The sequence below is a fragment of the Populus nigra genome, chromosome 13 (genome assembly GCF_951802175.1).
Source record: "Populus nigra chromosome 13, ddPopNigr1.1, whole genome shotgun sequence".
Lineage (NCBI taxonomy): Eukaryota > Viridiplantae > Streptophyta > Magnoliopsida > Malpighiales > Salicaceae > Populus > Populus nigra.
The window spans coordinates 5,759,473-5,903,651 of record NC_084864.1 but is presented as its reverse complement, the minus strand read 5'-3'; the positions used below and the strand labels follow the sequence as shown (position 1 = coordinate 5,903,651).

Sequence of the window (144,179 nt, the reverse complement as noted above, 5' to 3'; positions counted from 1 at the left end):
ATGCATTTACGTAGTGGTCGTCTAGTACACAATCTAGAAGTCACAGCTACCATGGACCCAAACTCTAGTAATGTTCTTAGAGATATTCAATTACAACTTATGCGAACGGAAATGAGCAACTTGTCCAATCAAATGAACAACCTTTCTGGGAGGGTGGAGTCCATAGAAACTTTGCAAATAAGACCGTCTAGTGAGAGTGAGCATTCTAGTGACAACCATAGGAATCCTCAAAGACCAGTTCCTCGTAGGAACCGCCACCATAACCAACACCAGGGCCACAATGACTTTGATGACCCTCATGATAGTGAGCATTCCAATGATTATGGTCAAAGACCAGCTCATCCTAGGAACCGTCAATACAACTGCAATCGGGGCCATCAAGACTATGATGACCCTGATGAGCGAGTCATGAGGCACATCAAGGTGGAAGCCCCAACTTTTGAGGGTCAACTTGACCCGTGGATTTTTGACAAATGGATCTGTGACATGGATCAATTCTTTAGCTGGTATAATCTGTCTGAGAATAGAAGGGTAAGATTTGCAAAGATGAAACTTAGTGGGACCGCTCAGCTCTATTAGGAAAGTGTAGAAGAGTCTTTGAATAGGAGAGGTCAACCCCCTATTACTGACTGGGTTGAAATGAAGACTAAGTTAGAAGAAAAGTACTTGCCTCGTTCTTATAGAGGAAATCTTTTGGACCAGTGGAATAACTTGAGGCAAGGAGGCAAGTCTGCTAATGACTATGTGGCACAATTTGATGAGTATAGGATGAGGTGTGCAGTTAGGGAGGATGAAGTGATGACTCTAAGTAGATTTTGAAAAGGTTTAAACGATGACCTTAGGAGAGAGATCGTGCTTAGGGGTGTTTCCACCCTGGATGAAGCTTATACCTTAGTATAAAATTATGACTTAGTCACAAAAAGTCAGTGGACAAGACGTCACGACACTCGTAATACCCCTTCCAGGTCTCAACCTGGTAGTTATAACTCCATATTAGGTGCCCACCTCGTAAGCCCAATCCTTTGATTTCCCAAATACCTAGAGAAGACAAGGGAAAGGGTATTTTTCATGAAGCACCTAAGACTTCCAGAATTCAGTGTTTTAAGTGTTAGGGTTTTGGTCACATCTGCTCTAGCTGCCTTAATAAGACTTTGTTCATCAAGGGGCAAGAGGATATGGGTGAAGAAGATAATTGTGATGATAAGATATATGAACCCAATCCCGATGACTTTCAAGATCTAAATGGCAGGATGATGAGTCTAACTTGCTAGGCTGTGTTAGGTTTATATCCACTCAAACCAAGATAACTAGGTTGGGTGTGGTTAGATGTGCTTTAACACAACCTAAAGGAACTGAGGATTGGAGAAGGACTGCTATTTTTTACACTTACATCAAATGTGGAGATAAAGGGTGTAAGATCATCATAGACAGTGGTAATTGTATCAATGCAGTTTCCTTGAGTAGTGTATCCCGCTTGGGTCTAAAGTCTGTTCCACACCCTAAACCCTATAGTGTGTCTTGGGTTAATGATACAGCTATAGTGGTTAAAGAGAGATGTCTTTTTTCCATTAAGATTTTTTACTATCATGATGAAATTTGGTGTGATGTCATCCCCATGAACGTAGGGCACGTCATTTTGGGTAGGCCTTGGTTATATGATTTGGACGTTACAATCTTTGGACGATCAAATTCTTGTTCATTCACTTTTCAAGGTAAAAAAATCCAACTTATTGGATTACCTCCAAGGTCTAATGATAATAGTCAGAAGAAGAGTAAAGTGAGAGAAGGCAGGCTTAACATAATAAGTCCTAGGGAGTTTGATAAGGAGATTTGTGAGGAGGCTGTTGTGTTTGCTGTAGTGGCTAAAGAGATTGTCGAAGACTTTTCAGAGGAGCCCCCTGAAGAGGTCAAAGAAGTGTTAAAAGAGTTTCGAGATGTTTTCCCTTCTGAACTACCTGATGTTTTACCCCTTATGCGTGATGTTCAACATGCCATAGATTTTGTCCCTGGGGCTACACTACCGAACTTGCCTCACTATAGGATGAACCTGTAAACACCCAAGAGAAAATATAGGTATATATATAAATTGATGATGCAGTTTTCGCTTCGCTGCCGATCTTAGTTTTTGCTGCCGATTTCATGATCGGCAGCGACACAGTTTTTGCTGCCGATCTTAGTTTTTGCTGCCGATTTCATGAAATCGGCAGCGACGCAGTTTTCGCTGCCGATTCCTGCATCGGCAGCCACGCAGTTTTCGCTGCCGATTTCTGCATCGGCAGTGACGCAATTACTGTTGAAAAAAAATTAAAATTAAATTAATTAACTTAAAGAGCTGGGAGGGAGGGGTAAAACCGGTTTTAGATAAACCAAAACAAGGATAAGAACACATCTAAACCAACCCCCAAACAACCCACCTCATTTCATGGGGAGTATAAATACAAGGAGGAGAGAGAGAGGATGATCCATCCTCTTCCCAGAACAGCAGCTGCATGTCATTCTTCCCTTCCTCTTTCACAACAGAAACCTAAACCAAACCAGTATAGAGTGCTTTGTGAACGTGTGAGGGTAAGATGAGACCTTGAGAGAAGACTGGACAGTTGCCTAGAGGAAAGGAAGAAGAGGGCTGGAAAACATGAGAGGAAGAAGAATGAGGAGAACCAGCAAGAGAAAAGAAAGAATAGTGTCAAACCTTCCTCAAACTTAGTTAGATTCGAAAGGTATGGGTCATGAAACTCCCTTCCTCTTCCCCTTAAGACCAAAAAACAGAAATGAAGAAGAAAAACCATAAGGAAATTGACCTAAGACCTAAGTTAGCTGTGAAGGAAACTGAAATTAACTAGGAGAACAAGGAAACTGAAATGAAATGAAGCCAATTTCAGAACATCTAACAAAGAAATATGAATAAAATGGAAATAACAAATCATGGTAGAGGGCTGACTTTAACTAGGGGGTTGGCCAGCATACATATGTGTGTTCTGTTGGGATTTGTTGAAGGATTATGTGCTGAAATTGATGGTTTCGGTGTGTGTGTGTTCTGCTGGAATTTATTGAAAGATTATATGCTGAAATTGATGGTTTTTGATGTGTGTGTTCTGCTGGAATATATTGAAAGATTATATGCTGTAATTGATGGTTTTTAATGTGTGTGTTCTGCTAGAATTTATTGAAAGATTATATGCTGAAATTGATGGTTTTCAATGTGTGTGTTTTGCTGGGATTTTGTTGAAGGATTAGGTGCAGAAATTGATGGTTTTCAATGTGTGTGTTTTGATGGGATTTTGTTGAAGGATTAGGTGCAGAAATTGATGGTTTCAATGTGTGTGTTCTGCTGGAACTTAGTGACAGTGTATATGCTGGGGTTGTTAAAGCATGTGTGGTGTCTGTGTTCATGCTGAATTGTGTGTTGTGCAGCGAAACTCTGATCCGCTGCCGAAACTGTGTCAGCTGCAGCGAATTTGTGATTCGCTGCCGAAACTGAGTCTTCTGCAGCGAACTAGCATACGCTGCCGAATTGTGTGTTGTGCAGCAAAACTCTGATTCGCTGCCGAAACTATGTCAGCTGCAGCGAGTTAGCATTCGCTATCGAAACTGAGTCTTCTGCAGCGAACTAGCATTCGCTGCCGAATTGTGTGTTGTGCAGCGAAACTCTGATTCGCTGCCGAAACCACGATGGCTGCAGCGAAATTGTGATTCGCTGCCGAATTGTGTGTTGTGCAGCGAAACTCTGATCCACTGCCGAAACTGTGTTAGCTGCAGCGAATTTGTGATTCGCTGCCGAAACTGAGTCTTCTGCAGGGAACTAGCATACGCTGCCGAATTGTGTGTTGTGCAGCGAAACTCTGATTCGCTGCCGAAACTGAGTCTTCTGCAGCGAAACTCTGATTCGCTGCCGAAACTGAGTCTTCTGCAGCGAATTAGCATTCGCTGCCGAATTGTGTGTTGTGCAGCGAAACTCTGATTCGCTACCAAAACCGCGATGGCTGCAGCGAAATTGTGATTCGCTGCCGAATTGTGTGTTGTGCAGCGAAACTCTGATCCGCTGCCGAAACTGTGTCAGCTGCAGCGAATTTGTGATTCGCTGCCGAAACTGAGTCTTCTGCAGCGAACTAGCATATGCTGCAGAATTGTGTGTTGTGCAGCGAAACTCTGATTCGCTGCCGAAACCGTGATGGTTGCAGCAAAATTGTGATTCGCTGCCGAATTGTGTGTTGTGCAGCGAAACTCTAATCCGCTGCCGAAACTGTGTCAGCTGCAGCGAATTTGTGATTCGCGGCCGGGACAAATGAATGCTTAGCTTCGGCTAATGGCATCCGAAGAGGATGACCGGGGTGAGTGAATGGTTAACCTCAGAAAATGATGCCTTAAGAGGATAGCCGGGTTTAAGATTATGGTTGACTGCAAAAATTGGTGCATTTATATACACTACAAGTTGTTTATACCAAGTACATGAAGAAATTATAAATGACAATGCTTCACTTAACTGCCAGACTGTTTAGTTACCATTATTATTATTTAGTAATTACATTCTCTTAAATGTTTTGTACTACTGCAGGGACGTCACTCCCACGAGATGTCTAGGGAACCCGATACACGGGGACCTACTTTTGCGAGGGATCATGTAGATGCATTCTAAATCACAATTGTATTTTGTATGAATCAATGTACTGAATATATAACTTTTATTAGATCCTTTTTGTTTAAAATTTATAATGGCTATTAGTAGGATAGGAATGCAAACTCATGTCTATGTGTGTATATTTTTTAATATGAACTTTTAATCATGCAGCCATAATATTACGTGTTTATGTAAGATTCATTTTTAAATGAAATGTTGATTGTATGGATTGTATTTTGATGATGTGAGGGATCAGGTTCGCTGATTATATATATGTAAAAAAAAAACCGGGTTGTTACAGAACCCAAGTGAACATGCCGAATTGCAAAGGCAAATAGGTGAGTTGTTACAAAAGGGATTTATACAAGAGAGTTTAAGCCCTTGTGCGGTACCTGCACTGTTAACACCCAAGAAAGATGGATCAAGGAGAATGTGTGTTGACAGTCGAGCCATCAATCGGATTACAATCAAGTATCGTTTTCCAATTCCTCGATTGGATGACATGCTAGATATGATGGCAAGGGCCCAGATCTTCTCTAAGATTGACTTGAAGAGTGGGTATCATCATATTAGGATCCGTCCGGGTGATGAATGGAAAACATCATTTAAGACTAAAGATGGTTTGTATGAATGGTTAGTCATGCCTTTTGGCCTTTCCAATGCACCCAGCACTTTTATGAGAGTAATGACACAAGCACTTCGACCATTTATGAGAAAGTTCTTGGTGGTATACTTTGATGATATTCTTATTTATAGCAAAACCAAGGAAGAACATTTTGATCATCTTATCCAAGTTTGTGCCACCCTAATAAAGGCAAGTTTGTTTGCAAATGTCAAAAAGTGTTCTTTCTTTACTGATCAAGTGGTCTTTTTAGGGTTTATAGTGTCATGGAAAGGAGTCTCTGCTGACCCCCAGAAAGTCCAGGCGATAGTAGATTGGCCTGAGCCTAAGACTATTCATGAGGTTCGTAGTTTTCATGGGCTTACGACTTTCTATCGTCGTTTTATTAAGGGATTTAGCACCATCATGTCGCCTACTACAGATTGTTTGAAACAAGGTGAGTTTAAGTGGAGTAAAGGAGCTAATAGGGCGTTTGAGGAAGTTAAGAAGAAAATGACGGAAACCCCAGTAATGTGGTTACCTTATTTTACTAAAGCGTTTGAAGTAGAATGTGATGCTTTGGGAGTCGGTATAGGTGGAGTACTTAGTCAGGAACGTCACCCTGTAGCCTACTTTAGTGAGAAACTTATGAGGCAAAACAAAAGTACTAGACTTATGATAAGGAGTTCTATGCGGTGGTTCAGGCCTTGCGTTATTGGCGCCATTATTTGCTACCACAAGAGTTTGTTCTTTACTCCGACCATGAGGCCCTCCGCTACCTTAACTCCCAAAAGAAGCTTAATCATAGGCATGGTGATTGGGTTGAATATTTGCAGGCATACTCATTTGTTTTGAAACATAAATCTAGAATAGAGAATAAGGCTGCGGATGCTTTGAGTCGTCAGGTAACGCTGTTATCCGTAATGAGTGTTGAAGTCACAAGAATTGAGAGACTCAAAGAGGAGTATGAATCTTGCTTAGAATTTGGAGAATATACTTGACATTGAAGGATGAGAGTCACCGTGCTATAAATGGTTTTCACCTCCAAGGTGGGTACTTATTTCAAGATAATAAGCTTTGTATCCCGAAAACATCTGTGCGTGACTTTTTGATATGGGAGATTCATGTTGGAGGTCTTTTAGGACATTTTGGAAGGAATAAAACCATTGAAGAAGTGGAATGCCAGTTTTTTTGGTCTAGCTTGAAGAGAGATGTCGCCAAATTGGTAGGTCAATGTCGAACTTGCCAACTAGCTAAGCATAGAAAACAAAATACTGGTCTTTACACCTCATTGCCCATTCCTACTTGCCCTTGGCAAGATGTGAGCATGGATTTTGTGCTTGGGCTTCCACGTACTGCAAAGAAACATGATTCTATTTTCATGGTTGTGGACCGCTTCTCTAAGATGGCCCATTTTATTCCTTGTACTAAGACCACAGATGCCTCTAAAGTTGCAAAACTCTATTTTGACGAGATTGTCAAGTTGTATGGTCTCCCTCAAACCATAGTGTCGGATAGGGATGTTAGATTCACAAGCTATTTCTGGAAAACCCTTTGGCATATGGTGGGCACCAAATTGAAGTTTTCGACTGCTTACCACCCCCAAACTGATGGTCAAACCGAGGTGGTTAACAGGAGTTTGGGCAACCTTTTAAGGTGTCTAGTGAATGATCATAATCGGAATTGGGATCTGATTCTTCCTACGGCCCAGTTTGCCTATAATAGCTCTATTAATAAGTCAATAGGCATGAGTCCCTTTGAAGTTGTACATGGTTACAAGCCTAGGAAACCTTTAGACCTTCTTCCTATATCCCTTCATGCTAGAGTGTCTGAGTCAGCCGAGTCTTTTGCACGTAGAATTCAGGATTTGCATATTGAGATCACTAAACAGATTGAAGCAAGTAATGCGCATTATTAACTTCAAGCTGATTTACATAGACGACATAATGAGTTTAATGTGGGAGACTATGTTATGATACGGGTTAGACCCGAGCAGTTTCCTTCGGGAGCTAATCGGAAATTACATGCGCACAGTGCTGGGCCTTTCAAAGTGCTATAACGAGTTGGTCCAAATGCTTATGTTCTTGATTTACCACATGATTTAGGCATTAGCTCTACATTTAATATTGAGGATCTAGTTGCCTACCACAAACCACTTCCTATCCTAGATGATCCATTTGAGATGCCACTTAACCCCCCTCCTGATGACACTATTGAAACCTCTATCCCTTTCACCTTGACTTCAGCATAAAAGGATAATATTGATGCTATTCTGGATGAACAAGTTGTTTTTAACAAGAATGGTGAGGTTCAACGGTTTCTAGTTCATTGGGTGGGTCGACCTGACGTAGATTGCACATGGATTACGAGAGATACTTTGCAGCAGCTTGACCCAGATCTTTGGGAGAACTATCAGAGTCGGCCAGTATTACACTCGACGGGGTCGAGTTTCTCTAACCCCAGGAGAGTTGGTGGGGACACCAGACCCACACCACAAACTACACGAGTATATGGACGGAGGCGACGTAGGATGGCCAAGCCCGTCACGCTTTGGTTGGGGGACTAAGCCCATTTGGGCCTATTTCATTGTAATTTTATTTATTTAGCCCATTTGGGCCTGCTCATTGTTATTTTATTATTTATGCTAAACAGTTTAACTTGATGGGCCGAGCCCAATAGTGGGATGTTACAAGGTTTACTATTTATATGTTCTATCATTTTGAGACTAGACATTATTGATGATTAATGAAATTTGCAGATTTTGCATCTCCCTTCTCTCCTCTCTTTTCTTCTTTGGCTTTCTTCTTCCTCTAGGCTTCTTTCTTTTCCCGGCTTTATTTCTTTTGTTTGTTGTCCCGCGTCAAACTGGGTTCTTCCCAAAACATAGAATTTGTAGCCTCATGTCTTACCTTTCCAATGCCATAAATTTCGCTTGAATTAGAGTTCTATAACTCCAGATATAGTTAAAAATATGAGGAGAGGTTAGACAGTAACAGTTCAAAAATGGACAGTAACAGTTGGACAGTGACGGTCCAAGTGTTTGTTGATGAGCGATTTTGACTATCTTAGAGCCAGAACTGGGTTCTTCCTAAAACATAGAACTTGTAGCCTCATGTCTTACCTTTCCAACGCCATAAATTTCGCTTGAATCGGAGTTCTATAACTCTAGATATAGTTAAAAATCTGAGGAGAGGTCAGACAGTAATAGTTCAAAAATGGATAGTAACAATTGGACAGTAACGGTCCAAGTGTTTGTTGATGAGCAATTTTGACTATCTTAGAAGCAGAACTGGGTTCTTATCAAAACATAGAAATTGTAGCCTCATGTCTTACCTTTCCAACGCCATAAATTATGCATGAATCGGAGTTCTATAACTCCAGATATAGTTAAAAATCTGAGGAGAGGTCAGATAGTAACAGTTCAACAATGGGCAGTAACAGTCCAAGTATTCGTTAATGAGCGATTTTGACTGCCATAGAGGCAGAACTGGGTTCTTATCAAACATAGAACTTGTAGCCTCATGTCTTACCTTTCCAACGCCACAAATTGCGCTTGAATCGGAGTTCTATAACTCCAGATATAGTTAAAAATCTGAGGGGTTAGACAGTAACAGTTCAAAAACGAGACAGTAACAGTTGGATAGTGATAGTCTAAATATAAAGAAAGGAATGATAATTAGGATTGGACAAAGAACGACAGTAATAATGAGTGAAATGAGAAAAACATAAAGTACTAATAAATAACTAAAAGAAAGACTTAGTGGTTGTTGATGTGGTTATTATAAAACATATCCTTGAGTGAGGAAAATTTATGAGATAAACCTGTGATTTGCAGGAGGGACCAGAGACATGGTGCAACAGCAGCAGCAGGGGAGCACGAGTAGAGCTTCTATTGCAGGTAGGTGATTCACACCTATGCTTTCTAGTTAAATTCCATGATTTAATATATTATTCATGTGAAATGTGAATTACTGAATGTATGTGTATTTAAGGTGAAAAGTTGTTATGTGAATTGCCAAGTGATGAAATTATCACTGATAAAGGAAATATGAGAAGTGTGATTTGAGGCATAAACTAGCATACATTGAGTGTATGTTAGGATCCCGGGTAAAGGGATCACCATGTATTGTCTAGCATACATTTAGTGTATGTTAGGATCCCGGGTAAGGGGATCACCATGTATTGGCTAGCATACATTTAGTGTATGTTAGGATCCCGGGTAAGGGGATCGCCACGAATGGACTAGCATACATTCAGTGTATGTTAGGATCCCGGGTAAGGGGATCGCCACGAATGGACTAGCATACATTCAGTGTATGTTAGGATCCCGGGTAAGGGGATCTACACGTATTGGCTAGCATACATTCAGTGTATGTTAGGATCCCGGGTAAGGGGATCACCATGTATTGGCCAGCATACATTTAGTGTATGTTAGGATCCCGGGTAAAGGGATCGCCTTACATCGATTCCTATGGGGTGGTGATGACGATACCAATGAAATTGATATCGGTAATGTGATAAGAAAAAGTAATCACATTGATCTTATAAGGTTTGGAATGAAGGTTGATACTGGTTGAGGGAATGGTTATTAATAGTTTGAATAAGGAAGAGATTTTAAATTAAAAAAAAACTAGAAGGGAGAAATAAATGAAATATGAACGCATATTACCCTATTGAAATTATTAGATATTCATATTGTTATATATATTGTGATATTCACCTTGCAATAATATATATTTTATTTCAGGATCATCGCATGCACGACAGGAGTAGATCCTAGCTTATGTTCCCTTCTTGAAATCTAGGTTCTAGGGAGTATACTCTTGTATTTTGTAAACATGAAAATGTTTGTATAACTTAATTTGTATAATAAATGTTTAAACTTGATTGGATGAATTTAACGTTGTAGTTCACATAACCATATTTCATGTCTATGTATTTATATTTATTTAATTATCCATCCATAATGATATTTTGTTATATAATGCATATCATAAATATTATGGTTGATAGGTGTGAGTATAATTGTGAAATTAAAACCCAGGATGATTGGGTCGGGAATTAAGTTATGAGATGTGAACTGTTAAAAGTGTAAACAGGTTACATGTCAGTAACTTGGGACCTTCCGGTATAGGGGGGACCCCGTCAAAATTCCGGTAGATGTTAATACGAAGACCATGATTATATATACAAAAAAAAATTTAACTACTCTGTTTTTCTATTGACATGAGATTGTTGTTTTATCCCGAAAATGGGGGATGTTACAGGTTGTGTGGTATAAGGAATCCCTTCGCTGACGAGTATGTGCATCACCAAATCAGTTCGCTGAGGAGTCTCTGCTTCGTTGATTAGTTCGCTGACGAGTCTGTGCTTCAGCGAATCACTCCGCTGACGAGGTTGTGCGGTGCATCAAAGTAGTTCGCTGAGAGTCTATGCTTCAACGAAGTAGTTCCCTGATGAGTTTATGAGGTCTAGGGAAGCAGTTTGCTGACGAGTCAGTCCTTTAGCAAATCAATTTGCTCACCAATTTGTGCTTCAGCAAATCAGTTCCTTGACAAGGTTGTGTGGTGTAGGGAATCCGTTTTATGACGAGTATGTGCATCACTGAATCAGTTTGCTGAGGAGTCTATGCTTCGCCGATCAGTTCCCTGACAAGTCTGTGTTTGAGCGTATCAGTTCGATGACTAGTCCATGCTTCAGCGAATCCATTCCCTCTCGAATCTATGCTTCAGCAAATCCATTCCATCACGAGTCTTTGCTTCAGTGAATCAGTTCACTGACGAGTCTGTGCTTCAGCAAATCAGTTCGCTGATGAGGTCATGTGATGCATCGAAGAAGTTCGCTGAGATTCATTTCTTCAGTGAATGAGTTCCCTAACGAGGTTATGAGGTCTCGGGAATCAGTTCGCTGACGAGTTTATGTATCACCGAATAAGTTCGGTCATGAGTCAGTGCTTCAACGAATCAGTTCCCTGACGAGGTTATATGGTGTAGTGAATCCCTTCGCTGACGTGTATGTGCAACACCGAATCAGTTCGCTAAGGAGTCTATACTTTGTCAATCAGTTCTCTGATGAGTCTGTGCTTCAGCGCATCAATTCGATGACGAGCCTGTGCTTGAGTGAATCAGTACCCTGACAAGTCTGTGCTTTAGCGAATCAATTCGCTGACAAGTCTATGCTTCAGCGAATCAGTTCGCTAATGAGGTTCATCAAATTAGTTTGCTCACAACACTGTGCTTCAGCAAATCAGTTCGCTAACGAGGTTCATCGAATTAGTTTGCTCACAACACTGTGCTTGAGCAAATCAGTTCCCTGACGAGTCCATGTTTCAGCAAATCTGTTCCCTCACAAGTCTATGCTTCAGCAAATCGCTAACGAGGTTGCATGGTGCATCAAATCAGTTCGCTGATGAGTCTGTGCTTTAGCAAAACAGTTCATTGATGAGGTTGTGTGGTGCATCGAAGGAGCTCGCTGAGAGTCTATGCTTTAGTGAATCAGGTCGCTCAGAGTTTGTGCTTCAATGAATCAGGTTGCTGACGAGGTTGCATGGTGCATCGAATCAGGTCGCTGACAAGTCTATGCTTCAGCGAATTAGTTCCCTGACGAGGTTATAAGGTCTAGGGAAGCAATTCGCTGATAAGGTTGCGTGGTGCATCGAATCATTTCGTTGACGAGTCTATGCTTCAACGAATTATTTCCCAGACGAGGTTATGAGGTCTAGGGAATCAATTCGCTGATGAGTCTGTGCTTCAGCGAATCAATTTGCACACTAGTCTTTGCTTCAACGAATCAGTTCCTTGAGGAGGTTGTTTGGTGTAGGGAATCAGTTCACTGACGAGTATGTGCATCACCGCATCAGTTCGCTGAGTCTGTGCTTCGCCGATCAGTTCCCAGACATGTCCGTGCTTCAGCGAATTAGTTCGTTGAGGAGTCTGTGTTTCAGTAATTTTGTTCCCTCACAAGTATGTGCTTTAGCGAATAAGTTTGCTTACGAGTCTGTGCTTCAGCGAAGCCGTTCCCTTACGAGTGTGTGCTTCAGCGAATCAGTTCGCTAACGAGTTTGTGTTTCAGCGATTATGAGGACGAGTATGTGCTTTAGCGAATAAGTTGGCTTAGGAGTCTGTGCTTCAGCGAATCCATTCCCTCACGAGTCTGTACTTCAACGAATCAGTTCGCTGACGAGTCTGTGCTTCAGCGAAGCCGTTCCCTTACAAGTATGTGCTTCAGTGAATTAGTTCGCTGACAAGGTTGCGTGGTGCGTCGATGTAGTTCGATGAGAGTCTATGCTTCAGCCAAGTAGTTCCCTGACGAGGTTGTGTGGTGCATCAAAGTAGTTCACTGATGAGGTCTAGGGAACTGATTCCCTACACCACATAACCTCGTCAACGAACTGATTCGCTGAAGCAGAGACCTGTCACGGAAATTATTCCCTAGACCACATGATTAGTACTTAAAAGTGCATTCTCATTAAGGCTTTATATCATCGTATTTCACTAAAGTATCGTTAAATTCCCTAACTAAAGCATGTTTTATAATAACAAGTCTAATAATATAATATATCTTTAATTTATGGTAAATGCTTGTTTTGAATGCAGGTATATCTCACAATTCAAAGGATTGATTGATGTGATTAACAATTGAAAGTGAAGAGACAAAAAGAGGACTAGGCTAAGAGAAGAGATGTTGGTTCAATTCCAAACTGGGACACCATTTGGTTATTTGATCATAACTGGAGTTGTAGAACTCGGATTTAGGTCCACTTTATATGGATGGAAAGATAAGATATAGACCTAAAACTTTCATGAAGGATCCAAGACTCAATTCTGCCGTTTTCAAGTTTAAATCTTAGCAACAACGGAGAAGTCGGAACCTGTCCTGCAACTCAAACATTGTTCGGTTTTCAGCTCATATCTTGAGTTCTAGAAGTCCAAATGAGCTCTGGTTTTTTGTTGTTGGAAAGCTGAGACAATTGCCCACAGCTTTCATGAAACAAAGGGCTCAAATTTTGATGTTAGCAATGACGTTTTGGCCAGCCAACAATATCAAAAATCTGCCAACAATGTCAAAAACCAGCCACCAAATCAATGGTTGGCCACCAACTATTTTCTTAGTCCACCAATCAATAGTTCTGAATCTTAGCCTATAAAAGGAGGCATTTGCCATGTATTTAGATATATTATTTTTCAAATCAAAATCATGTTCTTGCTTTCTCTCTTTATATCTTTGTAATGTTCAAGTTTTCTTTCATGTTATATTAATCTCTTGTTTATGCTTTTTTTCATTTCCTTTCATATACTTAGTTAACTTATATCATAATCATGTTCTTATCTTGTTTATTTATGTTTTTCTTCTTCATTATGTTTAGCTAATTTAATTATGTCAAGGTGAAAAGGTTTTACTAATAGTGTTAGAATAGGTATAATATAAACTCAACATGGACTTTAATGTTTATATCCAAGATAAATTGTTATTAGCATATCTTATCTTTTTATCTTACTAATTCTTAATACCTTGCTTGTTAAATGGTTAATCTAGATTTATGTTGTATAACACTTGGTACATCGAATGCTTGATCCTTCATAGTTTTCGGCCGACATCGTTGTTATGATAGGAACTTGATTTGTTGTTAACATAAGCTAGCAACATGAATGCCTGATGATATTTATAAGTATGGTGTTACTTAGACAAGATAATTAATATGATCATGTTAATACTTTATAATGAGCCATTAATGATAAATCATCCGATTAGAACCTCCTTTGTGTGTGGTTTCTAGTTGAGTAATAAAAAGAGTTTATATTATATTTATTTGAAATACCATTAGTGAATCCTCTAACCTTGACATTTGTTTTTATCATTGTTTAATCCTTACATTAATCTTCCATCTCAAAGTTCTCATTAATTTCTTCCTCTTCTTCTTTTTATTATTATTATTACTACTATTACTACTACTACTACTACTATTAATATTATTACTATTATTATTATTATTACTATTATTATTATTATTATTATTATTATTTACATTCTTGTTATATGTTATGTACGTTAAGTATGCTCTGTGTTTGATCAAGGATCCTGACATTGTTGGTCTTGCCTTGTTCATTCGCATCAGAAATCTGTTTATATTATATAATATATCTCTTTGATCTTTTCATAAAATCAATATATAGGCTGGAAACCTGTGACCCGATCTTTTAGATCATTCTCAGGTATAACAACGCCACGTACTGAGTATTATTATTGTTGTTGTTGTTGTTGCATTGTTATTTATAATTTATACAATTAACCTCTCTATGGTTCGACCCCGGTCTTGCCGGGTTATTTATTACTTCGACACTCCTGCACTTGGGAGAAGACATCAATCTTTTGGTCGTGTCACCACACGAACTCGTTAGAGAACTGATTCTTTAAAGCACAGATCCATCACGTAAATGATTTTTCTAAACCATACAACCTCGTCAGGGAAGTGATTTGCTAAAGCACAGACTTGTCATCGAACTGATTCGATGCACCACACAACCTCGTTAGTCAACTGATTCGTTGAAGCACACACTCGTCATTGAATTGATGCGTTGAAGCACAGACTCGTCAGGGAACACCATACAACCTTGTAAGGGAATTGATTCGCTGAAGCACAGACTTGTGAGCGAAGTGCTTCGATGCATCGCACAACCTCGTTAGGGAACTGAGTTGCTGAAGCACAGACTCCTCAGGGAACTGACTCGCTGAAGCACAGACTCGTTAACGACCTAAATTGATGCACCACGCAACCTTGTTAGCGAACTGATTCACTGAAGCATAGACTTGTGAGCGAACTGATTCGATGCATCGCACAACCTCTTTAGCAAATTGAGTCGCAAAAGCACAGACTAATCAGGGAACTGACTCGCTGAAGCACAGACTTGTTAGGGGACTGATTCGCAGAAGCACCGACTCGTCAGCGAACTAATCGGCAAAGCACAGACTCCTCAGCAAAGTGATTCAGGGTTGCACACACTCGTCAGTGAACTGATTCCCTACAGCACACAACCTGGTCAGCGAACTGATTCACTAAAGCATAGACCCGTCAAGGAACTGATTCCCTACACCACACAAACTCGTTAAGGAACTGATTCGCTGAAGCACAAACTCGTCATCGAACTGATTCGATGCACCACACAACCTCGTCAGCGAACTGATGCGCTGAAGCAAGACTCATCATCGAACTAGTGCGTTGAAGCACAAACTCGATAGAGAACTGCTCGGCTAAGCTCAGACTCCTCAATAAACTAATTCAGGGTTGCACATACACGCCAGCGAACTGATTCGCTGAAGCACATACCTGTTATAGAACTGATTCACTAGACCACACAAACACGTCAGGGAACTGATTAGCTGAAGCACAGACTTGTCATTGAACTGATTCGATGCACCACACAACCTTCTCAGCGAACTGATTCAATGCACCACACAACCTCGTTCGCAAACTGATTCATCGAAGCACAAACTCGTCATAGAAATGGTTCGCTGGAGCAAAGACTCGTCAGGGGACTGATTCGCTGTAGCACAGACTCGTCAGGGGCCTGATTCGCTGTAGCACAGACTCGTGAGGGAACTGAGGCGCTGATGCACCGACTTGTCAGCGAACTGACATTGAAGCACCGAATTATAAGTGAACTGATCGGCAAAACACAGACTCCATAGTGAACTGATTCAGGGTTGCACATACTGGTGAGCGAACTACTTCCCTACACCATACAACCTCGTTCGCAAACTTATTCGCCGAAGCACAAACTCGTCACAGAAATGGTTCGCTGGAGCAAAGACTCGTTAGGGGACTGATTCGTTGTAGCACAGACTCGTGAGGGAACTGAGGCGCTGATGCACTGACTTGTCAGCGAACTGACATTGAAGCACCGAATTGTAAGTGAACTGATCGGCAAAGCACAAACTCCATAGCGAACTGATTCAGGGTTGCACATACCGGTGAGAGAACTACTTCCCTACACCACACAACCTCGTCAGGGAACTGATTCGCTGAAGCATAGACTTGTGAGCAAACTCATTCAATGCACCACATAACCTCGTTAGTGAACTAAAGCACCAACCTGTCACCAAACTGATGCATTGAAGCACAAACCCGTCAACAAAATAATGCACTAAAGCACAGACTCATCACATCGTCAGCGAGCTAATTTGATTCACCACCCAACCTCATTAGCGAACTGATTCGCTGAAGCATAAACACGTCAGGGAACTGATTTGCAGAAGCACAGACTCGTCACGGAACTGATTTGTAGAAGCACATACTCGTCCGTGAACTGATGCGTGGAAGCATCGACTCGTTTGCGAAATGATCAGCAAAGCACAGACTCCACAGTGATCTGATTCAAGGTTGCACATACTGGTCAGCGAACTCCTTCTCTACACCACACAACCTCATCATGGAACTGATTCCCTGAAGCATGGACTTGTGAGCGAACTCATTCGATGCACCTCATAACCTCATCAGTGAACTTAGTCGCTAAAGCACGGACTCGTTAGGGAACTGATTCACTGAAGCACGGACACGTCAGCGAAGTAATACGCTGAAGCACCGACTCATCATCAAGCTGATGCGCTGAAGCACAAACCCGTCATCGAACTGACTCGATGCACCACACAACCTCGTCAGCGAATTGATGCGTTGAAGCAAGACTCATCATCGAACTAGTGCGCTGAAGAATAGACTCGACAGGGAACTGCTCGGCTAAGCTCAGACTCCTCAGCAAACTAATTCAGGGTTGCACATATGCGTCAGCGAACTGATTCGCTGAAGCACATACCCATTAGATAACTGATTCACTAGACCACATAAACACATCAGGGAACTAATTCGCTGAAGGACAGACTCGTCAGCGAACTGATTCGATGCACCACACAACCTCGTCAACGAACTGATTCGATGCACCACACAACCTCGTCAGCAAACTGATTCGCTGAAGCACAAACTTGTAACAGAAATGATTCGCTGGATATAGACTCGTCAGGGAACTGATTCGCTGAAGAACAAACTTGTGAGGGAACTGAGGCACTGATGCACCGACTCGTCAGTGACCTGATACGTTGAAGCATCGAATCGTTATGGAACTGATCGGCAAAGCATAGACTCCATAGCGAACTAATTCAGGGTTGCACATACTGGTGAGCAAACTACTTCCCTACACCACACAACCTTGTCAGGGAACTGATTCGCTGAAGCATGGACTCGTCTGCGAAATGATGCACTGAAGCACGGACTCGTCAGGGAACTGAGGCATTGAAGCACCAACTCGTCAGTGAATTGATTAGCAAAGCACAGACTCATCAGCGAACTGATTCTCTACACCACGTAACCTCATCAGGGAACTGATTCACTGAAGCACAGACTCATTAGGGAACTGAGGTGCTGATGCACCGACTCGTCAGCAAACTGATGCGTTAAAGCACTGACTCGTCAGCGAACTGATCAGCAAAGCACAAACTCCTCAACAAACTGATTCAGGGTTGCACATACTCGTTAGCGAACTGATTCCCTACATCATGTAACCTCGTCATAGAACTAATTCCCTCAAGCACAGACATGTGAGTGAACTGATTCAGGGTTGCACATACTCGTCAGCGAACTGATTCCCTACACCATGTAACCTCATCATAGAACTGATTCCCTCAAGCACAGACTTGTGAGTGAACTGATTCGATGCACCACATAACCTCATCACCGAACTAATTCGCTACACCATGTAACCTCGTCATGGAAGTGATTTGTAGAAGCACAGACTCGTTAGGGAACTAATGCGTTGAAGCACAGACTTGTTAGCAAACTAATCGGCAAAGCACACACTCGGTAGGGAACTAATCAACAAAGCACAGACTCCTCAGCGAACTGCTTCAATAATGCATATACTCGTCATCAAACTGATTCCCTACACCATGTAACCTCGTCAGGGAACTAATTCGCTGAAGCACAGACTTGTTAGGGAACTGAGGTACTGATGCATCGACTCGTCAGTGAACTGATGCGTTGAAGCACCAACTCGTTAATGAACTGATCGGCAAAGCACAGACTCCTTAGCAAACTGATTCAGGGTTGCACATACTCGTCAGCGAACTGATTCCCTACACCACACAACCTTGTCAGCGAACTGATTCGCTAAAGCACAGACCCGTCACGAAACTGATTCCATACACCACACAAACTCGTTAGGGAACTGATTCGCTGAAGCACAAACTCATCATCGAACTGATTCGATGCACCACACAACCTTGTCAGCGAACTGATGCGCTGAAGCAAGACTCGTCATCGAACTGGTGCGCTGAAGCACAAACTCGACAGGGAACTGCTCGGCAAAGCTCAGACTCCTCAACAAACTAATTTAGAGTTGCACATAAGCGTCAGCAAACTGATTCGCCGAAGCACATACCCGTCAGAGAACTGATTCACTAGACCACACAAAACGCGTCAGGGAACTGATTCGCTGAAGGACAGACTAGTCAGCTTACTGATTCGATGCACCACACAACCTCATCAACAAACTGATTCGATGCACCACATAACCTCGTCAGCAAATTGATTCACTGAAGTATAAACTCATCACAGAAATGATTCGTTGGACACGAACTCATCAGGGAACTGATTCGTAAAAGCACGCATTTGTCAGCGAACTGATGCGTTGAAGCACCGACTCGTTTGCGAACTGATCGGCAAAGCACACACTCCACAGCGATCTGATTCCGGGTTGCACAAATTGGTCAGCAAACTCCTTCCCTTACACCACACAACCTCATCATGGAACTGATTCGCTGAAGCACAGACTTGTGAGTGAACTCATTTGATGCACCACATAACCTCATTAGTGAACTTAGTCGTTGAAGCACAGACTCGTTAGGGAACTGATTCATTGAAGCACAGACGCATCAGTGAACTGATGCGCTAAAGCACCGACTCGTTACCAAGCTGATGCGCTGATGCGCTGAAGCACCAACCTGTCAGCGAACTGATGCGCTAAAGCAAATACTCATCACGTAAATGATTTGCTAAAGCATAGACTCGTTAGGGAACTGATTCACTGAAGCGCAGACTCTCGTTAGGGAACTGAGGCACTGAGGCATCGATGTGTCAGTGAACTGATGCACAGACTCGTCATAGAAATGATTCGTTGGACACAGACTCGTCAGGGAATTGATTCGCTGAAGCACAGACTCGTGAGGGAACTGAGGCACTAATGCCCGACTCGGCAGTGAACTGATACGTTGAAGCACCGAATCGTCAGCGAACTAATCGGCAAAGCACAGACTCCTTAGCAAATTGATTCAGGGTTGCACATACTGGTGAGCGAACTTCTTCCTTACACAACACAACCTCGTTAGGGAACTGATTCGCTGAAGCACATAACCTCGTCAGTCAACTAAAGCACCGACCTGTAACCGAACTGATGCGCTGAAGCATAGACCCGTCAGCGAACTGATGCGCTAAAGCACAAACTTGTCACGTCGTCAGCGACCTGTATCGATGCACCACGCAACCTCATCAACGAACTGATTCGCTGAAGAACAAACGCGTTAGGGAACTGATTCGTAGAAGAACAAACTCATCAGGGAACTGATTCGCAGAAGCACAGATTCGTCAGCGAACTGCTGCGTTGAAGCACTGACTCGTTTGCAAATTGGTTGGCAAGGCACAAACTCTACAGCGATCTGATTCAGGGGTGTACATACTGGTCGGTGAACTCTTCCATACACCACACAACCTAATCATTGAATTGATTCACTGAAGCACAGACTTGTGAGCGAACTCATTCGATGCACCACACAACCTCGTCAGTGAACTAATGCGCTGAAGCACGGACTCGTCAGGGAACTATTCGCTGAAGCACGGACACATCAGTGAACTGATGTACTGAAGCACATACTCATTAACGAACTAATCAGCAAAGCACACATTCCTCAGCGAACTGATTCAGGATTGCCCATACTCGTCAGCTAACTGATTCCCACACCACGCAACCTCGTTAGCGAATTGATTCACTGAAACAGAGACTCGTGATCAAACTGGTGCCCTACACCACGTAACCTCGTCAGGGAACTGATTCGTTGAAGTATAGACTCGTTATGGAACTGAGGTGCTGATGCACCGACTCATCAGCGAATTAATGTGTTGAAGCACCGACTCATCAGCGAACTGATTAAGGGTTGCAAATACTCGCCGGCTAACTGTTTCCTTACACCACACAACATCGTCGGTGAACTGATTCGTTGAAGCATAGACTCATCATCTAGCTGGTGTGCTGAAGCACAGACTCCTTAGCGAACTGATTCAATGATGCATATACTCGTCAGTGAACTGATTTCCTACACCACACAACTTCGTCAGTGAACTGAGTCGCTAAAGTATAGACCCATCATGGAACTGATTCCTTAAATCACACAAACTCGTTAGGGAACTAACTCTTTGAAGCACAAACTCGTCAGTGACTTGAATCGATACACCACGTAACCTCATCAGTGAATGGATTCGCTGAAGCATAGACTCATCAGGGAACTGATTCTCAGAAGCACAAAATCTTGAGGGAACTAATTCGCTGAAGCACAGACTCTTTAGGGAACTGATGCACTGAGCACCAACTCGTCAGCAAACTGATCGGCAAAGCACAGACACCTCAGTGAACTGATTCTGGGTTGCCCATACTCGTCAGCGAACTGATTCCCTACACCACACAACCTTGTCAGCTGATTTGCTAAAGTGTAGACCCATCACGAAACTGATTCCCTAGACCACACAAACTCATCAGGGAACTGATTTGCTGAAGCACAGACTCATCATCGAACTAAATCAATTCACCACACAACCTCATCAGGGAACTGATTCTCTGAAGTACAAACTCATCATCGAACTAAATCAATTCACCACACAACCTCGTTAAGGAATAGTTCGACGAAGCACAGACTCCTTAGTGAACTGATTCAATGATGCACATACTCATCAGCGAACTAATTCCCTACATCACGTAACCTCGTTAGGGAACTGATTCCCTAAAGCACAGACTTGTGGGTGCACTAATTCGATGCACCATACAATCTCATCACCAAACTGATTCGTTGAAGCATAGACTTGTCAGGGAACTAATTTGTTGAAGCACAGACTTGTCAGGGAACTGATTCGCTGAAGCACAGACTCATTATCAAACTGATATACTAGAGCACAGACTCATCAAGGAAGTGATTCGCTGAAGCACGGACTCGTCAGGGTACTGATTCGCTGAAATACAAACTCGTGAAGGAACTTAGACACTGAGGCACTGACTTGTCAGCGAACTTAAGCGTTGAAGCATTGACTCGTCAGCGAATTGATATGCCAAACACAGACTTCTTAGCGAACTGATTCAGGGTTGCCCATACTCGTTAGCCAACTGATTCTCTACACCACACAACCTTATTAGTAACACATCACCGAATTGATTTGCTGAAGCAAGGACCCGTCATCGAACTGATACGGTGAAGCACAGACTCGTCAATGAAATGATTCGCTGAAGCACAGACTCTTCAGCGAACTGATGCGTTGAAGCAGCGACACATCACTGAATTGATGCGCTGAAGCAAGGACCCGTCATCAAACTGATACGGTGAAGCATAGACTCGTCAAGGAAATGATTCGCTGAAGCGTAAACTCGTTAGGGAACTGATTCGCTGAAACACGGACTCGTCAGGGAACTGAGGCGCCGAAGCACCGACTTGTCAGCGAATTGACGTGTTAAACTAGAGACTTGTGAGAGAACTGATTCAATGCACCACACAACCTCATCAGTGGACTAATTCATTGAAGCATAGACTCGTTAGGGAACTGACTCGCTGAAGCACAGACTCGTTAGCGACCTGAATCGATGCAGCACCCAACCTCTTCAGCGAACTAATTCGCTGAAGCACCGACTTGTAAGAGAACTAATTCGATGCATCACAAAACTTCGTCAGTGGACTAAGTCGGTGAAGCACAGACTCGTTAGGGAACCGACTTGCTGAAGCACAAACTCGTTAGCGACCTGAATCGATGCACCATGCAACCTTGTTAGCAAACTGATTCGCTGAAGCACGGACTCGTCAGGGAACTGATTCTGAAGCACTCACTCGTCAAGGAACTGATTCGCTGAAGCACGGACTCATTATTGAACTGATGTGCTAAAGCATCGACTCGTCATAAAAATGATTCACTGTAGCATGGACTCGTTAGAGAACTAATTCGTTGGAGCACGAACTCATGAGGCAACTAAGGCGCTGAAGCACTGACTCGTTAGCGAACTAATTGGCAAAGGACAGACTCCTTTGCGAACTCATTCAAGGTTGCATATATTGGTCGGCAAACTGATTCCCTACACCACACAACCTCGTTAGGAAACTGATTCGTTGATGCACAAACTTGTGAGTGAACTGATTCGATGCACCACACAATCTCGTCAGCCAAATGATTCGCTGAAGCACAGACTCGTTAGGGAACTGACTCGCTAAAGCACAGACTCGTTAGCGACATGAATCAATACACCACGCAACCTCATCAGCGAACTAATTGGCAAAGGACAGACTCCTCAGCAACTAATTCACATATTGGTCAGCGAACTAATTCCCCACACCACACCACACAACCTTGTTAGGGAATTGATTCGCCGAAGCACAAACTTGTGAGTGAACTGATTCGATGCACCACACAACCTCGTTAGCCAAATGATTCGCTGAAGCACAAACTCGTCAGGGAACTGACTCGCTGAAGCATAGACTCGTTAGCGACCTGAATCAATGCACCATGCAACCTCATCAACGAACTGATTCGCTCAAGCATGACTCATCAGGGAACTGATTCGCAAAAGCATGGACTCGTCAGGGAACTGATTCGCTGAAGCACAGACTCAACTAGAAACTGACTCGATGAAGTACAGACTCGTCTGCGACCTGAATCTATGCACCACGCAACCTTGTCAGCGAACTGATTGGCTGAAGCACGACTCGTCAGGGACCTGCTTCGTTGAAGCACGGACTCGTCTGCGACCTGAATCGATACACCATGCAACCTCGTCAATGAACTGATTCGCTAAAGCACGACTCGTCAGGGACTTGCTTCGTTAAAGCATGGACTCGTCAGCGAACTGGTACGCTGAAGCATCGACTCGTCAGGGAACTGCTCGGCAAAGCAAAGACTCCTCAACAAACAGATTTAGGGTTGCACATACTCGTCAGCGAACTGATTCCCTACACCACACAATCTTGTCAATAAACTGATTTGCTGAAGCACAGACCTACCAAGGAACTAATTCCCTAGACCACACAAACTCGTCAGGGAACTGATTCGCTGAAGCACAAACTCGTCATCGAACTAATTCGATGCGCCACACAACCTCGTCAGTGAACGGATTTGCTAAAGCATAGACTCGTCATCGAACTGATGCACTGAAGCACAGACTTGTCAGGGAACTGATCAGCGAAGCACATACTCCTTGGCGAACTGATTCGGCGATCCATATACTTATCATGAACTGATTCTCTACACCACACTTCCTCGTCAGGGAAATTATTCTATAGACCACACAACCTCGTCAGGGAACTGATTCCCTAGATCACACAACCTCGTCAGGGAACTGATATACGGAAGCACAGACTCGTCAGTGAACTAATTTGATGCACCACACAACCTCGTTAGCAAACTGATTCGCTGAAGTACAGACTGAAGCACGAACTGATACATGAAAGCACAGACTCGTTCGCAAACTGATTCGATGCACCACACACACTTGTCAGCCAACTAGTCGCTGAAGCACAAACTCGTCAAAGAACTGACTCACTGAAGCACAGACTCGTCACCAACCTGAATTGATGCACCACGCCACCTCGCCAACAACTGATTCGCTGAAGCATAGACGCAACAGCGAACTAATGCGCTGAAGCACGGACCCGTCACTGAACTGATTCCCTACACCACACAATCTCATTAGTGAACTGATTCGTTGAAGCACAGACCCATCAAGGAACTGATTCGCTAGACCACACAAACTCGTCAGGGAACTGATTCGCTGAAGCACAGACTCGTAATCGAACTGATTCGATGCACCGCACAACCTCGTCAGCAAACAAATTCACTAAAACACAGACTCGTCATCGAACTGATGCGCTGAAGCATTGATTTGTCAGGGAACTTATCGGCGAATCACATACTCCTTAGCAAACTGATTCAGTGATCCACATACTATAACGAACTGATTCCCAACACCACACAAACTCGTCAAGGAACTGATTCGCTGAAGCACAGACTCGTAATCAAACTGATTCGATGCACCACACAACCTCGTCAGCGAGCAGATTCGCTGAAGCACAGACTCGTCATCGAATTGATGTTCTGAAGCACAGACTTGTCAGGGAACTGATCGGCGAAGCACAGACTCTTTAATGAATTGATTCGATGATCCACATACTCGTCAACAAACTGATTCCTTACACCACACAAACTCGTCAGGGAACTGATTCGCTGAAGCACAAACTCATCGTCGAACTGATTTGATGCACCACACAACCTAGTCAGCTAACTGATTCGCTGAAGCATTGACTTGTCAGTGAACTAATCGGCGAAGTACAGACTCCTTGGTGAACTGATTCAGGGTTGCACATACTCGTCAGCGAACTGATTCCCTACACCACACAATCTCGTCAGTGAATTGATTCGCTGAAGCATAGATCTACCAAGGAACTGATTCCCTAAACAACACAAACTCGTTAGGGAACTGATTCGCTTAAGAACAAACTCATAATCGAACTGATTCAATGCACCACACAACCTCGTCAGCGAACGGGTTCGCTGAAGCACAAACTCGTCATCAAACTGATGCGTTGAAGCACAGACTTGTCAGGGAACTGATCAGCGAAGCACATTCTTATGATTGATATTACCTATTCTTTGGCATTTCTCACATGATTTACAGAAGTGATATGCATCTTTAAAAATAGAAGGCCAATAGAAACCACTTTCAAGTACCTTATGTGTTGTTCTTTTTGCTCCAAAGTCCCCACCACAAGAATGAGAATGACAAAAAGTGAGAATGGAATGAAATTCATCTTGTGGTACACATCTCCTTACTACTTGATCCACACAAAATTTCCACAAGTAAGGAGTATCCCAAAAATAATATTTAGCATCAGCTCGTAACTTGTCCTTTTGGGATGTAGACAAACCTGGAGGGAATTCTTTGGTGACTAAATAGTTCACCAAATCAGCATACCACGGTCTTGTACAGGAATGTAGCACATACAACTGTTCATTGGGGAATATTTCTCTTATTGTTTCGGTTTGTATATCCTTGGTCCTCAGTTGGCTCAAGTGATCAGCTGCATGGTTTTCGACACCTTTTTTGTCTTTGATCTCAAGATCAAATTCTTGCAAAAGCAAGATCCACTTAATCAATCTTGGTTTGAACTCCTTTTTTTTTAAAAGATACCTTAAAGCTGTATGGTCAGTAAAAACAATGGCTTTTGTACCAAGTAGATATGACTTGAATTTTTCAAGAGCAAACACCACTGAAAAAAGTTCATTTTCATTTGTATGGTAATTGCATTGCGCTCCGTCCAACATGCGGGAAGCATAGGCGGTAACATGCAAATTTTTCCCTATTCTTTGCCCAAGCACAGCACCTACTGCATAATCACTCGCATCACATATTATCTCAAAAGGCTCATCCCAGTTTGGTGGTTGGATTATAGGGGCAGATGTGACACGCCTCTTAAGCTCATCATGGGCATCTTTACATGCTTGATCAAACACAAAATTCACTTCTTTGGCTAATAGTTTGCACAAGGGTGCTGTAATCTTTGAGAAATCTTTGATAAAGCGTCGATAGAAACCTGCATGACTTAGAAAAGAGCGAATTTCCCTCATGCATGAGGGGTAAGGCAATGATGAAATAACATCTATTTTAGCTTTATCAATCTCTAATCCACATGAAGACACAACATGCCCAAGAACTATTCCTTATGTTTATTCTCCTATGCTTATTTTTCCTAGAGCGGACTGTAAGTTATTATTGTAGACAATCTATTGCTAAGTTTGATATCAAAATCGGAGTTGTGGTATATGAACTTGTGAAGCAACTAAGTTTAATAATTATGGCGGATCTACATTATTAATCTTAGGGAGAACATTCAATCAAATCAAACATAGACTGCGGATAGTTATGTTTTCTTGATTAATCAACTTATCTAGTTCTTAAGGCTGCCATTAAATTAAATTACTAGTGCGGACACTGTGGTTGTTTGATGGTTAGGGTTAATTATACGACGGATTTTTGTGATGTCGCGGTTGCACAAATTAATTACCCTAGCTTAAAACACAACACACAAGATAGTATAGAGCAAGCAAGGGGTCGATCCCACAAGGAAGATTTAGTTCTGATTTTTATGCTATACGTTATGCAATTGGGGGGTTTTGATTTGTGATGATCTAAACTATGGAAGAAATTAAACTAGCAAACAAAATCAATTGAAACCGAAATTTATCAAGAAAACAAACCTTGGTCGCAAGCACACATCCACCAACGAAAATTAGAACCGATCCTTGAAACGAAACTTCAATTTATATTTTGAATTTTTATCTTTTCCTAACGTTGGTTAATTAACGGATCCGCTGTATAACTAACCCTAACCAACAAACAATCACAATATCCGCATTAATGAATTAGTTCAATGGCAGCCCTAAGAACTAGATAAATTGATTAATCTCTTGATAACCAAGTTGTCTGCAACTTGTGTTCCTTTGTTTGAGTGTTCTCCCTAAGTTTAATAACGTAGTTCCGCCACAATTATCAAGCTTAGTTGCCTCACAAGTTCATTTATCACAACTCCGGTTTTGATATCAAACTTAGCAATAGATTGTTCACAATAATAACTTAAGAGTCTGTTTTAGCAATTATCAACAACAATCATAGAAAATATGCATAGAAAAACAATCATACTCATTCATAACATACACTGAAAATAAAAAGAAGAATAAATCTCACGATTCTTGAAATCCAAAGGTTTGTTGTGTCCTTGCAACCAAGAAAATGAGTTTAGCCTTGCATATCTATGGAACAACTACTTTTAAAGATAGAAGAAAGCATTATTTCTGGTTTGTAGTAAGGAGAGTTTGTGTTTCTTCACTTCTGGTTGCTGCCCCCTTTCTGCCCTCTTTCCCTTCTCTCTTTTTATATGCTAAGAAACCCTTGTCCCTATTTTACAAAATAGTCCTCCCTTAAGTTGACAGTTTACATTTAAGTACTTCAATAACTATTTTCCTAAAAAAGAGAAATAGCCTTGCATTAAATCTTCAAGCTTTAAATTAAAGGAGCTAAATTGCTGAAGTAAAAACTTGGACACCGGTTTAGATGCTTCGAAACATAATTTGGACATGTTCCTTCACGAAACTGTTTGCTGGCAGAATTCAGCTGTCATCTTTTAAAATTAATATCTCTCTCATATAAAATCATTTTTGGCTGACATTTGGAGAGTTTATAGGTCTTTAAGATAGGAATCCAAAAAAATTTCATTTGCATCAATTGGACTTCTGTAGCTCCAGATATTGAATTTTGAATGGACAAAGGTCAACATTGGTAGAATGTGAGATTTGACTTTGAAGGATGTGATTTCCATTATCTTTCTCCTTTTATTTTTCTTGCATTAAATTTATAGAAAGGTATGGATGTTTACTTTTTAGTGCCACTGGAATCACTTCATTTTGACCTCCAGAACTCACGCTCTGCACAAAACATCGACTGAACATCAAATCTGCCAATTACCTCCAATTTACTCCTTTTTGCATCTTTCATTCAAAAGTGCCTTCAAAACATAAAATAAGGAATATCAAGGCATTTTATATATATAACATAAGCTAAACACTAGTTAAATGTGGGTGAAACAATCGAATAATATGGTTGCATCACGGATCCGTTAACTAACCAATGTTAAAAAGAGATAAATATTCAGAATATAAATTGATGTTTCGTTTCCATTATCAGTTTTGATTTCTGTAGGTGGATGTGTGCTTGCGACCAAGGTTTCTTCTCTTCATAATTTTCTAATTTTATTAAATTTCATTTGATAGTTTTCTTTATTCTTTTGCTTTAGCCTAGATAACGTCCAAACCCCCCCAAATTGCATATCATCTAGCATAAAAATCTGACTTGAATCTTCCTCGTGAGATCGACCCCTTGCTTGCTCTATACTATCTTATGTGTTGTGTTTGAAGCTAGGGTAATTAATTTGTGTGATCGCGACATCGCAACAGGGAACTCATTGACGAAGCACAGGCTCCTCAACGAACTGATTCAGTGTTGCACATACTCATCAGCGAACTGATTCCCCACACCAAACAACCTCGTCAGCGAAGTGATTCACTAAAGCACATACTCGTCATCAAACTGATTCGATGCACCACACAAACTCGTCAAGGAACTGATGCGCTGAAGCACAGACTCGTCATCAAACTGATTCGATGCACCACACAACCTCGTTAGAGAACTAATTTGCTGAAGCACAGACTCGTCATCGAACTAAAACGCTGAAGCGTAGACTCCTTAAGGAACTGATCGGCGATGCACAGACTCCTCAGTGAACTGATTCAGTGATGCACATACTTGTCAGGAAACTGATTCCCTACATCACACACACTTGTCATGGAACTGATTCGTTGAAGCAGAGACTCGTCATCGAACTGATTCGATGCACCACACAACCTAGTCAGCGAACTGATTCGCTAAAGCATCGACTCGTCAATGATATGATCATAGACCACACAAACTCCTCAGCGAACTGATTCAGGGTTGCACATACTCGTCAGCAACCACACAACCTCGTCTGCGAACTAATTCGCTGACGCACAGACTCATCATCAAACTGATGCGCTGAAGCACAGACTTGTCAGCAACCACACAAACTTGTCAGGGAACAGATTCGTTGAAGCACATATTTTTGAGCGAACTGATTCGATGCACCACACACCCTCGTCAGGGAACTGATTCATTAGACCACACAACCTCATCAGGGAACTCATATGCGGAAGCACAGACTCGTCAGCGAACTGATTCGCTGAGCACAGACCCATCACGAAACTGATTCCCTAAATCACACAAACTCATCAGCGACCTGAATCGATGCACCACTCAACCTCGTCAGTGAACTAATTTGCTGAAGCACAAACTCGTCAGGGAACTAATTCCCAGAACCACGAACTTGTCAGGAAACTGATTCGCTGAAGCAAGGACGTGTCAGCGAACTGATTCAGGGTTGCACATACTCGACAGCAAATTGATTCCCTATACCAAACAATCTCGTCAATAAGTTGATTCGCTGAAGCACAAAGTCATCAAGGAACTGATTCCCTAGACCACACAAACTCGTTAGGGAACTGATTCGCTAAAGCACAGACTCGTCATCAAACTGGTGCGCTAAAGCACATACTCGACAAGGAAGTCATCGGCGAAGCACAGACTCCTCAATGAATTGATTCAGGGTTGCACATACTCATTAGCGAACTGATTCCCTAAACCACACAAACTCGTCAGGGAACTGATGCACTGAAGCACAGACTCGTCATAGAACTGATTCGATGCACCACACAAATTCATCAGGGAACTGATGCGTTGAAGCACAGACTCGTCATCAAACTCATTCGATGCACCACACAACCTCGTTAGAGAACTGATTAGCTGAAGCAAAGACTTGTCATGGAACTGAAACGCTGAAGCATAGACTCGTTAGGAAACTGATCGGCGATGCACAGACTCCTCAACGAACTGATTCCGTGATGCACATACTTGTCAAGAAACTAATTCCCTACACCACATAAACTTGATAGGGAACTGATTCGCTGAAGCACACACTCGTCATCGAACTGATTCGATTCACCACACAACCTAGTCAGCGAACTGATTCGCTGAAGCATCAACTCATCAGTGATGTGATCATAGAACACACAAACTCCTCAGCGAACTGATTCAGGGTTGCACATACTCGTCAGCAAACTGATTCCCTACACCAAACAATCTCGTTAGTGAATTAATTCACTGAAGCACAGACCTGTCAAGGAACTTATTCCCTAGACCACACAAACTCATCAGGGAACTGATTCGCTGAATCATATACTCGTCATCGAATTGATTCGATGCACCACACAACCTCGTCAGCGAACTAATTCACTGAAGCACAGACTCGTCATTGAGCTGATACGCTGAAGCACAGACTTGTCAGGGAACTGATCGGCGAAGCATAGACTTCTCAGCGAACTGATTGGGCGATCCACATACTCTTCAGCAAACTGATTCTCTACACCTCATAACCTCGTCAGGGAACAGATTCGTTGAAGCACATATTTTTGAGCGAACTGATTCGATGCACCACACACCATCGTCAGGGAACAGATTTGTTCAAGCACATATTTTTGAGCGAACTGATTCGATGCACCACACACCCTCGTTAGGGAACTGATTTCGTAAACCACACAACCTTATCAGGGAACTCATAAGTGAAAGCACAGACTCGTCAGCGAACTGATTCACTGAGCACAGACCCATCATGGAACTGATTCCCTAAATCACACAAACTCGTCAGCGACTTGAATCGATGCACCACACAACCTCGTCAGCGAACTGATTCACTGAAACACAGACTCATCATCGAACTAGTTTGATTCAGAACACAACCTCGTCAGCAAACTGATTTGCTGAAGCATAGACTCGTCATTAAATTGGTGTGCTGAAGCACAAACTTAACAGGGAACTGATCGGCGAAGCACAGACTCCTCAGCGAATGGATTCAGGGTTGCACATACTGGTCAGCAAACTGATTCGCTGAGCATAGACCCCTCATGGCACTGATTCACTAAATCATAGAAAACTTGTCAGGGAACTGATATGCTGAAGCACAGACTCGTCACAGAAATGATTCGCTGGAGCACAGACTCGTCAGGAACTGATTCGATGAAGCACAGACTCGTGAGGGAACTGAGGCGCTAATGCACCGACTCATGAGGGAATTGAGGCGTTGATGCACCGACTCGTCAGCGAACTGATGCGTTGAAGCATCGAATCGTCAGCGAACTGATAAGTCAAACTCCACAGCGAACTGATATAGTGTTGCACATACTGGTGAGCGAACTACTTCCCTACACCACACAACCTTGTTAGGGAACTGATTCGCTAAAGCATGGACTCGTTACCGAACTGATGTGTTGAAGCATAGACTCCTCACAGAAATGATTCGGTGAAGCACAGACTCATCAGGGAACTAATTCAGAGGTGGCCATACTCGTCAGTGAACTGATTCCCTAAAGCACACAACCTCGTCAGCAAACTGATTCGCTGAAGCATGACCCATCACTGAAATGATTCCCTAGACCACACAAACTCATCAAGGAACTGATTCGCTGAAGCACAGACTCGTCATCGAATTGATTTGGTTCACCACGCAACCTCGTCAGCGAACTGATTTTCTAAAGCACAGACTTGTCATCAAACTGTTGTGCTGAAGCACAAACTCGTCAGCGAACTGATTTGTTGAAGGAAAGACTTGTTAGCGAATTGATTCGATGCACCACACAACCTCATCATGGAACTAATTTCTTAAAGCACACACTTGTCAAGGAACTTATTCGGTGCACCACACAACCTTGTCAGCGAAATGATTCACTAAAGCTCAGACTTGTCAACGAACTGATTCCCTAGACCACAAAACCTTGTCAATGAACTGATTTGCTGAAGCACAGACTCTTAAGGGAACTGATTCGGTGCACCACACAACATCAACAACGAACTGATTCGATGAAGCACAGACTCGTCAGCGAACTAATTTGATGCACCATTTAACCTCATCAGTGACCTGAATCGCTGAAGGACATACCCGTCAGGGAACTGATTCGTAGAGCACAAACTCGTCACTAAATTGTTGTGCTACAAAACACAACGTCGTCACCGAACTGATTCGTTGAATCATAGACTCGTCAGTGACCTCCTTCCCTACACAACATAACCTTGTCGGGGAACTGATTCAGTGATGCATGTACTTGTTAGGGAACTAATTCGATGCACCATACAACCTCGTCAGCAAACTGATTCAATGCACCATACAACCTTACCAGCGAACTAATGTGTTGAAGCACAGACTCGTCAACAACCTACTTTGCTCCACCACACAACCTTGTCCCGAGCTGATCCGCTGAAGCACGGACTCATCAGTGAACTGATTCAGCAATGCACTTACTCGTCAACGAACTTATTCCCTACACCACACAACCCCGAAAGCAAACTGATTTGTTGAAGTACAGACTCATCAACGATTTGATTCCACAGACCTCAAAAACTCATAAGGGAATTGATACGCTGAAGCACAGACTCGTCAGTGACCTACATCGGTCCACCACACAACCTCGTCTCGAAATGATTTGTTGAAGCACAGACTCGTCAGCGACCTAATTCGCTACACAACACAACTTCATCACCGAACTCATTTGTTGAAGCACAGACTCGTCAACGAACTGATTTAATGATGAACATACATGTGAGCGAACTAATTCCATACGCCAAATAACCTCATTAGGGAACTGAGATGTTGAAGCACAGACTCGTTAGAGAACTGATTCATTGCACCACACAAACTCGCCAGCGAACTAATTCGCATAAGCACAGACTCGTCACCAACCTCCTTCCCTACACCACACAACCTCGTCAAGGAACTTATTCAGTGATGCATGTACTCATTAGGGAATTGATCCGCTGAAGCACAGATTCGTCATGGCTATGATTCGATGCACCACACAATCTCGTCAGGGAATTGATTCACTGATGCACAGACTCATCAGGGAATTGATTTGCTGAAGGACAGACTCGTCACCGAACTGATTCGATGCACCACACAACCTCGTTAGGGAACTGATTCACTGAAGCACACACTCATCATATAATTGAGTTGCTGAAGGACAGACTTGTCAGCGAATTGATTCGATGCACCACATAACCTCGTCAGGGAACTAATTCGCAAAAGCACAGACTCGTCAGCGACCTCCTTCCCTATACCACATAACCTTGTCAGGGAACTGATTCAGTAATGCACTTACTCGTTATGGAACTGATTCGATACACCACATAACCTGATCAGCGAATTGATTCACGGAAGCACAGACTCATCAGCGACCTCCTTCCCTATACCACATAACCTCGTCAGGGAACTAATTCAGTGATGCACGTACTCGTTACGGAACTGATTCAATACACCACACAACCTTGTCAGCGAACTGATTTGCCGAAGCATAGAATCATTAGGGAATTGATTTGAAGAAGCAAAGACTCGTCAGCGAACTGATTTGATGCACCACACAACCTCGTCAGCGAATTGATGCGCTGAAACACAGACTTGTCAGTGACCTGCTTCGCTTCACCATACAACTTCGTCTCGAACTGATCTGCTGAAGCAAAGACTCGTCAGCGAACTTATTCCCTACACCACACAATCCCGAAAGCAAACTGATTTGCTAAAGCACAGACTCGTTAGCGACCTGCTTTGCTTTACCACACAACCTCATCCCGAACTGATTCGTTGAAGCACAAACTCGTTAGCGAATTGATTCAGGGATGCACATAATCATCATCGAATTGATTCGTTAGACCACACAACCTCATCCAAGAACTGCTTTGCTGAAGCACAAACTTGTAATCGAACTCATTCGCTAAAGCACAGACTCATTAGCAAACTGATTCCCTAGACCACACAACCTCTTCAAGGAACTGAAGCGCTGAAGCACATAATCCTTATGGAACTGATTCGATGCACCATACAAACTCGTGAGGGAACTAATTCGTTGAAGGACAAACTCATCAACGAACTGATTCGATGTACTATACAACCTCGTGAGAGACCTGATTCGCTGAAGCAGAGACTTGTCAGGGAATTGATTCATAGAAGCACATACTCGTCATGGAACTGATTCAATGCATCACACAACCTCTTCAGGGAACTGATTCGCTGAAGCATAGACTCGTCAGGGAATTGATTTGCTAAAAGACAGACTCAGTAGCGAACTGATTCGATGCACCACACAAACTCATCAGTGAACTTATTCGTTGCACCACGCAACCTGGTCAATAAACTGATTCACTGAAGCACGGACTCGTCAGGGAAATGATTTGCTGAAGCACAGACTCGTCAGCAAACTGATTCCCTGAAGCACAGACTTGTTAGCAAACTCCTTTGCTACACTAACCAACCTCGTTAGGGAACTCATTCGCTGAAGCACAGACTCGTCAGGGAACTCATTCGCTGAAGCACAAACTCGTCAGGGAACAGATTCGCTGAAGGACAGACTCATCAGTGAACTGATTCGATGCATTATACAACGTCATCAGCGACCTGATTCGTTGATGCACAGATTTGTCAAAGAACTTGTTCAGTGCACCACACAACCTCGTCAGCGAACTGATCCGTAAAAGCACAGACTTGTAAAAGCACAGAATCGTCAGGGAACTGATTCGCTTAAGCACAGACTCGTCAGGGAACTGATTTGCTAAAAGATAGACTCGCCAGTGAACTGATTCGATGCACCACACAAACTCGTTAGGGAACTTATTTGTTGCACCACGCAACCTTGTCAGCGAACTGATTCGCTAAAGCGTAGACTCGTCAAGGAAATGATTCGCTGAAGCACAGACTCGTTAGTGAACTGATTCCCTAGACCACACAACCTCGTCAGTGAACTGATTCCTTGAAGCACAGACTCATTAGCAAACTCCTCCGCTACACCAACCAACCTCGTTAGGGAACTGATTCGCTGAAGCACAGACTCGTTAAGGAACTCATTCGCTGAAGCACAGACTCATCAGGGAACGGATTCGCTGAAGGATAGACTCGTTAGCGAACTGATTCGATGCACTATACAACCTCCTCAACGACCTGATTCGCTAAAGCACAAACTTGTCAAAGAACTTATTCGGTGTACCACATAACGTCATTAGCGAACTGATTCGCAAAAGCACAGACTCGTCAATGAACTGATTAGCTAAAGCACAGACTCGTCAGCAAACTAATTCCTAGAACACACAACCTAGTAAGCGAACTGATTCGATCAAGCACAGACTTGTTAGGGAACTTATTCTCTGAAGCACATACTCGTTAGGGAACTGATTCGAGGCACCACTCAACTTCATGAGGGAACTTATTCGATCCACCACATAACTTCATCAGGGAATTGATTCGATGCACCACAAAACTTCATCAGGGAACTGATTCGCTGAAGCGCACACTCGTTAGTGAACTGATTCGCTCGTCAGGAAACTCATTCGAGGCACCACATAACTTCATAAGGGAACTGATTCGATGCACCACATGACTTCGTCACAGAATTGATTCGATGCACCACACCACTTTGTTAGGGAACTGATTCGCTGGAGCACAGACTCCTCAGGGAACTGATTCGATGCACCATAGACTCCTCAGGGAACTGATTCGATGCACCACACAACTTTGTCAGGGAACTGATTTGCTGAAGCACAGACTCATTAGGGAACTGTTTCCATGCACCACATAACTTCATCAAGGAACTGATTTGCTGAAGCACAAACTCGGGAGGGAACTGATTCTGTGATGCATGATTAGTACTTAAAAGTGCATTTTTATCAAGGTTTTATATCATCATTTTGCACTTGAAGTATCAATAACTCCTTAACTAAAGCATGTTTTATAATAACATATCTAATTATATAAGATACCTTTAATTTATGGTAAATGTTCATCTTAAATGCAGGCCTATCACATAAATGAAAGAATTGATTGATGAGTTGAAGTACTGAAATTGAAAGAACAAAGAGATGGCCAAACTTAGAAAAGAGATGCTGGTGCAGTCCAAATTGGAACACTGTTCGGTAATTGGGTCATATCTGGAGCTGTGGATCTTGGATTTAGGTCCCTTTTATATGGATGGAAAGATAAGATATAGGCCTACAACTTTCATGTGGAGCCCAAGATTTAAAAATGCTGTTTTCAAGTCCAAATTGTAGCAACAACGAAGAAGTCCGAATCTATCCTGCAGCCCAGACACTGTTCAGTGTTCAGCCCATATCTCGAGTTCTAGAAGTTTAAATGATCTCAAATTTTTACCCTGGAAAGATGAGACAATTTCCTAGAACTTTCATGATTTAAGTTTGTTCAAATTATGACATTATCAATGACGTTTTTGGCAGACAAGAAGATAAGAATTGTCACCAAGTCAAGATGTGGCCACCCACTCATCAATTAGTCAACAAATCAATAGTTCCGAATTTTGGCCTATAAAAGGAGGCATTTGCCTGTATTTAGGCATCTTGGTGTTGAGATCAAGATCATGCTCTTGCTTTCTCTCTTTGTATTGCTTATGCTTTGCTTTCATTAATATCAAGTTTATGCCTTTCATTTCCTTTCCTTTACTTAGTTAACTTTTATCTTACTTATGTTCTTATCTTGTTTATTTATGTTTCTTTCTTTCATTATGTCTAGCTAAGTTAATTATGTCAAGGTGAAAAGGTTACACTAATGGTGTAAGGATAAGTATAATATAAACTCAACATGGACTTTAATGTTGGATACTAACATGCTTTATATTTGTTATCTTATTCACTTTTAATACTTTGCTTGTTAAATGGTTAATCTAGATTTATGTTGTATAACACTTGGTACAACAAATACTTGACACTTTCATAGCCCATACTGTATGGTATAACCGACACCTGAGCTATGAAAGGAACTTGATCTGTTGTTAACATAAGTTATAATCATGAATGCCTGAAAACATTTACAAGTATTAGCATTATTCGAATAACATAGCTAATGTAATCATGTTAACAATTTATAATCTGATTGGAACCTCCTTGTGTGTGGTTTCCAATTGAATAATAAGGGTTTATACTATACTTGTTTGAAATACCATTAGTGGATCCTCTAACTTTGACATTTGTGGTTATCATTGTTTAATCCTTACGTTAATCTTTCATCTCAAAGTTCTCATCAACTTCTTCCTCTTCTTCTTCACTATTATTATTATCACTATTATTATTATTATTATTATTATTATTATTATTACTATTGTTGTAGTATTATTGTTGCTTATAATTTATACAAGTAACCTCCCTATGGTTCGACCCCGGTCTTGCCGGGTTATTTATTACTTCGACACTCCTGCACTTGGGAGAAGACATCAATCTTTTGGTCGTGTCAATGCACATAAACGTCAGTGACCTTATTCGCTACACCATACAACCCCGAAAGCAAACTGATTTCATGAAGCCCACTCTTGTCAGCGAACTGATTCCCTAGAACACACAACCTCATCACCAAACTGATTCACTGAACCACAGACTCGTCAGGGAACTGATTGGCTGAAGCACAGACTCCTCAAGGAACTGATTCGGTACACTACACAACCTCATCAGCGAACTAATTCGCAAAAGCACAGACTCGTCAGGGAACTGATTCGTTGAAGCACAGACTCGTCAGCGAACTGATTCCCTTGAACACACAACCTCGTCAGCTAACTGATTCGCTGAAGCACAGACTGGTCAGGGAATTGATTCGCTGAAGCACAGACTCGTTAGGGAACTCATTCGGGGCACCACACAACTTCGTGAGGGAACGGATTCGATGCACCACACCACTTCGTTAAGGAACTAATTTGCTGGATCACAGACTCGTCAGCGAACTGTTCCCTACACAACCCAACCTCATCATGGAACTGATTCGCTGAAGCACAACCTCTTCAGGGAACTAATTCAATGAAGCACAGACTTGTCAGGGAACTGATTGGCTGAAGGAGAGACTCATCAGCGAACTAATTCGATCCACCACACAACCTCGTTAGGAAACTGATTCGTTGAAGCACAAACTCGTTAGGGAACTTATTCATTGCACCACGCAACCTCGTCAGCGAACTGATTCGCTGAAGCACAGACTCGTTAGGGGAATGATTCGTTGAAGCACAAACTCATTAGCGAACTGATTTCTTAGACCAAACAACCTCGTCAGCGAACTAATTCCTTGAAACACAGACTCGTTAGAGAATTCCTTCGCTACACCGACCAACCTCGTCAGGGAACTCATTCGCTGAAGAACAAATTTGTTAGGGAACGGATTTGCTGAAGGACAGACCCGTCAGCGAACTAATTCAATGCACTATACAACCTCGTCAGCAACCTGATTCGCTGGAGCACAAACTTGTCAAAGAACTTATTCGGTGCACCACACAACCTTGTCAGCGAACTACTTCACAAAAGCACATACTCGTCAGGGAACTGATTCGCTAGAACACAAACCTCATCAGCGAACTGATTGGCTGAAGCAGAAACTAGTCAGGGAACTGATTTGCTGAAGCACACACTCGTTAGGGAACTGATTCGAGGCACTACTCAACTTCATGAGGGAAATTATTCGATGCACCATACAACTTCATTAGGGAACTGATTCGATGCAGTACACAACTTCATCAGGGAACTGATTCGCTGAAGCACAGACTCGTCAGGGAATTATTTCAACGCACCACACAACTTCATCAGGGAACTAATTCATTGAAGCACAAACTCGGGAGGGAACTGATTTGTTGAAGCACACACTCGTCAATGAATTGATTCCATGATGCACATACGCGACAACGAACTTATTCACTCCACCACACAACCCCGAAAGAAAATTGATTTCATGAAGCACAGACTCGTCAGTGAACTGATTTCGTAGAACACACAACCTCATCATTGAACTGATTCGCTGAACCACATACTCGTCAAGGAACTGATTGGCTGAAGCACAAACTCCTTAGGGAACTAATTTGGTACACCACACAACTTTGTCAGTGACCTGATTCACAAAATTATAAACTCGTCAGGGAATTGATTCGCTGAAGCATAGACTCATCAGCGAACTTATTCGCTACACCACACAACCCCGAAAGCAAACTAATTTCATGAAACACAAACTCGTCAGAGAACCAATTCCCTAGAACATACAACCTTATCATCGATCTGATTTGTTAAAGCACAGACTCGTCAGGGAACTGATTGGCTAAAGCACGGACTCCTTAGGGAACTAATTCAGTACACCACACAACCTCGTCAGCGAACTGATACACTGAAGCATAGACTGGTCAGTGAACTGATTCGCTCATCAGGGAACTCATTCGAGGCACCACACAACTTTGTGAGGCAGCTTATTTGATGCACAACACGACTTCACCACGGAACTGATTCGAAGCACCACACCAATTTGTCAAGGAACTGATTCGCTAGAGCACAAACTCGTTTGGGAACTGATTCGCTGGACCACAGACTCCTTAGGGAACTGATTTGATGCACCACACAACTTCGTCAAGGAACTGATTCGCTAAAGCACAAACTCGTGAGGGAATTGATTCGCAAAAGCAGACACTCATCAGCGAAATGATTCCGTGATACACAAACACGTCAACAAACTTATTCCCTACCCCACAAACCCCGAAAGCAAATTGATTTGATGAAGAATAGACTCGTCAGTGAACTGATTCCCTAGAACACACAACCTCATCAGCGAACTGATTGGCTGAAGCATAGACTCGTAAGTGAACTGATTCCCTAGAACACACAACCTCGTCACCGAACTAATTCGCTCAAGCACAGACTCGTCAGTGAACTGATTCGTTAAACCACACACACTCGTCAGGGAACTGATTCGATGAAGCACACTCTCATCACGAAACTGATTCGAGGCACCACTCAACTTCGTGAGGGAACTTATTTGATGCACCATAGAACTTCATCAAGGAATTGATTCGATGCACCACACAACTTTATCAGGGAACTGATTCTGTGATGCACATACGCATCACCAAACTTATTCGCTACACCACATAACCCCGAAAGCAAACTGATTTCATGAAGCATAGATTCGTCAGCGAACTGATTCCCTAGACCACACAACCTCGTCAGCGAATTAATTCGTAAAAGTATAGACTCGTTAGGGAACTGATTCGTTGAAACACAGACTCATCAATGAACTGATTCCCTTGAACACATAATCTCTTCAGCGAACTGATTCCCTGAAGCACAGTCTCATGAGGGAACTGATTCGCTGAACCTCAACCTCGTTAGCGAATGGATTAGGTGTAGCCCATACGCGTCAGTGAATTGATTCACTGCACCATTCAACCTCATCAGCGAATTGATTCCGCTGGAACGTCGAGTCATCAACGAACCAATTCACTACAACACACACTCAGAGCGAATCGATTCATTGAAGCAAAGACTTGTAAGGGAACTGATTTGCTCAAGCCCGGACTCGGTAGGGAACTAATTTGCTGCACCTTAACCTCATCTACTAACAGCTTCGGTAAAGCCTAGACTCGACAACAAACTCATTCGTTAAAGTAGAGACTAGTCAGCGAACTGATTTGTTGCATCGTAAATTGATCAACGAACTAATTCGTTGAAGCACTGACTTGTCAGCGAGCTGATTCGGTGATGCACATACTCTTCAACAACCTAATTCACTACACCGTACAACCTCGTCAGTGACTTGATTTCGCTGGCACATAGAGTCATCATTGAACTGATTTGCTGCAAAGAAAACTCAAAGAGAACTGATTCCCTGAAGGACAGACTCGTCAGCGAACTGCTTCACTGCACCCCAACGAACAAATTCGGTAAAGCACAGACCAATTAGGGAGCTGATATGGTGATGCACATACTCGTTAGCGAATGGATTCACTGCACCACACAACCTCGTCAGCGAACTGATTCCGCTAAAACGTAGAGTCATTAGCGAAAAGATTCGCTGCAATGCAAACTCAGAGTGAACTGATTCGCTGAAGCACATACTCGTGAGGGAATGGATTTGCTAAAGCACAGACTCATGAGGGAGCTGATTCGCGGAAACAAATACTCGTTAGAAACTGATTCGCTGCACCTTAACCTTGTTAATGACCGGATTTGATGTAGCACAGACTAGTCAATGAGCTGATTCGGTGATGCACATACTCGTCAATGAACTGATTCACTACACCACACAACCTCATCAGCGAACTGATTCCGCTGGAACGTAGAGTCATCAGCGAACAAATTTGCTGCAATGCAAACTCGGAGTGAACTGATTCGCTGAAGCACATACTCATGAGGGAATGGATTCGGTAAACTACAGACTTATGAGGGAGCTGATTCGCTGAAGCAAATACTCATCAGAAACTGATTCGCTGCAGCTTGACCTTGTTAGTGACCGAATTTGGTGTAGCACAAACTAGTCAACGAGCTGATTTGATGATGTACTTACTTGCTAGGGACCTGATTCACTGCACCACTCAACCTCGTATGCGAACTGATTCGCTGAATCATAGACTCGTTAGAGAACTAAATTGGTGAAGCGCAGACTCGTCAGCTAACGGATTCGTTGAAGCATGGACTAGTTAGTGAACTGATTCGGTGATGCAGATACTCGTCACCAAACTGATTCATTGCACCACACAACCTCATAAGCGAACTGATTCCGCTGAAATGTAGAGTCATCAACGAACTCATTTGCTGCAACGCAAACTCATCAGAGAACTGATTCGCTTCACCTTAACCTGGTCAGCGAATGGATTCCGCATGAAAATAGAGTCATCAGCGAACTAATTCGCTACAATGCAAACTCGTAGTGAACTGCTTCGCTGAAGCACATACTCGTGAGGGAATGGATTTGCTAAAGCATAGACTCGTGAGGGAGCTAATTTGCTGAAGCAAACACTTGTCAGGGAACTGATTCGCTGCACCCGAATCAGTTCATCAATGAAACTGGTGACACAGACTCGTCAGCAAACTTATGCGCTGGAATAGAGAGTCCTCAATGAACCAATTCGCTGCAACGCTAACTCGTTAGCGAACGCATTTGCTGTAACACTAACTTGTGAGTGAACAAATTCGTTGTAACGCCAACTCGTCAGCGAACGGATTCGCTGAGGCATAGACTTGTCACCGACCTGATTTACTGAACCACATACTCATCAGGGAACTTATTCACGAAAGCACAGACTCGTTAGGGAACTTATTTGCTGAAGCATAAACTAGTCACTGATTCGTTGCATAAGAAATTCGTTGGCAGAACTGGGACATAGACTCATCAGCGAACTGATCCACTGGCACAGAGAGTCATCAGCGAACTGATTCGCTGCAACGCAAACTTGTTAGCCAATGGATTCGCTAAAGCACAGACTCGTCAAGGAATTGATTCCCTGCAACACACAACCTTGTCAGTGAACTGATTCATAGAAGCACAAACGCACAAACGCATCAGTGACCTGATTCTCAGCACCTCAACCTCGTCAGCAAACTGAATCGGTGAAGCACATACTAGTCAATGAATTGATTTGCTGCACCACAAGTTTGTTGGCAAAACTGATAACAGGGACTCGTCAGCGTACTGATTCATTGCAACGCACACTCATCAGCGAACTAATTCGTTGAAGCTCAGACTAGTCACATAACGGATTCACTGAAGCAGAGAATTGTTAGGGAACTTGTGATATCCCACATCGAAAACGAGTGTCCAGAGCCAGGGTCTTATAAGCGGGGACGGTTGCTAGCATGTTGGACGTGTTTTGGGGCGTCAGGCTCAGAAGTGAGCTCGTGTCACCAAGAACAAAACTGTGAGGGCGGTAAGGCCCAAAGCGAACAATATCCAGCATGTTGGGCCGGGCCGTTACATTTGGTATAAGAGCTGAGGACAGCTCGTCTTAAGGTGGGGGGATTGTGGTATCCCACATCGAAAGCGAGTGTCCAGAGCCAGGGCCTTATAAGCGGGGACGGTTGCTAGCATGTTGGACCGGGCCGTTACATTTGGTATCAGAGCCGAGGACGGCTCGTCTTAAGGTGGGGGGATTGTGATATCCCACATCGAAAGTGAGTGTCCAGAGCCAGGGCCTTATAAGCGGGGACAATTGCTAGCATGTTGGACGTGTTTTGGGGCGTCAGGCTCAGAAGTGAGCTCGCGTCACCAGGAACAAAATCATGAGAGTGGTAAGGCCCAAAGCAGACAATATCCAGCATGTTGGGCCAGGCCATTACAGAACTGATTTGCTAAAGTATAGACTCATCAGAGAATTGATTCGCTGAAGCACAGAATCATCAGGATCCACTTCTGTCCCTATATCACTCACCACAAATCCCAACAGCTTCCCAGATTTTACCCCGAATGAACACTTTGTGGGGTTAAGCCTCAATTTATATTTCCTTAGTCTTTCAAACAATTTCTTCAATATTTGGACATGATTCTCTCCCCCTTTAGATTTAGCAATGAGGAGCTATGTGCTACATTGTCAGCTAACATATCTATGTGTGGTAGAGGAAAATTGTCTTTAGGGCTAGCCCGATTTAAGTCCATAAAGTCCATACAAACTCTAATTTTATCTTTTTTTTTGTACTACCACTATGTTGGACACCCATTGGGACTCCTTCCAGCATTCCACTACTTTTCAATTTCTGTCTTTACTCTGATTAAGACATCCAGATGAAAAAAAAATATCCAAAGTTTAAAAGAAAATATGTTTTAGTATGGATTTCTTAAACACAAATTATTTTCGTGCATTTTGAATTTTACAACATGTTTGTAAATTCCAAAGGGTGTTGGCCAATATTCCAAAAATATAAAAATCTTATTTGTAACACCCTACCTTCCATGACACATTAAGTCCATTAATCATAGTAAGATGACACCTTTAGGGAAAAAAATTTATATAAAATAGTCACTTTGACACGTTATCATATTTGCATTTCTATGTGGAAGGAGTCTACCGAAATTTCGGTAGAGTTTCCTTTGTATTTATAACGTATCAAGTTATCGACTAATTCATAATTACCCAAACCACCATCATTATATAGTCCAACCATCCTGGACTTACTTCTACCATCATTACTCAACACATCACACAATTCATTCATCCATCATATATACCTTATGAACAAGAACAATATAAAAGTAGTACATAATATAATCAATTAAAGTCTAGAAGAAAGAAAAGGGCATTACCACACAAGAATTACTAAAAGTTATAAAAGGATTATTTACAAGATATCTAAGGAATTCTAATTAATACACACCTAGGAATATACCAATATAAAAGATACCTAACACTACTAATTATCCTAATAACCAATTAGCTCTATCCTGCTGCATGTGATGGTCCAGCACCTATATACAACAAAACAAAATAAAAATTACATGAACAAATAATTTACTATTACTAAAGGTCATCCTCGAATCATTCTAAAGAACAAAAATGATTTAATAAGTACAAATAATTATCTTATCTTTCTATAAACCACTTTCTTGATAATTCATTTCCTATATTGAGCTTATCAACCCACCATCTAGTTATCTCCACCTTCACAACCTTTTCCACGTCTTAATTCCTTACATACTCCTATATCCTAATATGAGTTTCCATATAATACATCATTAACTTCCATTTAATAAAGGAAGCAACATGTAGTGATTTCCATCAACTATGGAAACAACAAACATTGGCTTAAAGCAACAAAACAATGGTTTCCATTCGAAATGAAAACAACAAACAGTGGCTTTCATTCAATAATGAAAGCAACAAACATTAGTATTCATCAAATGATGAAAACAACATAATCAGTGGCTCACCATCGTAATGGAAGCAACAAACCAACTTTCTTTTCCTGTCTTCACATAATCTATCCATTATCATATCCTTCACTACTAAATCATCTTCTCATACACTCACTCTTCAACACCATCATTTCTTTCTCAATTAACATATAGCCAAACATAATATTTCTACATATATATAATCATCATTAATTTAACCATTATCATCTTTAACTAAGCCTTTCTTCAATATAAATTCCTTACAATCACTTAAAAACATTAAAGCATATACATAATATTATAAGAATTTAGATACTGAATTAAAAGATTAAGGTGCAATAGCACCTACCTGAATCTCCAATTAAGCGTGCTCCTCCAGCTGCTGAGGATGCTGCTCCAGAAACTCCTCCTAATCCAAGGAAAATATCATGATTAACATTTCATTCATTTCATTTCATGATATACCCAAAAAGTCTTTTAAAACTAACTTATAGTTTTAAAGTCATATTCAGTATTTTTCTTTTTTTATTCCTGAATATATTTATATAGAAATTTCCTTCTATTCTAGTTTGTCCTTTTCATATAACTACTCAAGAATCAAATTACATACCAACTCATCACTAAAGTCTTTTCCTACACCAATTCTTCATTTTCGGTCATAAAGCCTTTTTCCATTTCTTTTCTTTTCTAATTCTTTTCTTTACTTCTAGCATAGTCTAAAATCCAAATTATATTACATAACCAAACACACTCCTTAAGATATTTCCTCTAATCTTTCTTTTCTTCACTCACATTACTAGAATTCCAATATATTAGTTAACCTTGATATTATATATCATTCCATTCCAAACTTTACTCATTTATCATATTTTCTACACTAATGACCATATTTACTCACATATTGTTTCTTTTAGATTGACTGGCCATGCAAGGAGCTTTTCCCACTAAGTAATTAATTTTTTTCTTTCATTCTTTCTTAACATCAATTGACATTCATAATACTTATTTTAACATTTCTATAAATCAATTGGAAAAGCACCCCAAAATTCACATATAAACTCTAATGACATAATCTTAACACATTCAATCACAATTAATCAAATTCATATTAATCAACTCAGTTAAGTTTAGAATATCTTATAAGTCACTCAATTTACATTCATAATACTCATTTTAACATTTCTAACAATCAATTGACAAAAACCCCTAAAATTCATAAATAAACCCTAATAACATAATTCTAACAAATTCAATCACAACTCAATCAAATTCATATTAATCAACCCAATTAAGTTTAGAATATCTTTACCAATCACTAATATATCCTCCAAAAGCTAGCCAAATTGAAATTGCTCCAAGCTTTCATCTTATTCCCTCACTTTCCTTATCTTCTCTCACTAAACTCTACTTTCTCTTAATTTCCTATCTTAATCACAAGTGTATAAGTGTTTAAAATCATTAAATCTCACAAACCTCCTCACAAATCCATGATCTCCTTTATTTATTTTTTCCTATTATCTAACTAAGAAAGATGAATAATTTTCATTCCTAAACATTTCTATAAGTTTTGGCCAACAAGCCTATTTATTGGCAATAACGTTTTAAAAAATCCCTTTATATCCTTGCCTTGCACCTTTAAGTTTTCACAGGTAATTTTTCCCGGGTCTTGATGCTGGTTTATTCCAAACTTAAAACTGGTGAATTTGAATTTCATTAAATGACATGTTACTATTTTTATTTATTTTTATTTTCTTTCATATAATTTTTATTCTCATTTTTTTATTTTTTTTATTTTCTGGTATTTTTCAAGTTTCCATTTTTTAAACTCGGTACAAAAACTTTTCATTCCAAATTTCTCAACCCAATATCATTCCTCTAAGGTAAATATAAATTTGACATGCTTAGTGTAATATTTAATTCACTATCCTTGTAGGTTTATATTTATATCATAATATTTACACTGGTGTGTACATAAAAATAATTTTCCTGAATAATATAAAAAATCCAATACCACCCCCATTAAGGTAAATATTCAATTTACTGTATCGGACAAATATTTATTTCCCATTTCGTGTAGATTTATTTGGGGGTTTCATATTATTTTTGGGGGATTTCTCTATTATTCACGGTCAATATTTGGATAAAGAAACCCCAAGTGGTTAATATCCAAAATATTTTTCTAGGAATAATAAGTCATTATCCTTTAATAATATAAGGACAAAGAAACCTATGAAAGGTAAATGTCTAAAATATTATTGAGAGTAATACAACTTGTTTATTTTTAACATAAGGGTAGATTTATGCCTAAAATGTTATTTAGAACAATTTAATTGCACATCCTTGAAAGAAGCCTCAATTATAATTGGGGACATTTCAATTTTTGTTCCACGGTTTATGAGTCGTGAAAGTATGAAATACTAAGGCAAAAATAGGCTTTTAAAGCACCTTGAATTTCCTTAGATTTCTAACTTAGTTTTTCTGTTTCTCTTCCTTGCGATTTACGAGTTGCGAACACTTGAAATACTAAGAGAAAAATGAGCTTTTAAGCACATTGAATCTCCTTATATTTCTATCTTAGGTCTCTTAATTCATAGGTTGTAAATTTAGTTCAAATCAAACATAAATTTCAAGAGATTGACATCAGTTCTCCTTGGCACTCTATAGACATATTGGCCAAGGGTTCTTTCTTTTAGACTTTGAACCTAAGTTTGTTCATCATATCAAACTTATCCTAGAAAAACTGATTAGAGAACACCAACACCATAGCAATTATATGGCAAACCAAACACCAAGCAGCTTACCTTAGGTAAGGCGTACTAGGAGTGCTAAAACTTTTCCTTTACGGAACAAGTCCCTTGCCTTAGAATCTCTGAAGACCAATTAGGTTTTCTAGTAACCATAATACTAGGTAGCGACCCCCTTTTACATAAAACAAAGACCCCAAAATCAATTCCCCGCTCTAGGAAGGGTCGTTGCGCTCTCGTGAGGGTGCGATATCGTCAGCGAACATATTCGCAGGAATATAAAGTCATCAGCGAACTGATTCATTGCAATGCGAACTCGTCAACGAACAAATTTGCTCAAGCACAGATTCATCAAGGAACGGATTCGCTAAAGCATAGACTCGTTAGGGAACTGATTCCCTGCACCACACAACCTTGTCAGCGAACTGATTCACATATTCTTAAGCAAATTGATTCACTGCACCTCAACCTTGTCAGTGAACTAAATTGGTGAAGCACAGACTTGACAACAAACTAATTTGCTGAAGCATAGACTAGTCACGAAACGGATTTGCTGAAGCACAGAATTGTCAGGGAATGGATTCGCTGAAGCACAAACTCGTGAGGGAACTAATGCGCTGCACCTCAACCTCATCAGCGAATAGATTTTGTGAAGCCTAAACACGTCTGTGAACTAATTCGTTGAAGTAGAGAGTTGTCAGCGAATTGATTCATTGAAGCACAGACTCGTCAGCGACCAGATTTGCTCAAGCACAGACTCGTTAGCAAAACTTGTGACACAGACTCGTGAGCGAACTGATCCGCTGGAACATAGAGTCATCAAGGAACTGATTCGCTGCAACGAACACTCGTCTGTGAACATATTCGCTGTAGGATAGACTTGTCAGCAAACTGATTCTCTAAAGCAAAGACTCATCAGCGAACTGATTCTCTAAAACACAGACTCGTTAGCGAATAGATTAGCTGAAGCACAGACTCGTTAGTGAATTGATTCACTAAAGTAAAGATAACTCAGCGAACTGATTTGCTGCAACGCAAACTCGTCAGTGAACTGATTCGTTGAACCCTAGACTCGTTAGTGAACTAATTTGCTGAAGCATAGACTCATCATTAGCCTGAATCGCTGGAGCACAGACTCATCAATGAACTGATTCGGTGATGCACATACTCATCAGCGAACTCATTCGGTGATGCACCTACTCATCAGCGAACTGATTCGCTGAAGCACAAACTCGTCATCAACCTGAATCGCTGAAGCATAGACTCGTCAACGAACTGTTAGCTAAAGCATAAACTTATCAGCGAACTGATTCGTTACACCACAAGTTCGTTAGTGAAACTAGTGACATGGACTCATCAGCAAACTGATCTGCTGCATTGCATACTCATCAATAAATGGACTCGGAGAAGCACAGACTCGTCAGTGAACTGATTCAGTGATGCACATACTCCCAGCAAACAGATGCGGTGATGCACATACTCGTTAGCGAACTGATTCGTTGCACCACATAACCTCATTAGGGAACTTAATCGCTTAAGCACAGACTCGTCAGCGAACTGATTCGCTGCAACGCACACTCATCACCAAAATGAATCGTTGCACCTCAACCTCGTCAGCGAACGAATTCGGTGAATAATAGACTCGTCAGCGAATTGATTTGGTGATGCACAAACTCATCAAGGAACTAATTCACTGAAGCACAGACTCATCAGTGACCAGATTTGCTAAAGCGTAGACTCATCAACAAACTACTTTCCTGCTCCTCAACCTCGTCAGCGAACTGATTCGTTGAAGGACAGACTCGTTAGCAAACCCATTCGCTGAAACACAGACTTGTCAGCCTCCTGATCAGCTGAAGCATAGACTCATCAGCCTCCTAAATTGCTGCGAACTGATTCGCTCCAACGCAAGTTCGTTAGCGAAACTGGTGACACAATCTTGTCAGCGAAATGATCCGCTGCCCCGCAAACTTGTAAGCGCACTGATTCGCTACACCGCAAACTTGTCAGCGAATGGATTCAAAGAAGCACAGACTCGTCAGCGAACTAATTCGGTGATGCATATAATCATCAGCGAACAGATTCGGTGATGCACATACTTGTCAGCGAACTGATTCGCTACACTATATAACCTCATCAGGGAACTTAATCGCTTAAGCACAGACTCGTTAGCGAACTGATTCGCTGCAACACACACTCGTTAGCGAAATGAATCGCTGCATCTCAACCTCATCAGCGAACGAATTCAGTGAATCATAGACTTGTGAGTGAACTGATTTGATGATGCACAGACTCGTCAAGAAACTAATTCGGTGAAGCATAAACTCGTCAACGACCAGATTCGCTAAAGCACAGACTCATCAGCAAACTACTTTGCTGCACCTCAACCTCGTCAGCAAACTCATTCGCTGCAGCATAGGCTCGTCAACCTCCTGATCAGCTAAAGCACAGACTTGTGATCCTCCTAAATCGCTGAGAATTGATTTGCTCCAACGCAAGTTTGTCAGCGAAACTGATGACATGATCTCATCAGCGAAATGATCTGCTGCATCGTATACTTGTCAACACATTGATTCGCTGCATCGCAAACTTATCAACGAACAGATTCAGAGAAGCACAGACTCATCAATGAACTGATTCGGTGATCCACATACTTTTCAGCGAACTGATTCGTTGCACCACACAACCTCGTCAGCGAAAAGATTTGCTAGAACACATAGTCATCAGTGAACAGATCCTCTGGAGTAAAGACTCATCTACGAACTGATTTGCTGAAGCACATACTCGTCAGCGAACTAAATCGTTGAATAACTGACTTGTCAGCGTATTAATTCGTTGAAACAAAGACTAGTCAACAAACTGATTCGTTGTACCATAAACTTGTCATCAAACTGGTGATATGGAATCATCAGCTATCTGATCCGCTAGAACATAGAATCATTAGCGAACTGATTCGGTGCGCTGCAACCTCATCAGCGAACAGATTCAGTGAAGCACAAACTCGTCAGCGAATTGATTCAGTGAAGCATAGACTCCTCAGCGAACTGATTCGCTGAAATAGAGAGCAGTCAACGAACTGATTTGCTGTACCACACACTTGTCAGCAAATTGAATCGTTGCAGCACATATTCGTTAGCGACCTGATTCGCTGAAGCATAGATTAGTTAGCAAACCGATTCGCTGCAATGCAAGTTTGTCAGCAAAACTGGTGACACGGACTTGTCAGCAAATTGATCTGCTGGAACATCGAGTCATCAGGGAAATGATTCGCTACAATGCACACTCGTCAATGAACGGCTTCGCTGAAGCACAGACTCATCAATAATCGTTAGCAAACAAATACGGTGAAGCACAGACTCGTTAGTGAACTAGTTCGGTGATGCATAGACTCATCAAGAAACTGATTTGTTGAAGCACAGACTTGTCAGCGAACAGATTAGCTGAAGTATAGACTCTTCACCGAATTGAATCGCTAAAGAATATACTTGTTAGCAAACTTATTTGCTGAGGCAAAGACTACTCAGCGAACTGATTCGCTGCAATGCAAACTCGTCAGCGAATTGATTTGCTGAAGCCAGACTCGTCAACGAACTGAGTCATTGAAGCACATCCTCGTCAGCCATCTGAATCGCTACAACGGACATTTTTCAGCGAAACTAGTGACACGAACTCATCAATGAATTGCTCCGCTGCACCTCAACCTCATTAGAGAACAGATTCGGAGAAGCACAAACTCGTCAGCGAACAGATTCGCTGAAGCACAAACTCGTTAGGGAACTGATTGGCGAAGCATAGACTCATCAGGGAACTGATTCGATGCACTGTAAACACGTCAGCGAATGGATTCGATGAAGCATAAACTGTCAGCAAATGGATTTGGTGAAGCAAAGACCCGTTAGCGAGTTGATTCGGTGTAGCATAGACTCGTTAGTGACCGGATTTGGTGATGCACAGACTCGTCAGTGATCTGTGTCACTGAAGCACAGACTCGTCAGCGATCTAACTCTCTGGTTCACAGATTCATTAGCAAATCTGATGACACGCGGAGTTGTGGTATATGAACTTGTGAAGCAATTGAGTTTAATAATTGTGGTGGATCTACGTTATTAATCTTAGGGAGAACATTCAATCAAATCAAACATTGACTGCGGACAATTATGTTTTCTTGATTAATCAACTTATCTAGTTCCTAAGGCTGCCATTGAATTAAATTACTAGTGCGGACACTATGGTTGTTTGATGGTTAGGGTTAGTTATACGATGGATCCGTTAACTAACCAATGTTAAGAAGAGATAAATATTCAGAATATAAATTGATGTTTCATTTCCATGATCAGTTCTAATTTCTGTAGGTAGATGTGTGCTTGCGACCAAGGTTTATTCTCTTGATAATTTTCTGATTTTATTAAATTTTGTTTTCTGTTTTCTTTTGCTTTAGCCTAGATAACATCCAAACCCCCCCAAATTGCATATCATCTAGCATAAAAATTTGACTTGAATCTTCCTCATGTGATCGACCCCTTGCTTGCTCTATACTATCTTGTGTGTTGTGTTTGAAGTTAGGGTAATTAATTTGTGCGACCGCGACATCGCAACAAATTTTGGCGTCGTTGCCAGGGAAGTAATTTTAGTTGATTCTTGTGCTATTATTTTTATTTGCTGTGATTGTTATTTCTTTTTCTGAAAAAAAAACAAAATTTTTGCTTGTTGCGGTACTGTTCATTACGGCAGCAGTATTATTTAAAATAGATTTTTTTGTGGAATTAGGTATCAACCTTTTGTTTCCTGAAGTGAAATGACGTTCTAAACAGGACTGGTGGAGATCCACGAGCCCCACCCTATCGAGGCTAAATTCTGCTGTTTTCTAGGGTTTTTAGGCAGTTTTAGTTTTCTAACGTAGGATTTTCGTACAATTTGCATTGTTTTCTATCTCTTATGTGGTTGGTTTCTTTTGAGTTTTCTTGATGATTTATTCCAGTAACCCGTTCTACTAATCAAAGTCAAGTGTAGTTGGATCTTGAAATAGAAAAAACTTTACGCAGGTTACGAAAGGAAGCTCGCCTCAACACCATGGCTGTTGCACGACAACAAACACTCAAGGAGCTTGCTGCTCCTAACGTGGAAAATCAGCCATTGTGCATAAACATTGACAATAATGTAAACTTTGAGCTCAAATCTGGTTTTATACATTTGCTTCCAACATTTAATGGTCTTGCAGGAGAAGATCCTCACACTCATCTTAAGGAGTTCCATATAGTTTGTGTTGGCATGAAACCGAACGAAGTTGATGAAGAACAGGTTAAGTTGAAAGCTTTCCCTTTCTCTTTAAAAGGGGTAGCAAAGGCATGACTTTTCTCCATTCTCCCAGGTTCAATTGGAACTTAGAATGGCATGAAGAAGATCTTCCTTGAGAAGTATTTCCCATCATCTCAAGTTGCCAACATAACAAAAGAAATATGTGGGATTCGTCAATCTCATGGAGAGACATTTTTCGAGTATTGGGAAAGATTTGAGCAACTGTGTATTCAATGCCCTCATCATCAAATACCCGATTAGCTGCTCATTCAATATTTCTATGAAGGATTAATGCCTACTGACCGTAGTATCATTAATGCTGCAAGTGGAGGGGCATTGGTAGATAAGACACCCGAGGCTGCACGTCAATTGATCTCAAACATGGCAGCCAACTCGAAACAGTTTGGCACTCGTGGAGACTTCTCAAACAAACGAGTAAATGAGGTAAGTATTTCTAACCTTGAGAATAAGGCTAATGATCTTACTTCTCTTATGTGTTCTTTGGCTTGTGGCAATGTACAGCAGGTGAAAGTTTGTAACATATGCTCCTTACAAGGGAATGCTTCAGATATATGCCCAACAATGCAAGAATATTATATTGAACAAGCTAATGCAGTTGATGGAGCATTCAATGGACATCCTCAGCATAAGTATGATCCTTTTTCCTACACGTACAATCCTGGATGGAGAGATCATCCCAACCTACGGTATGGGAACCAGCCTTAACAAGGCAATCAAGGCTGACAATTCCATCCCCATGGATTTCAGCCCCAACAGAATTATCAACCAAGACAACCCCCTCCATTCACAAACTCCAATGTTATGGGATCGTCATCCAGTTATGATCTTCATGAGATGATGAAAACTTTGGCTTCTAACACTGTGACCTTGCAAGAAAATGTCATGTCTTTTCAAAAGCAAACAAGGTCAAGTATTCACAACTTGGAGAAGCAAATGGGGCAAGTAGCTTCAAGTGTGGGGAAATTGGAAGCACAAATGAATGGAAAATTGCCCTCCCAAGCATTGAATCCAAAAGAGAATGTTAGTGCGATCATGCTGCGAAGTGGAAAAGAACTTGAAGAGAAAAGGTCGAAAAAAATTGAGATGGAGGAAGAAGAAGAGATAGAAACAGAATTGAGTACAAAGAAGGAACATCCTTCTCCTCTACAAACTGAAACATCGACTAACACTCCAAAGGTAACTCCTCACTCAATGAATTCCAGTTTTAAAATAATTCCACCCTTTCCTGTAAGTTCTTCTAGGTCAAAGAAAGAGGACAAAGAAAAAGAGATTTTAGAAGTTTTCAAGAAAGTAGGACTCAACATTCCTTTGCTTAATGCTATCAAGCAAATTCCTAAATATGCCAAATTCTTGAAGGAGTTGTGTACTACCAAGAGAGCTTTCAAACTGAAAGGTTATGAAATGGTAAGTATGAGTGAAGTTGTATCTGTTGTTGTTTAAAAGAATATGCCTTTAAAGCAAAAAGACCCAGGTGTGTTTACTATCCCATGTGTTATTGGTAATGCTAGTTTCAAAAGGGCCTTGTGCGATTTAGGTGCATCCATTAGTGTTATGCCCAAACATGTTTATGATTCTCTTAGTCTTGAGCCTTTTAATAAAACTAGCATTATAATACAACTTATGGATCGTAGTTTTGTTTACCCACTTGGTGTGATAGAAGATGTCCTAGTCAAGATTGATAATTTGGTCATTCCATGTGACTTTTATATTCTTGATATGGAACATGATTCTTGTGATTCATCAAACATCACTCCTATATTGTTTGGGAGACCATTCTTGAAAACTACCAATACAAAGATTGATTGTGGTAAGGATACTTTGTCTATGAAAGTAGGAGATGAAAAAATTAAATTTAATTTTCATGATGCAATGAAATATCCTTATAGCAATGTTTATTCTATCACATGCTATGACCAAAGTTGATAAGTATGTACAAAAAGTTTTTGATTTTGATTGTGAGGATGGATTAAGCGTAGCTTTGAGCTATGGCTATGATTTTACTAAGACAGAATAGATGGAGAGGCACATATATGTTCCCCAAAACGTGCACAAATCAGCATTGGCTTTGCAATCTTTGCAAACTGTTCCCCATGGTAATGTCTTTATTGATTTAGTACTTTCACATAAAAAGCTTTTGCCATCTATTTTACAAGCCCCTGAGTTAGAATTGAAACCTTTGCCCGATAATTTGAAGTACGTATTCATTGGCGACAACAATACACTTCTCGTTATTATAGCAACAAGTTTGACAAATACGCAAAAGGAAAAACTTGTGAAGTTGTTGTGTGATCATAAGACGGTCATTGGATGAACTTTAGCTGACATCAAGGGCATTAGTCCCTCAATGTGTATGCATCACATACTATTAGAGGACAATGCGAAACCAACAAGGGAAATGCAAAGGAGGTTGAACCCGCCTATAATGGAGGTAGTGAAAGCTGAAATTTTGAAATTGTTAGATGCAGGAGTCATTTATCCCATCCCAGACAGTAAATGGGTGGCGCAAATCCATGTGGTGCCTAAAAAGATCGGAATCACGTTGGTGAAAAAAAAAATGATGAGCTCATTCCTACTCGCATCTCGAGTGGATGGAGAATGTGTGTTGATTACAAAAAGCTAAATCTTGCTACACACAAAGATCATTTCCCATTACCATTCATGGATCAAATGCTTGAATGCCTAGCAGGTTGTTATTAATTCTGAGGATTAAGAAAAGACTACATTTACATGTCCATTTGGTACATATGCATATAGGAGAATGCCCTTTGGTCTCTGTAATGCACCTGTAACTTTTCAAAGATGCATGATGAGTATTTTTTCTGACTATGTTGAAAGAATAATTGAGGTTTTCATGGATGATTTCACGGTACATGGTGATTCTTTTGATAAGTGTCTAGACAATTTATCTTTGATCTTGAAAAGGTGCATTGAAACTAACCTTGTCTTAAACTATGAAAAGTGTTATTTTATAGTACAACAAGGAATAGTTTTTGGGCATGTTGTGTCTTCACGTGGATTAGAGGTTGATAAAGCTAAAATAGATGTTATTTCATAATTGCCTTATCCCTCATGTGTGAGGGAAATTTGTTCTTTTCTTGGCCATGCAAGTTTCTATCGACACTTTATCAAAGATTTCTCGAAGATTACAGCACCCTTGTGCAAACTATTAGCCAAAAAAGTGGATTTTGTGTTTGATGAAGCATGTAAAGATGCTCATGATGAGCTTAAAAGGCGTGTCACATCTACCCCTATCATCCAACCACCAAATTGGGATGAGCCTTTTGAGATAATGTGTGATGCGAGTGACTATGGAGTAGGAGTTGTCCTTGGGCAAAGAATAGGGAAGAATTTGCATGTTATTGCCTATGCTTCCCGCATGTTAGACGGAGCACAATGCAATTACCATACAACTGAAAAGGAACTTTTTACAGTGTTGTTTGCTCTTGAAAAATTCAGGTCATATCTACTTGGTACAACAGTCATTGTTTTTACTGACCATACAGCTTTAAGGTATCTTTTGAAGAAAAAGGGGTTCAAACCAAGATTGATTAGGTGGATCTTGCTTTTACAAGAATTTGATCTTGAGATCAAAGACAAAAAAAAGTGCTGAAAACCATGTGGCTGATCACTTAAGCCGACTGAGGATATACAAACTGAAACAATACGAGAGACATTCCCCGATGAGCAGTTGTATGTGTTACATTCCTCTACAAGACCATGGTATGCTGATTTGGTGAACTATTTAGTCACCAAAGAATTCCCTTCAAGTTTGTCTACATCCCAAAAAGACAAGTTACGAACTGATGCTAAATATTATTTTTGGGATACTCCTTATTTGTCGAAATTTTATGTGGATCAAGTAATTAGGAGATGTGTACCACAAGATGAATTTCATTCCATTCTTACTTTTTGTCATTCTCATTCTTGTGGTGGGCATTTTGGAGCAAAAAGAACGGCCCACAAAGTACTTGAAAGTGGTTTTTATTGGCCTTTTATTTTTAAGGATGCATATCATTTTTGCAAATCATGTGAAAAATGCCAAAAAACAGGTAATATCACTCATAAGAATCAAATGCCTTTAACAAATATTCTTGTAAGTGCAATTTTTTATGTTTGGGGTATTGATTTTATGGGTCCATTTCCTTCTTCTTTTGGCAATCTTTATATCCTTCTTACTATTGATTATGTGTCCTAATGGATTGAGGCGAAAGCCACATGAACTAACGATGCTAAGGTTGTTTTAGATTTTATCAGGATTCACATATTTGACAGGTTTGGAATCCCTAAAGCTATCATTAGTGATCGTGACACTCATTTTTGTAATTGTTCAATGGAAGCATTGTTACGCAAATATCATGTGACTCATCGGACTTCCACAGTATACCATCCTCAAATGAATGGCCAAGCTGAAATTTCAAATCGAGAAATCAAGTCCATTTTGGAGAAGACAATGCAACCTAACTGGCGAGATTAGAGTCTACGACTTGGTGATGCACTTTGGGCTTATTGGACTGCTTACAAATCACCTTTAGGAATGTCACCTTATAGGATGATTTATGGAAAAACATGTCATCTACCGGTGGAGCTTGAACACAAAGCTTTTTGGGCCATTAAAAAATGTAACATGGATTATGATGCTGCTGGGATTGCAAGAAAGTTGCAATTGTAAGAGTTGGAAGAGATTCGAAATGATGCTTATGAGAATGCAAGGATTTACAAATAAAAGACTAAGAGTCTCCATGATCGAATGATTACAAAAAAAGAGTTTAATGTTGGAGACAAAGTCCTTCTTTATCATTCGCATTTGAAACTTTTTCCTGGAAAGTTGCGCTCTCATTGGATTGGACCCTTTGTTGTTTCTAATGTTTTTTCTTATGATGCAGTTGAAATTACAAGTTTAGAAACTAACAAAGTACTCAAGGTCAATGGGCATCGCTTGAAACCTTTCTATGAAGGTTGGACGACAGAACTCACCGCTTCTACGGAGTTAGCTTAACCAATCTATGAAGAATGAGCATGCAACATCTCGAGCCAATGACATAACAAAAGCGCTTACTGGGAGGCAACCCAGTAAAAAAAAAATTAGGTTTGCTTTCTTTTTCCTTATCTTTTATTTTTTGCATTTTACTTTATTTTTATCATTCTCTTATATTCCTTTTCTTTTATTTCAACATTGAGGACAATGTTGTGTTTTAAGTGTGGGAGTATTGGGAGAACATTGGTTTTCTTATTTTGATTTTCTTTGTTGTTCCAAAAAAAACAAATTTCTATGTTTGACCTTTTGAACTCCTATTGGTTTATGAGAATGTGAGTATTATATTTGAGAATTAATTGAGATAGATGAAGATATAAATCGAATGAAGGAATGTGCATGCAAGTTTAAGGTTTAATTGGTTTAAGGATTGACTTTGAGAATATTCCATGTTGACTTTATAGTGTTATACCAATGCAAGCTTTTCAGCCTTCAACATTATATTCCTTGATTGTGCATTCTTTCAATGATATGTATCTCTAGAACTTGCTTCATATCTTGTTGAGATTACATTTGCATTACATATATACATGAAGATGATAAAGGCATTAGGAATTTTAACCACTTGAGCCAAAAAGCCAACCTAAAGCATATTCTCCTTAGTGAGCCCTTTTTGAGCTTGTTTATCTCTTCTTTGCTTTATCCATGTATAAGCCTTAACTTTATATATGTTTTCCTTTTCCCTTAGCCAAGGATTAGTAGAGCATATACTTGTGATACTTCATGGAATTATGGTTGGAAATTATGTGAAAAGAAACAAGAAGAAGTGATGCTTGATGAAAAGATGAGCAAAGTTTCCAAAAAAAAAAAGAAAAAGAAAAAAAAGTGTTCCTTTATGTTCTTAAGATTTTATGTTGAAAAAGCTTGAAATTAAAAGAAGTTAAGCATTGGTGATTAAAGATGGAAAATTTTTGTGCTTTGATGGAATATCATGTTTGAAATATCATTTTTCAGAATGCTCTACTTTCTTTGGTTTGAACCTTTTCTTTTACTCTCTTTTACCTCAGTTTAACCTTAGCTCCATTACAACAAGAAAATAAGACCTTTTAATTCATGCATTGTTTGTAATATGTTAGTAATGGAGATGAGATTGAAGAGCAAGCTTATGGTAGAACATATTCATTGATTGAATTTGAGAGATTTAAACACATAAGCCTTAAACACATGAGTGTTGGAGTGTATTTTAATGAGAGGACCTATCACTTTGGCATGACATAGATTTCATAAATCCCGACGATTAATTGAGTTTTGAAGTTTGCATGTAAAAAAATTCATGAAAATATATACTCTTTATCCTTCTTAATTGTGTTCTTGTTTATAATGCATATATTCTTGGATATTGATGGGAGATTAGAAGATTAGTCATAGTGATTGAATTTAATCTAACTTCAATTTGATTTTACCTATCCTTTCTCGAGGACGAGCAAAAGCTAAGTGTGAGGGTATTTGATGCAACCATATTATTCGATAGTTTCACCCATATTTAACTAGTGTTTTGCCTATGTTTTATATATAAAATGCCTTGATATTCTTTGTTTTATGTTTTGAAGGCACTTTTAGATGAAAGATGCAAAAAAGATTAAATTGAAGATAATTAGCAAATTTGACCTTCAATCGATGTTTTGTGCAGAGCGTGAGCTCTAGAGGTCGAAATGAAGTGATTCTAGTAGAATTAAAAAGCTAACATCCATACCTTTCTAGAAATCTAAGGCAAGAAAATAAAACGAAGAAGAGCATGGAAATCGCAGCTTTCAAAATCAAATCTCGCAATTTGCCAGTGTTGACCTTTGGCCATTCCAACTTGAATATCTGGAGCTACAGAAGTCCAATTGATTCAAACTCAATTGTTTCGGATTCTTGACTCAAAGATCTATAAACTCTACAAATTTTAGAAAAAAAGGATGTCATATGAGGGAGATATGAGTTTTCAAAAATGAGAACTGAATTCTGCCAGCAAACAGGTTTCGTGAAGAAACGAGTCCAAATTACGTTCCGAAGCATCTAAACCGATATCCAAGTTTTTATTTTAGCAATTTAGCTCCTCCAAGTCAATTCTTGAAGATTTCATGTAAGGCTATTTCTTCTTTTTTAGGAAAATAGTTATTGAAGTACTTGTAAACTGTTTACTTAAGGGAGAACTATTTTGTAAAATAGATACTAGGGTTTCCTAGGATATAAAAAGAATGAGAGAAGAGAAGGGGGGCAGCCAGCCAAGAGGAGAAAAACGCCCCCCTCCTCTAAGAAACTTGAAATTATGCATTCATCCTTCTTTTTGATTAGTTGTTCAACAAACATGCAAGGCTAAACACTTTTTATTGGTTGCAAGGACACGGAAACCTTCGGATTTCAAGAACTGTGAGATTTATTTTACCTTTTCTTTTCAGTTTATATGATGAATATGTTTGTTCTCCTATACTTATTTTTCCTATGATTGTTTATTTTAATTGCTAGAGCGGACTCTAAGTTATCACAATCTATTGCTAAGTTTGATATCAAAACCGGAGTTGTGGTATATGAACTTGTGAAGCAACTGAGTTTAATAATTGTGGCGGATCTACGTTATTAATCTTAGGGATAACATTCAATCAAATCAAACATAGACTGCAAACAGTTATATTTTCTTGATTAATCAACTTATCTAGTTCTTAAGGATGCCATGGAATTAAATTACTAGTGCGGACACTGTGGTTGTTTGATGGTTAGGGTTAGTTATACAACAGATCCGTTAAGAAGAGATAAATATTCAGAATATAAATTGATGTTTTGTTTCCATGATCAGTTCTAATTTCTGTAGGTGGATGTGTGTTTGCGACCAAGGTTTGTTCTCTTGATAATTTTCTGATTTTATTAAATTTGTTTGAAAGTTTTCTATTTTCTTTTGCTTTAGCCTAGATAACATCCAAACCCCCCCCTCAAATTGCATATCATCTAGCATAAAAATCTGACTTGAATCTTCCTCGTGGGATCGACCCCTTGCTTGCTCTATACTATCTTGTGTGTTGTGTTTGAAACTAGGGTTAATTTATGCGACCGCGACATCGCAACAACAAACTCATCAGTGAACTAATTCCCTAAACCACACAACCTCGTCAGTGAACTGATTCGCTGAAGGACAGACTCGTCAGTGAACTAATTCCCTAAACCACATAACCTCGTCAGCGAACTAATTCGCTGAAGGACAGACTCATCAAGGAACTGATTCACTGAAGCACAGACTCGTCAACGAACTGATTCCCTAGACCTTATAACCTCATCAGGGAACTAATTCGCAAAAGCACAGACTTTCAGTTAACTGATTCGATGCATCACACAACCTCGTCAGCGAACTGATTCCCTACACCACACAATTTCATCAGGGAACTGATTCACTGTAGCATAGACTTGTGAGCGAACTGATTCACTAAAGCACAGACTCGTCAACAAACTGATTCCCTAAACCACATAACCTCGTCAGGGAACTGATTCACTAAAGCACAAACTCGTTAGGGAACTGTTTGGTGAAGCACAGACTCGTCAGTGAACTGCTTCGCCGAAGCACAAACTTGTCAGGAAACTGATCGATGAAGCACATACTCGTCAGCGAATTGATTCGGTGATGCATATACTTGTTAGCGAACTGATTCGTTGTAGCATAGACTTATGAGCGAACTGATTCGCTGAAGCATAGACTCGTCAGCGAACTGATTCCCTAGATCACACAACCTCATCAAGGAACTGATTAGCTGAAGCACATACTCGTTAGGGATATGATCGATGAAGCACAGACTCGTTTTGATCTGATTCGTTGATGCACATACTTGTTAGCGTCCTAATTCGCTATATCACAACCTTGTCAGTGAACTAATTTACAACAATAAGTGTCATGAATTACAATATAATTACATAACAAAAGATAGCTAAACTAAGATCACTCCCAGCATGAGCCTGATGGACCTGAAAATAATAATTAACATGTACATATAAAGATAAAAAGGTAATAACAACAATCATAACAACAACATGTAATAATTTTCATGGCATTTCTTTTGACACATAAAATTTGGCATTGACTTCTTTACAATATGCATTTTCCATCTAGTACCCTAACTAATTGCCGAGAATAATTTCATCTTGGAAATCACAACATGACTAAAATGATTTCGAATGTCATCTCTTTATGTATCAATTCTCACTTGATACCAAGATATTTTTCTTTCGATATCATTAGTTTATCCTATTCTTTCAAAATAACTAATTAACATTTTTCCTCCTATACTCCGAAATGTAATTGCTAAAACTAATGAATCTTATTAGTATCATTAGTCTTCCATTACCGGGTTGGACTAATCAATTTCACTCAAGTGCCGATATCAATACAATCGATTGATATCATTAACTATTCCTACCCTGGAATAGTTAATCAATTCTTTTCCACATTTGGTTTATCATCTAAGTTGCTGATGTCAAGAACCCTTGATATCATTAGCCTCCTTACCCGGAGTAGCTAATCACACTAAAAATAGTTGTCGATACCAATGCGACCCTTTGATATCCTTAACTATTTCCAACTCGAAATAGTTAATCAATTTATCTTTTTCCCTTAATCGAGATAACCATGCCGATTTTAGTAATCTTTACTAACATTATTAGTCACCTAATTACCTAGGATCAACTTATCAATTTAAGGAATGTCGGCACCAATGGAACCCCATTGATACCATTAGCTATTCAAACCCGGATAGTTAATCAATGTCATTTGAAATGCCAGTACCAAAGAAACCTCATTGATACTGACACGACCAAAAAGTTGATGTCTTCTCCCAAGTGTAGGAGTGTCGAAGTAATAAATAACCTGGCAAGACTGGGTTCAAACCACAGGGAGGTTAACTGTATAAACTACAAATAAAGAAGTAGATAATAACAGAAAAGAAATTGAAGAGAGCTTTGAGATGTGATATTGATAAAACGATTAAACAAGGATAAAATAATTGTCAAGGTTAGAGGATCCACTAATGGTATTTCAAACAAGAATAGTATAAACTCTTTTTATTACTCAACTGGAAACCACACACAAAGGAGGTTCCAATCGGATTATAAATTGTTAACATGATTACATTAGTTATCTTATTCAAATAATGCTAATACTTGTAAATGTTGTCAGGTTTTCATGATTATAACTTATGTTAACAACAAATCAAGTTCCTTTCATAGCATAGGTGTCGGTTATACCATACGGTTGGGCTATGAAAGTGTCAAGTATTTGTTGTACCAAGGGTTATACAACATAAATTTAGATTAACCATTTAACAAGCAAAGTATTAAGAGTGAACAAGATAACAAATACAAAACATGTTAATATCAAAGATTAAAGTCCATGTTGAGTTTATACTATACTTATTCTTACACCATTAGTGTAACCTTTTCACCTTGACATAATAAACTTAGTTAAACATAATGAAAGAGAGAAACATAAATAAACAAGATAAGAACATAAATAAGATATAAGTTAACTAAGTAAAGAAAAGGAAATGAAAAGCATAAATAAGAGATTAATATAAACAAAACTTAAGCATTACAAAAATATAAAGAGAGAGCAAGAACATGATCTTGATTTGAAAACCAAGATGCCAAAATGCATGGCAAATGCCTCCTTTTATAGGCCAAAATTTGAAACTATTGATTTGATGACTAATTGTAAATTTTTGATCTATTAATACGCTTACATTTTGATAGAAAAAAAAAGTATACTACGTCATTACTTATGAGCATTTATTCCTGTTAAATCAATAATCTATAAAATTTCTTTTTAATCATCTCATTCATTATTATCCCTATTTCTTTAAAATTATGTCTCATGTTTCCATTAAATCTTTTTTCCTTAAGTTCTTTAACAAAAAGCAAACCTACATCACAATTGGTGTATTTCCCTTATTCGAGCACTATTTATTTTTTCATCTGTAACTAACATTATATAGTTTAGTTTAAGGTGTGGCTTATTCTATCAGAAAGTTAAGATAGGGGGCTACAAGTCTACTGAAGGGAGAAGAACCCAATTCTACTCATAAAACCCTCAAAACTACTTGTTATTGAGAAGGTGGTTAATTGTCTAGTAGGGCCTGTCTCGATCCCCCCTCGGTGTTTAGTTCATATCTGGAGTTGTAAAACATAATTTAAGAAAGGTTAACTTACTTGGACAGTTAACATCTAAGGCCATAATTTTTATGAAGAGACCTAGTCCAAATTCCCCATTTTCATGCTCGTATTCCCTTTGGAAGACCAAGAGATGAAACTGTCCAATTTCATAAACATTCATACATCATCAATTTAACTTATCCTTATCAAAATAAATTCCTTGCCATGTTATATACATTATAATGTTGCCAAAAACACCTTTTAAGAATTAGTTTGCCTAATTTCATCAACTTATCAATCAACATTCTTCTCAACCCTCTCTAATACCTTCATTTTTATTTCTTCATGCATTTCTCATCATTTTAATTCATATAAACTCACATCATCAAGTCAAAGATTCAAATAAACACCTTTCTTCTTCCTACATCAATGGTCGGTCACACACTTAGTAAGGAGCTTAAATTTTCTTTCAAAATTACTTGCTATTTCAACTTATTTTAACCTTATTCTATGTCACAAACATCAATTCAATTCAATTTCGCATTTCCCTCAAAATTCATCATGAACCCTAATCTCAATTTGATGAAAAATTCAAAGGAAACTTAACAATTATTGTAAGAACTTGTTAAATGGATATTGGGACACCTTACCAAAACGTAATCTAGGCTCCAATTGCTAACCAATCAAGGATTTCCACGTCTTCTTCCTTGCTTGTTGTTGCTACCACTTTCTCCTCATTCTATCCCCAAATTTCTTATCTCAAAACACTTTAAATCTAAAAGATTTTGTTGCTTTAAATCCTTTAGTATCACTAAATCTCTTCTTTTTCCTTGTATTTCTCTAGATTTCTTAAGAGTTTTCAAACAAAATGAAGTTTTTCCCTCTTTTCCTTCTCTATTATCCATGGCCAGCCATAACAAGCCACCCAGACCTCTCACCAACCACCATGAGCTCCTCCATGACCCCCTTAGTAGAACAAGAACCTATGATAGCCACAAATCTTAGAAAAATCAAGAGAGAGAAGAAAAACAAAAAATAATAAAGTGGTAGAAACAGACAGCATACTACCAGAGCTTCAAGCTGCCAGATCTCACTCCATTGCCCGTGGTGATCTACAATGCCACCATTTGTAGGAATAACAGGGGGTTATGTAAAATGCAAAGTGGTCCACACATAACCTCCCCACACTATAAAGCTAAACAGAACATTGAAAGTAAGGTTGTCAAGAAAAGACAATATTAAATGCAAAAAAAAAAACAGATCTTTTTGGCCACTAGTCTACCACCCTACATGGCGATGACTAACATCACAACTACTAGGAGGAAGATAAGGACATGGTGCTTTACATGAAATAGGTCACATGCCTCCTCTTCCCGTAGTTTATTCAAACAAAGTGACGCAATTCGAGTCGTCGCTACCAAGTTTTCTAGCATTGTCTAGCAGCCTTTAACCATTATTTTAGCCTTTTTAGCCCGACTTCAGCCACCTTGGGAGATTCATTTTGAACTCTAAACATCTTTGTAATGAATTTTTGGTTTATGGTTAATTTGGATGCATATTGTGATAAATGTTTTGAGATTTAATGGATTTTGATATTGATTATTTATGTTTGTATACTCTTGAATTTGTTTACGTGTTTTCTAACATGATGTGTTTTGCGGATGAATGTGCATTGTGAATATATTCAATGTTTTTCCAAGTCTTTTTGGTCTTTATACATCTAGGCCAAATCTTTCAAAGATTGCATCTTCCTTTTAAAATTCTAAACCCTTATGCCTTATATCCATTGATGACACCTTGAGTATTAATCGAGAGTATTAATTTTCTTCACAGATCCCAAGCATTCATACCACTAGATCCCACCTTTAAGTAGATCAACTCATAATGATTACAACTTGGGATATCTTAGGACTAGGGTAAAAAAACCTCGTTCAACAAAAATTATGAGTGAACCTTAGTACTATAGAATAAATGAACCTGAAAAAGTCACTATCCATAGGCCATTGTAGCATAAAAAAAATATTTAGCGACAACTCTTCTAAGGATGAAAGCTAGGTTTAATGAGCCCTATAACGATCCGGCTTTTTCAAGGTCAAAATTGATGGATTTTTTTTAAACTTCTTGTAATGACATTTTGTGAATTAGTAATTATGTTCCTTCCTTATCATGGCATCATAGGGATATAGTTCTCGTAAAACAACATTCTCATACAACAGATACCCAATACACATGTCCATAATATTATATTTTCATATTTATACATTTATATTATGTCATATTGGCATACCCATGTGTTTGCATTCCTGTTCTAATCTCGTTATCAACACGAGTTTATGATCGACAATCTTACACAACTAGTACTTTCTTTCATACGATCCTCATGTGATTTCACAACATATCATCCTTATAAAAGGAAATACCACATAAATGTATTCATAGCATCATGTCTACATGTTCGCACATCCCCATCTGTGCTCCATTACAATTTCCATTACAAGTCCTTACAAAAGTGTCAAATGACAAATATTCAACATAACAGCTAAGTTGTACTATTACATAACACCTTTCAAAATATGTGAACCTATGGAATGAGCTTCTTTCCTATGCACCTTGATTGTGTGATAGCCCTATTACAAAACAACATGGATACAAGAATTGTACATAATCTAACATAATAATAAACATCTAGAAGTGCATTGTCGTTGCTTTTCATTATTAACTTAGAATGGGAAGATTCCTTCTTATACTTCTTATATACATTGTACTTCTCTTATTATTTCGTTAACTGTACTTTTCTCACTCACACACCCTAACCTCTCCACGAGGTTGTAGGGCCGAAGTTTAACATCGATCGGGGTTAAATACTTTGTCTTAATCCGGTCATCCACCTTGGATACTTATAGTCGTAGCTAATTGCAACATTTAAATTCAGCCTTCCTTCTTGGATGCCATTAACAAAAACTAATCACGAAATTAACCCCCGTCATTCCTATAGATACCATTAACCAAAGCTATTTTTTATATATAATCAATTCAACCATTCACCATGGATGCCATTAGCCAAAGCAAATCATCAAAGGCAACCTGGTCATCCATCATGGATGCCATTAGCCGAAACTAATCATCAATCACAACTCGGTCATCCGTGTCAGATGCCATTAGTCAAAGCTGATCAAACATTTGTCTCGGTCATCCATCTCGGATGCCATTAGCCAAAGCTAATCATCATTTATCCTGGTCATCCACTTAGTAGCTGAAGATAATCATCATTTATCCCGGTCATCCACTTAGGATGCCATTAGCCGAACCGAAGCTAATCAATTAATTGTTCCGGTCATCCATCTCGGATGCCATTAGCCGAAGCTAATCAACATTTATCCCAGTCATCCACTTAGGATGCCATTAGTCAAAGCTAATCAATCAATTGTCTTGATCATCCATTCGAATGCATTTAGCCGAAGCTAATCAAACATTTGTCTTGGTCATCCATTCGAATGCCATTAGCCATAACTAATCATCATTTATCCCGGTCATCCACTTAGGATGTCATTAGCCGAAGCTAATCAATTAATTATCCCGGTCATCCATTCAGATGCCATTAGCCGAAGCTAATCAAACATTTGTCCCGGTTATCCATTCGGATGCCATTAACTGAAGCTAATCATAAACCAATCAAACATTCCAAAGGCGATTTATGAGATCACTATAACATGGTAGTATCCTTTGAATTGCTCATTCAAGCGATTCATAACAATTTGACATTCCCTGTAACATAATAGTAGAACCTTCGTGATACTCGTACAAACATCCTATAATAGTTTCCCGTAATTATTCAAAAAACACGATAACAGATCCTTTGTAATACACAAACAAACATTCCATAATAGTTTGACATTCAGTATAACACAATAGTACACCCTTTGTAGTACTCATCCAACCATTCATGACAGTTAATGATCAATATGATACAACACTAGATCCCTCTTAATACTCATACAACCATTCATGATAATTAACACTCAGTATAATACAATAGTAGATCTTTTGTAATACTCATACAACCATTCATCACAATTACATTCAATAAAATACAACGGTAGATCCGTCATAATACTCATTCAACCATTCGTCACAATTACATTCAATAAAAAACAACAGTAGATCCTTCGTAATACTCATACAACCATTCGTCATAATTACATACAATAAAATACAACAACAGATCCTTCGTAATACTCATACAACCATTTGTCAGTAGCCCAAATTCATAATAGCCCAATCAACATCTCATAGTCAGTTTAATATTCATCGCAACACAATAATATACCACCTCAAACAGGTCATTTCAGAACATTAACATTTTCATCATCGTCTCAACATTAATCAAGAACTCGATCAACATTTCATAGTCATTTCGACAATCCTCAAGAATTCAGTCGGACACTTTATTGTTATTTCATCATTCATCAAGGATTCAATAATATATCATCATCAATAAATCATTTCAAAACATAAACGTCATACGAGAAGGTGGAAAACACCTACATGTTCCACTTGTGGTTTGTCCTTGGCCTGACGATGGTCCGATCCCAACCGCATCACCTAAGACATCAATGTCACAATTCAGTATATTTGCATCCTTAAATCACATTCATCACCATACTTATTTCAAGAATCCATATGTTCACATTCAAGTGTTCCACATATTACACCATCATACAATGAAATTGTTGCAAGCATTTGAGTCATTTCTGCCCTGGAGGCCTATTGTAGAAATCGACAATGAAAACTTACTTGCTACAGGACGAACAGTTTGGCAGCGAAAACTGTTTTGCTGCTAGCACCACCATTTCGACAGCGAATGCTACTTCGCTGCAGCTGATGTAACCATATTATTCGATAGTTTCACCCACATTTACCTAATGTTTTGTCCATGTTTTATATATAAAATGCCTTGATATTCTTTGTTTTATGTTTTGAAGGCATTTTTGGATGAAAGATGCAAAAAGGAGTAAATTGGAGGTAATTGGCAGATTTGACGTTCAGTCGATGTTTTGTGCAGAGCGTGAGTTCTAGAGATCGAAATGAAGTGATTCCAGTGGCACTAAAAAGCTAACATCCATACCTTTCTGGAAATGTAATGCAAGAGAAATAAAAGGAGAAAAATCATGGAAATCACATCCTGCAAAGTCAAATCTCGCATTCTGCCAGTATTGACCTTTGGCCATTCAAAATTTAATATCTGGAGCTACAGAAGTCCAATTGATGCAAACTCAATTTTCTTGGATTCCTAATTCAAAGACCTATCCACGCTCAAAGGTTCAGCCAAAAACTATGTCATATGAGGGAGATATGATTTTCCAAAGATGACAACTGAATTCTGCCAGCAAACAGGTTTCATGTAGAAACAAGTCCAAATTACATTCCGAAGCATCAAAACCGATATCCAAGTTTTAATTTCAGCAATTTAGCTCCTCAAGAACATCAATCCAGAAGGTCAAGGAAGGCAGCCACCAACCTCAAGCCACCAACCTCAAACCACCAACCACAAACCAGCTGCCAGCCACCAGCCGCCAGCCGCCAGCCGCCAGCCGCCTTCACACTACCACCATCTCTTGATGTTCACACTTGAACTTTGATTTTTCTTACTTAAAATTTGTGTATAAATAGGCAGCTAAGTTTATGCTATGAAGAGAGCCAAGAGAGAGGGAGAGAGAGTGCAGTAGAATCAAAGAAAGAAGGGTGGCAGCCATAAGAGAAGAAACACAAACTCTCCCCTCTACAACCCAAAAATCATGTATTCTTTCATCTTTAGGAGTAGTTGTTCAATAGATATGCAAGGCTAAGCTCGTTTTCTTGGTTGCAAGGACGCAAACACCTTCAGATTTCAAGAACTGTGAGATTTATTCTTCCATTTATTTTCAGTTTGTATTATGAATGCGTATGTTTGTTTTCCAATGCATAGTTTCTATGATTGTTTATCTTAATTGCTAGAGCGGACTCTAAGTTATTATTGTGAACAATCTATTGCTAAGTTTGATATCAAAACCGGAGTTGTGGTATATAAACTTGTGAAGCAACTAAGCTTGATAATTGTAGCGGAACTACGTTATTAAACTTAGGGAGAACATTCAATCAAATGCAACACAAGCTGACAACTTGGTTGTTAAGATTAATGAATTTATCTAGATCTTAAGGCTGTCATTGGATTAAATCATTAGTGCGGACACTGTGATTGTTTGTTGGTTAGGGTTAGTTATATGGCGGATCCGTTAATTAACCAATATTAAGAAAAGATAAAAATTCAGAATATAAACTGGAGTTTCGTTTCAAGGATCAGTTCTGATTTCTGTTGGTGGATGTGTGCTTGCGACCAAGGTTTGTTTTCTTGATATATTTTAGTTTTAATTGATTGTGTTTGCTAGTTTAATTGCTGCCATAGTTTAGATAATCACAAACCAAATCCCCCCAATTACATAACATACAACATAAAAATCTGACTTGAAACTTCCTCGTGGGATCGACCCCTTGCTTGCTCTATACTATCTTGTTTATTTTAAGCTAGGGTAATTAATTTGTGCGATCGCGACATCGCAACAAATTTTGGCACCGTTGCCGGGGAAGTAATTTTAGTTGATTCTTGTGCTTATACTGTTATTTTTATTTGTTGTGATTGTTATTTATTTTTCTGAAAAAAAAAAAGAGAAACAGATTTTTTGCTTACGGCGGTACTGTTCACTTACGGCAGCGGTACTGTTCAAAACATATTTTTTGGTGGAATTAGGATCTGGCCTTTTGTTTCCTGAAGGGAAACAACGTTCTGAACAGGACTAGTGGTAAACCACTAACCCCACCCTATCGAGGCCAAATTCCGCTGTTTTCTAGTGTTTTTAGGCAGTTTTAGTTTTATAGCGTAGAATATTTATACAATTTGCATTATTTTCAATCTCTTGTGTGATTGGTTTATTTTGAGTTTCCTTGAAGATTTATGCCTGTAACTCGTTCTACTAATCAAATTCAAGTGCAGTTGGATCTTGAAATAGAAAACACATTACGCAGGTTACGAAAGGAAGCTCGCCTCAACACCATGGCTGTTGCACGACAACAAACACTCAAGGAGCTTGCTGCTCCTAACGTGGAAAACCAACCATTGTGCATAAACATCGATAATAATGTAAACTTTGAGCTCAAATCTGGTTTTATACATTTGTTACCAACATTCAATGGTCTTGCAGGAGAAGATCCTCATACTCATCTCAAGGAGTTCCATATGGTTTGCATTGGCATGAAACCGAATGGAGTTGACGAAGAACAGGTTAAGTTGAAAGCTTTCCCTTTCTCTTTAAAAGGGGCAGCAAAGACATGGCTTTTCTCTATTCTCCCAGGATCTATTGGAACTTGGAATGCCATGAAGAAGATTTTCCTTGAGAAGTATTTCCCAGCATCTCGAGTTGCCAACATAAGGAAAGAAATATGTGGGATTTGGCAATCTCATGGGGAGACACTCTCCGAATATTGGGAAAGATTTGAGCAACTCTGCATTCAATGTCCTCATCATCAAATACCTGATCAACTGCTCATTCAATATTTCTATGAAGAATTGATGCCTACTAACTGTAGTATCATTGATGCTGCAAGTAGAGGGGCATTGGTAGATAAGACACCCGAGGCTGCACGCCAATTGATCTCAAACATGGCAGCGAACTCGCAACAGTTTGGCACTCATGGAGATTTCTCAAACAAACGAGTAAATGAGGTAAGTGTTTCTAACCTTGAAAATAAAGTTAATGATCTTACTTCTCTTGTGCGTTCTTTGGCTTGTGGAAATGTACAGCAGGTAAAAGTTTGTAGCATATGTTCCTTACAAGGACATGCCTCAGCTATGTGCCCAACAATGCAAGAAGATTATATTGAACAGGCTAATGCAGTTGATGGAGCATTCAATGGACAACCCCAGCGTAAATATGATCCCTTTTCCAACACGTACAATCCCGGATGGAGAGATCATCCCAACTTACGCTATGGGAACCCACCTCAACAAAGCAATCAAGGCCGACAGTTCCATCCCCATGGATTTCAATCCCAACAGAATTATCAAGCAAGACAACCCCCTCCTCCATTCACAAACTCCAATGTTATAGGGTCGTCATCCAATGATGATCTTCGTGAGATGATGAAAACTTTGGCTTCTAACACTGTGACCTTACAACAAAATATCATGTCTTTTCAACAGGAAACAAGGTCAAGTATTCACAACTTGGAAAAGCAAATGGGGCAAGTAGCTTTAAGTGTAGGGAAATTGGAGGCACAAATGAATGGAAAATTGCCCTCCCAAGCTTTGAATCCAAAAGAGAATGTTAGTGCAATAATGCTGCGAAATGGGAAAGAACTTGAAAGACAAAGGTCAAAACAAATTGAGATGGAGGAAGAAGAAGAGATAGAAACCGAATGGAGTACAAAGAAGAAACATCCTTCTCCTTCCCAAACTGAAATAACGACCAACACTCCAAAGGTAATTCCTCAATCAATGAATTCTAGTTTTAAAACAATTCCACCCTTTCCTGTAAGTTCTTCTAGGTCAAAGAAAGAAGACAAAGAAAAAGAGATTTTAGAGGTTTTCAAGAAAGTGGAACTCAACATTCCTTTGCTTGATGCTATCAAGCAAATTCCCAAGTATGCCAAATTCTTGAAGGAGCTATGTACTACCAAGAGAGCTTTCAAATTGAAAGGTCACGAAACGGTAAGTATGGGTGAAGTTGTCTCTGCTGTTGTTCTAAAGAATATGCCTTTGAAGCAAAAAGACCCAGGTGCGTTTACTATCCCATGTGTTATTGGTAATGCTAGTTTCAAAAGGGCCTTGTGCGATTTAGGTGCATCCATTAGTGTTATGCCCAAACATGTTTATGATTCTCTTAGTCTGGAACCTTTGAATAAAACTAGTATTGTCATACAACTTGCGGATCGTAGTTTTGTTTATCCACTTGGTGTGATAAAAGATGTCCTAGTCAAGATTGATAGTTTGGTTATTCCATGTGATTTTTATATTCTTGATATGGAACATGATTCTTGTGATTCATCAAACAACACTACTATATTGTTTGGGAGACCATTTTTGAAAACCGCCAACGCAAAGATTGATTGTGGTAAGGATACCTTGTCTATGGAGGTAGGAGATGAAAAAATTGAATTCAATTTTCATGATGCAATGAAATATCCTTATAGCAATGTTTATTCTATCACATGTTATGACCAAATTGATAAGTGTGTGCAGCAAGTTTGTGATTTTGATTGTGAAGACGGATTAAGAGTAGCTTTAAGCTATAGCTATGATTTTACCAAGATAAAAGAGATGGAGAGGCACATATGTGTTCCCCAAAATGTGCACCAATCAGCATTGACTTTCCAAGCTTTGCAAACTATCCTCCATGATGCAAAAGTCATTCTCCCTATCACGGAAAATGAATGGGTGGCGTCTATCCTTTTGGTACCCAAAAAGACTGGAACCACGTTAGAAGAGACTCAAAATGATGCTTATGCAAATGCAAGGATTTATAAAGAAAAGACCAAATATCTTCATGATCGAATGATTACAAGAAAAGAGTTTAATATTGGAGAAAAAGTCCTTCTTTATCATTCGCGTTTGACACTTTTTCCTGGAAAGTTACGCTCTCGTTGGGTTGGACCATTTGTTGTTTCCAATATTTTTCCTTATGGTGCAGTTGAAATTACAAGTTTAGAAACCAACAGAGTACTCAAGGTCAATGGGCATCGCTTGAAACCTTTCTATGAAGGTTGGACGACAGAACTCACCGCTTCTGCGGAGTTAGCTGAACCAATCTATGAAGAATAAGCATGCAACATGTCGAGCCAATGACATAAAACAAAAGCGCTTACTGGGAGGCAACCCAGCACACAAAAAAAAATCAGATTTGCTTTCTTTTTTCCCTTATGCATTTTACTTTATTTTTGTCATTCTCCTATATTCCATTTCTTTTATTTCAACATTGAGGACAATGTTGTGTTTTAAGTGTGGGGGTATTGGGAGAATTTTGGTTTTCTTTGTTATTTTTCAAAAAAAAATAAAATTATGTTTGATCTTTAGAACTCCCATTGATTTTTGAGATATGAGTATTATGTATAAGAATTAGTTGAGATAGATGAAGATATAAATCAAATGAATGAGTGTGCATGCCTATTTTAAGATTTAATTATTTTAGGGATTGACTTTGAGAATATGCCATGTTGACTTTATAGTGTTATACCAATGCAAGCTTTTGAGCCTTCAACATTATATTTTTTTTTTATTGTGCATTCTTTCAATGATATGTATCTCTAGAACTTGCTTCATATCTTGTTGAGATTACATTCACATTACATGTGTACATGAAGATGAAAAAGACATTAGAAAATTTAACCACTTGAACCAAAAAAGCCAACCTAAAGCATATTATCCTTAGTGAGCCTCTTTTGAGCTTGTTTATCTTTTCTTTGCTTTATCCATGTATAAACCTGAACTTTTTATATGTTTTCCTTTTCCCCTGGCCAAGGATTAGTAGAGCATATACTTGTGATATCTCTTGGAATTATAGTTGGAAATTATGTGAAAAGAAAGAATAAGTGATGCTTGATGAAAAGATGGGCAAAGTTGCCAAACGTGAAAAAAAAAAAGTGTTCCTTTATATTCATAAGATTTTATGTTGAAAGAGCTTGAAATCAAAAGAAGAGAAGCATTGATGATTAAAGATGGAAAATTTATGTGCTTTAATGGAATATCTTGTTTGAAATATCATTTTTCAGAATGCTCTACTTTCTTTGGTTTGAACCTTTCCTTTTACTCTCTTTTACCTCACCTTAACCTTAGCCCCATTACAAACAGAAAATAAGACCTTTTGATTCATGCATTGCTTGTAATATGTGGTAATGAAGATAAGATTGACGAGCAAGCTTATGGTAGAACATATTCTTTGATTGAATTTGAGAGATTTAAACACATAAACCCTAAACACGTGAGTGTTGGAGTGTATATCAATGAGAGGACCTATCACTTTGGCATAGCATGGATTTCATTTAAATCCCGACGATTAATTGAGTTTTGAAGTTTGCATGTAAATGAATTCATGAAAATTTATACTCTTTATCTTTCTAGATTGTATTCTTGTTTATAATGCATATATTCTTATACATTGATGGGAGATTAAGAGATTGATCATAGTTATTTTCAATTTGATTTTATCTATCCTTTCTCGAGGACGAGCAAGAGCTAAGTGTGGGGGTATTTGATGTAACCATATTATTCAATAGTTTCACCCACATTTACCTAATTTTTTGTCCATGTTTTATATATAAAATGCCTTGATATTCTTTGTTTTATGTTTTGAAGGCATTTTTGGATGAAAGATGCAAAAAGGAGTAAATTGGAGGTAATTGGCAGATTTGACGTTCAGTCGATGTTTTGTGCAGAGCGTGAGTTCTAGAGATCGAAATGAAGTGATTCCAGTGGCACTAAAAAGCTAACATCCATACCTTTCTGGAAATGTAATGCAAAGACCTATCCACGCTCAAAATTTCAGCCAAACACGATGTCATATGAGGGAGATATGATTTTCCAAAGATGACAACTGAATTCTGCCAGCAAACAGGTTTCATGAAGAAACGAGTCCAAATTACATTCCGAAGCATCAAAACCGATATCCAAGTTTTAATTTCAGCAATTTAGCTCCTCAAGAAAATCAATCCAGAAGGTCAAGGAAGGCAGCCACCAACCTCAAGCCACCAACCTCAAACCACCAACCACAAACCAGCTGCCAGCCACCAGCCGCCAGCCGCCAGCCGCCTTCACACTACCACCATCTCTTGATGTTCACACTTGAACTTTGATTTTTCTTACTTAAAATTTGTGTATAAATAGGCAGCTAAGTTTATGCTATGAAGAGAGCCAAGAGAGAGGGAGAGAGAGTGCAGTAGAATCAAAGAAAGAAGGGTGGCAGCCATAAGAGAAGAAACACAAACTCTCCCCTCTACAACCCAAAAATCATGTATTCTTTCATCTTTAGGAGTAGTTGTTCAATAGATATGCAAGGCTAAGCTCGTTTTCTTGGTTGCAAGGACGCAAACACCTTCAGATTTCAAGAACTGTGAGATTTATTCTTCCATTTATTTTCAGTTTGTATTATGAATGCGTATGTTTGTTTTCCAATGCATAGTTTCTATGATTGTTTATCTTAATTGCTAGAGCGGACTCTAAGTTATTATTGTGAACAATCTATTGCTAAGTTTGATATCAAAACCGGAGTTGTGGTATATAAACTTGTGAAGCAACTAAGCTTGATAATTGTAGCGGAACTACGTTATTAAACTTAGGGAGAACATTCAATCAAATGCAACACAAGCTGACAACTTGGTTGTTAAGATTAATGAATTTATCTAGATCTTAAGGCTGTCATTGGATTAAATCATTAGTGCGGACACTGTGATTGTTTGTTGGTTAGGGTTAGTTATACGGCGGATCCGTTAATTAACCAATATTAAGAAAAGATAAAAATTCAGAATATAAACTGGAGTTTCGTTTCAAGGATCAGTTCTGATTTCTGTTGGTGGATGTGTGCTTGCGACCAAGGTTTGTTTTCTTGATATATTTTAGTTTTAATTGATTGTGTTTGCTAGTTTAATTGCTGCCATAGTTTAGATAATCACAAACCAAATCCCCCCAATTACATAACATACAACATAAAAATCTGACTTGAAACTTCCTCGTGGGATCGACCCCTTGCTTGCTCTATACTATCTTGTTTATTTTAAGCTAGGGTAATTAATTTGTGCGACCGCGACATCGCAACAGCAGCCAACACGTTTTTGGCAGCAAATGCTAATTCACTGCAGACAACTCAATTCCCTCAGCAAGTCACAAATTTGCTGCAGACAATACAACTTTGGCAGCAGGTCACAATTTTGCTGTAGAATACACAATTCGGCAGCAAATGCTAATTCGTTACAAACAACTCAATTTCAACAGCGAATTTCAAATTCGCTACAAAATATACAACTTCGGCAACAAACCCTAAATTCGCTACAGGGGACACAATTCGGCAGTGATTGTTAATTTGCTGCAAACAACTCAATTTCGGTAGCAAATTTGAAATTCGCTGCAGACCATACAACTTCGGCAGCGAATCCCAAATTCGCTGCAGGACACACAATTAGAAAGCGAATGTTAATTCGTTGCAAACAACTCAATTTCGGTAGTGAATTTCATATTCGCTGCAAAACACACTGTTTAGTAGCGAATGTTAATTCGCTACATACAACTTAATTTCGACAACGAATGCTGATTCACTACAGACAACACGATTTGACAACGAAACTGATTCACTACAGGCAACACCATTCAGCAGCGGAACTAATTCGCTGTTGACAACACAATTCGGCAGCGAAAATTCCTTCATTGCAGATAACACAAATCGGCAGCAAAATTAATTTGTTCCAGACCACTTGATTGGGTAGTGAAACTAATTTGTTGCAGACCATGCAATTCGGCAATGAAACTAATTCGCTGCATACAACATAACTCTGCACATAACATCATCTTAACATATTATTATACAATGTCATAAAACACAAACAGAAATTTATGTCATTAACACCAACATAGTTTCAGTTTTGGTTTCAGCAAGGTCTAAGGTCCTAATGACTACATAATTTTGTACATAATCCTTTCTAACACAATTTCTTCTATCATACATGCAAGATTTAAGATAATAACACCATCATGCATTCTGTTTTAGTTCAAGTATGTCCTTAAGAGTTCAACAAGATCATAATTTCTGCATATCTTCATCACATTCCCCTTAGATCTTCCATTTAATTATTTTCGAAACTATGAGTGCATGAACACTAAACTTTCTACTTTGGGGTTTTCATCCCCTCCTTACTCTGAAATCGTGAGGCAGCAACCAACCAAGGAAAAATACTTCTCTTACCTCATGTTTTTGACAACTTTAGAGCAAGTTTTGGTGACATGGTTCTTTCATTAATCTCAGTTTTTCCTTCTCTTCCATCTTTGCTGTACAGCGGGTCTATCACACTCCCTTTCCTCTCATGGTTTCAGTCATCAACGTAACTCTTTAGCTTTCTTCTTCTTCAAACACTCAAGGTAGGGGACATGCAGTTTGTGTAGGTGGGTCTTCTCCTTAGAGAGGGTGGTTGTTGTTGTAATCACAGCTACTGGCCTATTATGGGGAAGGGGCCTAAACTCCTTCTCCTTCCATAGCTTCAGCCACTTCTATCTTTCCATTGGTCACCCTTCTTCTCCAACATTTAAAGGTGGTGCATATAGCTGGGTATGCAGCCTGTTTTGGAAAGAGTGCCCCTTTCTCTCTCCTTGCTACATTTATACCCCTCTTAAATGCAAATGGGTGTTTGGACGTTGGACCAAGGCTGTCCTTATCCCTTTTTTGGGCTATCATTGGGCTGGTTTCTATTCCCATTCGCCCCTAAGATAGGCTGGTCCAACAATAATTTTTTGTTAGGTTTGACAGTTTCACTACCGATTTAGAAATCAGCAGCCATAAACTGCGTCGTTGCCGATTCAGAAATCGGCAACAAGAACTGCGCTACTGTTAACTCATAAATCGGCAACCAAACTATGCTGCTGCCAATTCAGAAATCAACAGCCAAAAACTGTGTTACTACCGATTCTAAAATCAGCAACGAAGTTTGTGCCGCTGCCGATCCAGAAATGAATAGCCAAGTACTGTGCTGTTGTCGAGAAATCGGCATAAAAAATTGTGTCGCTGCCGATCCAGAAATTAGCAGTGACGGTGGAGTCGTTTTAGCTTAACTCTTTTTTTTTGTTGGGTGTTTACAAGCCCAATGAAAGTCCACCTAATTATTCATTAACATGTCTTAATAGACCATTAATGATCAAAGGCTATAATCAAGAGTATTGTAGATATGTTAGTTCACCAAGCAATTGGATGTGGCAAAGATGACTTGGACTTCAGAATGGATAGGCTTAAACATACTCGTCCACCCAGGGCTTAACTCTTTACAGTAGATAGAGCATTGGTATTAGGCGTAAAAGACCATTAAGAATTGAAGACAAGTATAAATGCAATTTACTCTAAGTAGGATGCTTTAGGGTAATATTATCTTTTCTTTAGCATAATCAACCCCTTATTTTAGAACTCTAAAGACTATTTAGGGTTCTCAATGACCATAATACTAGATGATGACTTATTTACACTTTTCATAAGTTTAAGACATTTTCTTCCTCATAAAACAAAAAAATCTTTTCCCTTTTAGAAAAAAGCATAAGCCACCACGATGTCGAGTATGATAATAGTTATAAGCCTAAGCATATATATCTTTCAGATGATTAGAACATGATATTAACTCAAATGTTATGATGATGTTTTCCCCCATTTTTGTAAATGGACATGGTTAGAACATTAAAATCCTATTAGATATAAGAAAGAAAGAAAGAAAGAAATGGTTAATTACAAAATTGCATTGACGAGTTTACATCAATTCAGTATTTCATTGGAAAGGGCTTAGACTAGCTTACATCAAATCATAACTATAAAAACAATACATAAGCTAATAAGCATCCAAATTAACTAATTATGTCAAATGGGCTTCTAAAACCATTCCTTTCTAACACATTTTAGAGTTTATATATATATATATATATATATATATATATATATATAAAATAAAAACTAGTTTATTGTATATGCTATGATAGGGTAAGACCAAAAACATTTTTGAGTATTTTTTTTCGAACTACAAGAAACTTTTTGGTATTGTTATTAAATCTAGTTCATCGACACATCTTTGAAACTTCTCGACCCAAATTTTTATTTAACTTGAGTTTCCAATTAAAACATGTGGGAGTTGCCTAGACATGATCCAGTTGACTTGGTAAATCCAAAAATAACTTGTATGACTAATAAAAATGCGGTTCGATTTAAAAAAAAATTCAAGATGATATTATTATTATTATTATTGTTGAGACTGTGACATATCGAATCGACTCGGGCTACATAACTTAATCCACCAAACTTGTCATCCGGGTTATGGACTCTTCTAGTTTTAAAAACTATGTTTTTTAAAATTATTTTTTTTATTCCGATGTGACCTAGTCAATTTGACAATTTCTAAATCTACCCAGATGATCGATAAAAACATGAATTGATTTTAAAAAATATTTCAAGATGATATTTGTTTTTTAATATTAAGACGACAACATATTAGATCGACTTGAATTTGACAACTTAATTTTCCAAACCCATAACCAGGGTCATGGACTCAGCTAGATTTAATAACTCTGTTTTTTATTAACTATTTTTACTTAACTATATGATAGCAAAAATATAATCTTATAAAATTAAGTACCAACCAAATACTAAGACATTTGTTTATGACTATGATAACCTTAAAGAAAAAAAAATTAAAATAAATTATGAAAGTCAATTCAAAATAAAATAAGCCTTAAAAATAAAAAATAAAAATTAGAAGAAAGATTAAAAAAAAAAAGTTTGCACTATTCATATGATCAGTGCATTAGTTGTTTACCCTTTAATTCATATGAATCCCTAAATTCTATTCTTTCAGTGTGGCTAGTAATAACTGCAATAACCATTAATATCCAGCTATGCAATTCTTTTTCATCCTTTTCTTCTTCTTTTGTGGCCCGGACACTTGGGCCATCTAAGTTTGGAAATACTTGGAAATTAAAAAAATAAAAATAAAAATAAACTCGTAGCTATGAAAGGGAAATTAAACGTAAACTTCGTTAAACTGTCTATACACTAACCACCATAATTATATGGCATATACTGCATTTCCAAGAAGATAAAAATAACAAATAAAAAATAAAATTAATCAAGATACATACAAGTTAGTCTATATACCCATATTAATCTAAAAAAATAAATAAATAAAAAAATCAACCAGCAAATTATACCAAACCTCAGGTTCTTGGCGAGGAGCCAAGCTTACAATGAATCCATCAGCTTCTGCCATACTTTGACAAGCCGGCCAATTTGAAATGACTTCAAATTTATTGTCGACTCTGAATTTTATTCACCCAAGTGGAGAGGGTAAAAAAAAAAGAATTAGCCTAAACATAAGGCAAAGGAATAGACTACAGGGAAGGATCTTAAACTCCTGGTTTATAACTAAGTTAAACAGTCAAAATCTTCTGAGGTAGGGGGCGTTTCTTAGTAGTAGGTTCCTCCTACCTATTGTCTTCATCAGAAATACTTCGCTGAATTTGTTCTCGCCTTTCTCTCCATTTCACTCCCCACACCTTGGCCTCTGCCACAGCACGGTCCCGATCTAAATCCTTGTCTAATATCATTTTTGAGTGACTTGGGGAGAAGTCAATCTCTGGCCATTTGGCACAGTCATTCTTTACCTTCTTTGATTCATTTTTACGAGAGAACAAGTAATCCATGGCTTGCACCAATTCACTCGAGGAAGGGCGTGAATTGGCATTTTCACCGAGACACATTGATGCCACTTCTATAACCTTCTTTAAGACAGACATTGAGTACTTGCCTTTAAGCATTGGATCTGCTAATCTTGAAAAGTTGTGGTCTTTCATCAAGGGAAGTGCCTATATTCAAAAGGAAATTTTGAATTAGAAAATCGATATCATGAAAGATGATTAGAAAAATGTACCAATAATCCATTATGAGGAGAACCAAAAAACATTCTCATACCATATCTAAAGACACTAAAGAAAAATAAGCAGGATGATGCAGGCATCTAATTTTAATCAAGCATAGTGACTTGATTCAGCTAGTGTCTAATCCTCGCAAAGTTAACAAGCATACATACTGGTTTTGGCAAACTGACAGATATGTAGAATTATAGGATGTGAATTACCCAGTTAACAAGATATTCTTGATGACCGTTAACCTCGTCCAGTGCTCTATGTCCAGTGATGAGCTCTAACAAAACAATTCCATAACTGTAGATATCAGTCTTTATGGTCAACCTTCCAGATGATGCATATTCAGGAGCACAGTAACCATAGGTACCCATGACCCTGGTGGAGACATAGGACTTGTCACCAACTGGGCCAAATTTAGCAAGTCCAAAATCCGAGAGTTTTGGGTTAAAACCATCCTCCAATAATATGTTAGACGCTTTCAAGTCCCTGTATATGACGGGGGGATTTGCAGAATGCAGAGAATCCAATCCTCTGGCTGCACCCGCTGCTATCTTCATTCTTGTATTCCAGTCAAGAGGCTCCATATGCGGTGTCACATCTGCACATATAACATGTCATGACTTCATGCTAAATTATTAAAGACTTGGAAACGGCAGCAGATGTTCCGTGGCATCTCTATTTATGCAAGGTATTACATGCTATCTTTACTGCACTATTTATGGGAAATATGAGTTGCACAACATGAAGTGTACAGAAAATATCTTTTCATGCTGTTTCACTGGCTTTCGTATGCTTGTCTTTCTTATTTCTAGAAGGAAGAAGAGAAAACCAAAGCAAACCAGATATAATGGACAGTAAAATGAAGCAGAATCATCAACCTTAAGATTCACTGTACAAAGCTCACTGACAAACATGAAATGTTGTGACATGAATTCCAACTTGTTTACTCTTGTAACTTTCAAAATTATAAATTTCCCTTGGTTAGATAAAGAGATATCTTCATGTATTTAACCTTGTTGTAAGATAGACACTAACCAACAACAATTTCATTTTTTCAGATCATGTAATTTAATCACTCAAATGGATTCTACTGTGAATTTTGTGTTTCAAATGAGAACTTTGTAGGTCCTTCCATGAAAGAAGTTCCATCATAAGCCGTCTTGAATTGTTTTCCATTGAAAGTCTGGGTACTCTAGGGTGCTTCAAATGACGTTATAGTAAAACCATATATTATGTTATAAGGAAGGAAGCAGAGAGATTGAAGATATACCAAAAAGGTGATCTTCCAAGGATCCCAAAGGCATGTATTCATAGACAAGAAGACGATGGTCTCCTTCGGCACAAAAACCAATCAAGTTGACAAGGTTAGGGTGATGCAGTAGGGAGAGCATGAGAACCTCCACCAGAAACTCCTTGTCGCCTTGAATACCTGATGGATCTAGCTGTTTAACAGCTACAACCTGCTACAACCGTATTAGGTGTGATCCAGGAAAAAAGAGACTAGTCAAAACAAATTCAAAAGAATTAACACGAGAAAAAATATTGGGAGCAAATGAGAAAAGAAACTAAAATAGCCTCTGTTTGTACCAGAATGGGGGAAGAAAATCAAAAGTATTTTGAGCAAATCGAATTTACCTGACCAGTGCTTTCTAACTTTCCTTTAAATACAGCACCAAATCCACCTCTTCCAATTAAAGATTCAGACCTAAAATTGTTTGTTGCAAATGAAAGTTCTTCATAGGTGAATGTCGCAGAGAAATGAGCACTGGGTCCATCTTTTACAACAGCTGATTTAAATCTTGAATCAACACTCTTTTTTGATACTGTTCCCAATCTTTGTTCTGTGTCGATTTTAGTAAAAAAAGATCAAACTTTTGAAGGGAACATGTTAGAAAGAAAAAGTGCGCTGTGCGAAATTCCAGAGGAGCAAATTATGTGTTTAACCATCTCAACCTACAGCAGATTACCAATAAGCGGTGGCTCTTTGAAAGCACCCTACAGAAGCAATGTGAATCAAGTACATTCCAATCCTAATTTTACTTTTATTCCACTCTTAAAAGATATTTCCAGTCTCCATAACAAAACGTGCATGTATCATGTGTAAAATTTTTGCCAAAATAGATTTCCTAGAAAAAGGCATGCACTAAGATTTGAGGAAAAATCCCACAACTGAAATTACTGATTAAAGTTGTAAAGCACCTGCCAAACTAACAGCTTTAGAGAAGGAAGAGCTTCAGTGCTAAACCAAATCAATAAAGGGATTCTCATTTTAAGTTTATTGCATCTCTTGTAAATCACATCAAAAGATTTCATTGAAGATTTTCCGATGAATAAGAGAAAAGTTTCTATAAGATGCAAACAAATGTAAGGGAAGAAAAGAGACATATATCGAAGCAAAAACAATTTCCTGGTATATGCAGGCTCTTCTGGTCATTGGAAGAGAAATGTATTAAAAAAACACTAAACACGTGTTACAATGGTTGCTGAACTAGCGTTGTTCATGTATATCAAACAATCTACTTAACTTATGACAAAGGCATGGTATTTCTCTATAAATTTTTTTGCCTCTACAGATAAGATAGTAAGGCAAGTTTTCAACATCATGGAAGAATCCGTGCTCCCTTTATCAGATTAACAAGTTCAGTTGATGTGCTAAAGTAGAACCAACGGAAAATTTCACTTCTTATAGAAATTTCTGGTCAGCAGATAACATTGCCTTGAAAAATGACAAATATTTTTCAATTGTGAAATTGAAACTTGCAATTACGTGATCCATGTTATCATGCATTTGATTTAGAAATATTTATTATTCTCTTGCCTTCAGATATAGCATGTACATATATAAATTTCAGACAATCTGGAAAGCACATAAAAAGGACACCGCAATTTTGTGCATGATCACACTGTAACGACAGTGAATCAATTAGTACTCTAGATGAATCAAAATTCAAATTATCACAACAATTATAATTATATTTAGCAGCTAGACAATAAAGAGCACTAAGGAGCAAAACACGGTTGAAAGAGGAAGTTGCTACTACATTCAATAACATAAATCACTTGCTGAAATGATGGCTAGATTTCTAGCAAAAATGATGGGTTTTACAGTCTAAAGAATTGGTAGACTTAGGCAAACTAAGATAACATAAAAGAGATATCAAATTCTCAGAGATCCACTCATCCCAAATCCGCATTGTGTTTGTGAAACAATTTCCATGCATAATCAAGATGGGGTTTGAAATTTGGTTATTCCCATAAACATGATGCATGCCTATCAAATCAAGAACCGTAAAACTATGTAATCAAAAAAATTCTAGACACGAAAAAAAACAAAATGTAAGAAAAAGAAACACCATTTAGAGATTACATCGTAGAATACATGGTTATCAGACAAAACTCACCATAAGATGGCTGTTTCTTGATATGATCGCTTTTCACCTTCTTGCTTTTAGAAAACCCGAAACAAGGGCAAAAACCCATTTCCAGAAAAACAAAACCACAATGTGATTTCCTAATAATTAGTGAACTTGACAATGGCTTATATTCTAAAAGAAATGCAGAAAATGAGAGTTTGTTCCGTTGGGAAATATAAGCCAAAAAGAAAAGAACGAAGAGATCTTTTTTGGGGGGTTCAGGTTCAGATTATTAATTCTACACGCTTTCCTAGAAAAAAACATAAATTAAAATATAAATATATTTTAAAAGGAAATAAAAAACAGCTACACCCTAAGTACAACCGTACACGGTTGTTGTTTTCAATAGAATCTAGGTGTTGTCTTTAACTTCACTGTGACGTCAGAGAATTGGAAGTGACCATTTCGTAACATTAATAAATTATATGAAATAATTTTGGCAGGTTTCGTGGATAATTTGTGTTGAATGAGTATCATAACTTTCAATTCTGCCATGATTGAAAATTCCATACACTGGTTTTTTTTTTCTATGTAACTGTTAATTTGATGTCTTGAAAATAAACCTACATCACCATTGGGTTGATGAACTTGAACATGCTTAATCACGCAGGCATATATGAATTTTTTCCTCTAAAAAATAGGTTTGTTTTTTTAAAATACACAAAAGAAAAGTGATAGATATATTGTTTTTTTTACTTATATGTAATAATTTAACTGGGTATATTTTAAAATGATTATAAAATTTTCTAGTTATTGATATGTTTTTTTTATGATATATCAAAACCTAAAATGTTTATGTAACAAGTTATTTAGTTTGTGGATAATGATTAATCAAGATGTCTAGGTAAACAATTGTCTTTTCCTTATCTTCAGAAGCACCAAATTATTGATAAAAACTTAAGTGCGTGCAAAAACAATTCAAATCGAGAGATTTAAAGACTCTCTGATTATAAAGTCAATAACTTTACAAGAAAGATAATAAATAACTTAAAAAACCTTAAATTTCAAGAATAGATGGTGTTTGTTATTGTATTTTAGGATGATTAATGCTCTAACATATAGTAAGCTATTAAGAATAAAAAAAGATTTTAAACCCTTACTTGGATGGTTAGAGGGTATTTATATCCCTTGAACCTTGTTAATTTCAGGCAAATAAATGATGGACAAATCCCTTGCTTTTAGTGGCATTAATGAGGGACACATATCCTTTACATATCATTAATAATATGATAAGTGTGGTAGCCCTTAAGAGACATTTTATATATCTATAAGTGTAAGGAGATCATTACCCCTGACATGAATAATTTATATAATTGTTCTAGAGGTAGGATTCACTAGATACTTAAGACCTGGGATGTAACCAAATATATAAAATAAAAAAAGTATGAAGGTTTATCCAATCCATAACACTTTTAGTTTAGAAGATTGTTTAGGATCTGGCATATTACTTGGGTTCAATTGATTACTAAACCCAAGTATTTTAGGTTTAACATCTCTATGAGCCCACGTTTCCTTGGATTCAGTTGTCGACTAAACCCAAGTATATTTGTTCTAGCATCACGCCAGGCCCAAGTTTCCTTAGGTTTAGCAGACAGTTTGTAAAACCCAAAAGTAAATAGTATTAGGTCGGCCTATGCTAAGAAAGAATTAGAGTAAACAAACTGGTTTGCTCTAGGTGGAAATTATGGGATGAAAACAAGGCTATCCTAGGTAGGAATTGGGGAAGGAGCAAGCCAACCCTTGGTTATCCAAAAAGAGAATATGAACAATGTTAACCAGCCCCCAAACACCCCACCTCATTTATGAGTGATATAAATACAAGGGGGAGAAAAAGAGATGACCTTTCCTCCTTCAAAAGTCAGCAGCAGCAATAATTGCAGTAACCCACCCCTTTCCAAGGGAAAACTGAACCAAACCAACTTGCATTCCACTTCCTTGAGTGTTTGATGGAAGGGAGAGTTAGAGAAAAGAAGAATGGTTGAAAACATAGAAGAAAAAAGAACCTAGAAGGCCGGTTGGAATAGCAGGAGAAGGAGAGAAGAAAACTGTGAGGAAGAGAAAAAGAAATAACCAAACGTTCCTAAAATTGTTTGAAAACAGTGAGGTAAGGGTGATATCATTTCCTTGGTTGGTTATTACTTGATGATTTAGATAAGGAAGGGGGGGAGAGAAATTCAAATAAAAGGTTTAGGGTTCTTACATCTTTAGCTCAAAATTTAAAAGTTAGATGAGAAGATTAGAGTAGAATAAAGAATCAAAGGACACAAGTATAGATTTCACAAAAGAAATATGAACAAATATGAATGATTTTTAATGTAAGAACCTAAAGAGAGGCCGACCAAATTAAAGGGCTGGACATAATGCAAATTAATGTGATAAAATGCTTTGAATTATGACCTTGTGAGAGTCTTAGAACATGCTTGAGCTAAAACAGAATTGTGCTTATTTGTCATTGAAGAATTTGTGTGTTTATGGATCAAAGGTGTGAATATATGTTATAGCACGTTAATGGGAACATAAATGTGTTAGACTTGATAAAATGCATGTGAAAGATTGAATGAGAGGGAAAGCTATGTTTCGACCAAGAAATCATGAAGAAACCTTACATGATGAACACCTTTAGAATGGCAAGAGATAGTGTCACACCCAGACATCGCGACGACCGATTAAAAAGTTTTTGGAAAAGAAAAGGAACAGATATTTGGCATTTTGTTCTTGGGGGGAAAGATATAGTTCAAGGAGTCGTCACCTAATATTATGGTCACTAGGAATCCTAATTGGTCAATAGAGATTCTATGATACAAAACTAGTTACGCGAAAAGGAAGATACTATCACCCCTTAAGCGTCCTACCTGAGGCAGGCTGCATTGCTGGTTTTATTTTATATTGCTAAGAATTTGTTCTCCTCTCCTTTTTTTTGTTCTTCACATCATGTTCCTGACTCTAGTGTCAGTGAACAATACCTATAAATATTTCCAACTCTGGTGTTGGTAAATATTGCACAAATCCAAAAAAATATGGTATTCCTAACTCTAGTGGCAATGAATAAATCCATAAAATTTGTATTAAAAGAAAAAAGAAACTATTTTTATTTTTTTATATTTTTTTATATTTGTGTAGTTCGGTCTTAAATTTTTTAGAAGAAAAAAAGGAGAGAAAAAAAAACCATTGTTGCATGCATGCATGAGTAATTCACACATGTATGCAACAGTTTGCAAAACAGGGGAAGAAGAGGAACTTACCTGGTCGCTGCAAGCAGAGGACAATGGCAATCAAGGTGTGAGATTGCTGGCTAAAATAAAACTCTCTCCTCTGCTTCTTCTTTTCTTATGCTACCCCCTGTTCTTCTTTACATTTATGTCTGTGTTCGTCCCTTTTGTTTATCTTATGGTTCCTTCTCCTTTAATCGTTTTCGTCCCCTTCCTCTGGTTTTTTTTTACATGTTCTCCTTCGCATCCCATGTCCTTACTAAGAAGAGAAGGTTGCTGCAGCTATAGCTGTTGCATGCTAATGGTGCATGGATGAACTGTGACTATTGGTGATGATTGTGTGCTGGTGTAAGACACAGAGAAGAGCTCATTATTTGGAATGTGAAGCAAAGCTCCTAAAGTTGTTGTGGCTCACGGTTTGGCTGGTCTTAAGAGAAGTTGCTAGACTATGGGGGAGAATCTAGTGGTGATGGGGAGAAGCCAAAAGAGGAAAGGAGAGGAATGAGGCTTTGGCTTTCTGAATGTTATCAGGAGGGGTTGAGAGAGAGGCGGGTTGAGATTGAGGCTATGAAGGTTCTTTTCTGCTGGTTCTGTGAGATAAGGGAGATGAAAGGTGGTCTTTTGAAAGGATACGGATGTGAGGTAACAAAGAGGAATTAAAGTTCTTGGTCAGAGGAAGATGTAGCTTGTGACCAGGAAAACATGACAAAGATCATAAGGGGAGCCTGTAGGGATAATAGGCTTTAGGTTTTCTTCTTCTCCTTTTTTTTTATTTGGCATTCTCCTTCCTCTTTATTAATGTCTCCCCCAGGGTTTCTTATAATGGCCTCCTTCTCTTGCTGTCAAAATCTCTCTTATTTTTAGGCTAATTAAGAGTCCATGAGATACTCAATTTGTTCCTTTTTTATCTGATTTTTAAAGTTGGATAAATCTCTCAGAATTTATGTTGAAAATTAATTCTGTTGCTGTCACAATTTTGCTATAATATCAACTTTATTGCAATTTAGACTTTGATTTTGACTTAGTTTCGTGCAATATTCGACTATCCCAACTATATTTTTTAATTCATGACATATTAAAAGCTTGATCTGCACCTTTCTAAGGTGTTGAGTCCCATCATTTTTATGTCAGACTCTCAGCTATATTGGGATGCTCGACATTGTTAGTTTCTGAATAAGATCAGGAGACCCATTTCAACCAACCTGATTGCATTTGGATTCTATCCTTCAAAAAGATTTTATCTGACTTAGAGTCCTTCATGAAAGTTGTAGTCCTTGATGTGTAGATGAATTTGGGTTTTTCAATCACCGTATTTTGATATCAGAATCCTAAGATATTCTTGTTTGAATATCTAGTGTGAAAGTAGAGAATCCCGTTGCGAAGGATTCTGGTCCGAGTTTGCATGTCTGATTCAAGGTCCAAATAAGATCGAAGTTTTTCCCATAATATTTCCCTGAAAAGCTTAACATGTTTACTTTGATTTATAGTCAACCCGCATTCTCGTTCTGGAACTCTAACTTGGCGAAAAACCTGTCACAAGAAACTAGATCCAAAACATAAAATGCAGAATTTCTTATCTTTAGCAATTAATTTACAAAGTCTCTTCAACATGCCAAACTCATAAAAATAACTCCAAAATCCAAATAAGATTAGTGTGAACACCGTGGTTGTTTGATGGTTATAATTAGTTATACAATGAATCTGCTAACTAATCAATGTAACAAGAGATAAATATTTAGAGTATAAATTGACATTTCATTTCCATGATCAGTTCTGATTTCTGTAGGTGGATGTTTACTTGTGACCAAGGTTTGTTTTCTTGATAAATTTCAGTTTTCTTTGATTTAGCATTGATTGCTTCTTTCTGTTTACTATAACATAGCATAACTAACTTCAAAACCCCCCCAGTTGCATATCATATAGCATAAAAATCTGAACTAAACCTTCCTCGTGGGATAGACCCCTTGCTTGCTCTATAATATCTTGTTTATTTAAGTTAGGGTAATTAATTTGTGCGACCACGACATCACAAAAATTTTGGCATCGTTATCGGGGAAGTGATTTTAGTTGATTCTTGTGCTGTGGTTGTTATTTATTTTGTTAGAAAAAAAGAGAAACAAATTTTTTGCTCGTGGCGGTACGGTATATTATGGTACAATTACTGTTCAAAATCGATTTTTGGTGGAATTAGGTCTCGGCCTTTTGTTTCCTAAAAGGAAACGATGTTCTGAATAGTTTTTGTGTTCTAACGTCGGATTTTCATTCAATTTGCACCATTTTAAATCTCTTATATGATTGGTTTCTTTTAATGTTTTTTGATGATTTATGCCTGTAACTCATTCTGCTAACCAAAAACAAGTGTAGGTAGATCTCAAAATAGAAAATACTTTACGTAGGTTATGAAATGAAGCTCGCATCAACACCATGGTTGTTACACAATAACAGACACTTAAGGAGCTCATTGCTAACAGACACTTAAGGAGCTCATTGCTCCTAATATGGAGAATCAACCATTGTCTATAAACATTTACAATAATGCCAACTTCGAGCTAAAGTTTGGTTTTATACACTTACTGTCAATATTCAATGGACTTGCTAGAGAAGATCCTCATACTCATTTCAAGGAGTTCCACATGGATTGTGTTAGTATGAAATCGAACGGAGTTGATGAAAAATAGGTTAAGTTGAAAGCTTTCCCTTTCTTTTTAAATAAAGCAACAAAGGCATGACTTTTCTCTATTCTCCCAGGTTCCATTGAGACTTGGAATGACATGAAGAAGATTTTCTTTGAAATATGTGGGATTCAGCAATCTTATGGGGAGACACTCTTTGAGTATTGGGAAAGATTTGAGTAATTGTGCATTCAATGCCCTCATCATCAGAGATACCCGATCAGCTGCTCATTCAATATTTCTATGAAGGACTAATGCCTACTGACCGTAGTATCATTGATGTGGCAAGTAGAGGGGCATTGGTAGATAAGACACCCGAGGTTGCATGCCAATTGATCACAAATATGACAGCCAACTCGAAACAATTGGCACACATGGAGACTTCCTAAGAAAATGAGAAAATAAGGTAAGTATTTCTAACCTTGAGAATAAAGTTAATGATCTTACTTCTCTTGTGCGTTCTTTGGCTTGTGAAAATGTACAGTAGGTGAAAGTTTGTAGCATATGTTCCTTACAAGGACATGCTTTGGATATATGCCCAACAATACAAGAAGATTACATTGAACAAGTTAATGCAGTTGATGTAGCATTCAATGCATAGCCTAGCGTAAGTATGATCCCTTTTCCAACACGTACAATCTTGGATGGAGAGATCATCCAAACTTATGCTATGGAACCCCACCTTAACAAGGCAATCAAGGCCGACAGTTCCATATATTTCAGTCTTAACAAAATTATCAAGCGAGATAGCCCCTTGCATTCACAAATTACAATGCAATGGGTTCATTGAATGATGATCTTCGTGAGATGATGAAAATTTTGGCTTCTAATACAGTGACATTGCAACAAAATGTCATGTCTTTTCAATAAGAAACAAGGTCAAGCATTCATAACTTAGAGAAGCAAATGGGACAAGTAGCTTCAAGTGTAGGGAAATTAGAGGCACAAATGAATGGAAAGTTGTCCTCCCAAGCATTGAATCCAAAAGAGAATGTTAGTGTGATCACCCTGCGAAGTGGGAAAGAACTTAAATAGCAAAGGTCGAAACAAATTGAGATGGAGGAAGAAGAAGAGATACAAATTAAACTGAGTATAAAGAAGAAACACCCTTCTCCTTTACAAAATGAAACAACAACCAATACTCCAAAGGTAAGTTCTAATTTAATGAATTCCAGTTTTAAGATAATTCCCTCATTTCCTATGAGTTTTTCTAGGTTTAAGAAAGAGAACAAAGAAAAAGAGATTTTAGAGGTTTTTAAGAAAGTGGAACTCAACATTCCTTTGATTGATGTTATCAAGCAAATTTTCAAGTATGTAAAATTCTTGAAGAGTTATGTACTACCAAGAGAGCTTACAAGCTAAAAGGTTACGAAACGGTAAGTATGAGTGAAGTTGTATCTGTTGTTGTTCAAAAGAATCTACCTTTGAAACAAAAAGACCCAAGTACATTTACTATCCCATGTGTTATTGGTAATGCTAGTTTTAAAAGAGCCTTATGCGATTTAGGTGCATCCATTAGTGTTATGCCTAAACATGTTTATGATTCTCTTAGTCTTGAGCCTTTGATTAAAACTAGCATTGTAATACAACTTGCAGATAGTAGTTTTGTTTATCCACTTAGTGTGATAGAAGATGTCTTAGTTAAGATTGATAGTTTGGTTATTCCATGCGACGTTTATATTTTTGATAAGGAACGCGATTCTTGTGACTCATCAAACAACACTCCTATATTGTTTGGGAGACTATTCTTGAAAACTGTCAATATAAAAATTGATTATGGTAAGGATACTTTGTCTATCGAAGTGGGAGACAAAAAAAAAAAATTTAATTTTCATGATGCAGTGAAATATCCTTACAACAATGTTTATTCTATCACATGTTATGACCAAGTTGATAAGTGTGTGCAACAAGTTTTTGATTTTGATTGTGATGATGGATTAAGCATGGCTTTGAGCTATGGCTATGATTTTACCAAGATAGAAGAGATGGAGAGGCACATATGTGTTCCCCTAAATGTGCAGGAATCAGCATTGGCTTTGGAAGCTTTGCAAACTGTTCCTCATGGTAATATCTTTGTTGATTTAGTACTTTCACATAAAAAGCTTTTGCCATCTATTTTACAAGCCCCCAAGTTAGAGTTGAAACCTTTGCTTGATAATTTGAAGTATGTATTCATTGGCGACAACAATACATTTCCCGTTATCATAGCAAAAGGTTTGATAAGTGCGCAAAAGGAAAAACTTGTGAAGTTGTTGTGCGATCACAAAACAGTTATTGAATGGACTTTAGCCGACATCAAGGGCATTAGTCCCTCGATGTGTATGCTTCACATACTATTGGAGGACAATGCGAAACCAACAAGGGAAATGCAAAGAAGGTTGAATCCCCCTATGATGAAGGTAATGAAAGCTAAAATTTTAAAATTATTAGATGCATGAGTTATTTACCCCATTACGGACAGTAAATGGGTGGCGCCTATCCATGTGGTGCCCAAAAAGACTGGAATCACATTGGTTAAAAAAAAAGGATGAAGTCATTCCTACTCGCATCTTGAGTGGTTGGAGAATGTGTGTTGATTATAGAAAGCTTAATCTTTCTACACATAAAGATCATTTCCCATTACCATTTATGGACCAAAAGCTTAAACATTTAGAAGGTAAGTCTTTTTATTGCTTTCTTGATGGATATAGTGGATATAATCAGATTGTTATTAATCCTGAAGATCAAGAAAAGACTACATTTACATGTCCATTTGGTACATATACATATAGGAGAATGCCTTTTGGTCTCTGTAATGCACCCACAACTTTTCAAAGATGCATGATGAGTATTTTTTCTAACTATGTTGAAAGAATAATTGAGGTTTTCATGGATGATTTCATGGTGTATGGTGATTCTTTTGATAAGTGTTTAGAAAGTTTATCTTTAGTCTTGAAAAAATGCATTGAAACTAACCTTGTCTTGAACTATGAATAATGTTATTTTATGGTAGAAAAAGGAATAGTTCTTGGGCATGTTATGTCTTCGTGTGGATTAGAGGTTGATAAAGCTAAAATGGATGCCATTTCATCATTGTCTTACCCCTCATGCGTGAGGGAAGATCGTTCTTTTCTTAGCCATGCAGGTTTCTATCGACGTTTTATCAAAGATTTCTTGAAGATTACAACACCCTTGTGCAAATTATTAGCCAAAAAAGTGGATTTTATGTTTGATCAAGCATGTAAAGATGCTCATGATGAGCTTAAGAGGCGTGTCACATCTGCCCCTATCATCCAACCACTAAACTGGATGAGCCTTTCGAGATAAAGTGTGATGCGAGTGACTATGCGATAGAGGTTGTACTTAGGCAAGGAATAGGGAAGAATTTGCATGTTATCGTCTATGCTTCCCGCATGTTGGACAAAGTGCAATGAATTACCATACAACTGAAAATGAATTTTTTGCAGTGGTGTATGCTCTTGAAAAATTCAGGTCATATCTACTTGGTACAAAAGTTATTGTTTTTACTAACCATGTAGCTTTAAGGTATCTTTTGAAAAAAAAAGAGTCCAAACTAAGATTTATTAGGTGGATCTTTCTTTTATAATAATTTGATCTTGAGATCAAAGATAAAAAAAAAAAAGGTGTTAAAAACCATATGGCTGATCACTTGAACCGACTGAGGACCAAGGATATACAAACCGAAACAATAACAAAGACATTCCCCGATGAGCATTTGCATGTGTTACATTCCTCTATAAGACCATGGTATGCTGATTTGGTGAACTATTTAGTCACCAAAGAATTCCCTCCAGGTTTGTCTACATCCCAAAAAGACAAGTTACGAGCTGGTGCTAAATATTATTTTTGGGACACTCATCTGTGAAAATTTTGTGTGGATCAGCAGTTAGGAGATGTGTACCACAAGATGAAATTCATTTCATTCTCATCTTTTGTCATTCTTATTCTTGTGGTGGGCATTTTGGAGCAAAAAGAATGACCTAGAAGGTACTTGAAAGTGGTCTTTATTGGCCTTTGATTTTTAAGGATGCATATACCTTTTGCAAATCATGTGAAAAATGCCAAAGAATAGGTAATTTCACTTATAAGAATCAAATGCCTTTAACGAATATTCTTGTGAGTGAAATTTTTGATGTTTGGGGTATTGATTTTATGAGTCCATTTCCTTTTTTTTTTAGTAATCTTTATATCCTTCTTGTTGTTGTTTATGTATCCAAATGGATTTTGACAAAAGCCACATGAACTAATGATGCTAAGCTTGTTTTAGATTTTGTCAGGACTCACATATTTGACAGGTTTGAAATCCCTAAAGCTATCATTAGTGATGTGACACTTATTTTTGCAATCATTCAATGGAAGCATTACTCCGCAAATACCATGTGACTCATCAGACTTCCACAGCCTACCACCCTCAAATGAATGACCAAGCTGAAATTTCAAATCGAGAAATCAAGTCCATTTTGGAATAAACAGTACAACCTAACCTACGAGATTAGTGTCTACCACTTGTTGATGCACTTTGGGCTTATCGGACTACTTACAAATCACCTATAGGAATGTCACCTTATAGGATGATTTATGGGAAAGCATGTTATCTACCAATGGAGCTTGAACACAAAGCTTTTTGGGGCATCAAACAATGTAACATGGATTATGGTGCTCCTGGGATTGCAAGAAAGTTGCAATTGCAAGAGTATTGTTCTAGACAACCTGCCCGATAACAAAGAAGAAACACGAAAAGGATTTCACGAGAAGTCTAATTATTAAAGGTAACCTGCTCGAATTGTTCTAAGCGACCTACCCGATAGTGAAGAAGAAATGCGAAGGATTTTGCGAGTGGTCTAATTATTTCAGGCGACCTGCCAGATAGGAAGAAGAAAAAGGATTTCGCGAGTGATCTAATTATCCCAGACGACCTATCTGATAGTGAAGAAGAAACACGAAAAAGATTTCATGAGTGGTCTAATTGTTCTAGACAACCTACCCGATAGTGAAAAAGAAACATGAATAGGATTTCACAGGTGGTCTAATTATTCCAGGCGACTTGCTTGATATGAAAAAGCAAAAAAGATTTCTCGAGTGGTCTAATTATTCCAGACAACTTGCTTGATAGTGAAAAAGAAACACGAAAAGGATTTCATAGGTGGTCTAATTATTACAGGCGACCTGCTCGATATGAAGAAGCGAAAAGGATTTCGTGAGTGGTCTAATTTTTCCAGGCGACCTATCCAATAGTGAGAAGAAATGCGAGGAATTTCATGAGTGGTCTAATTGTTCCAAGTGACCTTCCATAGTGAAAAATGCAGAGATTTTTTTGTTTGAAAAATACAAAGATTTTTTAGAGATGGTCTTATTGTAATGGGTGACCTACTCAAATGGAAAAGTACACAGATTTTTAAAGGGGTCTCATTGTAATGGGTGACCTGCCTATGGGGGAAATATAAAGATTTTTCGGAAGGGGTCTTATTGTAATGGGTGCCCTATCTAAGGGGAAAAATACAGAGATTTTTCAAAAGGGGTTTCGTTGTAATGGGTGACCTGCCCAAGAGGGAAAAATACAAAGATTTTTCAGAAGGGATCTAACTGTAATGTGTGACCTATCCAAGTGGAAAAATACAAAGATTTTCCAGGTGGCTTAATTCTCGTGGGCGGCCTGCCCAGGTCAAAAGTCGAAGAGTCTCATTGTGATATATGGCTTTGCCAATTGAAAAATATGAAGATTTTTCGGGTGGCCTAATTGTCACATCCCCCGTTCCAGGATAAAGACAACAATCTCATATCAATCGAAAAATAGAGTAATTATATATATATATATATATATATATATATATATATATATATATATATATATATATATATATATATTCATGGTGTTCGTATTAAAGTCTACCGAAATTTCGACGGTGTCTCCCCTCAATTCTAACTCTACAATATATAGTTTTACCCCTCTATAAATATCATCAATATGTATATTCTCTCCTAGAGGTGTACTAACACATGCAAGTTACTAGATAACACATGCAAGTTATTCACAATTCTATAAGATACAAAGGAATAACTAGCTCCAGGATCAATTAAAGCATACACTTACATTGTATCTAACTGTAAAGTACCTGCCACCACATCAGGTACAACTCCCACATCCTCGTAGGTCATGTGATATACCCGACCCTGAGTCCTCTCCTCCTGATTTCATCCTTGACTGGGCATGCCTAATAGGACGATCGACTGTAACTGATTGTTGTTGGCTCTGAACCTCAATCATCTGACCATGGGCTCCCTTGGTAGTTTTACGAGGACAATCCTTCTTCCTGTTACTTGTGTCCCTATAATAGTAACAACCTCTGCTTACATGCGAGCACTCTCTTTATCGATGCCCCTCTCCTTTACAAATATAACATCTTCCCGACATAGCAAAACAATCTCCAAGGTGTCGCTGCTCACACCTCTAACATAATGGATATACTGGTCCCTTCTGCTCTATAGACCCTCCAGCAGTTTTGACTCTTTATCTAGGTTGTCCTCCCCAAGATCATCTTCCACTAACCTATCTAGATCCTCCTGGGGTGAAACTCCCACCTCTTCTCTAGAACTATCTTGATGATTGCCCGCTCTTCCTTTTCTTTGGGAGAGGAGGTCTCCCAGTCAAAAACTTAAAATCTCTCCTCTTAGCTCCAATTGCCTAACTCTGCTCGACCACTAGCTTTAGGGTATCCCTTATTACCCACTCTATACCCTGAGCAGCCCATACCAATTCCCACACAGACTGAAACTACATGGCTATCAATATCATCCTTAGTTCCTGCCTCAGTCCATCACAGAACCTCTCCACCTTGTGGCGCTCTATGGGAAGGTAATGGAGGCAAAAGCTGCTAAAACCTGAAATCTCCTCTCATACTCTAGAAATGTCAAATCTCGCTACCTCAAATCCAAAAAATCTTGTTCTTTCTCCCTTCTATGCTTCCAAGAATAGTACCTCTCCTCAAACTCTTCATGAAAGTCCCTCCATCTCAATGCCTCCCCTGATGTCCTCTCTCTAATGGTCTCCCACCAAGAGTGGGTACTTTCAATCAATAGCTGAGTCACGCAATCCACCCGTAGCTCCTCTGGCACCTGCATCTGATTTATAACTCTTTCCACTTTCCTCAACCAATGCATAGCAACCTCAGCATCCTCTTCACCACGGTAAGTCATACAAACCCATCTCTCTCATACCCTTCACCCACTGCACTATGGCGACTACCCCCCTGATCTAGGAGCTGTACTGGAGGCTCCCACTGCCATTCCTGCTGCTATAGCTCTCACTATATGTTTCATAAAAGCAGGATTCAAAAATGAGTTTGACCCAGCTACCGATGCCACTGGTGGGGGGTATATTATGTCCCCTCTGTCTGTCTAATACCTCGAGCATTGATACATCTGCCTGACGGGACAACAAATCATCTCAAAGTCTACTGATTCGCCCCTTTTAGAGTACACTAATGTTGCAGGTATATGAGAGGAGGTGTTTGCCAAGGGATCCTAGTCTGGATCACTTTCATTAGGAAAACTCTAATCACTTCCCCGAACTAGGGATGGATCAGTCTTGGCTCCTTGCTTGTCATCACCATCCTGAAACACATTACAAAATCATATAATTATAATTATTCTTGTCCCCGGAATAGCGACCTAAGCTCGAATACCAAAATATAACATCCCTCGTTCCGGGATAAAGACAGCAACAATCGCATATATATATATATATATATATATATATATATATATATATATATATGGTGTTCTTATTAAAGTCTACCGAAATTTTGACGGAGTCTCCCCTATACCGTAAGGTTCCAAGTTATCGACATTTAACCTGTTTACACTTCTAATAACCCACATCTCCTAACTTAATCTCGACCCAATCATCCTGGATCTCAATCCCACAAACATCATCATACATAGCAACCACAATATTTATGATAAACATTATATAACAAATATCATTATGGATGGATAGAAATATAAATACACATATATGAAACATGGTTATATGAACTACAAAGTTAAGTTCATTTCAATCAAGTTTAAATATTAATTATACAAATTAAGTTATACAACAATTTTCATGTTTAGAAAATACTAGGGTATACTCCCTAGAACCTAGATTTCAAGAAGTGAACATAAGATATGATCTACTCCTGTCGTGCATGCGATGATCCTGAAACAAAATACATATTATTTAAACATGAAAATCATAATAAATATAACAACACAAATATCTAACAATTTAAAAGGGGCAACATGCATTCATATTTTGTTCACTTCTCCTTTCTGGTTTTCATTAAAATCTCTTTCTTGTTCAACAACTAAAACTCGTTTCCCTTCCCATTATCAACCTTCATTTCCAGATTTTATAAGACATGATTATTTCTGCTTAACACATTACCGATACCAATTTCACAAGTATCATCATCATCACCCCTTAGGAGTCAATGCAAGGTGATCCCCTTACCTGGGATCCTAACATACACTAAATGTATGCTAGCCAATACATGGTGATCCCCTTACCCGAAATCCTAACATACACTAAATGTATGCTAGTCAATACATGGTTGATCCCCTTACCCAGGATCCTAACATACACTAAATATATGCTAGCCGATACATGATTGATCCCCTTATCCGGGATCCTAACATATACTAAATGTATGCTAGTCCAAACATGGCGATCCCTTTACCCGGGATCCTAACATACACTAAATGTATGCTAGTTCATGCCCCAAATCAACTTCTCATATTTCATTTGTTAGCGATAATTTCATCACTTGACAATTCACATAACAACCTGTCACTTTAAATACACATACATTCAGAATACTATCCAAAATATCGACATCATTACACAAACTTTCCTCTTTTCACCTAATATCCAACATTTGGTAATTCACATTTCACATTGGTAAGATATTAAATCATGGAATTTAACTAGAAAGTATAGGTGAAATTCACCTACCTACAACAAAAGCTCTACTCTTGCTCCTTTGCTGTTGCTATTGCACCACGCCTGTGGTCCCTCCTGTAAATCACAGGTTTATCTCATAAATTTTTCTTACTCAAAGATATGTTTTATAATAACCATATCAACAGCTAATAAGTCTTTCTTTCAGTCTTTTCTTAATATTTTATGTTTTTTTCTCATTACACCCATTAATATTGTCGTTCTTTGTCCAACCATAATTATCATTCCTTTCTTTATATTTGAACTGTTATTGTTTAAATCTTGAACTGCTACTGTCCAACTATTACTATCTAGACATTGGACTGTTACTGTCCAACTGTTACTATCTTGACATTGAATTGTTATTGTCCGACCTCTCCTTAGATGTTTAACTATATCTAGAGTTATAGAACTCTATTTCAAGCGAGATTTGTCTCACTCGAAAGCTTAGACACGAGGCTACAAGTTCTCTAAAGAAAGGAGAACCCAGTTCTAACTCTAAGACAATCAAAATTGCTCATCAACAAACAATGGACTGTTTCTGTCCAACTGTTACTATCTTGACATTGAACTGTTACTGTCCGACCTCTCCTTAGATTTTTAACTATATCTAGAGTTATAGAACTTGGTTACAAGTGAGATTTGTCTCACTTGAAAGCTAAGACACGAGTCTACAAGTTCTCTAGAAGGAAGGAGAACCCAATTCTTCCTCTAAGACAGTCAAAATTGCTCATCAGCAGACATTGGACTGTTACTATCCAACCGTTACTGTCTTGACATTGAACTGTTACTGTCCGAACTCTTCTCATATTTTTAACTATATCTAGAGTTATAGAACTCCGTTTCAAGTGAGATTGGTCTCGTTGGAAAAAGACACGAGGCTACAAGTTCTCTAAAGAAAGGAGAACCCAATTCTGCCTTTAAGATAGTTAAAATTGCTCATTAACAAACATTGGACTGTTACTCTCCAACTGAAACGACATTGAACCCTAATCTATAATTCAACATCTAGGCAGCAATTCATAATCGACTTATAAGACCATGTTTAGAACACCTTACCTGGTAAAAATCAAGGTTTCGATCTTCAACTCTCTCTTTTTCTTTCTAATGACAGCCGACCCTCCCCTCTTCTCTTCTTGTTTAAATTTTCTTGTTAATCGCTTGCCCACAAGTTTTTATTCTACCTATAACCCTTAATCTTGTATGGGTTCTTGAAATTTTGGTGTTTCTCTCTTGATTTGCAAAAATAGATAAAAAAAACTCCCTTTTTTCTTTCCTTACGGTTGCTGCAGATTTTTGGTGAGAAGAGGAGTATTTATGCTCTATAATTATTCTTATTTGCATTTTGGCCCTATTTTCTTTAAGTGTATTATTTTTGCCCCCACATATTTTTTTTCTTCTTATAATTAAGTTATACCTCTTTTCTTTTCTTATAATTTCACCTCACAACTTTTAGTTTAGCTATTTTTTTTTAATTAATCCAGCCTTGATTTCTTTCCTGGGGTTTACACTAATTCTCGTGAGTGGCCTACGCAGGTCAAAAATTTCTCAAAAGTGAGCAATTTTCATAAGCATTTTCAGTTTTTGGCCATTTGGAGGTGCCCATCCTTTCGAGGGATCCCATTGGGGATTTCTCTTATGAATCTTTGCAAAACACATTGTTCAATGTCTCAAAGTTTAGATGATATGCATGCATCTTTCACCTAATTTGAAATATAGGCCCCCATTTCTTCTTAATCTTCTTATTGCTTGATTGGTGAGGACTTGCTATCTCTAATTTAGATCATCTTTGTCATTTGGTTTCTAGCCCACTCAAGTTGGCCCATGTGAGTCTTTTCCCAAATTTGTTTACACAACTCAACCTTCATGGTGTCTCTTGTGACCCATTTGCCTATTAGAGATTTTCTATCTCGTCAAATAATTTAAGAGGATAATTCATTACTCCTCGTCTCGCTGCTAAAAACATTAGCGTCACTTGGTATAACATATAAGGTCAGTTCTAGTCGTTAAATGCATCACGAGGGTAGGTTACTATCTAGTCTCATAGGGTCTCTTATAGGCTCAATGATCGTCATTGAAAGGTTGATATGAGGCTTACAAGTAGTGTGAAGATAGAGGTTATGAGTAATACTAGATTGGCATACCAACCACTATCGAGTAAACAATCAAATGAGAGTTGGATAGTTTCACAAGTCTTACCAAGCTAAAATCATTGGGGTACCATTACTCCTCCATATATCCTAAACTTTAAGGTATGTGCTCTTGAAGTGATGCATGATAATAGATATGTGTGCTAAAATAGTAAAAAGAGATAACTATATAAACACAACATAACAAACATTATAGCAATTGATAAATAAATGACAATGTTTAGTCCAAAAAATCCCTAGTGGAGTCGCCATTCTATCACACCCGAACATCGTGGCGATCAATTAAAAATTTTCTGGGAAAGAAAAGGAATAAATATTTAGCATCTTGTTCTTGGGGAAAAAGGTCTAGTTCAAGGAGTCGCCACCTAGTATTATGGTCACTAGGAACCCAACCAGCCAATGAAGATTCTATGGTACGAAACTGGTTATATGAAAGGAAAGATACTATCACCCCTTAAGCGTCCTACCTGAGGCAGACTGCATTGCTGATTTTGTCTTATATTGCTAAGAATTTGTTCTCCTCTTCTTTGTTTTGTTCTTCCTATCATATTCCTGACTCTGGTATCAATGAATATACTTACAAAGATTTCCAACTCTAGCGTTGGTAAATATTGCACAAACCCAAAAAAAATATGGTATTGCTGACTCTGGCGCTAATGAATAAATCTGTAAAATTTGTATTAAAAGATAAAGGAAAACTGTTTTTATTTTAATTTTTTTTATGTTTGTTTTGTTATTTATGTAGTCCGGTCTCAAATTTTTTAAAAGAGAAAAAAAAACCATTATTGCATGCGTGCGTGAAGAATTCACGCATGCATGAAACAGTAACAAGTTAATTAATTTAGCAAAACAGGGAAAGAAGAGGAACTTACTTGGTCGCTGCAAGCCGAGGATGATGGCGATCAAGGCGTGTGGTTGATGGCTGAAAAGAAACTCTCTCCTCCGCTTCTTCTTATCTTGTGCTACCCCTTCTTCTCCTTTGCGTTTTTGTCTGTGTTCGTCCCCTTTGTTTATCTTATGGTTCCTTCTCCTTTGTTCGTTCTCGTCCCCTTCCTCTGGTTTTTTTACATGTTCTCCTTTGCATCCCTTGTCCTTACTAATAAGAGAAGGTTGCTGCAGCTATGGTTGTTGCATGCTCACGGTGCATAGATGAACTGTGACTGTTGGTGATGGCTGCATGCTGGTGTAAGACGCAGAGAAGAGTTCATTGTTTGGAATGTGAAGCAAAGCTCCTAAAGTTGTTGTGGCTCACGGTTTGGCTTGTCTTAAGAGAAGTTGCTAGACTATGGGAGAGAATCTAGTGGTGATGGGGAGAAGCCAAAAGAGGGAAGGAGAGAAATGAGGCTTTGGCTTTCTAAATGTTATCAGGCGGGGCTGAGAGAGAGGCGGGTTGAGATTGAGGCTATGAGGGTTCTCTTCTGCTGGTTCTGTGAGATAAGGGAGATGAAAGGTGGTCTTTTGAAAGGATACGGATGTGAGGTAACAAAGAGGAATTAAAGTTCTTGGTCAGAGGAAGATGTAGCTTGTGACCAGGAAAACATGACAAAGATCATAAGGGGAGCCCGTAGGGATAATAGGCTTTACTGTCTAACCTCTCCTAAGATTTTGAACTATATCTGGACTTATAGAACTCCAATTCAAGCCAGATTAGTCTAGTTGAAAGCTAAGACATGAGGCTACATGTTCTCTGAAAGAAGGAGAACTCAGTTATGCCTCTAAGATAGTCAAAATTTCTGCTCAAAAACATTTGGAGTGTTATTGTCCAACTGTTACTGCCTCATTTTTGAATTGTTCCTGTCTGACCTCTCCTAAGATTTTTAACTATATCTGGAGTTATAGAACTCCGATTCAAGCTAGATTAGTCTAGTTGGAAAGCTAAGACATGAGGCTACAAGTTCTCCGAAGGAAGGAGAACACAGTTTTGCCTCTAAGACAGTCAAAATTTCTCCTCAACAAACATTTGGACTCTTAGTGTCCAACTGTTACTGTCTCGTTTTTGAACTGTTACTGTCTGACCTCTCCTAAGATTTTTCACTATATTTGGAGTTATAGAACTCCGATTCAAGCCAGATTAGTCTAGTTTAAAGCTAAGACACGAGGCTACAAGTTCTCTGAAAGAAGGAGAACTTAGTTATGCCTCTAAGACAGTCAAAATTTCTGCTCAATAAACATTTGGACTATTACTGTCCAATTGTTACTGCCTCATTTTTGAACTATTAATGTCTCACCTAACCTTAGATTTTTAACTATATCTGGAGTTATAGAACTCCGATTCAAGCGAGATCAGTCTCGCTGGAAAGCTAAGACATGAGGCTACAAGTTCGCTGAGGCAAGAAAAACCCACTTCTGCCTCTAAAAGAGTCCAATTTTCTCATCAACAAAGATTTGAACTGTTACTGTCCAACTATTACTGTCTCGTTTTTGAACTGTTACTATCTGACCTCTCCTAAGATTTTTAACTATATCTGGAGTTATAGAACTCCGATTCAAGCCAGATTAGTCTAGTTTAAAGCTAAGACAGGAGGCTACATGTTCTCTGAAAGAAGGAGAACTCAGTTATGCCTCTAAGACAGTCAAAATTTCTGCTCAAAAAACATTTGGACTATTACTGTCCAACTGTTACTGCCTCATTTTTGAACTATTAATGTCTCACCTCACCTTAGATTTTTAACTATATCTGGAGTTATAGAACTCCGATTCAAGCGAGATCAGTCTCGCTGGAAAGCTAAGACATGAGGCTACAAGTTCGCTGAGGCAAGAAAAACCCACTTCTGCCTCTAAGAGAGTCAAAATTTCTCATCAACAAAGATTTGAACTGGTACTGTCCAACTATTACTCTCTCGTTTTTGAACTGTTACTCTCTGACCTCTCCTAAGATTTTTAACTATATCTGGAGTTATAGAACTCCGATTCAAGCCAGATTAGTCTAGTTTAAAGCTAAGACATGAGGCTACAAGTTCTCTGAAAGAAGGAGAACTCAGTTATGCCTCTAAGACAGTCAAAATTTCTGCTCAAAACATTTGGAGTGTTATTGACCAACTATTACTGCCTCATTTTTGAACTGTTCCTGTCTGACCTCTCCTAAGATTTTTAACTATATCTGGAGTTATAGAACTCCGATTCAAGCTAGATTAGTCTAGTTGGAAAGCTAAGACATGAGGCTACAAGTTCTTCGAAGGAAGGAGAACACAGTTTTGCCTCTAAGACAGTCAAAATTTCTCCTCAACAAACATTTGGACTCTTAGTGTCCAACTGTTACTGTCTCGTTTTTGAACTGTTACTGTCTGACCTCTCCTAAGATTTTTAACTATATCTGGAGTTATAGAACTCCGATTCAAGCCAGATTAGTCTAGTTTAAAGCTAAGACACGAGGCTACAAGTTCTCTGAAAGAAGGAGAACTCAGTTATGCCTCTAAGACAGTCAAAATTTCTGCTCAATAAACATTTGGACTATTACTGTCCAACTGTTACTGCCTCATTTTTGAACTATTAATGTCTCACCTAACCTTAGATTTTTAACTATATCTAGAGTTATAGAACTCCGATTCAAGCGAGATCAGTCTCGCTGGAAAGCTAAGACATGAGGCTACAAGTTCGCTGAGGCAAGAAAAACCCACTTCTGCCTCTAAGAGAGTCAAATTTTCTCATCAACAAAGATTTGAACTGTTACTGTCCAACTATAACTATCTCGTTTTTGAACTGTTACTATCTGACCTCTCCTAAGATTTTTAACTATATCTGGAGTTATAGAAGTCCGATTCAAGCCAGATTAGTCTAGTTTAAAGCTAAGACAGGAGGCTACATGTTCTCTGAAAGAAGGAGAACTCAGTTATACCTCTAAGACAGTCAAAATTTCTGCTCAAAAAACATTTGGACTATTACTGTCCAACTATTACTGCCTCATTTTTGAACTATTAATGTCTCACCTCACCTTAGATTTTTAACTATATCTGGAGTTATAGAACTCCGATTCAAGCTAGATCAGTCTCGCTGGAAAGCTAAGACATGAGGCTACAAGTTCGCTGAGGCAAGAAAAACCCACTTCTGCCTCTAAGAGAGTCAAAATTTCTCATCAACAAAGATTTGAACTGGTACTGTCCAACTATTACTGTCTCGTTTTTGAACTGTTACTCTCTGACCTCTCCTAAGATTTTTAACTATATCTGGAGTTATAGAACTCCGATTCAAGCCAGATTAGTCTAATTGGAAAGCTAAGACATGAGGCTACAAGTTCTCCGAAGGAAGGAGAACACAGTTTTGCCTCTAAGACAGTCAAAATTTCTCATCAACAAACATTTGGACTCTTAGTGTCCAACTGTTACTGTCTCGTTTTTGAACTGTTACTGTCTGACCTCTCCTAAGATTTTTAACTATATCTGGAGTTATAGAACTCCGATTCAAGCCAGATTAGTCTAGTTGAAAGCTAAGACATGAGGCTACAAGTTCTCTGAAAGAAGGAGAACTCAGTTATGCCTCTAAGACAGTCAAAATTTCTGCTCAATAAACATTTGGAGTGTTGTTGTCCAACTGTTTCTGCCTCATTTTTGAACTATTACTGTCTCCCCTCACCTATGATTTTTAACTATATCTGGGGTTATAAAACTCCGATTTAAGCGAGATCAGTCTCGCTGGAAAGCTAAGACATGAGGCTACAAGTTCGCTACGGCAAGAAAAACCCACTTCTGCCTCTAAGAGAGTCAAATTTTCTCATCAACAAAGATTTGAACTGTTACTGTCCAACTATAACTATCTCGTTTTTGAACTGTTACTATCTGACCTCTCCTAAGATTTTTAACTATATCTGGAGTTATAGAACTCCGATTCAAGCCAGATTAGTCTAGTTTAAAGCTAATACATGAGGCTACAAGTTCTCTGAAAGAAGGAGAACTCAGTTATGCCTCTAAGACAGTCAAAATTTCTGCTCAATAAACATTTGGACTATTACTGTCCAACTGTTACTGCCTCATTTTTGAACTATTAATGTCTCACCTAACCTTAGATTTTTAACTATATCTGGAGTTATAGAACTCCGATTCAAGCGAGATCAGTCTCGCTGGAAAGCTAAGACATGAGGCTACAAGTTCGTTGAGGCAAGAAAAACCCACTTCTGCCTCTAAGAGAGTCAAATTTTCTCATCAACAAAGATTTGAACTGTTACTGTCCAACTATTACTGTCTCGTTTTTGAACTCTTACTCTCTGACCTCTCCTAAGATTTTTAACTATATCTGGAGTTATAGAAGTCCGATTCAAGCCAGATTAGTCTAGTTTAAAGCTAAGACAGGAGGCTACATGTTCTCTGAAAGAAGGAGAACTCAGTTATACCTCTAAGACAGTCAAAATTTCTGCTCAAAAAACATTTGGACTATTACTGTCCAACTATTACTGCCTCATTTTTGAACTATTAATGTCTCACCTCACCTTAGATTTTTAACTATATCTGGAGTTATAGAACTCCGATTCAAGCTAGATCAGTCTCGCTGGAAAGCTAAGACATGAGGCTACAAGTTCGCTGAGGCAAGAAAAACCCACTTCTGCCTCTAAGAGAGTCAAAATTTCTCATCAACAAAGATTTGAACTGGTACTGTCCAACTATTACTGTCTCGTTTTTGAACTGTTACTCTCTGACCTCTCCTAAGATTTTTAACTATATCTGGAGTTATAGAACTCCGATTCAAGCCAGATTAGTCTAATTGGAAAGCTAAGACATGAGGCTACAAGTTCTCCGAAGGAAGGAGAACACAGTTTTGCCTCTAAGACAGTCAAAATTTCTCATCAACAAACATTTGGACTCTTAGTGTCCAACTGTTACTGTCTCGTTTTTGAACTGTTACTGTCTGACCTCTCCTAAGATTTTTAACTATATCTGGAGTTATAGAACTCCGATTCAAGCCAGATTAGTCTAGTTGAAAGCTAAGACATGAGGCTACAAGTTCTCTGAAAGAAGGAGAACTCAGTTATGCCTCTAAGACAGTCAAAATTTCTGCTCAATAAACATTTGGAGTGTTGTTGTCCAACTGTTTCTGCCTCATTTTTGAACTATTACTGTCTCCCCTCACCTATGATTTTTAACTATATCTGGGGTTATAAAACTCCGATTTAAGCGAGATCAGTCTCGCTGGAAAGCTAAGACATGAGGCTACAAGTTCGCTACGGCAAGAAAAACCCACTTCTGCCTCTAAGAGAGTCAAAATTTCTCATCAACAAAGATTTGAACTGTTACTGTCCAACTATTACTGTCTCGTTTTTGAACTGTTACTGTCTGACCTCTCCTAAGATTTTGAACTATATCTGGAGTTATAGAACTCCGATTCAAGCCAGATTAGTCTAGTTGGAAAGCTAAGACATGAGGCTACAAGTTCTCTAAAGGAAGGAGAACGCAATTATGCCTCTAAGACAGTCAAAATTTCTGCTCAATAAACATTTGGACTATTACTGTCCAACTGTTACTGCCTCATTTTTGAACTATTAATGTCTCACCTCACCTTCGATTTTTAACTATATCTGGAGTTGTAGAACTCCGATGCAAGTGAGATGAGTCTCGTTGAAAAGCTAAGACATGAGGCTACAAGTTCTTTGAAGGAAGAAGATCCTACTTTTGCCTATAAGAGAGTCAAAATTTCTCATCAACAAACATTTGGACTGTTAGTGTCCAACTGTTACTGTCTCGTTTTTGAACTGTTACTGTCTGACCTCTCCTAAGATTTTGAACTATATCTGGAGTTATAGAACTCCGATTCAAGCCAGATTAGTCTAGTTGGAAAGCTAAGACATGAGGCTACAAGTTCTCTAAAGGAAGGAGAACGCAGTTATGCCTCTAAGACAGTCAAAATTTCTGCTCAATAAACATTTGGACTATTACTGTCCAACTGTTACTGCCTCATTTTTTAACTATTAATGTCTCACCTCACCTTAGATTTTTAACTATATCTGGAGTTGTAGAACTCCGATGCAAGTGAGATGAGTCTCGTTGAAAAGCTAAGACATGAGGCTACAAGTTCTTTGAAGGAAGAAGATCCTACTTTTGCCTCTAAGAGAGTCAAAATTTCTCATCAACAAACATTTGGACTGTTAGTGTCCAACTGTTACTGTCTCGTTTTTGAACTGTTACTGTCTGACCTCTCCTAAGATTTTGAACTATATCTGGAGTTATAGAACTCCGATTCAAGCCAGATTAGTCTAGTTTAAAGCTAAGACATAAGGCTACAAGTTCTCTGAAAGAAGGAGAGCTCAGTTATGCCTCTAAGACAGTCAAAATTTCTGCTCAAAAAACATTTGGACTATTACTGTCCAACTGTTACTGCCTCATTTTTTAACTATTAATGTCTCACCTCACCTTAGATTTTTAACTATATCTGGAGTTACATAACTCCGATGCAAGTGAGATGAGTCTCATTGAAAAGCTAAGACATGGGGCTACAAGTTCTTTGAAGGAAGAAGATCCTACTTTTGCCTCTAAGAGAGTCAAAATTTCTCATCAACAAACATTTGGACTGTTAGTGTCCAACTGTTACTGTCTCGTTTTTGAACTGTTACTGTCTGACCTCTCCTAAGATTTTTAACTATATCTGGAGTTATAGAACTCCGATTCAAGCCAGATTAGTCTAGTTGGAAAGCTAAGACATGAGGCTACAAGTTCTCTAAAGGAAGGAGAACGCAGTTATGCCTTTAAGACAGTCAAAATTTCTGCTCAATAAACATTTGGACTATTACTGTCCAACTGTTACTGCCTCATTTTTGAACTATTAATGTCTCACCTCACCTTCGATTTTTAACTATATCTGGAGTTGTAGAACTCCGATGCAAGTGAGATGAGTCTCGTTGAAAAGCTAAGACATGAGGCTACAAGTTCTTTGAAGGAAGAAGATCCTACTTTTGCCTATAAGAGAGTCAAAATTTCTCATCAACAAACATTTGGACTGTTAGTGTCCAACTGTTACTGTCTCGTTTTTGAACTGTTACTGTCTGACCTCTCCTAAGATTTTGAACTATATCTGGAGTTATAGAACTCCGATTCAAGCCAGATTAGTCTAGTTGGAAAGCTAAGACATGAGGCTACAAGTTCTCTAAAGGAAGGAGAACGCAGTTATGCCTCTAAGACAGTCAAAATTTCTGCTCAATAAACATTTGGACTATTACTGTCCAACTGTTACTGCCTCATTTTTGAACTATTAATGTCTCACCTCACCTTCGATTTTTAACTATATCTGGAGTTGTAGAACTCCGATGCAAGTGAGATGAGTCTCGTTGAAAAGCTAAGACATGAGGCTACAAGTTCTTTGAAGGAAGAAGATCCTACTTTTGCCTATAAGAGAGTCAAAATTTCTCATCAACAAACATTTGGACTGTTACTGTCCAAGTGTTACTGCCTCATTTTTGAACTATTATTGTCTCACCTCACCTTAGATTTTGAACTATATCTGGAGTTGTAGAACTCCGATTCAAGTGAGATCAGTCTCGTTAAAAAGCTAAGACATGAGGCTACAAGTTCTTTGAAGGAAGAAGATCCTACTTTTGCCTCTAAGAGAGTCAAAATTTCTCATCAACAAACATTTGGACTGTTAGTGTCCAACTGTTACTGTCTCGTTTTTGAAATGTTACTGTCTGACCTCTCCTAAGATTTTGAACTATATCTGGAGTTATAGAACTCCGATTCAAGCCAGATTAGTCTAGTTGGAAAGCTAAGACATGAGGCTACACGTTCTCTGAGGGAAGGAGAACACAGTTATGCCTCTACGATAGTCAAAATTTCTCCTCAATAAACATTTGGACTGTTAGTGTCCACCTGTTACTGTCTGACCTCTCCTAAGATTTTTTACTATATCTGGAGTTATAGAACTCCGATTCAAGCCAGATTAGTCTAGTTGAAAGCTAAGACATTAGGCTACAAGTTCTTTGAAGGAAGGAGAACACAGTTATGCCTTTAAGACAGTCAAAATTTCTGCTCAATAAACATTTGGAGTGTTGTTGTCCAACTGTTACTGCCTCATTTTTGAACTATTACTGTCTCACCTCACCTAAGATTTTTAACTATATCTGGGGGTATAAAACTCCAATTCAAGCGAGATCAGTCTCGCTGGAAAGCCTTAACATGAGGCTACAAGTTCGCTGAAGCAAGAAGAACCCACTTCTGCCTCTAAGAGAGTCAAAATTTATCATCAACAAAGATTGGGACTGTTAGTGTCCAACTGTTACTCTCTCGTTTTTGAACTGTTACTGTCTGACCTCTCCTAAGATTTTTAACTATATCTGGACTTATAGAACTCCGATTCAAGCCAGATTAGTCTAGTTGAAAGCTAAGACATGAGGCTACAAGTTCTCTGAAAGAAGGAGAACTTAGTTATGCCTCTAAGACAGTCAAAATTTCTGCTCAATAAACATTTGGACTATTACTGTCCAACTGTTACTGCCTCATTTTTGAACTATTAATGTCTCACCTAACCTTAGATTTTTAACTATATCTGGAGTTATAGAACTCCGATTCAAGCGAGATCAGTCTCGCTGGAAAGCTAAGAAATGAGGCTACAAGTTCGCTGAGGCAAAAAAAACCCACTTCTGCCTCTAAGAGAGTCAAATTTTCTCATCAACAAAGATTTGAACTGTTACTGTCCAACTATTACTGTCTCGTTTTTGAACTGTTACTATCTGACCTCTCCTAAGATTTTGAACTATATCTGGAGTTATAGAACTCCGATTCAAGCCAGATTAGTCTAGTTTAAAGCTAAGACAGGAGGCTACATGTTCTCTGAAAGAAGGAGAACTCAGTTATGCCTCTAAGACAGTCAAAATTTCTGCTCAAAAAACATTTGGACTATTACTGTCCAACTGTTACTGCCTCATTTTTTAACTATTAATGTCTCACCTCACCTTAGATTTTTAACTATATCTGGAGTTATAGAACTCCGATTCTAGCGAGATCAGTCTCGCTGGAAAGCTAAGACATGAGGCTACAAGTTCGTTGCGGCAAGAAAAACCCACTTCTGCCTCTAAGAGAGTCAAAATTTCTCATCAACAAAGATTTGAACTGGTACTGTCCAACTATTACTGTCTCGTTTTTGAACTGTTACTCTCTGACCTCTCCTAAGATTTTTAACAATATCTGGAGTTATAGAACTCCGATTCAAGCCAGATTAGTCTACTTGAAAGCTAAGACATGAGGCTACAAGTTCTCTAAAAGAAGGAGAACTCACTTATGCCTCTAAGACAGTCAAAATTTCTGCTCAATAAACATTTGGAGTGTTGTTGTCCAACTGTTTCTGCCTCATTTTTGAACTCTTACTGTCTCACCTCACCTATGATTTTTAACTATATTTGGGGTTAGAAAACTCCGATTCAAGCGAGATCAGTCTCGCTGGAAAGCTAAGACATGAGGCTACAAGTTCGCTAAGGCAAGAAAAACCCACTTCTGCCTCTAAGAGAGTCAAAATTTCTCATCAACAAAGATTTGAACTGTTACTGTCCAACTATTACTGTCTCGTTTTTGAACTGTTACTATCTGACCTCTCCTAATATTTTTAACTATATCTGGAGTTATAGAACTCCGATTGAAGCCAGATTAGTCTAGTTTAAAGCTAAGACATGAGGCTACAAGTTCTCTCAAGGAAAAAGAACGCAATTATGCCTTTAAGACAGTCAAAATTTCTCATCAACAAACATTTGGACTATTACTGTCCAAGTGTTACTGCCTCATTTTTGAACTATTATTGTCTCACCTCACCTTAGATTTTGAACTATATCTGGAGTTATAGAACTCCGATTATAGCGAGATCAGTCTCGCTGGAAAGCTAAGACATGAGGCTACAAGTTCGCTACGGCAAGAAAAAACCACTTCTGCCTCTAAGAGAGTCAAAATTTCTCATCAACAAAGATTTGAACTGTTACTGTCCAACTATTACTGTCTCGTTTTTGAACTGTTACTATCTGACCTCTCCTAATATTTTTAACTATATCTGGAGTTATAGAACTCCGATTCAAGCCAGATTAGTCTAGTTTAAAGCTAAGACATGAGGCTACAAGTTCTCTCAAGGAAAAAGAACGCAATTATGCCTTTAAGACAGTCAAAATTTCTCATCAACAAACATTTGGACTATTACTGTCCAACTGTTACTGCCTCATTTTTTAACTATTAATGTCTCACCTCACCTTAGATTTTTAACTATATCTGGAGTTATAGAACTCCGATTCTAGCGAGATCAGTCTCGCTGGAAAGCTAAGACATGAGGCTACAAGTTCGTTGAGGCAAGAAAAACCCACTTCTGCCTCTAAGACAGTCAAAATTTCTCATCAACAAACATTTGGACTCTTAGTGTCCAACTGTTACTGTCTCGTTTTTGAACTGTTACTGTCTGACCTCTCCTAAGATTTTTAACTATATCTGGAGTTATAGAACTCCGATTCAAGCCAGATTAGTCTAGTTGGAAAGCTAAGACATGAGGCTACACGTTCTCTGAGGGAAGGAGAACACAGTTATGCCTCTACGAGAGTCAAAATTTCTCCTCAATAAACATTTGGACTGTTAGTGTCCACCTGTTACTGTCTCGTTTTTGAACTGTTACTGTCTGACCTCTCCTAAGATTTTTAACTATATCTGGAGTTATAGAACTCCGATTCAAGCCAGATTAGTCTAGTTTAAAGCTAAGACATAAGGCTACAAGTTCTCTGAAAGAAGGAGAACTCAGTTATGCCTCTAAGACAGTCAAAATTTCTGCTCAATAAACATTTGGACTATTACTGTCCAACTGTTACTGCCACATTTTTGAACTATTAATGTCTCACCTCACCTTAGATTTTTAACTATATCTGGAGTTCTAGAACTCCGATTCAAGTGAGATCAGTCTCGTTGAAAAGCTAAGACATGAGGCTACAAGTTCTTTGAAGGAAGAAGATCCTACTTTTGCCTCTAAGAGAGTCAAAATTTCTCATCAACAAACATTTGGACTGTTAGTGTCCAACTGTTACTGTCTCGTTTTTGAACTGTTACTGTCTGACCTCTCCTAAGATTTTGAACTATATCTGGAGTTATAGAACTCTGATTCAAGCCAGATTAGTCTAGTTGGAAAGCTAAGACATGAGGCTACAAGTTCTCTGAAGGAAGGAGAACGCAGTTATGCCTCTAGGATAGTCAAAATTTCTCCTCAATAAACATTTGGACTGTTAGTGTCCACCTGTTACTGTCTCGTTTTTGAACTGTTCCAGTCTGACCTCTCCTAAGATTTTGAACTATATCTGGAGTTATAGAACTCCGATTCAAGCCAGATTAGTCTAGTTTAAAGCTAAGACATGAGGCAACAAGTTCTCTAAAGGAAAGAGAACGTAATTGTGCCTTTAACACAGTCAAAATTTCTCATCAACAAACATTTGGACTATTACTGTCCAACTGTTACTGCCTCATTTTAAACAATTAAAGTCTCACCTCACCTTAGATTTTTAACTATATCTGGAGTTAAAGAACTACGATTCAAGTGACATGAGTCTCGTTGAAAAGCTAAGACATGAGGCTACAAGTTCTTTGAGGGAAGAAGATCCTACTTTTACCTCTAAGAGAGTCAAAATTTCTCCTCAATAAACATTTGGACTGTTAGTGTCCAACTGTTACAGTCTCGTTTTTGAACTGTTCCTGTCTGACCTCTCCTAAGATTTTTAACTATATCTGGAGTTATAGAACTCTGATTCAAGGCAGATTAGTCTAGTTGAAAGCTAAGACATGAGGGTACAAGTTCTCTGAAAGAAGGAGAACTCAGTTATGCCTCTAAGACAGTCAAAATTTCTGCTCAATAAACATTTGGACTATTACTGTCCAACTGTTACTGCCTCATTTTTGAACTATTAATATCTCACCTCACCTTAGATTTTTAACTATATCTGGAGTTATAGAACTCCGATTCAAGTGAGATCAGTCTCGTTGAAAAGCTAAGACATGAGGCTACAAGTTCTTTGAAGGAAGAAGATCCTACTTTTGCCTCTAAGAGAGTCAAAATTTCTCATCAACAAACATTTGGACTGTTAGTGTCCAACTGTTACTGTCTCGTTTTTGGACTGTTCCTGTCTGACCTCTCCTAAGATTTTGAACTATATCTGGAGTTATAGAACTCCGATTCAAGCCAGATTAGTCTAGTTGGAAAGCTAAGACATGAGGCTACAAGTTCTCCGAAGGAAGGAGAACACAGTTATGCCTCTAGGATAGTCAAACTTTCTCATCAACAAACATTTGGACTGTTAGTGTCCAACTGTTACTGTCTCGTTTTTGAACTGTTCTTGTCTGACCTCTCCTAAGATTTTTAACTATATCTGGAGTTATACAACTCCGATTCAAGCCAAATTATTCTAGTTGAAAGCTAATACATGAGGCTACAAGTTCTTTGAAAGAAGGAGAACTCAGTTATGCCTCTAAGACAGTCAAAATTTCTGCTCAATAAACATTTGGAGTGTTCTTGTCCAACTGTTACTCCCTCATTTTTGAACTATTACTGCCTCACCTCACCTAAGATTTTTAACTATATCTGGGGTTATAAAACTCCGATTCTAGCGAGATCAGTTTCACTGGAAAGCTAAGACATGAGGCTACCAGTTTGCTGAAGCAAGAAGAACCCATTTCTGCCTCAAAGAGAGTCAAAATTTCTCATCAACAAAGATTTGGACTGTTACTGTCCAACTCTTACTGTCTCGTTTTTGAACTGTTACTGTCTGACCTCTCCTAAGATTTTGAACTATATCTGGAGTTATAGAACTCCGATTCAAGCCAGATTAGTCTAGTTGGAAAGCTAAGACATGAGGCTACAAGTTCTCTGAAGGAAGGAGAACGCAGTTATGCCTCTAGGATAGTCAAAATTTCTCCTCAATAAACATTTGGACTGTTAGTGTCAACCTGTTACTGTCTCGTTTTTGAACTGTTCCAGTCTGACCTCTCCTAAGATTTTTAACTATATCTGGAGTTATAGAACTCCGATTCAAGCCAGATTAGTCTAGTTTAAAGCTAAGACATGTGGCTACAAGTTCTCTAAAGGAAAGAGAACGTAATTATGCCTTTAACACAGTCAAAATTTCTCATCAACAAACATTTGGACTATTACTGTCCAACTGTTACTGCCTCATTTTGAACAATTAAAGTCTCACCTCACCTTAGATTTTTAACTATATCTGGAGTTAAAGAACTACGATTCAAGTGACATGAGTCTCGTTGAAAAGCTAAGACATGAGGCTACAAGTTCTTTGAGGGAAGAAGATCCTACTTTTACCTCTAAGAGAGTCAAAATTTCTCCTCAATAAACATTTGGACTGTTAGTGTCCAACTGTTACAGTCTCGTTTTTGAACTGTTCCTGTCTGACCTCTCCTAAGATTTTTAACTATATCTGGAGTTATAGAACTCTGATTCAAGGCAGATTAGTCTAGTTGAAAGCTAAGACATGAGGTTACAAGTTCTCTGAAAGAAGGAGAACTCAGTTATGCCTCTAAGACAGTCAAAATTTCTGCTCAATAAACATTTGGACTATTACTGTCCAACTGTTACTGCCTCATTTTTGAACTATTAATATCTCACCTCACCTTAGATTTTTAACTATATCTGGAGTTATAGAACTCCGATTCAAGTGAGATCAGTCTCGTTGAAAAGCTAAGACATGAGGCTACAAGTTCTTTGAATGAAGAAGATCCTACTTTTGCCTCTAAGAGAGTCAAAATTTCTCATCAACAAACATTTGGACTGTTAGTGTCCAACTGTTACTGTCTCGTTTTTGGACTGTTCCTGTCTGACCTCTCCTAAGATTTTGAACTATATCTGGAGTTATAGAACTCCGATTCAAGCCAGATTAGTCTAGTTGGAAAGCTAAGACATGAGGCTACAAGTTCTCCGAAGGAAGGAGAACACAGTTATGCCTCTAGGATAGTCAAACTTTCTCATCAACAAACATTTGGACTGTTAGTGTCCAACTGTTACTGTCTCGTTTTTGAACTGTTCCTGTCTGACCTCTCCTAAGATTTTTAACTATATCTGGAGTTATACAACTCCGATTCAAGCCAAATTATTCTAGTTGAAAGCTAATACATGAGGCTACAAGTTCTTTGAAAGAAGGAGAACTCAGTTATGCCTTTAAGACAGTCAAAATTTCTGCTCAATAAACATTTGGACTATTACTGTCCAACTGTTACTGCCACATTTTTGAACTATTAATGGCTCACCTCACCTTAGATTTTTAACTATATCTGGAGTTCTAGAACTCCGATTCAAGTGAGATCAGTCTCGTTGAAAAGCTAAGACATGAGGCTACAAGTTCTTTGAAGGAAGAAGATCCTACTTTTGCCTCTAAGAGAGTCAAAATTTCTCATCAACAAACATTTGGACTGTTAGTGTCCAACTGTTACTGTCTCGTTTTTGAACTGTTCCTGTCTGACCTCTCCTAAGATTTTTAACTATATCTGGAGTTATACAACTCCGATTCAAGCCAAATTATTCTAGTTGAAAGCTAATACATGAGGCTACAAGTTCTTTGAAAGAAGGAGAACTCAGTTATGCCTCTAAGACAGTCAAAATTTCTGCTCAATAAACATTTGGAGTGTTCTTGTCCAACTGTTACTCCCTCATTTTTGAACTATTACTGCCTCACCTCACCTAAGATTTTTAACTATATCTGGAGTTCTAGAACTCCGATTCAAGTGAGATCAGTCTCGTTGAAAAGCTAAGACATGAGGCTACAAGTTCTTTGAAGGAAGAAGATCCTACTTTTGCCTCTAAGAGAGTCAAAATTTCTCATCAACAAACATTTGGACTGTTAGTGTCCAACTGTTACTGTCTCGTTTTTGAACTGTTACTGTCTGACCTCTCCTAAGATTTTGAACTATATCTGGAGTTATATAACTCCGATTCAAGCCAGATTAGTCTAGTTGGAAAGCTAAGACATGAGGCTACAAGTTCTCTGAAGGAAGGAGAACGCAGTTATGCCTCTAGGATAGTCAAAATTTCTCCTCAATAAACATTTGGACTGTTAGTGTCCACTTGTTACTCTCTCGTTTTTGAACTGTTCCAGTCTGACCTCTCCTAAGATTTTTAACTATATCTGGAGTTATAGAACTCCGATTCAAGCCAGATTAGTCTAGTTTAAAGCTAAGACATGAGACTACAAGTTCTCTAAAGGAAAGAGAACGTAATTATGCCTTTAACACAGTCAAAATTTCTCATCAACAAACATTTGGACTATTACTGTCCAACTGTTACTGCCTCATTTTGAACAATTAAAGTCTCACCTCACCTTAGATTTTTAACTATATCTGGAGTTAAAGAACTACGATTCAAGTGACATGAGTCTCGTTGAAAAGCTAAGACATGAGGCTACAAGTTCTTTGAGGGAAGAAGATCCTACTTTTACCTCTAAGAGAGTCAAAATTTCTCCTCAATAAACATTTGGACTGTTAGTGTCCAACTGTTACAGTCTCGTTTTTGAACTGTTCCTGTCTGACCTCTCCTAAGATTTTTAACTATATCTGGAGTTATAGAACTCTGATTCAAGGCAGATTAGTCTAGTTGAAAGCTAAGACATGAGGTTACAAGTTCTCTGAAAGAAGGAGAACTCAGTTATGCCTCTAAGACAGTCAAAATTTCTGCTCAATAAACATTTGGACTATTACTGTCCAACTGTTACTGCCTCATTTTTGAACTATTAATATCTCACCTCACCTTAGATTTTTAACTATATCTGGAGTTATAGAACTCCGATTCAAGTGAGATCAGTCTCGTTGAAAAGCTAAGACATGAGGCTACAAGTTCTTTGAAGGAAGAAGATCCTACTTTTGCCTCTAAGAGAGTCAAAATTTCTCATCAACAAACATTTGGACTGTTAGTGTCCAACTGTTACTGTCTCGTTTTTGGACTGTTCCTGTCTGACCTCTCCTAAGATTTTGAACTATATCTGGAGTTATAGAACTCCGATTCAAGCCAGATTAGTCTAGTTGGAAAGCTAAGACATGAGGCTACAAGTTCTCCGAAGGAAGGAGAACACAGTTATGCCTCTAGGATAGTCAAACTTTCTCATCAACAAACATTTGGACTGTTAGTGTCCAACTGTTACTGTCTCGTTTTTGAACTGTTCCTGTCTGACCTCTCCTAAGATTTTTAACTATATCTGGAGTTATACAACTCCGATTCAAGCCAAATTATTCTAGTTGAAAGCTAATACATGAGGCTACAAGTTCTTTGAAAGAAGGAGAACTCAGTTATGCCTCTAAGACAGTCAAAATTTCTGCTCAATAAACATTTGGAGTGTTCTTGTCCAACTGTTACTCCCTCATTTTTGAACTATTACTGCCTCACCTCACCTAAGATTTTTAACTATATCTGGGGTTATAAAACTCTGATTCAAGCGAGATCAGTTTCACTGGAAAGCTAAGACATGAGGCTACCAGTTTGCTGAAGCAAGAAGAACCCATTTCTGCCTCAAAGAGAGTCAAAATTTCTCATCAACAAAGATTTGGACTGTTACTGTCCAACTCTTACTGTCTCGTTTTTGAACTGTTACTGTCTGACCTCTCCTAAGATTTTTAAATATATCTGGAGTTATAGAACTCTGATTCAAGCCAGATTAGTCTAGTTTAAAGCTAAGACATAAGGCTACAAGTTCTCTAAAGGAAAGAGAACGCAATTATGCCTTTAAGACAGTCAAAATTTCTCATCAACAAATATTTGGACTATTACTGTCCAACTGTTACTGCCTTATTTTTGAACTATTAAAGTCTCACCTCACCTTAGATTTTTAACTATATCTGGAGTTATAGAACTCCGATTCAAGTGAGATCAGTCTCGTTGAAAAGCTAAGACATGAGGCTACAAGTTCTTTGAAGGAAGAAGATCCTACTTTTGCCTCTAAGAGAGTCAAAATTTCTCATCAACAAACATTTGGACTGTTAGTGTCCAACTGTTACTGTCTCGTTTTTGAACTGTTACTGTCTGACCTCTCCTAAGATTTTGAACTATATCTGGAGTTATAGAACTCCGATTCAACCCAGATTAGTCTAGTTGAAAGCTAAGACATGAGGCTAAAAGTTATCTGAAAGAAGCAGAACTCAGTTATCAAAATTTCTGCTCAATAAACATTTGGAGTGTTATTGTCCAACTATTACTGCCTCATTTTTGAACTATTACTGGGGTTATAAAACTCCGATTCAAGCGAGATCAGTCTCGCTGGAAAGCTAAGACATGAGGCTACAAGTTTGCTGAAGCAAGAAGAACCCACTTCTGCCTTTAAGAGAGTCAAAATTTCTCATCAACAAAGATTTGGACTGTTACTGTCCAACTGTTACTGCCTCATTTTTGAACTATTACTGTCTCACCTCACCTAAGATTTTTAACTATATCTGGGGTTATAAAACTCCAATTCAAGCGAGATCAGTCTCGCTAGAAAGCTAAGACATGAGGCTACAAGTTCACTGAAACAAGAAGAACTCACTTTTGCCTCTAAGAGAGTCAAAATTTCTCATCAACAAAGATTTGGACTATTACTGTCCAACTGTTACTCTCTCGTTTTTGAACTGTTACTGTCTGACCTCTCCTAAGATTTTTAACTATATCTGGAGTTATAGAACTCCGATTCAAGCCAGATTAGTCTTGTTGAAAGCTAAGACATGAGGCTACAAGTTCTCTAAAGGAAAGAGAACGCAATTATACCTTTAAGACAGTCAAAATTTCTGCTCAATAAACATTTGGACTATTACTGTCCAACTGTTACTGCCACATTTTTGAACTATTAATGTCTTACCTCACCTTAGATTTTTAACTATATCTGGAGTTCTAGAACTCCGATTCAAGTGAGATCAGTCTCGTTGAAAAGCTAAGAACATGACGCTACAAGTTCTTTGAAGGAAGAAGATCCTACTTTTGCCTCTAAGAGAGTCAAAATTTCTCATCAACAAACATTTGGACTGTTAGTGTCCAACTGTTACTGTCTCGTTTTTGAACTGTTACTGTCTGACCTCTCCTAAGATTTTGAACTATATCTGGAGTTATAGAACTCCGATTCAAGCCAGATTAGTCTAGTTGGAAAGCTAAGACATGAGGATATAAGTTCTCTGAAGGAAGGAGAACGCAGTTATGCCTCTAGGATAGTCAAACTTTCTCCTCAATAAACATTTGGACTGTTAGTGTCCACCAGTTACTGTCTCGTTTTTGAACTGTTCCTGTCTGACCTCTCATAAGATTTTTAACTATATCTGGAGTTATAGAACTCCGATTCAAGCCAAATTATTCTAGTTGAAAGCTAATACATGAGGTTACAAGTTCTTTGAAAGAAGGAGAACTCAGTTATGCCTCTAAGACAGTCAAAATTTCTGCTCAATAAACATTTGGAGTGTTATTGTCCAACTGTTACTCCCTCATTTTTGAACTATTACTGCCTCACCTCACCTAAGATTTTTAACTATATCTGGGGTTATAATACTCCGATTCAAGCGAGATCAGTTTCACTGGAAAGCTAAGACATGAGGCTACCAGTTTGCTGAAGCAAGAAAAACCCACTTCTGTCTCAAAGAGAGTCAAAATTTCTCATCAACAAAGATTTGGACTGTTACTGTCCAACTCTTACTGTCTCGTTTTTGAACTGTTACTGTTTGACCTCTCCTAAGATTTTTAAATATATCTGGAGTTATAGAACTCTGATTCAAGCCAGATTAGTCTAGTTTAAAGCTAAGACATAAGGCTACAAGTTCTCTAAAGGAAAGAGAACGCAATTATGCCTTTAAGACAGTCAAAATTTCTCATCAACAAATATTTGGACTATTACTGTCCAACTGTTACTGCCTCATTTTTGAACTATTAAAGTCTCACCTCACCTTAGATTTTTAACTATATCTGGAGTTATAGAACTCCGATTCAAGTGAGATCAGTCTCGTTGAAAAGCTAAGACATGAGGCTACAAGTTCTTTGAAGGAAGAAGATCCTACTTTTGCCTCTAAGAGAGTCAAAATTTCTCATCAACAAACATTTGGACTGTTAGTGTCCAACTGTTACTGTCTCGTTTTTGAACTGTTACTGTCTCGTTTTTGAACTGTTACTGTCTGACCTCTCCTAAGATTTTGAACTATATCTGGAGTTATAGAACTCCGATTCAAGCAAGATTAGTCTAGTTGAAAGCTAAGACATGAGGCTACAAGTTATCTGAAAGAAGGAGAACTCAGTTATGCCTCTAAGACAGTCAAAATTTCTGCTCAATAAACATTTGGAGTGTTATTGTCCAACTGTTACTGCCTCATTTTTGAACTATTACTGTCTCACCTCACTTATGATTTTTAACTATATCTGGGGTTATAAAACTCCGATTCAAGCGAGATCAGTCTCCCTGGAAAGCTAAGACATGAGGCTACAAGTTTGCTGAAGCAAGAAGAACCCACTTCTGCCTTTAAGAGAGTCAAAATTTCTCATCAACAAAGATTTGGACTGTTACTGTCCAACTGTTACTGCCTCATTTTTGAACTATTACTGTCTCACCTCACCTAAGATTTTTAACTATATCTGGGGTTATAAAACTCCGATTCAAGCGAGATCAGTCTCGCTAGAAAGCTAAGACATGAGGCTACAAGTTCACTGAAACAAGAAGAACTCACTTTTGCCTCTAAGAGAGTCAAAATTTCTCATCAACAAAGATTTGGACTATTACTGTCCAACTGTTACTCTCTCGTTTTTGAACTGTTACTGTCTGACCTCTCCTAAGATTTTTAACTATATCTGGAGTTATAGAACTCCGATTCAAGCCAGATTAGTCTTGTTGAAAGCTAAGACATGAGGCTACAAGTTCTCTAAAGGAAAGAGAACGCAATTATACCTTTAAGACAGTCAAAATTTCTGCTCAATAAACATTTGGACTATTACTGTCCAACTGTTACTGCCACATTTTTGAACTATTAATGTCTTACCTCACCTTAGATTTTTAACTATATCTGGAGTTCTAGAACTCCGATTCAAGTGAGATCAGTCTCGTTGAAAAGCTAAGAACATGACGCTACAAGTTCTTTGAAGGAAGAAGATCCTACTTTTGCCTCTAAGAGAGTCAAAATTTCTCATCAACAAACATTTGGACTGTTAGTGTCCAACTGTTACTGTCTCGTTTTTGAACTGTTACTGTCTGACCTCTCCTAAGATTTTGAACTATATCTGGAGTTATAGAACTCCGATTCAAGCCAGATTAGTCTAGTTGGAAAGCTAAGACATGAGGATATAAGTTCTCTGAAGGAAGGAGAACGCAGTTATGCCTCTAGGATAGTCAAACTTTCTCCTCAATAAACATTTGGACTGTTAGTGTCCACCAGTTACTGTCTCGTTTTTGAACTGTTCCTGTCTGACCTCTCATAAGATTTTTAACTATATCTGGAGTTATAGAACTCCGATTCAAGCCAAATTATTCTAGTTGAAAGCTAATACATGAGGTTACAAGTTCTTTGAAAGAAGGAGAACTCAGTTATGCCTCTAAGACAGTCAAAATTTCTGCTCAATAAACATTTGGAGTGTTATTGTCCAACTGTTACTCCCTCATTTTTGAACTATTACTGCCTCACCTCACCTAAGATTTTTAACTATATCTGGGGTTATAATACTCCGATTCAAGCGAGATCAGTTTCACTGGAAAGCTAAGACATGAGGCTACCAGTTTGCTGAAGCAAGAAAAACCCACTTCTGTCTCAAAGAGAGTCAAAATTTCTCATCAACAAAGATTTGGACTGTTACTGTCCAACTCTTACTGTCTCGTTTTTGAACTGTTACTGTTTGACCTCTCCTAAGATTTTTAAATATATCTGGAGTTATAGAACTCTGATTCAAGCCAGATTAGTCTAGTTTAAAGCTAAGACATAAGGCTACAAGTTCTCTAAAGGAAAGAGAACGTAATTATGCCTTTAAGACAGTCAAAATTTCTCATCAACAAATATTTGGACTATTACTGTCCAACTGTTACTGCCTCATTTTTGAACTATTAAAGTCTCACCTCACCTTAGATTTTTAACTATATCTGGAGTTATAGAACTCCGATTCAAGTGAGATCAGTCTCGTTGAAAAGCTAAGACATGAGGCTACAAGTTCTTTGAAGGAAGAAGATCCTACTTTTGCCTCTAAGAGAGTCAAAATTTCTCATCAACAAACATTTGGACTGTTAGTGTCCAACTGTTACTGTCTCGTTTTTGAACTGTTACTGTCTGACCTCTCCTAAGATTTTGAACTATATCTGGAGTTATAGAACTCCGATTCAAGCAAGATTAGTCTAGTTGAAAGCTAAGACATGAGGCTACAAGTTATCTGAAAGAAGGAGAACTCAGTTATGCCTCTAAGACAGTCAAAATTTCTGCTCAATAAACATTTGGAGTGTTATTGTCCAACTGTTACTGCCTCATTTTTGAACTATTACTGTCTCAACTCACCTAAGATTTTTAACTATATCTGGGGTTATAAAACTCCGATTCAAGCGAGATCAGTCTCGCTGGAAAGCTAAGACATGAGGCTACAAGTTCACTGAAGCAAGAAGAACCCACTTCTGCCTTCAAGAGAGTCAAAATTTCTCATCAACAAAGATTTGGACTGTTACTGTCCAACTGTTACTGCCTCATTTTTGAACTATTACTGTCTCAACTCACCTAAGATTTTTAACTATATCTGGGGTTATAAAACTCCGATTCAAGCGAGATCAGTCTCGCTGGAAAGCTAAGACATGAGGCTACAAGTTCACTGAAGCAAGAAGAACTCACTTTTGCCTCTAAGAGAGTCAAAATTTCTCATCAACAAAGATTTGGACTATTACTGTCCAACTGTTACTGTCTCGTTTTTGAACTGTTACTATCTCAACTCACATCAGATTTTTAACTATATCTGGAGTTATAAAACTCTGATTCAAGCGAGATCAGTCTAGTTGGAAAGCTAAGACATGAGGCTACAAGTTCACTGAAAGAAGGAGAACGCAGTTATGCCTCTAAGAGAGTCAAAATTTCTCATCAACAAAGATTTGGACTGTTACTGTCCAACTGTTACTGCCTCATTTTTGAACTGTTACTGTCTCACTTCACCTAAGATTTTAAACTATATCTGGGGTTATAAAACTCCGATACAAGCGAGATCAGTCTCGCTGGAAAGCTAAGACATGAGGCTACAAGTTCGCTGAGCAAGAACAACCCACTTCTGCCTCTAAGAGAGTCAAAATTTCTCATCAACAAAGATTTGGACTGTTACTGTCCAACTGTTACTGCTTCATTTTTGAACTGTTACTGTCTCACTTCACCTAAGATTTTTAACTATATGTGGGGTTATAAAACTCTGATTCAAGCGAGATTAGTCTCGCTAGAAAGCTAAGACATGAGACTACAAGTTCGCTGAAGCAAGAAGAACCCACTTTTGCCTCTAAGAGAGTCAAAATTTCTCATCAACAAAGATTTGGACTGTTACTGTCCAATTGTTACTGCCTCATTTTTGAACTGTTACTGTCTCACCTCACATCAGATTTTTAACTATATCTGGAGTTATAGAACTCTGATTCAAGCGAGATCAATCTAGTTGGAAAGCTAAGACATGAGGCTACAAGTTCTCTGAAGGAAGCAGAACGCAGTTATGCCTCTAAGATAGTCAAAATTTCTCATCAACAAAGATTTGAACAGTTATTGTCCAACTGTTACTGTCTCGTTTTTGAACTGTTACTATCTCACCTCACATCAGATTTTTAACTATATCTGGAGTTATATAACTCTGATTCAAGCGAGATCAGTCTAGTTGGAAAGCTAAGACATGAGGCTACAAGTTCTCTGAAGGAAGGAGAACACAGTTTTGCCTCTACGATAGTCAAAATTTCTCCTCAATAAACATTTGGACTGTTAGTGTCCAACTGTTACTGTCTTCTTTTTGAACTGTTCCTGTCTGACCTCTCCTAAGATTTTTAACTATATCTGGAGTTATAAAACTCTAATTCAAGCCAGATTAGTCTAGTTGGAAAGCTAAGACACGAGGCTACAAGTTCTCCGTAGGAAGTAGAACACAGTTTTGCCTCTAAGACAGTCAAAATTTGTCATCAACAAACATTTGGACTATTAATGTCCAACTGTTACTGTCTCGTTTTTGAACTGTTACTGTCTGACCTCTCCTAAGATTTTTTACTATATCTGGAGTTATAGAACTCCGATTCAAGCCAGATTAGTCTAGTTGAAAGCTAAGACATGAGGGTACAAGTTCTCTGAAAGAAGGAGAACTCAGTTATGCCTCTAAGACAGTCAAAATTTTTGCTCAATAAACATTTGGAGTGTTAGTGTCCAACTGTTACTGCCTCATTTTTGAACTATTACTGTCTCACCTCACCTAAGATTTTTAACTATATCTGGGGTTATAAAACTCCGATTCAAGCGAGATCAGTCTCCCTGGAAAGCTAAGACATGAGACTACAAGTTCGCTGAAGCAAGAAGAACCCACTTCTGCCACTAAGAGAGTCAAAATTTCTCATCAACAAAGATTTGGACAGTTATTGTCCAACTGTTACTGTCTCATTTTTGAACTGTTACTATCTCACCTCACATCAGATTTTTAACTATATCTGGAGTTATATAACTCTGATTCAAGCGAGATCAGTCTAGTTGGAAAGCTAAGAAATGAGGCTACAAGTTCTCTGAAGGAAGGAGAACACAGTTTTGCCTCTACGATAGTCAAAATTTCTCCTCAATAAACATTTGGACTGTTAGTATCCAACTGTTACTGCCTCGTTTTTGAACTGTTCCTGTCTGACCTCTCCTAAGATTTTTAACTATCTGGAGTTACAGAACTCGGATTCAAGCTAGATTAGTCTAGTTTAAAGCTAAGACATGAGGCTACAAATTCTCTAAAGGAAAGAGAACGCAATCATGCCTTTAAGACAGTCAAAATTTCTCATCAACAAATATTTGGACTATTACTGTCCAACTGTTACTGCCTCATTTTTGAACTATTATTGTCTCACCTCACATCAAATTTTTAACTATATCTGGAGTTATAGAACTCCGATTCAAGTGAGATCAGTCTCGTTGAAAAGCTAAGACATGAGGCTACAAGTTCTTTGAAGGAAGAAGATCCCACTTTTTCCTCTAAGAGAGTCAAAATTTTTCATCAACAAACATTTGGATTGTTAGTGTCCAACTGTTACTGTCTTGTTTTTCAAATGTTACTGTCTGACCTCTCCTAAGATTTTTAACTATATCTGGAGTTATAGAACTCCTATTCAAGCCAGACTAGTCTAGTTGAAAGCTAAAACATGAGGCTACAAGTTCTCTAAAGGAAAGAGAACGCAATTATGCCTTTAAGACAGTCAAAATTTCTCATCAACAAATATTTGGACTATTACTGTCCAACTGTTACTGCCTTATTTTTGAACTATTAAAGTCTCACCTCACCTTAGATTTTTAACTATATCTGGAGTTATAGAACTCCGATTCAAGTGAGATCAGTCTCGTTGAAAAGCTAAGACATGAGGCTACAAGTTCTTTGAAGGAAGAAGATCCCACTTTTTCCTCTAAGAGAGTCAAAATTTTTCATCAACAAACATTTGGATTGTTAGTGTCCAACTGTTACTGTCTTGTTTTTCAAATGTTACTGTCTGACCTCTCCTAAGATTTTTAAATATATCTGGAGTTATAGAACTCTGATTCAAGCCAGATTAGTCTAGTTTAAAGCTAAGACATAAGGCTACAAGTTCTCTAAAGGAAAGAGAACGCAATTATGCCTTTAAGACAGTCAAAATTTCTCATCAACAAATATTTGGACTATTACTGTCCAACTGTTACTGCCTTATTTTTGAACTATTAAAGTCTCACCTCACCTTAGATTTTTAACTATATCTGGAGTTATAGAACTCCGATTCAAGTGAGATCAGTCTCGTTGAAAAGCTAAGACATGAGGCTACAAGTTCTTTGAAGGAAGAAGATCCCACTTTTTCCTCTAAGAGAGTCAAAATTTTTCATCAACAAACATTTGGATTGTTAGTGTCCAACTGTTACTGTCTTGTTTTTCAAATGTTACTGTCTGACCTCTCCTAAGATTTTTAACTATATCTGGAGTTATAGAACTCCTATTCAAGCCAGACTAGTCTAGTTGAAAGCTAAGACATGAGGCTACAAGTTCTTTGAAGGAAAGAGAACGAAGTTATGCCTCTAACATAGTCAAAATTTCTCATCAACAAACATTTGGACTGTTACTGTCTAACTGTTACTGTCTGACCTCTCCTAAGATTTTTAACGATATCTGGAGTTGTAAAACTCCGATTCAAGCCAGATTAGTCTAGTTGGAAAGCTAAGACATGAGGCTACAAGTTGTCTGAAGGAAGGAGAACCCAATTCTGCCTCTAAGAGAGTCAAAATTTCTCATCAACAAACATTTGGACTCTTACTGTCTCGTTTTTGAACTGTTACTGTCTGACCTCACCTCATATTTTGAACTATATATGTAGTTATAGTATCCGATTGAATTGAGATTAGTCTCGTTGGAAAGCTAATACATGAGGCTACAAGTTCTCTGAAGGATGGAGAACCAAGTTCTGCCTCTAAGATAGACAAAATTTCTCATCAACAAACATTTGGACTATTACTGTCTCGTTTTTTTACTATTACTGTATGACCTCTCCTCAGATTTTTAACTCTATCTGAAGTTATAGAACTATGATTCAAATGAGATTAGTCTCGTTGGAAAGCTAAGACATGAGGCTACAAGTTCTTTGAAAGAAGGAGAACCCAGTTCTGCCACTTAGAAAGTCAAAATTTCTCATCAACAAACTTTTGGACTGTTACTGTCCAACTATTACTGTCTTGTTTTTGAACTGTTACTGTCTGACCTCTCCTCATATTTTTAACTACATCTCGAGTTATAGAACTTAATTCTATAATTTAACATCCAGGCATCAATTCATAATCGACTTTAAAATGACTCATAAGACCATGTTTAGAATACCTTACCCGGTATGAATCAAAGTTTCAATCCCTCCTTTTCTTTCTAATGACAGCCGACCCTCCCCTCTTCTTTTCTTGTTCAATTTTTCTTGTTAATCCCTTGCCCACCAGTGTTTATTCTACCTATAACCTTTAATCTTGGATGGGTTCTTGAAATTTTGGTGTTTCTCTCTTGATTTGTAAAAATGGATACAAAAACTCCCTCTTTTCTTTCTTCACTATAGCTGCAAATTTGTTTTGGGTGAGAAGATAAGTATTTATGCTCTATAATTATTCTTATTTGCATTTAGGCCTCATTTTCTTTAAGTGTATTCATTTTGCCCCCACTTTTTTTTTTAGTTTAGTTTATTTTCTTTAATTTAATCTAGCCTTGATTTTCTCGGGAGCCACCTTAAAAAATACTTTATCCCCCACTTAGAATTCCAAGGGCCTTCTTTGGCTATCTACGTAACGTTTTTTGTCTATCCTGGGCTTCCTTCATCCTCTTTTTTATCACCCTCACCTTGTCAGTTGTTAGTTGTACCATTTCAGGTCCTAAAAGCTTCCTATCTCCTACTTCCTCCCAACAAATTGGGGTACGACATTTGCTCCCATACAATGCTTCATATGGAACCATACCAATAGTAATTTGATGGCTATTATTATAAGTAAACTCCACCAATAGTAGGAGATCCTCCCAATTCCTTCCAAACTCCAGCACACAGGACCTTAGGAGATTCTCAAGAGTTTGAATAGTCCTTTCAGATTGACCATCCGTTTAAGGATGAAAGGTCGTGCTCAGATTCAACTGTCCCCATTGCCTGTTGTAAGCTAGGCCACAATCTTGATGTGAACCTTAGATCCCGATCCAATATAATTAAAATTGGCACTCCGTGAAGTCTGATTACTTCATTTACATATAATTTTGCCAGCTTATCCATCGAATCAGTCATCTTCATAGGAAAAAACAAAGCAAATTTTGTTAGTCGATCCACGACCACCCATATGGCATCATTCCCCTTCTTTCCCCTGGGTAATCCCGTCACAAAATCCATAGAAATATCCTCCCATTTCCAATCCGGAATTGATAATGAATGTAATTCCCTTGCATGTTTCTGATGTTCTATCTTTACCTGTTGACAGATCCCACAGTTCGACACAAATTCTGCTATTTCCCTCTTCATATTTAGCCACCAGTAGTATTCCTTTAAATCCCTATACATCTTTGTACTCCCAGGATGAGTAGCAAATCGAGATTCATGAGCTTTTCTTAATACTTCATCTTTCAAAGTCTTATCCTCAAGCAAATAAATTCGCTTACCCATAGCTATTAGCCTATCAGATAACATTTGAAATGATGTCTCTATACCCTTGTTTACCCTCTCCTTGATCTCTTTTTAATTTCCCATCTGCTTGTTGAGCCACCAAGACCTTGTCTCGAAGCACAGATCGGATCTTTAACTGAGCTAACAGTGATCCCTCGAGCCTTACACTTAGGCGCAAGCCCATTTTCTTTAATTCCACTATACTTTCCTGTTCCTTAAGCTCTATATTATTCATCATTGTTTTTCCCTTCCTACTCAAGGCATCGACTACTACTATATTAGCCTTACCAGGATGGTAGTCAATAACGCAATCGTAATCTTTTATTAGCTCTACCCATCTTCTCTGCCGTATGTTCAACTCCTTCCGTGACGTCAAATACTTCAAACTTTTATGGTTTGTAAAGATTTGAACTTGTGTCCCATAGAAATAATATTTCCATACTCTTAAGGCAAACACCACCACCGCAAGTTCTAGGTCATGAACTGGGTAATTCACCTCATGCGACTTTAGTGTCTTGATATATAAGCAATCACACGCCCATGTTGCATCAATACACATCCCAAACCCCTTTTTGAGGCATCACTATATACCACAAACCCTTCTATCCCCGATGGAAGGGCCAGCATAGGAGCAGAAGTGAGCCTTTCTTTCAGTTCTTGAAAGCTTGCTTCACACTCTTCCAACCAAACAAACCTGACTTCCTTGCGGGTCAACTTAGTTAAAGGTGATGCTATAGTGGAGAACCCCCCAATAAACCTTCAGTAATATCCAGTAAGGCCCAAGAAACTTCGGATTTCTGTCACATTGGTAGGCTTTTCCCATTTTAACACGGCCTCAACCTTTCTTGGATCCACAAATATTCCTTCTGCGGATATTACATGGCCCAAAAATACCACTTCCTGGAGCCAAAACTCACATTTATTCAGCTTTGCATATAATTGATTCTCCCTTAAAGTCTATAGCACAACCCTTAGATGTTGTTCATATTGTAAGTGACAGTTTGAATACACCAAGATATCGTCAACAAATACAATCACATATTAGTCCAGGTAAGGCCGAAACACCCGATTCATCTAGTCCATAAACATGGTCGTAGCATTGGTTAACCCGAAAGGCATCACCAAAAACTCGTAATGCCCATAACGAGTTCGGAATGCAGTTTTTTGTATGTATTGTTCCTTGATTCTCAACTGGTGGTATCCAGATCTTAGATTTATCTTAGAGAACACCCTAACACCCTTCAACTAATTAAACAAGTCATCTCTTCCTGGGAGTGGGTACCTGTTCTTCATCGTCACTTTATTTAATTGACGATAATCAATGCACAAATGAAGGGTGCCATCCTTCTTCTTTACAAACAATACCGGAGCTCCCAAGGGCAAGTTACTAGGCCAAATGAAGCCTTTATCTAACAATTCTTGAAGCTGGACCTTCAGTTCTGCCAATTCCATAGGTGCCATCTTATAAGGAGACTAGGCTATAGGAGAAACTCCTGGAATAGTTTCTATGGAAACTTCAATTTCTCTAACTGGAGGTAATTCAGGCAACTCTTACATGGGCTAACCAAGCAGAACAACCCTTTCTCAGTAATTTTCTAGCCACCAATACTGAGATTACACAACTTGGAATTACTTTTCTTTCCCCTTTAAACACTACTCTTTTATCACCTATTCCTTGGATTGTCACCGTCTTGGTGAAACAATCCACTTGTGCCTTATGTTTACTTAGCCAATCCATGCCCAGAATCACATCAAAATCATATAGCTCTAACGACATAAGATCTACCCTCAACTCTAACCCTCCAATATATAGTTTTACCCCTCTATAAATATCATCAATATGTATATTCTCTCCTAGACGTGTACTAACCATCACTCCTACACCCAAGTTACTAGATAACACATGCAAGTTATTCATAATTCTATAAGACACAAAGGAATGACTAGCTCCAGGATCAATTAAAGCATAAACTTGCATCGTATCTAACTGTAAAGTACCTACCACCACATCAGGTACAGCTCCCACATCCTCGTAGGTCATGTGATATACCTGACCCTGAGTCCTCCCCTCCTGATTTCTGGGCCTCCCACGAGTAGCACTCGTCCCTGATTGGGTATGTCTGATAGGAGGAACGACTGTCACCGATTGCTGCTGGCTCTGAACCTCAATCCTCTGACCATGGGCTCCCTCTGTAATTCTACGAGGACAATTCTTCTTCCTGTGACTCGTGTCCCCATAATAGTAACAGTTTCTGCCTATATGCGAGCACTCTTTCCATCGATGCCCCTCACCTCTATAAATATAACATCTCCCCGGCATCACAGAGCAATCTACAGGGTGTCGCTGCTCACACCTGTTACAAAATGGATATATTGGTCCCTTTTGCTCTATAGACCCTCCAGCAGTTTTGACTCCTTGTATAGACTGTCCTCCCCAAGCTCCTCTTCCACTAATCCGTCTAGATCCTCCTAAGCTCCTTCCTGGGGTGAAACTCCTGCTTTTTCTCTGGAACTATTCTGATGATTGCTCGCTCTTCCCTTTCTTTGGGAGAGGAGGTCTCCTAGTCAAAAACTCAAAATCTCTCCTCTTAGCTCCACTTACTTGACTCTGCTCGACCATTGGTTTCGAGGTATCCCTTATTACCCTCTCCATACCCTGAGCAGCTCGTACCAATTCTCGCACAGATTGAAACTACATGGCTATCAATATCATCCTCAGTTACCTCCTCAGTCCATCACGAAACCTCTCTACCCTGTGGCACTCTGTGGGAAGATAAGTGGAGGCAAAAGCTACTAAGTCCTGAAATCTCCTCTCATACTCCAGAACTGTCAAATCTCCCTGCCTCAAATCTAAAAACTCTTGTTCTTTCTCCCTCCTATGCTCCTAAGAATAGTACCTTTCCTCAAACTCTTCACGAAAGTCCCTCCATCTCAATACCTCCCCTGATCTCCTCTCTCTGATGGTCTCCCACCAAGAGTGGGCACTATCAACCAATAGCTGAGTCACGCAATCCACTCGTAGCTCCTCGGCGCCTACATCTGATTTATAACTCTTTCCACTTTCCTTAACCAATGCCTAGCAACCTCAGCATCTTTTTCGCCACGGTAAGTCATACAACCTATCTCTCTCATTCCCTTCACCCATTGCACTATGGTGACTACTCCCCCTGATCTAGGAGCTATATTGGAGGCTCCTACTACCATTCCTGCTGCTACAGCTCTCACTATATGTTCCATAAAATCAGGATCTAAAAATGGGTTTGATCCAGCTACTGGTTCCACTGGTAGAGGTATATTATATCCCCCCTGTCTGTCTGATACCTCAGGCATGGATACATCTGCTTGACGGGACAATGAATCATCTCAAAGTCTCACTAACTCGCCACCTTCAAAGTACACTGATGTTGCAGGTATATGAGAGGAGGTATCTACCAAGGGATCCCAGTCTGGATCATTTTCATTTTGAAAACTCTGGTCACTTCCCCGATCTAGGGATGGATCAGTCCTGACTCCTTGCTTTGTTCTCACCATCCAGAAACACATTTCAAAATCATATAATCATTCATGTCCCCGAAATAGCAACTTGCGCTCTGATACCGAACTGTAACATCCTCCATTCCTGGAAAAAAATAACAATCTCATGTCAACCGAAAAACAGAGTAATTAATATATATATAAATATATATATATATTTTGTATTAAAATCTACTGAAATTTCAACGGAGTCCCCCCTATACCGGAAGTCCCAAGTTATCTACATGTAACCTATTTACACTTCTAATAACTCGCATCCCATAACTTAATCCCGACCCAATCATCCTGGGTTTCAATTCCACAAATATTCTCACACCTATCAACCACAATATTTATGATATACATTATATAACAAAATATCATTATGGATGGAAAAAGAAAATAAAAATACATAGACATGAAATATGGTTATATGAACTACAGAGTTAAGTTCATTGAATCAAGTTTAAACATTAATTATACAAATTAAGTTATACAAACATTTTCATGTTTACAAAATACAAAGGTATACTCCCTAGAACCTAAATTACAAGAAGGGAACATAAGCTAGAATCTACTCCTGTCGTGCATGCGATGATCCTGAAACAAAATACACATTATTGAAAGGTGAAAATCACATAAATATAACAACATGAATATCTAACAATTTCAAAAAGGTAACATGCATTCATATTTTGTTCACTTCTCCTTTCTGGTTTTCATTAGAATCTCTTCGTTATTCAACTATTAATAATTGTTCCCTCTTCCACTATTAACCTATTCCAGACTTTATAAGATCAAACATGATTATTTTTGTTTAACACATTACTGATACCAATTTCACTGTAATCATCATCATCACCATCACCCCGCAGGAGTCGATGCAAGGTGATCCCTTACCTGGGATCCTAACATACACTAAATGTATGCTGGCCAATACATGGTGATCCCCTTACCCGGGATCCTAACATACACTAAATGTATGCTAGTTAATACATGCTTGATCCCCTTATCCGGGATCCTAACATACACTAAATATATGTTAGTCCAAACATGGCAATCCCCTTACCCGGGATCCTAACATACACTAAATGTATGCTAGTTTACGCCTCAAATCACACTTCTCATATTTCCTTTGTCAGTGATAATTTCATCACTTGGCAATTCACACAACAACCTTTCCCCTTGAATACACATACATTCAGTAATTCACATTTCACATCATTAATATATATTAAATTATGGAATTTAACTAGAAGGTATAGGTGTGATTCACCTACCTGCAATAGAAGCTTTACTCATGCTCCCCTGCTGCTGCTGTTGCACCATGCCTGTGGTCCCTCCTGCAAATCACAGGTTCTTTTAATAAATTTTCCTCACTCAAGGATATGTTTTATAATAACCATATCAACAATCAATAAGTATTTCTTTCAGTCATTTCTTAATATTTTATGTTTGTCTCATTTCACCCATTAATATTGTCGTTCTTTGTCCAACCACAATTATCATTCCTTTCTTTTTATTTGAACTATTTCTATTTAAATCTCGAACTACAACTGTCTAGACATTGAACTGTTACTGTCCGACCTCTCCTTAGATTTTTAACTATATCTAGAGTAATAGAACTTTGTTTCAAGCGAGATTAGTCTTGTTAGAAAGCTAAGACATAATAAGGCTACAAGTTCTCTGATGGAAGGAGAACCCAGTTCTTCCTTTAAGATAGTCAAAATTGCTCATCAACAAACATTTAGACTGTTACTGTCCAACTATTACTGTCTCGTTTTTGAACTGTTACTATCTGACCTCTCCTCAGATTTTTAACTATATCTGGAGTTATAGAACTCCAATTCAAGCGAGATTAGTCTCGTTGAAAAGCTAAGACATGAGGCTACAATTCTTTGAAGGAACGAGAACCTAGTTCTTCCTCTAAGATAGTTAAAATTTCTCATCAACAAACATTTGGACTGTTATTGTCTCATTTTTTAACTGTTATTGTCTGACCTCTTCTCAAATTTTTAACAATATCTAGAGTTATAGAACTTCAATTCAAGCGATATTAGTCTCGTTGGAAAGCTAAGACATGAGGCTACAAGTTCTCTAAAGGAAGGAGAACCTAGTTCGGCCTCTAAGACAGTCAAAATTTCTTATCAATAAATATTTGGAGTGTTATTATCCAACTGCTATTATTTCTCATCAATAAATATTTGGACTGTTACTGTCTCGTTTTTTAACTGTTACTGTCTGATCTCACCTTAGATTTTTAACTATTTCTAGAGTTATAGAACCCTGATTCAAGCGAGATCAGTCTCGTTGGAAATTTAAGACATGCCAAATGAGGAGGCAATAGAGTTTAAAGGGGAGAGAAATGGATTGTGTAATGGGTTGATTTCAATTATGATGGTTGGGAAATTAATAAGAAAAGGGTGTGAGGTGTTCTTAGCATATGTGAAGGATACCCATAAAAAGGAAGAAAAGTTAACAGGTATTCCAGTAATATAGGAGTATCTTGATGTTTTTCCTGAGGAATTACTGGGATTACCACCTAGACGAGAAATAGATATGACTATAGAAGTGTTTTGGACACTACACCTATTTCCCAGGCTCCATGTAGAATGGCTCCAATGGAGTTGACAAAATTAAAGGTGCAATTACAAGAACTACTGGAAAAAGGGTTCATTCAACCTATTAGTTCGCCTTGGGGAGCCCCTGTATTATTTGTGAAGAAAAAGGATGGTACCCTACGACTTTGTATAGATTATAGACAATTGAATAGGGTGACCATAAAGAATAGATATCCACTTTCTAGAATTGAGGACTTGTTTGATCAACTTAAAGGAGCACAAGTATTTTCCAAGATAAATCTACAATCAGGGTATCATTAGATGAGAATAAAAGAAATAGATGTACAAAATACAGCTTTTAGGACCCGTTATGGACACTACGAGTTCTTAGTTATGTCATTTAGGTTAACCAACGCCCCAACAATGTTTATGGATTTAATGAAAAGAGTCTTTAAGCCTTATTTGGATGCATTTGTAGTAGTATTCATAGATGATATTTTGGTGTTTTCACGTTCTCAAGATGAACATGAGCAACATTTGCGGATTGTTTTGGAGACTTTAAAGGCAAATAAATTGTATGCCAAACTGAGTAAGTATGAGTTTTGGTTAAGCGAGGTAGTATTCTTAGGTCATGTGATATTAGAAAAGGGTATTTATATAGATCCTAAGAAAGTAGAAGCAGTGTTAAAGTGGGAGAGACCTACAACTGTAACTAAAATTAGTAGTTTTCTGGGTTTAGCGGGCTATTATAGAAGGTTTATAGAAGTATTTTCAACTATAGCTTCTCCATTAACTCAGTTGACTAGAAGAAGTTAAGTTTAAATGGTTTGTGGATTGTGAAAAGAGTTTTCAGGAGTTCAAAGAGATTAACCTCAGCCCCAATGTTGGCACTTCTAGAAGGACTAGACAAATTTGTGGTGTATTGTGATGCTTCCATTAGAGGCTTGGGTTGTGTACTTATGCGACACAACAAAGTAATTGCCTATGCTTCTAGACAATTAAAGCCATATGAAGTGAACTATCTGGTACATGATTTGGAATTAACTGTTGTGGTGTTTGCATTGCGAATATGGAGGCATTACTTATATGAAGCTCAGGTACAGATTTTTACAGTTTATAAAAGTTTGAAGTATTTGATGTCTAAGAATGAGTTGAGCATGAGACAGAAAAGATAGGTTGAATTGATAAAGGATTATGATTGTGTTATTGATTATCATCTTGGAAAAGCTATGTAGTAACTGATGTCTTGAGTCGGATGAATAAGACAATAATTGGTGGGTTAATAGTAAGAGATAAGAGGGAGCTATTAGAATTGGCTAAGTTGGGAGTACAGTTAATTGTAGGAAGAACGGGATCCTTAATGGCAAGATTAGTAGTGCAACTTGTTTTGAGAGAAAGAATTGTGAAAGCTCAGAAATTAGATGGTGATATATAAAAGATAAGAAGAAGAATGGAGTCAGAGCAGAATACAACATTTAGAATATTGGAGAATGGAATGTTCATGATGGGAAAAAGGCTTTGTTTGCCTAATGATAAAACTTAAAAAGATGAAATTCTTAGTGGGGCACATGAATCCAAACTAGCAGTTCACCTAGGGAGCAACAAGATGTATCAGGATCTAAAGGAGTATTATTGGTGGCTTAAAATGAAGACAGAAATAGCTGAATTTTTAGCGAAATGTGGTATATGTCAACAAGTAAAGGCAAAACATCAACGACCTATAGAGCAGTTGTAATCTCTTCCAATTCCATAGTGGAAATGGAAGAATATTACCATGGATTTTGTGATAGGATTACCGAGAAGTAGGAAAGGAAACGATGCAGTTTGGGTGATTATTGATAGATTGACTAAATCCGCTATGTTTCTACCCATGAAAATGAGTGATTCTGTGGAAACGTTGGCCGGAATATATGCAAATGAAGTGATTAGACTACATGAAGTGCCAGTTTCTATAGTTTCTGATAGGGACCCAAGGTATACTTCTAGATTGTGGCCAAGTATAGCATGCTTTGGGCACCAAATTTAGCTTAAGTATTGCCTTCCATCCACAGACATATGGTCAATCGGAGAGGACAATTCAGATATTAGAAGATTTATTAAGATCTTGCATATTAGAGTTTGAAGGACAAAGGGAAGATCATTTGCCTTTAGTATGGCACCTTATGAAGCTATGTATGGGAGAAAGTGTCGAACTCTTATATGCTGGGATAAAGTGGGTGAAAGAAAGTTATTGGGACCAAAATTAGTGCATATGACTATGGATAAGGTTAAGTTAATCTAAGAAAGAATGAAAGAAACGCAAAAAAGACAGAAGAGTTGTGCAGATACACGTAGAAGGCTGTTGGAGTTCATGGTGGGAGATAACGTGTTTTTGAAGGTTGCACCATGGAAAAATATTATCTGTTTTGGTATGAAAGGTAAATTGGGACCGAGATATATTGGTCCTTTTGAAGTTATTGAAAGGATTGGTCCCGTTGCTTATCGATTGATAGTGCCACCACATTTGGCAAAGATACATGATGTATTCCATGTATCACTGCTTCGAAAAGCAGAGTTAGATCCTACCAAAGTTTTGCCCCAAATTCCGATAGAAATTCGTGAAGATTTGACAATGGAAATTCAACTAGTGAAGATAGAGGATCAAAGTGTAAAGGAGTCAAGGATTAAAAAGGTACCATTAGTAAAAGTACTACGGAGGAGCTCCCAAATCAAAGAAGAAACTTGGGAACAAAATTTAGAAATGATGAAAAAGCATCTAGAGTTATTTGCAAGCCTAGGTACGTATTCAAATTTCGAGGATGAAATTTTTATAAGGTGAGGAGAATGTGAAACCCCGAATAAATTTACATGGAATGGGAAATAATTATTTTTCCAAATGAGTAAATTGAATATCTACCTTAACAAGAGTGGAAATGGATTTCTGGAATTATTCGGGGAAATTGTTTTCAGATACATACTGGTGTAAATATTATGATATAAATGTAAACCTACAAGGATAGTGAATTAAATATTACACTAAGTATGTCAAATTTATATTTACCTTAGAGGAATGATATTGGGTCGAGAAATTTGGATAGAGAAGTTTCTATATCGAGTTAAAAAAAATGGAAAGTTGAAAAATACCGTAAAATAAAACAAGACTAAAATGAGAATAAAAATTTTATGAAAGAAAATAAATAAATAAATAGTAACATGTAATTTAATGAAATTCAAATTCACAAGTTTTAAGTTTGGTATAAACCAGTGTCAGGACCTGAGAAATATTACCCGTGAAAAATAAAAGGTTTCAAGGCAAGGACATAAAGGGAATTTTTAAAATTGTTATCTATAAATGGGCATGTTGGCTGAAACTTTTAGGAAGGTTTAGGAGTGAAAATTCTTCATCTTTCTTAGCTAGATAATAGGAAAAAAAACATGGGAGATCATAGATTTGTGAATTAGTTTGTGAGATTTAATGATTCTAAACACTCTAAAACTTGTAATTAAGAGAGGAAATGAAGAGAAAATAGAGTTTAGTGAGAGAAGATAAGGGAAGTAAGGGAAGAAGAGGAAACTTGGAGTAGTTTCAATTTTGCTAGCTTTTGGAGGATAAAGCAGTGATTGGTAAGATATTCTAAACTTAATTAAGTTGATTAATATGGATTTGATTGCATTTGTTGGAATTATGTCATTAGGGTTTATATGTGAATTTGGGGTTTTTGTTAATTAATTGTTAGAAATGTTGAAATGAGTAGAAGTGAGTAGAAATTAGTGATGGGTAAGATATTCTAAACTTAAGTGAGTTAATTAAATGGATTTAATTGAATTGTGATTATGTTTGTGAGAATTATGTCATTGGGATTTATATGTGAATTTGGGGTTTTTGTCCATTGATTGTGAGAAATATTAAAATGAGTAGAAATGAGTTTTATGGATGTAAATTGATAAAAAAAAACAACAACAACAACAATAATAATAAATTACAAGTGAATTAATATATTGAAAATATGTTGAGTGTGTTACAGAGTGAAGAAAAGGGGAAATATATTAAGGAGTGTGTTTTGGTTATGTGATATATATATATATATATATGTATGTATATAGAATTTATGGTTTAGACTATGTTAGAAGTAAAGAAAAGAATTGGAAAAGAAAAGAAATGAAAAAGAGCATTGGGATCGAAAATGAAAAATTGGTGTAGGAAAAGATTTTAGTGATGGGTTGGTGTGTAATTTGATTCTTGAGAGTATTTATATTGAAAAAGGAATGAAAGGAAAAAACTAGAATAGAATGAAAGTACTATATAAGTATATTCGGAAATAAGGAAAGGGAAATACCAAATATGACTTAAAAAAAAGACTTTTGGGTATATCATGAGATGAAATGAAAAAATGTTAATCGAAATATTTTTCTTGGATTAGAAGGAGTTTCTGGAGTGGCATCCTCAGCAGTTGGAGGAGCACGCTTAATTGGCAATTTCAGGTAGGTTCTATTGCACCTTTATCTTTTAATTAAGTATCTAAATTCCTATAATTTTATTTATATGTTTTAATCTTTATTAAGTGATTGTAAAGAATTTGTATTGAAGAAAGGTTTGGTTAGAGATGATAATGATTGAATTAAATATGATCAAATATATGTGGAAATATTAAGTTTGGTTATATGTTAATTGAGAAAGAAATTATTGGGTTAAAGAGTGAATAAATGAGAGGTCAACTAAGAAGTGAAGGGTATGATAATGGTGAGATTATGTGAAGACAGAAAAGGAATGTTGGCTTGTTGATTCCAAATATAAAGGTGAGCCACTGATTTTGTTGTTTTCATCATTTGATGAAAACTAATGTTTGTTGTTTGCGTTATTGAATGGAAACCATTGCTTGTTGTTTCCAACTTTGAATGGAAACCAATGATATATTGCTTTAAGCCAATGTTTGTTGCTTCCATTAGTGAGTGGAAGCCACACTATTTATTCTTGATATGTTGCTCTCTTCGTGGAAAGGAAGCCAATGTTTGTTATTTTTCATAGTTGATGGAAATCACTACATGTTGTTTCTAGTATTGAATAGAGATTTATACATTAAAACTAAGGCTAAAAGATAGGAGTATGTAAGAATTAAGAAATGGAAAATATTATGAAGGTTGAGGTAATATTATAACTCAGTATAATTATTAGTACTATAATTGTAAAAATGATTCGAGGATGATCTTTAGTAGTAGATTATTAATTGATGTAATTCTTATTTTGTTGTATATAGGTGCTGGACCACCACACGCAACAGGACAAAGTTGATTGGTTATTAGGATTGTTATAATGTTAGGTAGCTTTTGTACGTGTCTAATTCCTAGGTGTATTAATTAGAATTCCTTAGTTATCTTGTAAATACTTCTTTTGTAACTTTTAACACTTCATGTATGGTGTTTAAAATTTTCATATTACGTGCTAGTACATTTTCTTTTCTTTTGGACTTCAATTGAGGATATGTGTATTATTATTATTATTTATCAAATGTAAGAAATTATATAGATTAAAAAGAGAAACAAAGCTGGAAATCAGAAGGTCAGATATAGACATGTACATATAAGCAAGCAAAGGAAATAGGTTCCCTTGATCAAATAAATACAACCAAATAGGGAATATGCTCCCTAAACAAAGATATCAAAACTAGCAAGCAGGCACCAAAAGCCTATTAATTAAACCCCAGCATCTAACAATGTAATCAGCAGCAAACCAATCGGGCAGTTGACCTAACTAGCAACACAAGACAAAACATTGCCTACATCATCAAACAACAATCCAAAAAGATCATAACCATATAGCAACCTGGCAGGAGCAACAGAGCCAGCAGCAAAGCAATACCAGCAAAGCAGCCAGGTAGAACAAAAGTTACAGAATGTAACCCAGAAGGCCATCCAATAGCAGCATGCCTTTCAAAACAGGAGTAGGCATTGAAAACAAGCAAAGTGAGTGGCAATCGTAGTGACAACCCATGACATCCACAAACAAGCAGTTAGGAAGCATAGCAAGGCCAAAACCAGATATCCCTGCGACAACTTGCATGAAGATGGGACCAACCAATTCAAACGAGGCAGCCAGACATATCAGACTAGCCTGCACACCCTAAACGTGGAGAGCATCCAACAAGGAAGGAGAAGCTTCAGGCAGTAAGGAGAAACATACCAGCCAAGACCTCCCAACACAAAGATAGTCAACACAAACAAACCATAGCCAACACTGCAAGTGGAATCAACCAATCAGCAGAAACATAACAACAAAGTAAAAATAACTCTAGCAAACCAACCTCAGCAGTCAGTAGTAGTAGCATCCTGCAAAGGTGATGAAGTGTTGTGTAATGATAATGGGAGTAAAGTCCAAGATGATTGGACTAGGTAATGATGGTTTTTTTTTTCGTAAATGTGAAATAGTCGATAACTTGGTACGTTCTAAATACGAAGGAAACTCTGCCAAAATTTTGGTAGACTCCTTCCACAAGGAAATTTGAATATGTTAATGTATCAATTAAAAACAAAATTCCAAAGGAGTCATATTACTATGAATAATAGACTTAAATATGTTTTAAAAAGTAAGGTGTCACAAAAGTAGTGTAAAAAATGACTTAGTTTTCGTTGACAATTTATATGTCGGTAGTGACTTAGTTTTCGCTGATGATTTCTTTGTCAGTAGTGACTTAGTTTTCGTTAACAAATTTCATACAAAAATGATATAGTTCTCATTGACGATTCCAACATCAGTTTTGCCTAACCCCACTACGAGACTAAGGAATTAAACCATAGGATTTTCGTGGGTAACCTACATCTAGAATTGAGAAGAATATATGGATATGATGATTTTCATTATATGATTATATGATATAAGGAACACTTGAATGTGAACAAATGTATTCTTGGAATATGTCTGGTATTAGTCTATGAGATTGTTGAATGCAAATATACTGATTGGTGATTGATTAGTATTTAAAAGTGTATTTTTATCAAGGTTTTATATCATTATTTTGCACTTGAAGTATCAATAACTCCTTAATTAGAGCATGTTTTATAATAACAAGTTTGATAATATAAGATACCTTTAATTTATGGTAAATGTTTATTTTAAATGCAGGCGTATCACATAAATCAAAGGATTGATTGATGAGTTTAACTACTGAAATTGAGAAGACAAAGAGAGGGTTAAGGTTAGAAAAGAGATGCTGGTTCAGTCCAAACTGGAATACCATTCGGTTATTAGATCATAACTTGAGCTGTAGAACTTGGATTTAGGTCTGGTTTATATGTATTGAAAGCTAAGATATAGGCCTAAAACTTTCATGAAGAGTTCAAGATTCAAAAGAACCGTTTTCAAGTCCAAGTCGGAATCTGTCATGCAGCTAAGACACTATTTAGTGTTCAATCCAAATCTCGAGTTCTAGAAGTCCAAATGCGTTGATTCTTATTTTGTTGGAAAGTTAAGACAATTTCCCAGAACTTTCATGAAGACTATCTGTTCAAATTCTGATGTTAATAATGATGTTTTGTTTAGACAAGAAGATAAGGATTGTCACCAAGTCAAGATGTGGCCACCCACTCAACAATTAGTCATCATATCAATAGTTTCGAATTTTGGCCTATAAAAGGAGGCATTTGCCATGCATTTAGGTATCTTGGTTTTCAGATCAAGATTATGTTCTTGCTCTCTCTCTTTATATTTTTGTAATGCTTAAGTTTTGTTTATATTAATCTCTTGTTTATGCTTTTCATTTCCTTTTCTTTACTTAGTTAACTTATAT

General features: G+C 38.1%; 1 protein-coding gene across 1 annotated transcript; it reads right to left on the bottom strand.

Annotated features, from left to right (window-relative positions):
* Window positions 1-80,692: 80,692 nt before the first annotated feature.
* LOC133671530 (serine/threonine-protein kinase PBS1-like) lies at window positions 80,693-130,345 on the bottom strand. The gene is made up of 7 exons (XM_062092296.1): window positions 129,876-130,345; window positions 129,544-129,778; window positions 83,682-83,709; window positions 83,350-83,555; window positions 82,985-83,174; window positions 81,927-82,312; window positions 80,693-81,654 (listed from the first exon to the last, which is right to left on the bottom strand). Exons 1-7 carry the CDS (start codon window positions 130,343-130,345, stop codon window positions 81,274-81,276), a joined length of 1,896 nt encoding a protein of 631 aa, XP_061948280.1. The 3' UTR covers window positions 80,693-81,273.
* Window positions 130,346-144,179: the final 13,834 nt, after the last annotated feature.

Coding starts and splice junctions, on each gene's coding strand:
- LOC133671530 (XM_062092296.1), bottom strand. CDS start 130,345: ATGGGTAAGCGAATTTATTTGCTTGAGGATAAGACTTTGAAAGATGAA. Junction 83,556..83,681: donor CAAAGAGCCACCGCTTATTG/GTAATCTGCTGT, acceptor AAATCGACACAG/AACAAAGATTGGGAACAGTA. Junction 83,175..83,349: donor AGTTAGAAAGCACTGGTCAG/GTAAATTCGATT, acceptor CGGTTGTAGCAG/GTTGTAGCTGTTAAACAGCT.